Genomic DNA, 144179 nt, shown 5'->3' with positions numbered 1-144179 from the left:
TAAAAATTGAAGAGACACTATCTGCATGAGATGTATTCTATTTAAAGCAAGAGTTAGAGGTATTCTACTTATCACCAGTATTACCTTAGCTGTTTTAGTTGGTTTATATGATCCTTCACTTAAAAAAAAAAGAAAAAAAAAATATTCTTCCTCTTCCCATTCAGGAGGGACTGGCTAAATGAGAGACAACACGAAGAACTCCATACACAAAGTGTTTTGAGGGAATAAATACATGTTTTTGGTGTTATAATGCTTTTCAGAGGGGCCTGGGGATCATCCATCCCTCTCCAAGGCCAGACTGTGATCAGTGCTGGAGCAGGTCAGTGTGGATTTTGTCTGGTCAAGGCTTGGAAACCTCCAGGGAGAGGGTTTCCTCCAGCTCTCAAATCAACCTGCACCCAGGCTGCTCTGTGCTCCAGGTGGGCATTTTGTTCCCTAATGCCAAGCTGAACACTCATCTTGCTGCCATTGCCCCCTCTTGCACCTTCTGCCACCACTGGGAAGAGTTTGGTTCAGGTGTCATTGTAGCTCTTGATCATGGAGCCATAACCTTCAATGCCTTTGGCCTCCTCTGCATCAGATTACACAAGCTCAGCTCTTCAGCCTCTCCTCAGTGGTCCTGTGACAAGAACCTTGATAGCCCTCCACTCTGGCTCCCTCCAGTTTTAGAGCTTCTTTCTTGAAGTAGGTGGCCAAAACTGCCCTACTTTCAACATCCTATTTGACTTCACCCTATGAAGTAAAAATATGAGAGATTAACTGAAATAATGTTCCACTGAAGGTGACTGTTGCTTTCAGAGGGCTGGCTTCAACTTGAAGTAGCCAGGAAGAAAGTAAGACCTGAGAGAGAAAATAAGGTGAAATGAAGAGGCAGATTAAGGCAAAAATATCACTCCAAGGAGTAGTGGAAAGGTTGGAAAGAAGACAGAGGAAAAAAGCAACGCTGAAAAAGAAGACATGACAAAGATCAAGGGAGCAGTGTAGGAAATTACACCATGACAGTTTTGTTTCACTGTGATCCAGATAAATGTCGACCTAATGTGATCTACTTAGCAAATGGGAATGGGTCAAATTTGAAATCATTTAAGCTAAGAAGTTTCATTCTCTAGAGAGAGGAAAGCCAATGGCAAAAAGAGTCCTCCAAATAATTGTCTCGCTCTACATCACTGAGCATGTTGCTCAGAAGCTTTGTGATGACAGCCCTTGAAATATATCTTTCATTTATTTCAGTCCCTTTATAACTCTGCAGGAGAATTATATTTCTGTTTTGGAGTGGAAGGTCCAAAATATCCTCTGTTAGGGATTTTGTCTCAGTTTTCTGTGCTGCTCACTTGCACCAGCATACCCAAGCTTGCCTCTGCCTCCCAGCTGACTGAGGACTGACTAAATAAGGGGAGTTAAATTGTCCATACAAGGACTTCCTCTAAAAATTACTTCATTGCATTGAGGGAGGGCAGTACACTATCCTCCCCACAACTCTGCAAACATCTGACTGACAGCAACTTGCTCAAGAGAAAATGAATAAACAGAACTTCACTTTACACAAGAAGAACTGTCACATTTTCTGGCTTTTTCCTTGGTTCTGGAAAAAAAATCACATGACAAAACCAAAGGAGTAAACAGCCCTGACATCACAAGGGTTGGCAGTGTACTTCAGACTAGATAATGTTTATGGAAGGATGAGGGCTAAATTTCTATTCTGTCAAATCTGGGCATGGTAAAGAAATGCCTTGGCAGACAGGACCAGAAAGGGCTTTCATTGTGTTCACACCTTGCTGCCATGCATATTTCCCTGGAGTTTTTTAGCACAGATGTATCCCAGAGTTTTTTGGGGTAAAAGAGAACTAATTCCTCTCAGAAAATACAGCCTAGAAAATAGCTTTCTCTTTTTATAGAAGTCAGGGCATTGTTTGTTGATTCTTGCAGCCCAGAATGGCTCTACAACGCTGCTATTTCCGTGGGATGTTGTGTTTGTGCGACCTGCCTTCAGCTGTTGTGCCGTGTTGCTATGTGCAAAGGCTGACAGCTGGTGTGTTTCACTCCAAATTAGTGCCTGCCTTTCACTCTGGAATGAAATAATACCTAAATGCAGGGCCTGATTCCAGTTCTCTATGGAAATGCCCCCAAAACAAGTGAAAATACTACCAAAATACTTGCTTTGTACCCATTTCCTGATCAGTCACACGATACTTCCTCTTTCTATATGGAGTTCCCCACACACTCCCACATTAGTTCCCTTTTCTTTTTTTTTTTTTTTTCTTTCCTTTCTTAGCAGTCTAAACATTTCGCATTGTGAAAAGAATTCAGCATCTCAGCAGTTCCACATTTCTTGTAAGCTGGCTCCACAGAAGTGTCAGGATGCTGAGCCATGCTCATGGATGATGGTATATAGCCTGGAAGCCTGCATTTCTTCCTGTGGAGCCAATTCAGAGTAAAAGAAGATTTTAAAATCTATTTTAAGATCTCCTGTGAAAATTATGGTGTCTCACAAAACAGGACTTTTTACAAGTTGATAGCTGTAATATAGTGATAAAATAATTTTTTATCAGTTTAACATTCTTAAATGCTAAAAGAGCAATTTGAATTGCCTCTTTTTTCCAAGCAAAGGTTCTCATGGTCCAGGATCTCATCTCCAGTAATGGTTCATATTAGATACAATTCAGAGGTGCCTCACAGTCTTTGACAGTACTAAAACTCCATGGAACATCTGTTGGTGATCCAAAACAATAGCTGCAAAATTTTTCTAAGTAATCAGTAAAGCAAAACAAACATAGAAATAAATGAAATAATATTCTCAAAACACTCTTGACAAAGGCAAGTGAGTGAACACCCAAAGCTTTGCTTCATTACACGTTTTTTTGTGAATTTGAAACTTTTAGCTGTGCTGCACCAGGTGATCCACTGATAGTTTTCAAAAAAACTAAGCAATCCCTGAATTAACAAGACTTGAGATACACTGTTAAAGGCACAAGATACTGAGAAATGCTCAGAGAAGTTTATGCCCTTTCCTGGTAGCCAGAAATAGTCTTATACAACAAAGTGGGACCTGATGTATCAGTCTCATAATATTCTTCAATATTTAAAAACACCACATCTGAGAATAAAAATGTGTATAAAGGGAAAATACTCATTATATTAATGAAATAATGTTGGTTCTCACAGTTTCTAACTTCATAATAGACTTTCCCCCACTCCAAGAACAAAACACATTTTATATTAAGCTGTTTTTAACAAATATGTTCACAAGTTCATTAGTCACTACTGTATATATATTTCAGTGAGCACAAATGCATGAATAGAAGACATTTTATATTATTCTATGATTCAACTCACACAGCCAAAGTGGCTTGGAAGTTCACTAGTTGTGGCTGCAGCACCTAAAGACAAATAGATTTGAAATAAGCAAGGAGAATGCTCTGGGGTTTCAGTACTTAACAGACCTTTCATTGGTGTGACTTCAGACTAGATGAAAGAGTTGTAAGTCCATGTACACTGTTCAACACAGAAGAGTCAAACAAGATAGACTAAATATGCATTAAATTAAATGTACAATCACACACACACACACACATATATATATATATATATATATAATACTAAACATGTGAAAACTGTTGTCTGTGAAAAGTACTTCACAATGTTATCTCCAGACAAAGCTGAAACATACTTTACTACCCTGTACTATGTATTTTAAAACAGATACAGTGAAATCAAAATAAGATTAGGCAGTTATAGATTTATACTCAGCTGAATCTAGCATATGCAGATCATTGTGCATTTCATACGTTTGTACCTCAAACAGTGACACTGACACTTTTTCTTCCTTTCTGAGAAATGTCTTTCCTTTCTGTGGCCCATGTCTGCCACTCAGGAACTCAAAACTGTGGATCAGGTCAAAAACAGAGTGCTACTTTTAAACCTTGTGAACTTGGGAGAAGGCAGCATTTGACTTTGATCCTGGGTCCAATGGTCATGATATAAACCACTCTTTTGAGTGAGTCAGTCAGTCTGAGTCAGTCACCAAAGGAGCAAAACTGCTGTCTAGTTTTACTTTGTAAGAGGTGGGTTATATGTCCAATAAGTTGAGCATGGGATTGAAAGTCACAAGCCTCACAAAATGTTTATTCTATTTCAAGCTGATCTTATGACAGTGACCCAAGTCATCTGACTTCCCCATCTCTTCATTCTTTAAAATGTCGCTGTTAATATTTGCCTGTTTGAAGGTTTAAAGGGCTCAGGATAAAAGCATGCATAAGTGAAAATCTTTGCTGAGTGAAAATCATGAATAACAGCATTGGTAAGAGAGTTCCCTATAACTATAGAGAAGTCCACAGTGCTATGTTTTGCAAGTGACTAAATGCTGCCATTGGCAACTAAATGATGCTTAGCCTTTCTTCATTCAAGCTTTAAATTTCCCCGCAGTGTTTCATCTGTCTACACTAGTGCTAGAACACCAAAGGCAGAAAGTCTTGTTTTCAATCTCCTATCTCATTTGACAGTACTTTGCTTAATCTCTTTATGCTTTAATTTCTTCACCTGGCACTTTATCTGTTTTTCTATAGAACTCCAATGTCAACAAAACAAGCTGCTTAGTAATGTTTCCTATATTGCAGCAAGCTAAGGCATGTTCACAAGTCATAGTTTCAGGATTCAATTTTTCTGATGCTCTGTTAAAAACACAGAGACATGGCTGATTTTCTTTCTCATGTTCTTTCTTTCATAAAAAACCCCAAAACTTAAAATAAAATTCTGCAGCTTTATCAAGTCTGTCCTGTGTGAAAGATCTAGGCGTTATATTCAGCTAGACAGAGAGGTGTTGTGGTCATCTCACTGAGGGTATAGAGATTAGTGTCACACTGGAAATTATGTACCAGCCACACTGCATTCACCATCAATCCAATAAGCTAGACCTGCTCTTCCCCATTCCTGCATGCAAGCATTTTCTAAAAAAAAAAGCCATAGTGTAAGGTCCTGATGAGAGCATTACAGAAGTATCACAACTACTTGGAGCATGGCACACTTGCAAATCTGAATTTCTTTTTTTTACAAGTTTAAAATAACAATGCAGGGAAGGTGTGTAAGATCAATAACACTATGCATTGCCCACTCAGTGGGCTGGGATTGTCTGCCTCCACTGCCTCCAGCTTGAGCTGTGCCAGCTGAAGAGGCTGTGCCCAGCTGCTCATCCCCTGGCTGACTAATGCAAGCTCCCACATGGAGATCTGCCAGCTGATCCAAGGGTTGGTAACACCCACCATGTGGGTGCTGATGAGCAGATGCAGATGCATGGGGCTGAGGAAGCCTTTGCTGAAGGCTGGAAAGGTCTTATACTCACAGCCTGTGGTCAACTGCATGACTGTGCATGGGTGGGTGTCTGTGCTTGTCAATCCTGATTCTTATCCTTGAATTGGATGAAAATTTGGAGATAGTCAAATATGAGTTTAGAGAAAGAAACAAGAAACCTCAGAGGTAAAGTTGTTGGACCTGACATACATAGCAGTAGATGTAAGAGTTTTTACACAGACAGCCAGGTTATATGTTCCAGCAACTTTTTTTGGTCTTGAAGTCTAGCAAACCTACGGACAAAACACCTGAACCTTTGTTGTAGAGTCACACAAAGCATTTACAAAAAACTAAAGGCAACTTCTAGCAAAGTAAATAAAACCCTTATCAAAGGTTTCCATTTCACTTTAGGGATTAAGGTGTTAAAAAATGGACTAACTGGAACACTGTGAAGAGGTTCACAGTGCAGTGAATGACTGAACAGGTCTGAAAATGGAATCTGGAATTGAAAAAGATAAATTAATGTTGGGAATGTTTGTGGCTTTTTCTTTCTGTGTCTGCCTATGAAACAGCAATGGGACTTCTTTGTCTTACTGTAATGTTCTTTGTGGTGAATATGTGCTGTGGGAAAAGCATTTTCCTGGCATTTCCAACACAGTGGATGGTGGCAGGGATGCTACCAGTTGCCAGTTCAGTGTGAATATGGTTATACCTCCTTCCTTCTCCACAAATTCCTTCCTGGAATAACAGCCCTTTAGATGCCAGTGTTCCATGTCCCTCATTTTTCACAATGATGGGTGGCTCCTGCTGGGAAGGGAACCAGGGCTATAGTAATATCAGATATCTGAGTACCATTTCTCCAAGGTACAGCAAATGCCTGCAGTGCCTGCTGTGGCTCTTGCCATCCAAAACTGTCTGTTAACAATGCATGTAATTGCACAAATAAGGTTGGTAGATGTGGAATATATATTGCTGTACAGTAATCTTAATCCACATGCTAGAACGGGAGAAAGTTAGCTCTGCATTTAATTTTTGGTTCTGCCACAGATGTCCCTCAGATGAGACACATTGTCTACTCTGTGGTTCAATTCCCATCTTTGTAAAATAGAACTAATATTTTCACATCCCTCTAAGATGATATCAGGCACAATGCAAGGCAAGATAATGTCAATCAATTTCAAGAAACTGGTATGTCTTGTATATCCACTGCAACACACAACCACACAGGGAAGCTGGAAGACAACATACATAATTCAACCTTGAAGAGCACTATGGAGAGTTACAACAATGTCACAAGTATTTTTTCAGGTCCATAACTAAACTGGACTAAGGTCGGGAATCTCTGGCTAACATATATGGTGATAATACTTGCCACAGAATATTTTCTTTTATGAAAATATATAGAGATTAGGAATAAAATGACCAGCTCTCTCAGCGTATGTTGACAAAATGATTCTCTAAAGTGATTCCACATCTTATATGTGTAAAGCTTCAGAAATAAGGAAAGAAACACTCATTATTCAAATCAGCCTCTACTTATCTGTGGGTTTCAGGACCAAGCTCTTTCAACTATACAGTGGACACTGCCTGATTCAAGCCACAGATACACTGAGTTGCCTTTGGGGTGCTTATTTGTCTCTTATGACCAAGGAATAGTCACCACATTTGGTGACTATGTGCCTAACTCGAGTACCAAAACCTAAGGAAGGTAAATATATTACGAATTAATATGTAAATATTTTTACTCTATTTTGGACCAGTCACCTAGGGCAAAGTTAACACTTCTTCCCTTGCTCTCTAGCTTAGACTAATTAATCTACACTCAGAAATACTGTAATTACCTCACATTTATCTGAAAGGGACCCAATATGACCTAAAATCATAAATCACTAAACACAAATTACTGCACTGTAGATAAAGCCCTATTCAGCATGCATATTTTGCCTCCTTCTGCCCAGGACACCTTTTAGCACTTCTTGAAAGAAAAGCTCCTACAAATAACAAAGAATATTGAAACTCAGTATAGTGGCAAGAGAAACAACGGTATCACCAAGAGGAAAAATATTGACACGTGGCAATGTGCATCTTCCTTTATCAGGCCTCTGTTTTCACATGGCCAAGAATTGAATTTACTGTTTTGAGTTAACACCCAGCTGAACTACTCTCTAGCAAAAATTCCTTCCTTTGACAAATTCTCCCTCCATTTACATCATTTAGTATCTTATCTTATCTCTAAGGTTGCTGGAGGACTTACAGGCTTAAAGAGATCTTTTCTTTTAAGATAATGAACTGATGATGACGACAATCATGATGATGGGGGTTTTGTATACACATAAAGGACATTGAGATATCATAGTAAGCAACACCTAGCGGAACACTAGATGAAGAGATAAGGGGAAAAGAGATGACCCATAGCTAGGTTAGTTCAGCTAACATCTATTTCATGCAAGATGTGCAAGAAAACTTGTTCAGATTATGTCCTTGATAGATAATACATAAATGCCCTTCTGCAGTTATCCTTTAAAAACTAAAGTTTTTGAAGAAAAAATCTGCGTGCAAGAGTCAGCTGACAGTATATGCTTACACTGTTCATTCTGGAGCTCCTCACATAGTGCTGCCTTGTAACCAAAGGAAACAAGCAGACCGAACTCAGCATCACTAAGAATGTTCATTTTTTTCATGACTCGTTTTTCATCACTTTTCCATCATATGTTTTCACCTCCTTTTCCATATTAGCACTATTAAATTCTGATAAGACCGGATTCTGTGCAGTCACAGCACATTAAAGTTCATAACATCAATAATGAATTTAAGTAGCTGTCATCCAATGCTGTTTTATGAGAACTCTAAGCTAGACAGACTTCACAACATTGCAAGGACTTTTACTAACCTTGTGGTGGCACAATCCCAAGAAGACACACTCAGAGGAAGGCATACAAATATGTTTTTTTCTGCAGTCATCCATCTCCAACAGGCTGAAATACCTGCAACATTTACTCATAAAGTCACACTTACAACAACTCTGTTAGACTCAAATGCATGTGCTGGAAAGAAAGTGGAGGTCAGGGCACTGTTTATCAGCTATTTTAACTAGAGGTCAGTTCGTCTAAAGAATGCTGTAATTTTCCACTGGTTTCTACAAGAATGGGAATTACTTTTTTCTCAGCACAGCCCTGCATCACTCTGTGATCCTGTGAGCATAATCCCTTGGCACTAAAGCCTCTTATTGACAATGCAGTAAACCTGCTCTATAAGCATCAGAAAAGGGAAATAAAAGATGTTCCAAATTTTTATTTGACAAAATATGACACCGAAATCAATTAGATGTTTCCAGATCAATAGGGGCTTCAGTCAATAAACCTCCTGTCAACACAATGTCTAGCAGACCTGTTGACAGCATATGAAAGATCCTGATTTAAAATCTCTGTTGGGATTGTTATTAAAGCTGTTACTCAGTTCCTTATCTATTTGCTGCTACTTGTAGACACCATTTGTGGGGGCAGCCTGAAGGTCTTGACTGAAAGTTTTGACTGTTGCGCATGAAACTTAATTACAAGGCTGGAGACTTTTTTTGTTCAGGATTTTACAGGAGGAAAATAAAAGCTCATGAGATTTTTGCTTCAGAAGACAGATGATGTTAAGGAGTATCATTGTCTTCTGTAGGTGGGACTGTGTCATTCCTGCAGTCCAAAGCCTGAACTTCATCTTCCTTTAATTAACCCAAAGCCAAATACTGCTGAAAATATTTGCAGAATTCGAAGAAGTTTCCTTCCAGAGTCAGCCAAGCAATTCTAGGAACCTGCTGCATCCTAAGGTCTTGATTCAGCAAGACAAGTAAGCAGGAATTCATTTATTCAGCACTGAATTAATTGCCAAACTGAAGTTCAAAAGCTATCAGGGAATTGAATTCCTGAAGGATTGAGGCACTGAATTCTGCATCGGACAATGAGGACCAGGACAGAATCAGAAGAGAGCTCACAGGTTCCAGTTACCATGTGGGCTGCTGAAGCCTCTGACCTTCCTGAAGGGCTGGAGGGAGAAGTTTCTGTGTGCCCTGAAAGCAGTGTCAGGCAGGACTAACACCTACCTGCCTTCCCATCACAGATGAATAAGCCCTCCAAACAGCAAGGCTTTTCTAGGGAGACGAAATTACACAGCTCAGCTACTGCTGAATGTGCTTTGAATTGCTTTGAGCAATACAGGCCCACACTAGTGATGAGCTGCTGTTCATTCTTTAAGAGAAATCAATTCACATTCCTCCTGGCTTTACTTCAGGTATGTCCCCATCTTTGTGTCAGCAGGACCCTGGGGTGACCCATACCAGTAAGCCAACATGTTGTGTCTGCTCTGCCCTCTGCCTAAATCTCCCATGGTTCCAGCAGTCTGTGTCTTTCTGCAACTGTCCTAGCCTTGATGCAGGGCCCTGTTTTGGAGGCTGTCAGGGTGAAGAGCTTTGTGAGCATCTGTTTAGCTAGTGCTACTTTTACATGGAATACAGTTACTTGGCGGAGCCAAATGCTTCACATTAGGTCTCTAATCAAATCAGGTCTCTTCCTTTTTGCCAGTGAGCAAAAGTTCCTGGAGTTTTCTGAGCTGGTTAAACTCTGATACTGATAGAAGTAGCATCATGCCATTCAGAAGGGCAGTATAAGATTGTCAGAAGGTCAGTATGGGCCCAAAGTCCATGCAGGTCAGTCAGGGTTACTGGGTTAGCTGGTCAGTTATCATTACCTAACATTACATTATTACATGAGAAGGAAAAAACAGGCAACTCTTCAGTGATATGCTCCAACCCATCCCTGGCTTACAGGAATTTGTGGTACAGGGATATTTCAGGTCAGACATGTGCCTGTGCACTTAAATCTTGCGCGTTTTTCCTACTGATTTGTCCATCAGTTCTTGAACTCACCCATTGTTTTGGAGTGTGCACATCCTGGGGTAAAGAGTTTTATAAACTTCTAATATTCTGTTTGTGGAGTCTCCCTTTGCCTTTTACTTTCAGCATCTACCTTCTTCTTTATTATTTTTATTATTCATTTTGCTCTTAATTTAAAATTTCAGGACAGTTTGTAAATTTTTTAGACTGAGGTAGAAGAGTAGCATGAGTGTGGAACATCGCTGTAATTCTCTAGTTCTTTTCATGTATTTACTTTTTAGCTGTACAGCTCTAAACTATAGTCTGCACAAATTTTTGATATAATTTATTGAGATAGTCAGTGTCTGATGCTTTCATATATGACTTGGCATCTGAGAAATGAGTTTGGTTACTTGTTCTTTGCTGTGTTCTCATGATTTTCAACTGTTGGGTTTGGCTGCCCTCGTTGTATGGACAAGTCTTAAAACGCAACTTTGGGACACCCTGGGTTTTGGAGAACCCAGTCCATCAGCTTAAAACGCTGCATTAATTCTAACTAATAAAATAATATATCCTGGTGTTCCTTGGGTGGCATCGCCCCTTCCACGTTAAGAACATCGCTGCTGCGAGGCACCTCGAGCGCGGGCAGGGTGCGGGGCCGGCAGGTGGGTGCCGCCGGCCCTCCGGAGGGACACGGCTTCCCGCGCTGGGGCGCGGCCGGGGTGCGCGGCGCCGGGCCGGGCGGTGGCGGGCGGCGGGGCAGCGGTGCGGCGCGGGCGGGGGGCGCCGCCGGGGCGCTGCCGGCGGAAGGCGCAGGGTGCCAGATCGGAGCGGGGCGCCGGTCCCACCCCGGCGCTATCCGGCCGGCGGGGAAACCCGGCCGGTAGCCGCAGCCCCGCGCCCCCCGCGGGCAGCAGCGGCGGCCCCCGCCCCGCCGTGGCCCGTGCCGGAGAGCAGGGGAGGGGGCGCGGGAGGCGCGCCGGGGGTGCGCGGCCGCTCGCAGCGCGCCCCGGCCCGGGAGCGTGGGCAGCGCGAGTTTCCGTGGGGCAGGGCCGGCCGCGGCCGGCAGGTCAGGGAGGGCCGGAGCGGCCCCCCCGCCCCGCTCCGCCCGTGCGTGTGTTTGTGTGCGCGCTGATTACAGTAATTTGGAGGGTGATGTTGCAACGGGGCAGAGTGTGCGGGGCGGCCCGTGCTGAACTTTATAACGCTCCCGCATGTCAGCCGCCCTCGATAGTGCGTCCATAAAGGGTTCAGCCGGAGCGCCGGCCGGCCTCGCCGCCCTCGCCGCCTCCCTCCTGCCTGCGGGCCGCCCGGCCAGGAAGGGGAGTTATTCGGGATTGCAGCAGCGGCCGGGAGCGGGAGCCCAGCCACAGCCTCCGCGCCGCCGCGCCGCGCTCGGGGTCCCGGCAGGCAGCAAGATGAGGGGCAAGGAGGAGAAGTCGTCCCTGAAAGGTGGGTTCACCGCTCCGCCCTGGCAGGAGAACCTGTCCACGGGGAAAAGAACCCTCCGGGCAGCGATGCACCGGGGTGCGTGCGGGGGACAGCCGAGGCAGCGCTCGGTGCGAGCAGAGGCCAGGTGACTTGGCGAGAGCAGCGGAGCCCGTGCAAAAAGAGCGACGCAGAGCGGGGGCGAGAGCGCTGGCGCTGGTGTAGCCGGCTGGAGCGGGGGAGCTTGCGGGCGGCGTGGGGGGCCGCGGCTGAGCCGGGAGCACAGCAGTGGGTGTCAGCCTCTGGCAAGCTGCGCAGATCTCAGAGTGGGTTGTGCCGGAGACTGCCCGCGGACTGGGAGCCGCTTGTCTCTGTGCACAGCTGGCAGGAACGGGCCGGGGGGCATCGTCCTGTAGCATGGAGATGCCGGAGGGCAGCGGACAGGGGAAGGGGACTTCGGTGACCCGCCAAACTGTGGGTCTCGAGTGGCTTTTAACAGCAGTACGAAGGGGCAGAGAAAGCTGTCTGCCTGTCTTTCAGTCTTTTTTTTTTTTTTTTTTTTTCTTAAGGATAGTTTTGAATCCCATACTTTATTGTGGGATTGTTTTTTTTGTTTTTTGTTCTCCACTTACATCAAGGATAGTGGCAACTTCTGTGTGCAACAGAGTGAGGAAAGCCATAAGTGAGAGAGCTTAGAGCCCCGCCAGCTGCAGTCCGCATTTCCTTGCTTCTCCCGTCGCCGTTTCCTTCCCTGGCGCCGGCTCCCTTCCACTTCCCCGCACCGGGACGACGGGGCCGGGCAAGGTCTCCTTGCTCCGGGAAGGATACCGGAGACTCGGAGCGGAGCCGGCAATCCTCCCTCTTTGCTGTTTCCCTCTAACGTCTTTGCAGCGCTTTTTAAAGTCCTGTGCCCAGCTCTCAGGGGTCTCTCCGGGTCATCCGTCTTGGCGGAGGTGAGCTGCTGCCTTTGACGGCTGCCGTGCTTGCCATCCCCCCCCGAGGCGGAGGGTCCAGGCATCTGCCAAGGGATGCCGCCCAGCGGCAGGCAGTGGTTGTAGGGGGAGGCAGCAGCAGCGGGTACAGACAAAAAAAATAAAGAGTAAAAAGACTGTCTCCGGGCGGGGGGAGGACGGGGGCAGGTTGCAGCTGGAGCCGCTGGCCGCAATCCAGCGCCCTTCGTTCAGACAGCGAGGCGAAACACGCGCATGAATAACAACACCCCGTCGGGTGGAAAGTTCCAGCGCCCGTAGGGCGCAGGAGCTCGGCGCCCCCCGGCCCTCCGCCAGGGCTGGATGAACGGGGATGCGCCCCGGCGGGGGAGCCTGCCGGGAGGCCGTGGAGCCCTCGCCTTCCCTCGGCAGGAGGGCCGGCTGCATCCTTTCACCTTGGCCTTCGTGCATGCACCAGCGCTCCTGGGGCGCCCCCGGCGCGCCCGCAAGGAAGCGACTGAGCCATTAAATCCCGGGTACACGATGTTCCCAAATGACCGTGTACAGTAAAAATCTGCAGAGTGGGGCTGCTTCCCCTTTTTTTTTTTTTCTTCCCCCCTCCGTTACTGCACTTTTCCAGGCCTCGGTCATCTCCCCACCTTTTCTAGAAGCAGATTTCTGCTCTCTCCTCCAAGTTCAGGGAACGGATTATTTTTTTCACCGGTGTTTCCCTTTTTGGCAATTAAAAAAGACTTTTTTTTTCCTTTTTTTTTTTTCCTTTTTTTTTTATTTTTCTTTTCTTTTTCCTTTTAGTTATGTCCCAGCCAGGATCAGGGCAGTGCACAGAACGGAGATTTGTTTGTTTTATTGAAAACTGGGCAGGAAATTTTGTTCTTCTGAGTCACTACGGCTCCTTCAGGGAAACGTCAGCGTCCCTTATCACCGCTCACCCGGTGCGGCGGGACCGAGAGCGGACGCAGCCTGCGGGGTAGTGGGGGGGACACCCACCCTTTCGGAAGAGGTGGTCGTCCTAAAGACAGGGCCAGATTTCAACTTTATATAACCGTAAAATAAGTAGGGCCGGATAAAAAAAAGAGGGGAGAGAGAGAGCCGGGGTTACGGGAGTTTGCTGTCAAGGGGGAAAAAAAGGGATGATGCGTTTGCCTGTGGATGCTCGGCATCTTGAGGCAAGGTGCTGCGAGGGTTCTGTGGGGGGGGCACCCCTGAGAATTGTGCCCAAGGTAGGGCGGTGGAAAAGGCAGCGACGATTGCCTTCCCCTCCCACCCTCGACATTCTCGAGGCGGCCACTGGCTGCCCCCCAAAGGACGGCGAGGGGGGTGCGATCGTCGCCGCCCCGCCCCAGTCCCGCCCATCACCGCCGCCACTTAAACGCCGCCGGGTGCTTCGCGCAGTCAGTGCTGTGCTGGGAGCTGGTGGTGCTGTGTGCTTTCTGGTTATATCCCTCTCGCTTCAAAATGACCGTGAAAGCAGCTGAAGCGTCTGGTCCTACCTTGACTTACTCGAAGATGAGAGGGATGGTGGCCATCCTCATCGGTGAGAGGCGTCGGGACTTCTTCGAAGATGCTCGAGGGGCTGTAGTTTTTCTGTCAGGGTGGTTTAACGTTTTTGTTTCTCCTTTTCTTTTACTTTGTAGCTTTCATGAAGCAGAGAAGAATGGGACTAAACGACTTCATTCAGAAGATAGCCACCAACTCCTATGCATGCAAGCAGTAAGTATCAAAAATTTTGCGGGGGATTTCAGTCGCAAATATCCCTAGATGTTGCGAGATCTAGTTTAAAAAGAATGTTTGTTTACTGTAATTCCTTCGGCATTACTGTTACGGAAGAGTTTATTTGTCTTGTTGAGGTATTACTCACTTCGCAACAATCTCCCCGAGTTGGATTTGGGACAAATAAGTCGGAGATCCCTAGTGACCAGTCCCTATTATGCGCTGTACTTAGCGCATAAAGAAATTTCTTTGTATGATGGGACTTACTGCCTCTAGAAAAATTTTACTCCATAAATCGAATAGATTGTTTTGGTTGCCTTCTGTAGTAGGCGCAACCAGAACTCCTCTTCAGCGATACGTGCTTGCCCTCTGGTGGAAAAATCTGCCTGCTGCTCCTGGTAACTCTCCTAATCATGTGCGCTCTTATCCTTGCAGCCCTGAAGTTCAGTCTATCTTGAAAATCTCTCAGCCTCAAGAGCCTGAACTTATGAATGCTAATCCGTCTCCTCCAGTAAGTAGATTTTACTCAGCGTGACGTTTTTAGAACATCAATTCAGCCACTAATAGAAGTGTAGCGAAATTAGCATCATGAGTATTGCATTAGTGCATGTCATAGCACATGAATGTAAACAAGAAAAAGTAGTCGGGTTAGACTGAAACTTCTGCTGTTTCAAACGTGAAAAAGAAATGTTTAAAAAGTGTTACGAGTTATTTCATTATGGAATGTGTCTTAAGCTTTCAACAACCACTTCTAAGTATGTTATGGTTGTTAGACTCTACTTAGCCAGTACCTATTAGTTTAAGATATCTTTTAGAGACCAAGTGTTAGTGGCAATAAGAGTGTTAATCTTTATTTTCAAGGCTACTCCATTTATGTTTTTAAATAGGAGAAATTGTTGGGACTCGCTGAACTGTTTTAATGAGCATGGTATCTGTTTATTTTTCTAGCCCAGTCCTTCACAGCAGATTAATCTCGGCCCATCATCCAACCCACATGCCAAACCATCAGACTTTCATTTCTTAAAAGTGATTGGAAAAGGCAGTTTTGGGAAGGTAAGTGTAACTTTTTCTTATTTTTCTTCATTTAAATTAATTTACTTTTGAGCTTCTTCTATGGCGAGTGGGACTTGTACTGCCTTTGGTGAATGGTGGTCACTTAAACCAAACCTGAGCAAATCCTGCTGCCCAGTGTGGGGAGAGGGAGCAGGAGCAGGGACTCTGCACTTGAATGCACATAGAAGAGCCAGGGAATTCAGTTCACTAGTGCTGTGAAGAATAGATGTACTTTGCTTTTGGAAGAGAAAGAAACTAGACATAATATCTTTGGGCTAGATAATTCTGCCAGAATAGTAAGAGTGTCAGGCATTTCTGGCAAAGGACTTGCACATTCAGTCTACAGGGATGTAGCAGTGCTCAGCAGCTGACATAAAGGCTTTTTGCTGGTTGTGTTTAGAAGTTCTGTGTTTCAGTGTTGCTCAGTTCTTCAATTTTTTGCACTTTTAGGTCCTCCTTGCACGGCATAAGGCAGAAGAGCAGTTCTATGCTGTTAAAGTCCTGCAGAAAAAAGCAATCCTGAAGAAGAAGGAGGTAAGTTGCCCTTCACAATAACATTGTAATGTGCATCAAAAACATTTTTACTGCTAATACTAAGCAAGTGTTCTAATTATTAATGATTTCTGATGTTTTCAGGAGAAGCACATTATGTCAGAGCGCAATGTCTTGCTGAAAAATGTGAAACATCCCTTCCTGGTCGGGCTTCACTTTTCCTTCCAAACTGCAGACAAATTGTACTTTGTCCTGGACTACATCAACGGAGGAGAGGTAAGCAGTAAGAAAATTAAATAGTATTTCCTATCATGTGCATGGTGGTAGGATAGACATTTTCACCCTTCCTTTTAAATATAAAAAAGTCATGCGGGAGAAGTTACTAGATTGGTAGTTCAAAACTTGGCAGACAGAAATATTCAAAGGATCATTAGGCCATTTCCTGCTATTGTTCTCCCTTGCTATATATGTTGAGTGTAATTAAGTGCATTGTTAACAGCCTTTGGCGCCGTTTACACAACTTTGTTCTCTCTTGTCTCCTGTAGTTGTTCTACCATCTCCAGAGGGAGCGTTGCTTCCTGGAGCCGAGAGCCCGATTTTATGCTGCTGAAATTGCCAGTGCACTGGGCTATCTGCACTCCCTGAACATCGTTTATCGGTGAGCAGCCTTGTTCGGTTTGTTGTACAGAAAAAGATATGTGCCTTGTTAAATAAGCATTGAAACGTTCAGCTCAGTAGGAGCTTGAAATTGCTTTTAATATTTTGTTGTGGCTTAGTGAACTTCTGTAAACAGCTGCACCTAAAATATTCTCACTGCACCTCTAACATTTATTTTCTTTCACATCTTCCTACAGAGACTTGAAGCCAGAGAACATATTGCTTGATTCACAGGGACACATTGTCTTAACTGATTTTGGACTCTGCAAAGAAAACATAGAGCACAATGGCACGACCTCCACCTTCTGTGGCACACCAGAGGTATGTATGGCCAGCTCCCAGCCCCCATTCTCAGAGCAAGAGTTGTTCCTATTAGTGAAAACTGACTTCTCCTATGTGTATGTAAGGCTGGTTAAATGAGCAGGGGGTATACTGAGCCTTCTAATAATAGAGGGCTATCAGTGAGGACATGTAGGACACTTGCTGAGCAGGAGAGAGCAGCTCTCCAGCCACCTGCCTGTTTGTAGCTTTCCTTTAGCTTAGATATTGCTGGGATTCAGTAAGCTGCTTTCATTCATGAATGGGGAGGCTTTCTTGATTGTAAAGATCCCTATGGCTCACGTCTCTTTCCCTTCTCTTACACAGTATCTTGCTCCTGAAGTTCTCCATAAGCAGCCCTATGACCGGACTGTGGACTGGTGGTGCCTTGGAGCTGTCCTGTACGAGATGCTTTATGGCTTGGTAAGCAACAAATCTTTCATGACAGATCAAACTAACTTACTTGACCTTTTCCCACAAGAAACCCCATGTCTGCTTGTCAGCCTCATTAACTCTCCCTTTTCTGTTTCCCACAGCCACCCTTCTACAGCAGGAACACTGCAGAAATGTATGACAATATCTTGAACAAACCCTTGCAGCTGAAGCCAAATATTACCAACTCAGCTAGACATCTCCTGGAAGGCCTCTTGCAGAAGGACAGGACAAAGAGACTTGGTGCCAAGGAGGACTTTGTAAGTGCAAACTGGCCAGTGCTCACATACAGTGTGGGAGGATGACTGGGCCATACTGTTTACATTAGCATGGGACTGAATTAATCTATTTTTCTCTCTTAACAGATGGAGATTAAGAATCACATCTTCTTCTCCCCAATTAACTGGGATGATCTCATTAATAAGAAGATTACACCCCCTTTTAACCCAAATGTGGTATGTATCACTTCTAATTATAGAGTGCATGGAGAGTGTCTTTTTACCCAATGTCTTTGTGGGGTGCCCAGGAGCCAGGGACAAGTGGCTGGATGGCTGTGTTTGGGGAACTTTCCTTCCCCTGTGTCTGTCCAAACAAAGTTAATAATAGGTAGTAATTGACTTTCTGCTGATGATACATCTAAATTTAGCTGGTATTTTTGTCGTCTCACATGCTTCATTTGCTTGTCCATTTTATAATAATCCCCAGCCTCCCCATTTTACCAAAGGGGATGTTAAGTTATGGATAGCAAGTAGCTTCTCTAGGACAGAATTATAATTGGCTTGTCAGATACTAACATGTAAAGTGAGGGATCAGGTTGTGGAGGTTGTTCTCCATTGTTTCCTGAGCATTTTATAAATTTCATTTAAACTGGGAGGTCAAAGTACTCCCCTGCAAACTGCATGTTTGCATTTAGCTTCTGTTGCATGAGCTTAGTGGGGGTGTAGCCATGCTAAGTCAAATCATCTTGTTTTCAGTGAGAGAATGTGCAACAGTATGCAAAAAAAAGGTCAAAACTGTCAAAGGCTGCTAAACAGTGAGCCTGAGGTGACAACACTGTGAGTCTCTGTACAAGGGTGCTTATCTCCATATTGAATTGAATTGCACACTCACAAAGTATTTGGGTCTAAATTGCTTTTCTGCCCTTTCCACAGAGTGGCCCCAGTGACCTGCGACACTTTGATCCGGAGTTTACAGATGAGCCAGTCCCTAACTCCATTGGCCAGTCCCCAGACAGCATCCTCATCACCGCCAGCGTCAAAGAAGCTGCTGAGGCTTTTTTGGGCTTCTCGTATGCCCCACCCGTGGACTCTTTCTTGTGAACATTTTTCTTTTATTCTTTTTTAATAATAATAACAACTATTATTTTTATTTTTTGTTTGGCCTTCTGGTGGAACTGCCAGTTGACCAGTCACCTTGAAAGAGAATTTGCACATTTCCACCATGGCAGCTTTGCAGCCTTAATTTCAACTACACTGTTTGCTGGAAGCTTTTTTGAAGAGCACATCACTCTCTAAATGAGCTTTACAGGCTTTTCATTTCCATTTGTTCTTCCCCCAAAGTGGTGCTGTCTCCTTGGGAAAGAAAAAACAGAATGACTGCTGCCATTGACTGCTACGGCAGATTTGTAGGAGTAAGAACAAGCGGTTTTGTAATCGTGCTCGAAAAGCCTTGCCTGGAGATCTATCTGAACGTGATAAGGATTTTATGAAATGTGCCTTTTTTTCTGATGAGATCTTGTAAGCTCCAAAGCTTTCCCTGTTGCAGAGTGTGTTTCTCAGTTCATTTATGTGGGTTTACTATGTGAACAAATGGTATGCGTGTGGTCTGCGTACTACAGATGGACTTGGTTTTAAGCATCAGTGTGACACTTGCAGGATACCACAATGTGGGGCATTGTTTGTTTCTTCCATATTTGGAAGATAAATTAAGTGTAATTTTGAAATTTCTTTTGTAAATCTATACTGTCAACTAAAATTATTGAAATGGGCTCACAATTACTTGTATCCAAATGCTTGAAGAAAGCATTGCTGCTATGAAAAAAGATTTCTATTTTTAGAAAGGGTTTTTATGGACCAAAATGCCCCAGCTGCAGTCGGTCAAAGCTGTTGGTTTCTTTGGTTTTGTTTTTTTTCTTTTTCTTTTTTTTTTTATTTTTTTTCCTCTTTTAGTTTAAAATCTATCATATGTAAAATGGGCATTATTTATGGTCTTGGGGTTTGAGGGATTTTCATTCCTGATTGTATGTATTGTAAAAAAGATCTGTACATTCAGTTGTAACTCTAGATGTATATTTAAACTTACAGACTTACTTGTAATGTATACCATCATTGTAATGTAATATAATTAACATGGTTATATGTATCATATTTTTTGTGACCAGACCCATAGGTTTGCAGTAAAATCCTGAAAATACTTCCATAAACTCTGTCTCATTTTAAAACACAAGTTTTAGCAAGATTTAAAAAATAATTAAAAATAAATCCAAGCTGCCAATCAGTTGAGATAATTTTGCTTAGGTGTGCAATGGTTATTCCATCAAACTGTACCCATAGAAGCCTTTCCATGGATACAAATTGGCAAAGTACATAGATATGACTTGGTCTTCCAACTGTGGGTGGTAAGAGTGGTTGTGTACCAGTGTGGGAATTCTTTCATGGTAAAAATGGTCCCATTTCCCCAAAACTAGTTTCTCTGCCTCAAGCAGAGTGAAGGTACTGCTCTCTGGTGTGGACAAAGCACAGCTACACTTAAATTATGTCCTTAGGTAACAAAGACAGATATTTTAGCATGGTGTTGCAGACATGCACTAGAAACAGGCTATATGGTGAGACAGATAGAAACAACCACTATTGGGAGTCCATCCTGGAGCATCTAACCTTGCAGCTCTGAAGTGGGGCAGCCTGCTGTACCCTGAGTTTACCAGTGTTCCAAAATCTATTCAGGAGCTGGGTTTCACCCACTGATCATATGCTTGCAGCTGGGGTAAAACTAAACTTAAATGTTTTTTTTATTACTGAGTACTACTACCAGCTGGCCTTAAAAGAGAGACTTCTGGCCAAGAATTAAGATAACCACTTCTTCTGGGGTGATCCTATTCAGTTTCTTTTGTGTGGTGATGTATGACTTTATTTTTTTCTCTGAAAAACTGAGCCATACACCTTTACAGCTTCTGTTATCCACTGGGTGCTTCAGTTGGTGGTCTTAGCAATTCTGAGAATCCAAATGAGCAGTTGCTGAGAAAAGTTGGACCAGCAATGTTGCTCAGGCTGCTGTGGTAACAGCAGTGTAAGCAAATCTCTAATGGGGGTGGTATTTCTGTTCATTACATTTCTGAGATAAAAGCCTGCAGTAATTTTCCAGCTTTTATTATCTGTTCAATATAGGAACAGAAAAATGTGTATGGCTTTAGCTATAAACTGTTTCTGGGAGACCACACTCAGAGCTGAAAATGCTGATTTATAACAGCCAAGAAACCTTTCAGATCCCATTATTATCTGAAAGAGATGCAGTCACCTCCTCCTCAAACTCCCAACAAACTCTGAAATTCATGCATTCAATAACTCTTTGAATAGTGTACTGACAGGCTCTGCAAAGTCTTCCACTGCTAAAATGTTCCTGGAACATCTTTTGTGCTGATGACTTGTAGGCTAGAGATGTTAAAATATATAGTGCTAATTTGTCTCTACAGAAAATGAAACTCTACTTGCTAAGCAACCGAGCTGTGCACTCACATTATCTTTGCCTCACATTTCCGAGTCATGAGCAAGGTGTTGCGTGCAGATACACGAGCAGAGAGCTGCAGCTCCAGGGTAACCAAACATTAAATACCACCTATCATTTTCAAGGAAAACAACCCGCTGGAGTAATTAACAATGAAGAAGTATAAAACTTCAGCGACTCAAAGGTGTACATCATGTGCTTTTCATCTCTGCCAAGATGTAGGGTATTATTTAAATGGGTTCCTTTTAAAAAACAATGTCTGATTGTAATTCTGACTGTTCTACCATGCGTAGGCTTATTATGCTGCTGCTGCTTTTTGCAAAAGTCTGCAACTGCTAGCAATGAATATTCAACACATGCCGCCTTGTTTGGTGTAGAAAAGGGGAAAAAGTTGTCCATGATTTCAGTCTTGCTGATTTTGATGTATTACAGTCATGACTGTAGGGAAAATCTGTGGAAGTCAGCTGGGTTTTGAGTTTCTTGTTTTGTTTGTTTCATGGAGTTCTGTGTCTATAAGGTCTGTTTCCTTAAGAGAAAAGTGTCTGCACTGAGAAGCAAAGGGCTAGGATTCCTGAAATCAAGTGACATGTATGTTATGAGCTATTTTGACTAAGACCTGAATCTATATTTTAATTTCACTCATTTGTAAAATGGAAGTAGTCATCCACACTTTCTGCAGGTGGCAGTGTTGTAACCACCACCAGCTTGGATAGCTTTATTTAGCAGAATGGTCAATGCAATTAAGCTTCAAACACTTATTATATTGTACTCTGCATACGAGCATGCTTGGGCTTTCATATGCTGTTTGGGTGGAGTGTATTGATAATACATGCAAAATATTTAAATACGTAAATGCAGACGTCTCACGTAGTGTGTGCTACTTATCTCTGTGTACCAAAAGCTATGAACCGTTTTGTGAGCCTTAGGGAGATAAGAGAAACTTCTTAGTGACTATTTTTTTTGTGCTCCTTATACTCAGCAGGCTGGAGGACAGACTGGATCATAAACAAATTAAGCAGGAATTTTCTGTCTCTCCCCCCAAAATTCTTAAAAAGTAGTTTATGCCCACCCTCTAAAGGCTTATAACAAGCCTGGAGAAATTAATGAAAAAAAAAAAAACCCCAAGATTCTAGTACGGCCTTGCATCTCTAGTGAAACATTCCTACAGAGAGATGCTAAAAATGAGGGATGCTGTTCAGAAAAGGGCTTTGGCCAGTGGCCCTAATTCAGCATCTTACATGGGGGACCAAAAGGCAGGTTGAGATGAATCTGGGCCCATCTGGACTCTTCTAAGAAGAGAAATGAAATATTGCACAACATTATGCTCCTATTTAACTGCAGTGCCAGATGTACGGATGTTTATGTGATACTATGTGGCTGTAGTTACCCTAGCAGGGCTGCTATGACACCTTTCAGTAAAGATGATTTCTGCTGCTCCCCACAGTTGCAGTTTCTGCTATGAAGGCCTACATTTCAAGATCGGGATAAAAGTTTCCATGCTGGCTAGGCTAGGCCTGCTGATGGAAAATTTCTGCAAAAATGCATCCAAAACATTCCAAAAATGAGGGGGTGAAATAATCTGGAAAAGAAAGCTTCGAGCAGGTGTGTGCAGTGCGGCTCCCGCAGTGTGTGGGGTCCGTCTCGTCTGGGTGCCCGCGAGGCGCGGCGCTCGCTGCGGGCCGGGCCGACGGTGACACCCTGTGGTGCGGCCGGGCAGCGCTCCGCTCCCACCGGGAAAGGCGAAGGGACGGGAGCCCGTCGGAACTCTGCAGCAGGAGGGCGTGCGAGACCGCGCCTCCGGGAGATGGTGCCCTTCTCCTGCTCCTGCATGAGCCATTGGCTCCAGCTGGTGCCGAGAGAGGGGCTCCCGTGGCAGACAGGCATCAACCCGTGATGGTAGAGGGGCTGCGTTCCTGCAGGTGTGCTGGCCCTACTAAGCCCAGGTGTCCTTCTCGGATTCAGTCTTCCCAGTAACATCCCCATCTGGACTCATCTCTCTCTGAGAAGCATCAGGCTAACACAGGAGTTCCCTTCTGAGTATTTTTGGGTGCCTGAATTGCAGCTTCTACAATGGGTGCTGCCTCTCTCCTTCTCTTCCAGCAGGGATAAGGAGCACCAGGCAAGAGCAACGCTGCACACTCCATGGCTGCTTCAGCAGCTCCTTACCTGGAAAGGTTGGACTATTTAGGAAAAGGCCTGTTGATGTGGCAGGGATCTGTTCACTGACTTATCTCTCCCCATGAGCAAGAACTCGGTACTCTGGATGGTCTCTCGTATGTTGATGGTGAGGAGCTATCCCACAGGCCATCTTTTATGAATGTAATATATGAAGCACACAAATAAATGGTTTATAGGATAAGGCTTAAGCCTTCTTAGACTTTATCCTGCTTTCTCAGTTCTTATAAACATTCTTCTCTCTGCAGTTTAGAGTCTATACTTGTGATTGGTCTCTAGTGGTTTGGAGTTGAGATTTTCTAACTGGTGTAGAAAATCCATATACTTCCTTCTGAAATCCAAAGAAGTATATCTTTACTTTTGTAAAGAAGTAATATTCTTTATAGTCTGCTGGAGAGTAGAAATCTAGCACACAGTCCTATATATTTTCAAAAATATATAGTAAGTCAGTCAGTTACCATTTTTGCTTTTCTCAGGGAACAAAATTTATTAGTTCAGGTAAATACACATACTGCTGTGAAGACAGCTGTACAGCTAATATCTCCCCAAGTACAAGTATATGCCATACAGAATCGCTTCCTCCTGAGAACTGCTCTGTATCAATTCAATTATAGATGCAAAAAATAGCCTTGGTAGGGATTTGAACAGATGTAATATATACTATACAACCACAGCTAATGACCGATTGTGCTGAAGTGAACACTGAAATAAAAAAAAAAAAATTATGTGTGGATGTACAGGGACCTAGTTTTTCTCAAGGGATGAAATAATCCCTATATATCTTTTAAGTAACAACCATTAGACTATGAGACATGCTTAATTGGCTAATGTGAAAGAGGGTTTCAAATGTGACTTAGGTTTCCAGATTTGGGTCCAAAGTTTCTCTGTATTCCAGTATCACTTTGGCTTCCAGAGATCAGGTTGGTACTAAGGTTAGATTTTACTGATGTGCTGTGGATGATAAATTTGCAGACTTGTAAGAACCATTTCTGCTTAATAAGAGATCACTCAGTTATTAATTTTTCAACTCTGAATATGGAATATCATCTCACTGAGAAACATTGGGCCACATGTTGGTTAACAGTCAATAGTTAAGTTAATTAAAACATATTTCTTGATCAGTATGGATCAGATCTAAGCATGCAACCTAGTCTCTCTTTACAGTGACATTCCAGGTACCCAGAGAGAGAAAGTGATCTCACTTGTCTTAAACAGACATGTAGGGCTCTCTGGAGAGGATAGTTTCTTTCCATTGCCTATAAATGGAGTTTTCACTGACTCGTGAATGCAGATGCTTAAAACAGATTCCTCCTCCCTCTCAGATGATCATTCAACATGTGCATATTTTGCTCACCGCCTATGTGTGTTTAGCAGATCACATCTAGGCACATGGGATTGATATCAAAAGACATGGAACTAACTGGAAATGATGCAGCTCACTAGGGAGTTGAAGTATTTTACCTCTGCAGATGCTGATAAGCCCTGCAAGCAATTAAAAACATTTAGCAGAGAAAAACTGTATTTGTTTAAAACATGACTGCAAGCCAGAAGAAGGCTTAACAGATTTGACAACCAGCTTCCAAAGCATGGATTTTAAAATTAAGGTTTACAGATGACTAGTGATATACTGCTCCTTATTTCGTGGCCACTACAAAGAAGTATTTCAGCAACAGACAACAAGGACATGAGAAGTAGAACCAGTAGCCTCTAAAATGGAAAGTTCTGAAAAAGAAATATGAAAAACAAAAAGCAACAAAAAAAAAGTTTTATTATTCCTAAATACTTATCACTGTGGATATCTGCCTTATTATATATTAACAATTTTTAATGTGACGTTGCATCTCTTGGCATGTTGCCATCATGCACATCATAATGACAGGTAATGGCAAAGAGCTGAAAATAGATAAGACTCTGAGACACTCCATTAGAAAATCAGAAGAGTAGTTCTTGTGTGAAATGCTGCCAAGATCTACAGGGAGTTATACTAAATCATGTAAACCTGTAAACCATTTTTTCATATAACATGAGAGCATCATTAGCAGAGCCGTTCGGCTGGCATGAATCAAACAAAACATTTGATGGAGGCCTGTTACCATCTGGGTCAAAAATAATTCACCAACTGTTCATGCTAAAATACTCTGACTCTAATAGTCACTCTGAGCCAGATTTTAGAGCCTGACAACACACAAAGCCCACAGCATGTTCAGTCCACTGGGACTATTTACATGAATAAATTTAATTCTTGTAAGTACCTGCTCTACTGCTGTGTGTACTGCAACTCTTGCTGATACATTCTGATGAGTATTTTTCATATAATCATAGAATCATAGAATCATAGAATGCTTTGGGTTGAAAGGGAGCTTAAAGATCATCTAGTTTCAGCCCTCCACTAGACCAGGTTGCTCTGGGCCCCATCAATATGGCTGTGAACACTTACAGGGATGGGGTGTCCACAGCTTCTCTGGGCAACTTCCTCAGGTGCCTCCCCACCCTCATAGTAAAGAGTTATGTATCTACCTTTTTCCTTCATTCCAACTGCACAGCTTCTGTTGCAGTGGACAGGCCAGATGTAAAATATTTATTGATCTCCATGTCACCTTGACTGGAACACCCTGGTGAAAAATCTGCCAACAGCGTTTGTGAATTCCCTCCCTTGCCTTATGGTGCCATTGCTGAGGTGGCTTTTGTCCCTGCTGGAGGCTGTAAAGTAAAACAAGGTCGAGCTGCTTAGGTGCTGTTTTACTCCATATCTGGGTTAGGCCAACAGCACTGATGTGTTTCCACAGACCACTGGGCCAAAACAGCAGTTCATTTAACCAAAAGAAAAGGGTTCCATAACACCCCTCCTTTTCCTCATTATGGTGCAGAACAATGGTCCAGCACAGGGGTGGAGTTGTAAAGGGGAGCAGAATATTATGGCAAAAGTGAGACTTTGTCTCAGCACTCTCTCATATGTGTTAAAGCCACTGATGGTCACACAGCTGGGCTATGGAAAATCAATGCCTTTGGGTCGTGTGATTGCAACTGCAGGTTAGAGATGCTGAGCTGAGGCTGCAGGCTTTTGGCTGTTGGCAGCTGGACCTTTGTTGTTGTTTTGTCTGTGTAAAACCCCATGTGTCAGGGCCTGAGGCTATGGACCACAACAGCCATGCTCCAGCAGCACTTGGAATGTTCATGGATGGTGCAACCTTTTGAGATAGTTCCTATGTTTCAACTATAGTGTCCACATGAAGGCTCTGAGAGTAGTGGTGTCATCTTCCACATAAGCATAGATGGAAGATAATAACCTAAAGATGTTCAAGCATCCAAGCTTTTCTTCTTCCCATTATGCAGTCAGGTCTCCAGTCATTTCAGAAATCCATGAATGCTCATCTTGACTGTCTGAATGCCCCTCACGTCTTTTAACTTGATAAGTTTGATAAATAGAAATTGCTAAAATTATTTTGGAAACATCTCTGATTGTGAAGTAAGAAAAACCAGAGTGAGCTTGATTTTCACCTGTCTTTCTGTCAGTTTGGTTCTGCCACAAGATTGACTTTATGGAAATCAGTATGAGCTTCCTGTGCAATTAAAAAAAATTAGTCCCACAATCTCTTGAAAATTACAAGCAGGTTTTTATAATGAAAACATTTTTTGACAATATGTACTTACCATTTTCTTTTAGGGACAATTTTATAAGACAGTTCTAAATTAGACAAACCACAAATATCTACCAAGTGTGAGGAATTGCAAACAGATTACTTGCATATATCCTCTAGCATTTTATGGATGCACGTGAACCAAGCAGTGACTACTTTTCCCATGTATAGCCAAGTATATGGTCTCTATTGACTGTTTTCATTTCAGCTAAGCTCTTTTATCTGTTTGCAGCAAATATACCCTTATGCTATCATATCATCCTGAGAGTCCTCTCCAAGTAAAGAAGAAAAAAAAAAAGGAAAAGTGCTGCATCAGTTCCAGAATTGCCTTTTCGAATAGACTATTTAAAAACAGATATCAATCCCCTTCCCTGGATGAGAATTCAAGAACTTAGTTTTCAGTGTTCTTATTCTCCTTGCACAATGCTCACTGCTGATGGATGACACTTGGGCAAACTGTATTAGTCATACAGGCACATGCAGTACCCAAACCCATGACACGTGGAGATAAGATACACGTTGCTTACAGTTTAGAATCCAGCAGCTTCTCGTGTAACTGCATATTAAAAGTAGGATCTATTGTATCTCTCTATTTATCCACCACTGAGTAGTAAATTGTAATTTGAATTTGGTTTCACAAAGATGACACCTAAAAACCCATCACCCCAGTTGCCTGTGACCCCCTCTGTTTGTCTGCCCTTTGTCACATTTGTTTGCCCTTTGTCACACCCTCATCTCTGAGTCCTTGTCAGATTCGGACACATTTTCTCTGCAACAAAGAAATCTCACACCTTCTCTTTTCCCTCTATAGACAGTAGCTTAATGTTCTGTAGTGCACCTTTGACAGCTTTCTTTCTGAGTCTTTTGATTCAGGCTTTGCCCTGATCATGGCATAGCAAGCCTCTACAATCTGACCCAAAATTTTTAAAGTTATAAACATCTCTAACAATATCCTATCAGATCTGAAAAGTAAGGCCTTGCACATCTCAGCTTTTCCTGACTCTATCACTCACTTTTTATTACCAGGAAACCTTTTATTCTAATTGAGATTTTTAATTCATAGACTCACAAACAGCTTGTTGCAGAATAATTAGGTTCCAAATTAGTCCTGGAGGCTCTTAATCCAAATAGAAATTTATTTCTATCTGAAAGACTGGTAATGTTGTTTAAATCTTTTTAAAATGGGCCAGTTTTCAAAGAAGGTAAAACTTTAAAAAGAAAAAAGGAGAAAAATCTGCTGTTATTTATGTCAAGATAGGTTACTGTAGAGCTGGAGAGTCCTATGGGATTTCATAGCTAAAAATGAAAGCAAAGTTTGACCATCATGATTGTTATCATCACAAAATAGGGGAGTCCTCCTTAAGAACTGAAATGCCTGACAGTGTTCTGTTCCCATAATGCTATTAGCTCTGAGTACAATGCTTACTGCTACCTTTCCTAAATTTAGGCTGTAGGTCTTTACAATTTTAGATTCTCCTGTTATGTTCACCATAAATCAGGAGTCTTTTTCAACCGACCTAAATAAGGTGAGGTGCTAATGCCAAATTACTTGCTGGCTAAAGACAAAAATACACTGACTAAACCTTCAGGATATAAAAAGGATGTTAAGAAGCTTGTAAGTTCAATTGTGGTATTTCCAGGAAGCTTAGTCCTCTATAAATGTGGCTTTAAAAAATTATTATTACTGAAATCTGCACTTTGAAAAGGCAGCTGGAAAAGCACCGTTACTAAAATGAAGAATCAATTCAGAACCTAGCCGATCACATCAAGTGCAAAATCTAATCCCCTTCCCTCCTTTGAATATCATGTCAGTTTGCCAATATATCTTTCAGAGCGAGGAGTATAGAACTTTTCTAAGCTCTTCATCAAAGACTATTTTAATTGCATTTATTGTGTACTGATTTTCTGCAAATAAACTTATTCTGACTTGTTCTTAATGTCTTGGATGACAAGTCAATTAGCACTAACAAATTCGTAATAACAAAAGAGAAAGTGCAGAAGCACCAACCCAAGCACCGATAACAGCTGCATCTTGAAATCAGCAGAGGTACACCCTAGTATTTTCTCACTCTACATATGCTACTTCTATCTTAATCCTTTTTACCTGAATAGCATGAAGAGCACAATAGGTCAGGTTTTCTACCCTCCAGGCAAGTGATGTAAGAAGCTTTTCCCATTTGGGTTAATCCAAAACTACACAACACAGGCACATTTTTGCCATGCTTAGGAGGAGGCATGATATTGCGTGTCAGCAGTAGGAAACCCTCTTTCCCAAACTGTAGGTCAAACCTGCCCCTGGGAGGGTGTACACCCTGTAACCAGAGTGTGCCTGCATGAATGCACAGGCAGCCTTGAGCTAAATTTAAGGTACCTGTAAGCTGCTCTGCCAAAGGAGATGACGTGAACATCCCCAACCCTAGGCAGGGGCTGCTAGCAGGGAGCTTGACAACTCAAGTACTTACTGTGCTTCTCAGCTGGTTTTGACAGCCTGCACTCAATTCTGCTGCAGGGACATCGTTAACTTGATCGATGTGTACCCTGGTCTACTCTGACAGCAAGAGTGAGCAAGGTGAGACAGCCAGGCTTTCAGTCTCAGCTCTGCAGGCCCACAGGGGACATACAGTGCTCACTTCAGCAGTGAACTTGTGAGAAATCACAGAAAATGTTCTCCACTACTGCTTGTACTCCAGCTCACCAGATTAAGTTTCAACAAAGTGCATTTCCCTGTCCTGTTATCACACCTTTTTGTGGCAAGAGATTTACCACATTTCCAGATACAAGACAAAAGTGTCCAGTCGAACACCACAGGTCATGTCTTGCCTGTCAGTTTCTACATCTCTTTTCCCTGATCACCTAGAATTACTGTGCTAAGAGGACAGTGAATGATCAATCCCTGTTCACTTTGTCCATGCCACTTGTGATTTATAAATGAGCTCAAGGAGAGCCAAAGTAAGGGAGGTGAACATCCATGATTTAGTGAAAGGTTAGTTTTATTCCATCCAGGAGCCTTATTTAAGCTGTGCACATTGGTTCTTTCACCCTGAACAAGAAAGGACAAAATTGATGTTAGCAATGACCAAGTGAAGAACCAGAGAAGCACCATGTCCTTCCTAAACCACACAGACTTCATTGCAGTGACAATGCTACTGAGAGGCACTAGCTGCCATGAAATAAAGACAACTGATGTTTGTGTAAGTGTGGAATAAAATTATGGACCACATATACAGCAGCTTAGCTGTTCCTTCCAAAATCATAGCACAGCGGAGCACTGGAAAGGACTCCTAAGTTCCTTTTTACCAGAGCTCAGCAGAACTGAACTCTGCTTCATTTCCTGCTCCAGCCATCCCAAATATGAGTGGCCAAGCTAAACAGGTGAGGGTTTTGTGTCTCTGATACCTCTACACCACTTCTTGCTGCCAGAAACACCAGGAGGTTTGAGCTACCTTCTCATCTCTCTGCCATGTTCCTCCCACAGTTAGGTGTTGCAAGGAGTAATGTTTTGGCAAGCGCTCAAAAAGCCCAGAGACAATTCAGCCAACACATTTAGTGCTCTAGCATGAACTGCTCCCTGCCTGACACCTGTTCTCTCTCACAAGCAGAAATTGAACTGCTCTGTTGCTGATGGGGATTGTTGGGCTCTAAGTTTCATGCATGATGATGGTCCCTTGTCTCCTGACCTCCTTTGATGGAGCACAGGCAAGGTATTGTCCATGGAGGGGTGAGGTTAGGAATGTGGACATTCCTAACCAAAAAGACTCAAAAGTGGGCAAGAGAACAAGGAGATAACTGGGGTAAGGTTTTGAAAAATGTTGGGGGCAGAACGTAGAAGGGGAATATTTCTGCAAAGGTACATATGAACTCATTAAATGGTTTATGTGTAAGCCATTGCTCATGGAGCTGCACAGTGTTTGGCAGCTGTATTTGCTGTTGATATCTGTTGATTCATGTGCAAGGCACGACTTTCTGGGAAGAGACTTTTAGTTTCCCGTTGCCTGGCCCCTGACCTGGTCTGTCAGCAAAGGTGAAGTTCCTTTTGGTGTGCTATGGGCTGTGCACCATGAACTGGGCTATTGTGCAACCTTATCTCCTGGAGCAGCAGGATGTGTGATGGTCCTACTCCCCTCTGGAAAAGCACACTGAGGCCTGTGATTGCATTACCCATGGAAAAATACAACCTGGACCAATACAGATGGTCTGTAGTTCTGCTGTAGGACCTGATGCTTTTTAAATGATGAGGTGTCAAGGCAAGGCCATGCTAAAGCCTTAGGATAACAGGTTCAGTAGGGCTTCAATTTGACACTGCTGCAACAACATGGAGATAGAAAACTGCACAGTGCAGCTCAGGGGTGAGAAAAGTGCTGCAAGGGTGCAAGAGGGGAGCTGTGAGAAGCTTCAGACTGCTGCAGCCCAAGGGCAGTTTGGTGCTTGCTTTGGGATGCTCCTATCTCCAGATATGTAAGGGACAGGGAATCAACTGAACAGTTGCTCCACCCTTGGCTCTGATGAGGGTGTTGTATAACTTATCACAACAAATTTGATATTAGCCAGCTGTGATTACACTCACAATGGAGATGTGACAACCACTTGCTGACCTCAGCTCCAAGCCTCCAAGTCTGGGTTAATTTATCTTGGCATAAAACATCCTCTCTGGTCCCCATTTACTGAGCTGGCTACAGGGTAGTATGAGCACAGAATCTTATTTCAGATCTTTATTTTAATTTGCTCTGAATATTCCTCTTTTTAGTTGTGGCCTCAGCACTTTAAAATAACTGCTCAGTCTTCCTATTTTGATATAATCTAAGTTTTTTAAGTTATCCTTTATGATGTGAACAAACTAGTACAAAATTAAAGTGCTGGGGTTTTGTTGGTTGGTTGGGGGATGGTGGGGTTTTTTGGTTTTTTTGTTTGTTTGTTTGTTTGTTTGTTTGTTTGTTTGTTTGTTTGTTTTTTGTGTGTTTTGGTTTGATTTAGTTTGTTTTTTTTTCCCCCCAGAAAAATTATCAGCTACCGAAGCAGAAATCTCTGTGAGATGGTTCTCAAAAGTAATTTGGTACAGCTATTCAGGAAAGATTAGCTATTCGAATACATCACATCGTTAAGTCCCAAGTGAAGTCCTTGAAGTGAAATTAGCTTGTACTTTCCTGTAGTGTTCTTTGAAAAATATAGTGCTGGTGACCTCTAGTGGAGTAAAAATAGACCTTTTTTTTTTTTTTTTTTTTTTTTTTTTTTTAAAGATCATTCAAAAAATCCTCATTAAAAGCAGTGGATTTGCTCCCCTACAAACTGTATTAAACTGAAACCCATAAAACAGAAGCTTATTTTGCTTGTCTATGTTCAATAAGCTGAAAGCAACTATACAAAATATGCTTGTGAGCTCACAGTTCTAATGGATTTATGTAACACAAAGATTACGATACAATTCTGATAAAGAAGGCACATGACATTGGTATAATGCATTTAGCTGTGGATTCTGAGAAAAGGCAAAGGACCTGTAATGAATAATTCCCTCCAAACCTCTTATGAATTCCATGTCAGTTCTCCCATTGTTCTTCCTGCCACCAGAGGGTGAAGAATATAAAAGCCAATTCGTTTCTTAGAAGTAGACCCTCAGTGGACACCCAAAGAGCTTGACAGTTAGTCTCTGTGCCAAGAATGCTTTTCTCTTCCTTAAAAGCCCTAGATTTGGTTAAATCAGGAGTTAGGACATGTACAGGCTTGCTAGAGCTTAAACGTTGAAGTCTCTGAAGGTGCTATCTTCAGGGAGTGTGTCATGTCCTTGCTTCCCAGCTCCTGATGCCCAAGAAGCTGCACCTTCACTCTCCTCAGGAAGAGAGAATTGCCCCCATCCAGCCTCCCCAGGGAGTTTTGAACTGAGGAGCAGGAAGAAAATTGCTCCGTGGTGGAGGTAGATGAAAGTAGAGATCCAACTTCTGCCTGTCTGGTGCCTGATTCTAAGGGAAGCCACTTACATCAGACTTTTCCAAGTCAGTTTGTCCATTGGTAGATGCCTTGTTTCTTAAATGTGTGAAAAATAATTGCAGTAGGGACACTACAATTATTTGTTATTAGTTCTTAATAAATATTAAGAATTATTAACAAATAATTGTCAAGTTGGAGAAAAATCTGTTGTAGCTTCCACAGTGGTCTCGCCTGGTTTACTTCTTTTCTCCTGGTTCCTCTTCCACCATTAATGTAATTAGCAGTTGTGTGTATTAACTTTGTGTGGGAGACCACAAACAACACCCAGCTGGGAAGGGAGCTGCAGGCACACAGGAGGTCAAAAGGCTGACAAATTAATATAGAGAGTTGAAGAAGTGTGACTAATAAGTCAGACCACAAAATTACAAGTTTAAGTAAGAGTAATTTACTACAGAACTATGAAATGGGATGTGGCAGGCTGGCATACAGCTCTTCAGGAGGGGAACTGAGGTTGTAGCATACCCCATGTTATTAATGAACAATAATGTTGACACCTCTGGGCAGAAATGTGAGGATCACATCTGCTACATATAAGCAGAAAAGGTAACATGTAAGAGTCATGAAGAAATTTTTCTGCTTTACTCAGCAGCCCTGAGGCATCCACTGGTGTTTCACGTCCCATTCTGGGCAATGGTCCCCAAAGAGGATGTGATTCAGTGAGGAGTCTTGTCAGAGTCAGCAGCAGACATCCAGCATCTTCAAAGAGCAGAGAAATATACAGTTCTTTATGTCTCCTGGGAACAAAGCAAGGAAAGCACTTGTACAGAGGGTTAAACATGAGCCTAATGATGAGCATAATTAAGCACTGGAAAAGACCTGCCTCAGAAGGCAGGGAAATCTCTGTGTTTAGGCATTTTTAAAGATGAGGTTAGACAGAAAATATTTAGCAATAAAGATAACCAGCGAAGACTAAGATAGTTGACCTTTTGTTAGGGCAGGAAGACGGACTAGATGGCCTACAGGGGACGCTGTCAGACTTATTTCTCCCCTTGGCATGATCCAAAATGCTTAAGCTTTATTTTCATCTGTGTTCCAGACTCCCAAGCATGAACAAAGTCAATGGTAACTGCCTTTATGTGTTTTAATACTTGGTTAATATTAAATCACAAGGATAGAGCCTAGGTTTCCCAAACTGGGTGTCCAAATATAAAGGATGTTTTGGGCTTTAAAACGACTCATCTTTGTTCCTCAACTCCAATGCAGAGTTAATGCTATCCATTCATCTTTTTGTCATGTTGTAAAGGTGGATTAATTCAGTCTTATGAAATTTTTATATATTACTGTACCATCTAGAATTTTACGGGGAAACTGTTAACTATATTTCCATGATGAATTATCTCAATTTCCAAGGTTAATACCACAGGCTGGAGAAAAACAAACATCACAATGCTCACTATCACTGCAAGTTATAAAGGAAGCAGCATTGGCTGTGGTTTTGCAGATTGAGTTCTGATGTACCACAGACCTACACAATATTATTAGCTAATAATTGTCTCCTTTGTATACTGAACAAGGTGAGGGTGTGTGAAAAAAAACTGTATGCAGTACAGATTTTAAACACAATCTGTTGTGCATGTGCACAAAAGAGGAGAGTAGAAGCATGAATACCCTCTGCTTCTGGGATTTACCAGCTTGCACATAGCTGCCTTTTGTAGTAGTGCATGAAATCAACCTGTGCAGTACCTCCACATGAAGAACAAATTTATAGGATCCTGAGATTGGCTCAGATGGTCAGAGTATGGTGTTAATATCCCCAAAGTAGTGGATTTGATCCCCATACTGGTCATTTAATTTAGAGTTGGACTTGATAATCCTTGTGGGTTCCTTTGAACTCAGAACATGTGTGATTATCTGTGATATGACTCATTGAGACAAGCCTGTATTGTCTTCAAGAAGAAGCTGTTTCATTCCTTTCCCTGCTCAGTTAATCAGGGAGGCACAACACAAGTTGTTGCTGAGATAGTTTTGAGTTGCTCCCTCACTTCCTCTTTCCCAGTGTGGCCCAGTCCAGGCAGGAGTCTCATCCACAGGGAACCAAGTGGCCCCTGGCCTGTTGGGCTGCCCAGAAATCCCTCCTGTCTAAACTCACAGCAACCTACAGAGATCAAACCTCAATTTGACCTGGCAGCCACTTCGAAATGAAGCTGGAGGGATGGAATGATGTGGGAAGTCTCTGAAAGGTGTCTGAAAGCAGACATGGCAAATTTGAGAGCAGCTTGTGCTGCTCCAGCAGACTGCAGAGTCCGTGCAGTAGGTGCAAACCTATCTGTTGGCTGCAAGCACCTGGCCAGCTGCAGTTACCATGCAGAGCAGTAGCATTTTTGCTTTCTCTCCAAAATTTTCCTTTCAAATCCCACTTGCTCCATGGCACTCATTATCTCTGAGGAGACAGGATCCAATAAAGAGGTGGATAGAGACTTTGAAAGGTTGTTCTGCTCCTGCCCTAATTTCCCAACACCTGCAAAACGACATAGGCAAATAGTTAAGGGGAATTCCACTGCAGCTGTGTTGCCCAGCCCTCATTGCTCTAGCTTGCCACTGGCACAGGTGTTTCCCTTGGCAGGGAGGATTTCAGGTGAATGAAGCAGTTGTAGGCTGTGCTCAGTCCCTCCCTATTAAGTGCCAAATTGAAAACTTGCCTTTTAGGAATGTTGTGGTTTACCTCAGACAGGAATTAAATAGCATGCAGCCTCCCTTTCATTCCCCTAGCTTGTCCAGGTGTGAAGAGGACAAGAATAAGGACAAGACTACAAAAATAAAACTGGTGGGTTGCAATAGGAGCAGTTTAATAATCAAAACAAAATGAACAATAGTAGTCATAGAAAACATGGCTGTTAGAAACAAAAAATGCTGAGTTGTTTAATTCGTGTTCTCACTCTTGAGTTTCTATGAATGTAGCTTAACTTGCACAGGCTTTTAAGTTTTTACAGCTAAGAGGGTGGGTTGTGTAGCTGTAATAATCAAAAGACTCCAGGAATTAAGCACTTAAATATGTTGCCTCTGATTTCCATGGCATGTATCCAAGAGATTGAGAGCTGGCACAAGTGTATTAGTTTCTAGAATTGGCAAGGGATCCAAACCCCACAGCGGTAAATGTGGATATGTATGTCTAAACATGTTAGTCAGAAAAAAACCCCTCTAAATCACACAGAAAGCTGTTTCAAACTCAGGTGTCTTGCAGTGAACTGGGGCTTTTTTTCAAAAGAGTCATCATCATCACTGAAGGCCTGATTTTCTTTTCTCACTGCTGTAGCTGCTTTGCTCCTTTGGGTGGGCTCAGGTCCCACATGAGGACATGGTCAAAGAGCTTGGAGTAAGAAACAGTAATGTGTATGTGGTGAGCAGTGGGAGGTCATATTCACTGAGTACAACTGAAATTTCAGAGCAGCTATCAGGAAGGAGCAGATACTCACTGCAAAAAGCCAAGGTGAAGTTCGGGAAAGCCACAGACCAGGAAGGTGAGAATTTTCTTTGAGAGGTGGAGTGCATATTGGCGACTACCTGGGAAGGGATAAGATTTGGAGAAGAAGGTGAAGAGTGAGGGATGTGTTCAAAGCTCCCAGTCTGGAGGGGGAGAAATTGAAGGCAGTGCCAAAACTCATCACCAGCTTGCCCAAAAATCTATGAGATTAGGTTGGAGAAGGAAAAAAGGTCATACACTTTCTCAGAGGAGTCAGGAAAATACTTGAAAGTTTCCTTGCTCTCATAAGAGTAGCTGCAACTAAGCAGCCACTCTAGTGCTGCTCTGGAGTTTCTGATTATTTTTTGTGGTGTGAAATCAACCTTCAGCCAAGTCAGCAACTTTCTACCATTAGCTCCATGTACCTAGAAATCTTCCTCATGCACTATGTCCATGGTAGAAAAGCCCTTTCTAAGAGCTAAACTTTATCAGAACTAACTACAAAACTATGCCTTGTTCTCTCGTTTGACAAGACCTGCTGAAGTTAGAAGCTGTGTTGGAAGGCTAAAGCATTGTGCACACCCTGTTTGCTGTGAACTCAATCTCAGACTTTCTTTCCTGGGGGCATTCCTGCTCAGAGGCAGTGCAGTGCTCTTCAGGACACTGTGAGTGCCCAGTACAGCACATACTGTACCACTGACAGTCCCTTGGGCTTTGCCAGCACCTATTTCTTCAGTGTGAATTTAAACAACTAACACTTCAGGGATTAGTCTGCAGCAGAGAGGTTGAAGCCAAACTGAGCAGCACAGAGGCTGAATCTGAATGAGAAGGGAGGGAGGAGGGTGTCTGCTGAGTAGAGCTGCTCATAGGCTGGTAGCCCCTGCCACGTAGGAGGCAAATGAGTGCACCAGGAATTCTGTAGTGTTCAGAGAGGCCCAAGACCTGATGCTAAAGTCTCCTGTTGCACAGCAGTAAGTCAGCAAGCAGGCGTGTTGGGATGACAGGGACTTTGGTGACAGGTGGCAGCTGCCTTCTTGCAAAGCTGTCTGCCTTTACCAGGGCATGGAGGGAGGCAGCAGCATGCCCCACAGGCTGCAGTTCTCAGCTGCTCAGGAAACTCCTTCATACAAATCATTCTGGTAAACTAAACTGAAAATTGCAAGAGAAGGTTTGCTTCATAAAAATCAGCTTTATCAGAGGTGGTATGTATCTTGGGCTTTAAAAAAAAATAAAGCAAATGTCCTGGTTTGAAGGACAGGTGTCTGCCAATAAAGGCAGAATCTTCTCTTTGAAATGGAGAATGTAAACACCTCTGTGCCTACCTGCACCTCCAGGACATACAGTGGAGAAAGGAAACTGTCCCCTCCCTGCCAAAGTGCTGCCAGCACAGCATTTCCCCACCCTGTATTTCAAAAGATGGGATTTTGGTGTGTGCAGAGGAAAGGGGCAGAAAACTTCCATTTTTCCCAAAGAGCCTCTCCTGTATTGCCCTGGGTTCTAACAGATCTGTCACTCCACCTACTGAGGTTTCAGTATATCCAGCTCTGAAGGGCAATGGTAGTCTCAAAATAAATTTGAGACACCTCCAGATGCACAGTGTCTACTGGAGACTGCCTTTGCTACCTGTTAAAGGACTCAGGTGACAGAGGTTCTGGGGAACTGCATTTATCACGCTGCAGGAGTGTCCACTGCTCATTTCTTCAGAACTGCTGGGTAAACACAAATTGACCTGTGCTTTGGAGGCTGGTTTCATTTCCTGCTTGCCTGCAATAATTTGAAAATTTTGATGGACTTTGGAAAGCTCTACCCAGACATTTGGTTTTAATGAATGCATGTAAAACTGCTTTCAGATTGCCAGCTGCGGTCAGCAACCAGCAAGAAGGAGAGCACAGCATTAATGACATTTAGTTGTTTATTTTTGCAACAATAAGATTTTCAGGAGAAAACAAAACACTTTGTCAGTGGAAATAATTAGAACCATGAAAATGACTGCATTTCCTGTGTGACTGACATATTCCATGTGGGAGAAAATGTTTCCCAGCAACAGAAATAATACATTTCAGCAACTCAAACTTTCTTAGTGATGTACATCTCTTGCCTTAACTGGAGCAGGCAAAGGGAATTTCAGCTTACACATTGTCAACAATTCATCACAAGAGTAAAGCATAATCTCCCCTTTCCACTGTACAATGATCTTAAAGGATTCAATTTTTAGCACCTAATTTGGAAATTCCTAGGGACCACCTGATTTCAAGCAGTGGGTGACATTACTAACAGGCTTCTCCAGGCTCAGTCCATGCACTGAAAATGTGCACTGCCTCCCAATTTTATTTCAGATGGATAACTTTCTTTCAAATGTAAGGGCTGCAGTTTCCATGATTTGTTAAAAAAGGTAAATATAAAATATCTGAAGCAAACAGGAAAGAACAGTGTGTGATGAAAAGCAGGACATGTTATTCAGCAACAAAGTATAAGTGGCCCCTTCAGATGACCCAGGAGTTAAAAGACCTTTCTTTTTATTCATTGAAAAGACTTGAAAGTGGAAATCTGAACTTAATAAAATTTATACTTTATTTTATTTTCTCATCTCAGTTCTATTTGTATCTTCCCATCTTCAGTTATTACCTTCAGTTTGATTTCAAGTTTCTGCCAAAACATAACTCTCAGAGTTGCTGACCAAGGCCACACTGTACTTCTAAAGAGTACTTTTAAAGAAGACACTAACAGAAGACCAAAATATTAAATATTTGTGCAGTGAGTCAGCAGGACTCTGGAGGGAGTTGTGAAGTGTGATGAGTTCTGGACTATGTCTATGATTTGAGTTTTTTAGAGCCAGATAAAAATACAGTGGTATAAATCATTGCCTCTCAATGAGTAAGAACATAACAGAAAGAGTATGACCTAGTAAGAAACCACAGGACTTAGAATGAAAAAACTTGTGTTCTCAGTTGTCTTTAATTTTCCATATGACATCAAACTACATTATTTATTTACTTACTAAGTATTATCCATTTATTGATGTATCTGTAGTTTATTCAGTTGCAAAATGACACAAATAGCAGAGCCTAAACATTGTGTTTATGAAATGTATCTTACATTTATAAAAAACATCTTTGAAAAACTGATTGCTTAATTGTAATTCTTTTCCTGCACAATAGTAATAACAATTATCTTTATATTCAAAGTTACTGAAGGATGGATCACCTTCTTGAAGTAGCTCTCAGATTTTTTCATCCAGCTCTCATTGCTCAGTAGCTGGAATTTTGGCATATTTTCTCCTTGTGTATCAATGTATCATCACTAATGGTAAAGGTTACTCATGCTTTTCTAGATTAATATTTTTTTTAATAAGTAGTATGGTTTTCTTTTGTTTTTTTTTCATTTCTTTCTTGTTTCTCCTCTCCACATCACTTTCATTCTTTTGTCCTCCCAGATTTCCTCCTGTTGCTCCTATCTCATGAGCATGTTCTGCAAATGACAAACTATTAGCTCTGAGAGCAAATCTCAACAAAGGTGCAAGCAAAGTAACTTAAGCTGATATATCAAGAAAATGCTCTCCACAGTTTGTTTTTACACTTTAAAATAAATTAATTGGGAGACTTCCAATATCTTTTTAAGAATTTTTAAAATCCACAGAGAAATAAGATGATCTTCTTTACCCCAACTCTGATAAAAATAGTATATGAAAACTCATTCAGAAACTTCTAATTGAAAATTTCTAATTTCTGTTGGCTTATCACCAACTTCCCTGTCTCTCCACAGCCCCAAATCTGAGTTATTAGATCACCAGAAATACAAACACAAATCACAACAGGAATGGTAGAAGAAATCCCCACATCAGCCTCACAGATTTTCCAGACAGATTATTCAGCAATTTAATGTGACTTTCTTATCTTCTTTTTCTAGCCTAATTATGTTTCTAGTACTAAAGTGTTTGGCTGATTTTGAAAGCAAGGAACTGAGAAGATAGCAGAAAAGGTGATTTCTTGCCAACTGCACATGGTTAAAACCAAGAGGGGAATCTCAGGAGGGTGTAGCACTCACACCCCTTGCCTGTCTTCTGACTCTCTCCTGCTTTGGGCTTTTAAACCTTTCTCACTCCTGCAGGGTGTGACCTTCTGTCCAGCCTCCCACAGCACAGCTATGAAGCCAGGGCTCTTAGTCCTCAGAGCATCATTAATCTGTTGCCCATCCCAGCATTTTGGACTTGTTGCCTTCTGGTTCCTGGTTCTTTTGCTCCTTGGTTCCAGCAGGACTCCCTTCCTGGGTAGCCAGGAGAGAGGCAGAGCAGGTGCAGTCCTGTGCTAGCCTGCCACCACCCTGGCAGGCTCCTGCCCCTGATCCCAGGGACACCTTGCTCCTGGCACAGAGCCCCAGCCAAGAGATTGTTTTGAGCACAGTGCACAGGCCAGGCAGTAACAGGAAAACCATGGAGAACTGAGAAGCATCAAAGCACACATCCTTTTCTTCCTGCTTATCCCAGTCATGTCTGTTGTACCAGAGCTTTTCTTGCTAGCTTGGCTGTTTATTTCTGGTGGGAAGCAGAGGGGGTTGTGGGACCAGGACCCTGTGGTCACCAGCAAGGGCTTCAGTCACTGCCTTACACACCATCCCTCTACAGGATTGACTGCAGAACAGCACAGGCTGTTTGTTTTCTCTCTCTGTTTGCTTTCATTGGCTGCAATTAGTTTTTTACAATTCCTTCCTCTTCTGGGTTCCCAGTTAGCACCAGTAAACACCAATAACATCAGCTCCTCAGATGTTTGCCACAGCTGTGGTAAGAGATTTTCACACCAGCTGAGCTGTGGGTTTTCACTATCAGCTGTGCAGCCCATCCCTTATAACAACACCATGCAAACAGCAGATCTCAGGCTAAAATATTTCACGTATCCATTTACTGGGAACACTTTTTTTCAAAGATCATATTACACTGGTATGGTTTTTACAGGCACAGGGTATAACTGAGGGGGCAGGTCGAAGCCCAGAAACCTTCCTGGTACTTCAGCAGCACCCACAGCTCAGCATGGCAAGGGTGCACTGCCCTTTGGGCAGCCCAAACACAAGCCCTCAGAATAAAGATGTCTTCCTTCATGTTTTCTCTGGCCATTACTGTTTGTACTGTGTCTACTGGTTGCTTTAGCCTCCATGCAAACTAGGTACATACCTTCTGAGATTATCCCAGGGAGCAAAGTTAAACCACTGCTGTGTTGCACGTGGCATAGATACCATGAAATAAAGGCAGAACTAGAAAGGAAAAAATTGATTATTTGACTGGATTTCTTAGTAAACAAGGAGGTAAACATTTAAAATAATTCTAGGCTCTGGCTTTTGAGGGAACTGGACTCTAGGTGTAAACACAGTTATGAGAAATCCTACTGTTTCTGTAAAATACCCTTTTCTTCCTTATTAAAAAAAAAAAATAAATTCATTACTATATTCACTTAACATTCATTTCATAAAATCTGTTAATCCGAAGATTAGATAACTCGATGTAAAGCAGTCTTTTTATTACTTACTCCCGGGGGTAATGTGCTTCTTGTTCAGGGAAAGGTGCAGTTCCTGACAAGTTTTTAAATCCTCTTAGAGTCTGTATGTGCCAGCAGCTCTGTATAATCATCATATTTAGTTGGAGGTTGGCATTTAGTTTAGAAGGTTTTTGAACAGCTGTGTTACCTCTCTTCTGTCAAAATCAGTAACACACTTTAGTGATTTAGCAAGAGGAATGAACCCCAAAGCATCTCTAGGGCCTCAAGTTTGGGGGAAAAATTTTCCTCCCTGTCAAGTTGCCACAGGTACCTCTGCAGCTCTCTGACATCTCCAGCACCATTTCACGTGAAGGCACTTGGGATGTGGGAATATCTGTGCCTATGGAGTCAGCTGAGTTTCCAGAAAGCTTGCACTGAGCTGAGCTGTTGGTTATATGAGGTGTGGGCTGTTAGAGGAGGTTGATTATACACCACATTATCACAGAGGAATCTTATCACAGCTGAATTTGATCTATGAAAATATTTCCTTTCCTTCCCCAGCCCAAACAGCCTTTTTATTTTTTTATTTTTCCCCTAAAACATACAAATAATTTCTTTAAAAGTTAACATTACTTTTTGCACATATCCCATGAAGAAACAACACCTCTTTGGAAGTGTCAAGAAACTGTTAACAGTACTGGCAGCGTCCTATACCGACTGACAGGTGGACATTTCACAAGGAAAGCATGTAACACGTGAGAGCTAAATGAGTGACTCATTTAGCTACATGTAAAAGGCACTGCCAAAACCCAAATTCCCCCAATGGAAGCAGTGCCCCCACGGCATCCCTGGCAGTCCAGTTTCTGAAGCTGACAGTGAGGCAGCTGCCAGATGGAGCAGTTACAATGTCTTTCATCACATTTTTTTCTTGCTAAGCAAACATCGATAAAGGGTTTATTATGCCTGCTCTAAGTAAGGAAAAAAACGCTTAGGAATTCTCCTGTCTGGAAATGCTGCAAAAGCTACCAAGTTTCCACATCTACCTTTCCCTCCCATGCTATCTGCAGGCGTTAGTGTATTACAACAAAAACAAGCAAGCAAGCAATGAGAGAGCACAAACAAGAAGCCTGCAGCACTGCCAGATTATACAACAGTGATTCCCACTGGAATGAAAGCTTGGACAACTTGCCTGATGGAGGCAGCGGGTCTGAGAGCACTTGGAGGCTGTGCCACCAGGGCTGGGACTGAGCAGGGCATGCAGCCTCTACAGCTCACCTGCACCCACTGCAAACTCCCTCCCACTGTGTCCAGCCTCTGACCATTGCTGCCACAGAAGAGACTTGGGATGGAGTGACTCCCAGCAGCCATCAAAATCAACTCTTTGACTCAATATAGTTGAGACAGCGTCAGTTTTCCTACAAATAATGGTCACAGAAAAGAGGGTGGTTTGCCCTGCATTTCCTTGTAAAATATCATGTGAATCTTTGCCGTGTAAAGTCCTGGTTCCTAATATCACAGGCTGCAAAGGGCTGCCATGGCTGTTTTCCTCTCCACTGCTGCTCACCATAACTTGCTGATAAGTTACACGAACGAGGCGATGCCGCGTGTGTGTGCTCAGTGCCCTAACTTGAACTGAGAGAGCGAACTCTTCAAACCCTCCCCTTCAGCGTGCCTTCTCTGCTAAAAACCTGCGGCTATGAACAGCAGGAAGAGGAGGAAAAGAGAGAGACACACACACAGTAAGTGAATGGGTAAGGAATGTGCACGGAGCTGTGCAGAGATGTCTGATGTCTCAACTATTTGTTAAAAGGCAAAAGCAATACTTCCGACAGACGGCCCTCCCCTCGCCTGCAATAGGCTCCCCAGAATAGCAACAGCCCGTGTCACTGCAAAGGGCAAAGCCTTCTGAAATAGCAACAAAGTTGTTCACAAACCACTTCGTGGTTTGCGTTTGGTTTCAGGCAGCTTCAGGAACTTGTCGCCATGAGTACAACAGCCTGTCCTTTGGTGGCCGGCCGGGGCAGGAGCGCAGCCCTGTGAAGGTGCGAAGGGGCAGTGATGGTGGCTGGGCAGGGCACGGAGGACCTGGGCCAGCAGAGCCGGGCCATGGGAGCGGGCGAGGATGAGGAGCGCGGCCGCTGCCGGCTCCCGGCTGCTGCAGGTAAGGAGACAGGAGCTGGGACAGCAGCAGCTGATGCTCGGGGCTGGGACACAGCTCTGGCCAGCAGCAGCTGATGCTCGGGGCTGGGACAGCTCTGGCCAGCAGCAGCTGATGCTCGGGGCTAGGGGACAGCTCTGGCCAGCAGCAGCTGATGCTCGGGGCTAGGGGACAGCTCTGGCTAGCAGCAGCTGATGCTCGGGGCTAGGGGACAGCTCTGGCCAGCAGCAGCTGATGCTCGGGGCTAGGGGACAGCTCTGGCCAGCAGCAGCTGATGCTCGGGGTGGGGGACAGCAGCCCCACAAAGCCAAGTGATTCCCGGGACATGCCTTCCCAAAGTGTGAGAGGGAAGCATAAGGGTAAGGAAGGGGACTGCCAGCTTGAATTTTGAATGAAGGTGTGTGTGTGTGATGTTTTCCCTAAATGACCTCGGCCCTACTGCTGGTGTAGGTGCTGTCTGTTGTGTAAATCCTTCTCCTTTATGAAGATCAGCCGTCTGAAAGATAGGAGAACCTGCTGCCCTCTAACAACAGTGATCTGGTCCTTGCACACTCTGAGTGGAGGGAGGCCAGGCAAGCACTGCACTGCCCATGCAGGGGAACAGAACAGGCTGGGGGGACAGGGTCTCCCCCCACTTCTTACTTCCCTAGCATTTCAGGAAGAAACTGGATTTTTCTGCTGACACACTCAAAAATCAGCTGTAACATTGAGTCTGAGAAAAGTTTTCAAGTGCAGAAATGGAATTTCATAGTTCTTCATCTTTGTTACCCAGCCAGTTTGCAGCATGGTTTTGCATTTTCAAACTCTTTCCCAGATGATAAAAGGGGATAGTGCCCCACAATCATGATATTTCTCACCTGTACCCAAAGAGGACAGCATGATCATAAGCCAGAAATGACAATGTCCCAAGCAGATTTTGTTCACTTGGAGCTGAATGAACTGATTAACATAGGAACATTCAGAAACCATAGGCAGAAATGCTTTGTTGGAGTGCAGTAGTGATCTGTCAAGCAATGTGTCCTGACACTGGAATCAGAGGTTAGCCAAGAACAGAAAGTCCGTAGGTGTGCAGGCACATTTAACATTGCCTTAGGGACTGAGGAGAACAGTGCAGATGGTTATAGGATAGCAATAAACAGATAGCAAAGTTTCTGCAGCACATGGGTTAAGGTTAGAAGATCACTGTGCAAATTACACATCTGTCCTTACCCAAAAATTAAAGCAGTAGCCTGGGGAATATATAATTGCATAGTTAGAAATCAAAAATCTTGTTGATTCTTACTAGAAATGAATAAAACAAAACCCAAATGCCATTTCATGTAATAAGGGGATAGACTGCCTATGTTGAGATAATGAAATTATATAGCAGAGCAGTAAGAGAGGACATGATCAGACTGGGTTTGTCCAGGATCTGCATTCTCTGTCTTTCCATCATTGTCAGGGGGTTTTGTTCATGAAATTTGAATATTGTTTGCAAAGTACGTTAATTTGACTTATGATATACAAAGTGTTAAGTGTTCCACTGTAAGGTGGAGGAGTTTAGATGAGTGGTACATTAGTTTTCTTCCACCTTCTCTTTTGGTTCAATTTACAAAGTATTTGTTTTGAGTTTGTCTTTTCACGCTTGGGTGGAAATCCCATTTGTCAAATGATTGTGATCCCACATGGTCTCGATGTTATTTTTTGTTAAGTTAATATTTTCTGAGATTTTCCAGCTCTTGTTTGCAATATGGCTTTTGTCCAAAGTTGCCGTTTGTTCCATCCTGTAGGATCTTGTTGGGTAACTGGTTTAGATCCCATGCCAGACTCCTAGAGGGACAGGTAGATCAGATGTATCCTACCTAGCATGAGAAATGCACCTACTGAGCTACTGGATCTAAATAAACCTCAGGTGTTGGAATAGAGCAACAGGGTAACATATATCTCTTTATACCAGACAACTGGATGAGATGGAGAAAGTGACTGTGGCAGCACAGCAACGATCATGATAACATGAAAATGTAGAATTACCTTTTATGAGAAGCAAAACCATGACTGAATTATGCAGCAATTCCCATTACATTCCATCAAACGTTTATCCTAAAAAAAAAAAAAAATCCTCATGCTATACACTTCAGCAAAATCTTTATTGACAATTTATATACTATATCCCTTGAAAGACACACTTCTTGTATGTCAGACAGCACTTAGATGGAGAAGAAATATGTTATTAGTGATAGCTTAAAATTTTCTAATACAGATGCTGTAGTTTTAAAATTTATTATAGATGAAAGTAGATGTCTTATTCTGTTGGAAAAAAGATATTCCATGCTGTGGATTTATATCTAGGCAATGTGTTCAACTCATTAAGGTTTTCTAACCTGTGCTTATTAACCAATGGTTGACAGAACTTGGATTCACTTTCCAAATGTCTGAATAGATCAAAGAAATTGCAAGGATTTAAAGAACTTTCCTGACTGGAAAATACCTTCCTTCCCTTCCAAATGGAGACATTTCTCATCTCAGATTAAATCAAAGTAAACAGAAGAAAGTACAGTGGTGGAAGAGATGAGTCCCCTCCTATCAAAAGAGATATTTGCACAGGTTACATAAACTAATCTCCCTCCCCCTTCCTGAAAGTTTTCTATATGCACACTGAATCACCTCTTGAGAAAAAGCAAAGAAAAACTACATCACAGAAATCCCAGTGGTACTGCCAAAGTGAGCTGGAAAGGGCTCCTTTCCCTTATCTCTCCCTCCCATTATGTGGGTGAAGAGAGGTGTTTCCCAGATCAGCCTGCTTGCAGATCTTCCCTGGCACTGATCATTTATCCATAATGCCCATATAATACATGCACAAACCAAATGCTGTGCCTCTGGAAGGGCTGTGTTTTCCCAAATATATGCTTGAAAATAAGTAAAGGGGCACACCCTTAGAACTTGGCCCCGTCCAGCCTCATCGTCAGTACACTGTGCTGCTGCACTACAGCTGCAGTTGGTCTCCTTTTCAGGAGCCAAGCATAAACACTTCCAACGAATGTTCCTAAAGACAGGTTTGTTTGCCAAGTAGGGCTGCTTTGGACTTGAACAACAGTTGTGAGAAACCACTTTGTTTACTTGGGAAACCAGAGAATAGATTTTCCAATCACTTGTCACATACCAGCCACACACTCATTAGCCATGGTGTTAGTGGCAGACAGAAGGAGAGAATTCTCTGGAAGCTATCATTAAAATATTTTATTCCCCTTGGCTGTACACTGCCATATGTTTTGCTGGCATCTCAATAAAAATAAGAGAAATATATAGATGTATTTATAAAGAAGCTTTTTGTAAAAAAAAAGGAATGCCTAAGAACTGCCAGCAGCATCATTAAAAGTGACACTTAAAAGGATTGTGAGTACAACTACTGCAACATTCTTTATCTGGAAATGTTAAAGCAAAACATATGGTGAAATCAGATGGAATTTTGCCTAGAGGAAGGCCATGAAGGGAAACTAAGCAGAGATTTCAAGGTTTGTAAGCAGAGATTTCAAGGTTTAACTCAGCAGGCAGTCGTGAGCAGGCAAGTTTCAGGTACACCAGTTATAACAAAACCTCATGGTGATATAACAATGTTTTTCAGTGGAATAGTGCCTGTGAGGGACAGGAGACACCAAGTTAACTACTGACTTTGCTGCTGCTAATGCATAAGGACAATGTGTCTCTCTCTGCATCACATCAGGATCTGCTTTTCATTCGGGGGTGCTCTAGTTACAGCCCTCCACTATTTCTGTACATCTGTGGGTATGTGTCACTGGACACATGAAGAAGGATGCCAGCTGACCCAGTAAACACAAACAAATTATACATGAAGACATTGACCAAGTTGCTCTACTTGGAGAAGCAAGAAATAAATGTGCTTGAATGCTCCCTTATCAATTCCTAGGTGTCCAAGCTCTACATCTAGCTTGTACAGACTCTCAGACTATAAAGAAATAACCATCTCAGTTTCTCTGATCTAAGGACCACAGGCTGATGTGAGCACAGTCTGGATTGTAAAGAACAGTGCTGGTGGTGGACTCTATCAAGATATTTGACTTGGCACTCTCATTCAGAAACTGAAGCCATCCAAAAGTGATACTCCAGCATTTTAAGAATTAAGAACTGTGCAGGACACAGACTTCAAGGTATCAATAAGGTACACTGTCCATGCTGTGTTTCTGTGAAGCGCCTTAAACCTGTTTTTTGCCCCTCTGTTACCTACTGTTTTATCTTGGTTTCTTGGAAGAAAATAAGAACAGATTATTTAACAGGGTGATAAAGGTGATGAGTGATCAATAATTATGTCATTGGCTGAATACAATTTGGATGCCTTGGCCTGCTGACTGCAAGTGAATGTGCTGCCTGAGGTTCCTCTCTGCTAACTTTAGACATCTGCATTTGAGCAAACTGCACAGTTTCCTTTTATAGGCAGTGAAGGGAAGTAGGCATCCAACCTGATTCAGATGTCTAGAAGTGCCTATTTTTCTCCAGTGATTACAAGAGCAATCTAGATATTATGTAGATGTCTCACAGTTAGGTAAGTTGAACATATCCTGTGTATTTTAATACAGACAAATATAAAGTGATTTACATTCCTCATTAGGATGCAATGAGGCAGCCCATATTTAAAGGCAAGTCAGTGCCTTGTAAAGAGTCCAGTCAGAAAGAAAGGTTGATTTTTCCTGAAGGATAACCAGAAGATAAGCTTCTATATGGGTCTATGAGAATCCTTGGACAAGTAGAGAGGGAATTATCCACCAGGACTGCAAAAACTATGTCCAGGTTCTATTGGCACTGTAATCACTGCAGGAGCACTGCGTCCAGATTACAATTTATGGAGAAGTTGATGTTCTGGAAAAAGTTCAGAGAGGAGAGTTTGAATACTTAAGGGATTGGTAAACTTGTAAAGCTTCACAGGGTAAGTAGCTGAAAAGGAGATGTCTGTGAGATGACTCAATGACAGGCTGTAAGTTTGTACTCGGTGAACACAGTTAAGTGTGGGGAAATGGAGAATGGGATCTGATGGCTGGAAGTTGAATTTGCAGAAATTAAGTTTAGAAATAATTTAAATAAATAAAGTTTAGAAATAACTGGGATGACTTATGACTTAGGTCATTGGTTTTCAATCACTAGCCATTTTTAAATCAAAGCTGAACGTTTTAATTTGCCCGTTTCAAATGAAATGTAATTGAAGTGTGTCTGAAGGATTATGTTGTGCTGTTTATGAGTGTCACACTGAACACAATGCTCCCTACTCCATAATATATAAATTGAGGTAAAATCCTATGTTAAACACCTGTGGCTCAATGATATAAAATACAGAGATATTCAAGAAAGCACAAGCATCAGCACTGAACAGTAGTTCAGGCAGAGCACTGTGATCAAATTAGCAGTTTAATTTCTGGTATGCTCACTCCTTCAGCACAACATAATCCTTCGGACACACTTCACACACTGTTGTTATCAGCCGAGATTTCCAGACAGGATTCATTGGAAGAGTATATTCTCTAGATATAATAATATACAGCAAGCAGGAAACTCAAAAGTATATCTGGGAAGGAGAAAATATGTTTTGAAATGATAAAACAAATATTGCACATGTACATTGCAGGATATAGCACTAAGCAGCTTAGCTGTAGTCATCATACTTTGGCTGAAGTGCTGTTCAATGGGTGAAGGAAGTACAGCAGGACCTAACCCATGCTTGTATTTAAAATAAGTGAAATGGTCTCAGATGCTGCAGATATAAAGGAATAAAAAGCTTTAGGAATGTTAACAGATATGGACAGCAGCAATATAAAAAAATTGTTCCATCACTGGAGCATTTTGCAAATTTTAATCTGATATTTTCTTCAAGAAAATATCCATCTCCATCCCAATAGATCTTCTACCTGCCCTCACCTTCTGAAAGACTTTTCACAACAATTCCATTCCCCCTGAGTCCTTATGGCCCATCAAGAACAAAACCATGTGCTTCTCCCCTGTCTCTTCTCTATCTCTGGTTTGCCAGTCACACCAGCTCAGTGGCTGAGTGAGCTGAGGTGTATTTGGTGCACTCAGTATCCTAGGGCTGCTGCTGTTGGGCTTCTGCTGTTTGGCTCAAAGCTAGGGAAACTAATAGGTGATACTTCTCTTAATGGACTTAATGGGCTTGCACATCTCCCCTGACCCCTGAGGCATTGCTTATATTCACAGTTATACTGTGCTGCCCTCCAAAACAACCCATCTGCCTATGGAGTGGCTGCAGGGTGGGATGGTGGAATTGTTTGCTTCTGGATATTGTCAGGAGAACACAAGGTAGCTTGGGGCACAAATGTGCCAGGGATCCTGCCAGCAATTTAGCAGGGTATGTGGCCACATGCCAGGGTGTGGGCCTGGGCTCTGCACCGTTTACTTTAGCAGTGCAGATGTACTGCTAGGGCTGCTCTCCTTCTCTGCAGTCAAGATTTGCTTTTGAAATGCAATATCCTCTGTCAAATGGGACTGATCCCCACCAATATGCTCAGAATTATTGGCAAGGAACTCTGAGCAGTCAATGTGATCAAAGAGCCTTAATGCCTTAGAAAAATGAGCTAAAAATAAACAAACTCTGTGTATCATTTCCAATTAGATCATATACCACTCATTCCAGGAGAATAAGCTAAATACAGACTCTGTCATTCTGCAAAAGCCACCTCTCCTCTGACATGCCCCATCTCTCTAACTAATTGCAAAATCAGAAGTCAATTTGCTCTTTTTTGGGTTTGTGGCAGCCAACATCATGATGCGAGGAAAACCACGCTGGGAGAAAGAACAAGACCAACAATAACAAACTGATATATTCCTCAAGGTTTAGGGTACAAAAGGCTTCACAGTTAGTGGAATATGATCAGTCAAATCTATCTTGTAACAATAAACAGTGAATCACAACTGTATAAAATGAGTTTGTTTTTAAGTGGACATTCAAAGGGATATAATCTGCATTGTTTTCATCATCTGTTTCTTATTCCAGACATTATGACTGTCAAAAGCGATGCAAAATATTTGATCAAGATATTCCAAAGAGTCTGAGTTTAGACATGAGCAAAACCTAGAAAGTTCATGAGTTTACCTCAAAGATCAGGTTCCCTAGAATATCCCAGATATCTGCATCAGCCAGGTGCTCACCTAATAAGTCTCCAACTTGGCAAAATGAAAACAGTGGTACCAGCAGCCATAATGTAATCTTCAGGCAAAACAAAGGAAATAATAAGTGGTGAAGGAAAACATGTTGCTTATTTGAGTCCAGGTTGAAACCATTTTGCTAAGAAATTTCCTTGTTCATGCTATTCTAGTTGAGTGGATGAGACTTCCTCAGTTTAGGAAAAGCACTGAAAAATCTCAAGACGAAAATTGCTTTCTCACCATTTCTTTTTGAAATAATATTCTGAAGCAGAAGGTTTCATTAGTTAGAACCTGATCAAAACCTTCTGATCAGGAAGATAAGGGACACAAAAGCACTTAAACTAAAGATTTTATATTAATTAATTTTTTTTTTTTTCAGAAATAGCTTTTTATGTAAATTGCTGCTGCTGTTGCTGCTGCTGAATGTGTATTGTACCTAGCTGTTCTGCCTAAAAGTTTAGATTTTTTTAAACTGGTATATCAAATGAAGTTGTTATTAATTGTCAGAATGTTGCAGAAATTACTCTTTCAAGTTTTCTTTTGTTTTACTGTCCTATTTCAGGTTGTGGAACATTTACTTTTCTATCTTCTGCCATTGCTGCTGTAAGTGGACTTCTGATGGGCTATGAGTTGGGCCTTATCTCTGGAGCTCTTCTTCAGATGAGCAGCATTTTAGCACTCTCTTGCAAAGAGCAGGAAGTCATCGTAAGTTCCCTGCTTTTTGGGGCCTTATTTGCATCCCTTACTGGCGGATTTCTTATAGACAGATTTGGAAGGAGACTTGCTATCATTGTTGCATCTTCTTTACTTGTGGTGGGGAGCGTGATTTTGCTGCCCTACGAGTCCTACGAGATGCTGATTGTGGGCCGGGTCGCCATAGGCGTTTCCATTTCGCTGTCATCCATCGCCACCTGCGTGTACATCGCCGAGATCGCCCCGCAGCACCGCAGGGGCCTCCTCGTGTCTCTGAACGAACTCATGATTGTCACAGGCATTCTCTTCGCCTACATTTCAAACTATGTGTTTGCCAGCGTATCTCGTGGCTGGAAGTACATGTTTGGCCTCGTGATTCCATTAGGTGCTTTGCAAGCTATCGCCATGTATTTCCTGCCACCGAGCCCTCGGTTTCTTGTGATGAAACATAACGATGAAGCAGCAAGAAAAGTGCTGGAGAGGCTACGGGTAGCATCAGATGCTACTAAAGAGCTCACTGTGATTAAGTCTTCCCTGAAAGATGAACATCAATATAGTTTCTTGGACCTGTTTCGTTCAAAAAACAACATGAGGGCCCGGATGCTGGTAGGGCTCACTCTGGTGTTTTTTGTGCAAACAACTGGGCAGCCCAACATTTTATTTTATGCATCGACTGTTTTGAAGTCAGTTGGGTTCCAGAGCAATGAAGCTGCCAGCTTGGCTTCTACTGGAGTTGGAGTGGTTAAAGTGGTCAGTACAGTCCCAGCCACGTTTTTTGTGGATCAAGTTGGAAGTAAAACTTTCCTATGTATTGGCTCTTCTGTTATGGCAATATCATTGATCACTATGGGTGTAGTGAACTATAACCTACATGTGAATTTCACCAAGGTCTGTAGAAGCCAGTCTCCAGAGGATTTCACTCTTCAGAGACCAGGAAACTTCACTGTCACCAATGGGAGTCTCAAGGACCTCTTTGCTAGCATGGCTTCAACAGAAAGATGGTTATTTGATGTACAAAGCCCAGATTCTACCAGGACAGGAGAACTGAACAGGACTGACCTGGCAGGAGGGAAAAGTACAACAGGGTCTCACATGGAAAGTGGGGAGGTTCCTGTTGTCCTGAAATGGCTCTCACTGGCCAGCCTGCTTGTCTATGTTGCTGCATTTTCCATAGGTCTTGGACCAAGTAAGTGTTTAATTTTTCTGTTTGTAACTTACAATATTAAGTGCTGGGATGACTTGTCCGGCTTGGCATTAAGCAGTTCCTAAGTTGGACAAAGCGGTGTTGTCTGCCAATATGCACTGGTATTGTCACAGACCATCCTGGCAGGCCTGGCATGTACTTTTTAGGAAGAGGTCCTGCTCCTTGAGGTCAATGACCTGATCTCCCTTCCATTCAGTGTAATTAACTGGTCCCTCTCAGCCAAGAACTGCTGTTAGCTTTGTACAGTAAAATTATGGAGCCCCTGGCTATCTTTCCTCTTTCTAGCCTATTGTGTCCTTACACTGGGAAGGTTAAGATGTGGATATTTGCTGCTGCTAGCTCCTAAACCCAAGATAATGGTAAACCCTAGACCTCTCTATGGTATGACATCATCAAATCTACAAAATACCAACCTGTCTGAGTCCTGGGAGAATCTGTCCCTCTGACTGTGTGACAGTCTTCAGACACAGAAAGCACATTCAAGGGACCATAATTCATGAGCCAGCTGCAGTACCATTGCCACTGCTTGGGTGGAACAGCACAAGTGGGAGGACACAAAGGTGTGTCACTGGGCAGCTGACATTGCACTGCTGCATCTGCCATTGCACGTGCACAGTTCCCACTCTCTCCTGAGGAGAGCAGGTCTGTCATTCCAAGGGACTAGAAATTAAATTCCTCAATTTTCTTTTGTTTTGTTTCAATAGCACTTGCATAATGCTGTACTCTGAAGGGGTTGACTTTTTAAGTCACTCTGCAAAACCCACATGCCCAGTCCATTATTTATTAACAGATTTTATGTTCTCTTTTATGCACTCCGGTTCAAACTTGCCTTGCAAACAAACTGTACTCTCCTGTACTATTATGATAAAAAGCTTGCCACAAGGATACAACCCAACAATTGCACTAACAACTCCCCTGCAGTATTTATTTATTTTAAACATTACTCACCAGGAGAGCAGTGTGAGATAAGTATTCATTGCTAGCACTGCAAGCTTGACTGTGTTATTACAGCATTATTCCTTCCCTTGAAGATTGTCCTCGGGCTGCATTCTGCTTTCTATGACATAAGTTCAAAACCAGGGATGAAACCCTGAGAAGAAAATGTTTCAAAACTTTTATTTGGCTGTTTCAAACATATATTTAATGACCCTTAGGGTGGGGTCACATGTTCCGTCTTGGCCTCCTGCTGAAATCTGCTTTCCTGGTGACCTGGCTGTAAATGGGTTCTTAGTCATTTGACTTGGCCTAATATACAGTTAATGAGAACAATGTCTATTTTCTTGAGGGCTACAAAAACTGACATGTTTTCCAGGATGATCTGAGAAGCTCTGAGGCCGGTGCTTGTTTTTTGATCTCTTTCCTGACTTGAAAGCTCAAATGCTTTCAAACAGAAAATGGGAAAGAACAGGCACCCTCTCAGCTCCAGCATGGAGAAATCATGTATAAAGCCACTGTGGGGTAATTTATACTGACAGATGCATTTGCCAAGCAACTGAAGGCTGGGTCTAACAGAGATACAGGTATTTCAAATTGCAGCTAAGTGCTTTCAAGGCGTTTTCCTGTCTTTGACAGTACACTGTTCAGTTAAAATTTAGAGCGTATAGAAAATGCAAGGATTGGAGAACCAAGAGATTGTTGGAATCTGCAAAAGATCTGTCGTGCTTAAATAGTCTGGATTGGGATGCAAGGTTATAATGTTTTAAAATTCTCATATACAGTCTACAACATCTCCTGTTTGGAGCTCTAATGCCTGAATGTATTCTCAAAGCCTAGCTTCTTACCCTCAGTGAACCTTTCTTAGTGTAAAGAAGAAAAATAAGCCCGTCTGCTTATGTAAAGTAAATAGTTTTAACATATTTTTATGGTATTCATTTTCAAATCTGGTCTGTGGTCTGGACCAGACTGTTCTCCATTGTCTATTCTTCAGTGGAAAGGAGGCATGGAAGCTGCTGTGCTGCTATGTCCAGGCAATGCTTGTGGCACCTGGGGACAAAAGTACTGTAACCCCTGCACCACTGGATTGTCAGTGCTCCATGCAATGCCTGCCTCCCTGCAATGGCTGGCTAGGGTGAAGGTGCTGTTGGGGATGTTCTCTTTGTGGATCAAATCGACATCTTTTGGATAAAAAGCAGAGAAGATCTTGTTCTTTTTCTCTTACATCACAAGGCCGTTGCTGGAATAAATTCACCCACTTTATTTGAGTCCATGCTGCATTATGTTCTGTGGGGATAAAAGAGACTTTATGTAGGTCCAGATGGCACAGTCTTCACAGGGCAGATCACACAATCTGAACTCTATCATCTTCTTTTTAACTACTTTGTACTTTTTTCAACCTTTTTTTTTTTTTTTTTTTTTTTTTTTGTGGTCAAAGAGATAGTTACAATCCAGATTAGTGTAGAAGACATTTATAAATGTATTTTTCCATGATTTCTCTTTTGTTGCCAAATTACATACGCTAGATTGATTTTTTAATTAACTAAGCATATGGTAAATATATTTATTGCCTTTATCAAAGCAACCAGGCAGCACAGTGACGAGCATTCAAAAATAGACAGTGAGAGATAAAAGTCAATTTTGCATTACAAAAGATTTCACAGACTAGCAAGCATCTGCTTAGTCAACTTTTTGATTCTGGGGTGCTCTGTACTTATATCATCAGCCCTTACACAAGATAAAAGGGGTATTTCTTCTGCTGTGTTTCAGTTTAATTATGTTTGATGAACTGCAATTCAACTGCTTGTTTGCACTCAATTTCACACAATTATGAGGACGTTTTGTAGATGCAACAAATGAGTGTTGCACCACACCACAGAACAGCACATGCCATTTCTCTTGGGGTGTTTGCAGAGGCATTCAGGCATTAGCTGAGGGGGCTTGCTTGACACCCATGTTTGTCTTGGGTTACCCTTTGTGTGTCAGAAAGGACAAGCAAGGATCAGCCATTCTCACGAGGGAACGATGCCTGCAGAGCCCTAAGGAAACCACTCCTGGCTGCCATGTGAAGGGTGAGGAGTGTGAGAGAGGCTCCTTGTTTGCAGCACATTTGTGAGGAGGAGCATTGGAACCTGCTGCATGTGGTCAGGAGAGGGAGAGAAGTGTGAGCCTGGCAGAAGCATTGCTAAGCCTTTCATGGGGATCAGCGAGTGCAGGCTGATGAGACGAGTGTGGAGTGCAGGTAGATCACCAATTCATCACCCAAGCTAAAATGTGATCAATGTGACCCTGGGAATTAATTTAACACAAAGGACACACAGAAATCATCTAGTCAGGGCTATGACCATGCATGACTGCTTACTAAATGACACAGAATTAACTGAAATAGTTTCAGGGCATCTCATTTACCAGTTGCTCTGCTCAAACCACTTGAGGGTTAAAATCTAGAAGTCCTTTCTCATGAAGAGGCATCACTTCCTTCACTCACCACTGTGTGTGATACATGTTGGGATGCTGCAACAAGGAAAGCCATGCTCCTGGGATACCAGACTTATTTTCCAAAACAAGGCTGTAAGTATAGGATTCCTATATTTGGATGGAGCATGTGCAAGAGAGTTCTCTTGGTTAGCAAATGTAGGGCAGCTGTAGTCTCTCTGAAACAGAATGGGTGCCCAAAGCTCTGCTGCTCTCCTCACAGACCTGCTGAACAAAATTCAGATGTCAGATTGCACCCATTAACAAAGATCTGTTTTTCTGCCTTGACCATCTCCTTTTACACCATTTATGATCAGGGACAGCTTCCTCCTATATTTCCTGCATATCCCCTGAGTGAGATGATCTCATCAGTAAGTAGCTGGAAGAAATATAATGGCACCATACACAGGTGTGCAGGGATGCAATATGGTTTAGAGGCAATGCTCTTTATCAAATAGAAGTCAGAATGTCTCCAAGAAATCTTAGGCTGAGAAGCAAGTAATGAAGACTGAGTCTGGACCAAATAGAGCATTTGTTTTCCCAGTCTGAATTTGTTCTTGCAAATTAAAGGAAAGTGAGTAAAACAGGACTTGGGCAGTACCTCTTTACACATGTGATGTTGTGGGAATGAAGTTCAAGGGAATCCATGAATGTCTCAGGGTTTTTTTGGTGTGGAATGAGGAACACCTTTAAGGAGAGAGGAATATCAAGTATATGCATTTGGACTGCATGTATGGCATGGGTGCCTTGCACAAGAGCTCTTCCTCTGTGTGTCCTTTAAACACATTTCTGTGTAACTGCAAAAGCATTTGGGCTGTTGGCCAATGAACTTTGGGATAAGCTGCTGGAGCAAATCACATCAGCTCTGCTGGCTTCATGGCATTTCATGCTGAGCATGCAGATGAAAATTCACAAAAATACCTACAACTGGGCCTGAGGGGCAATTTCATTACATGAATCATCCTCAAAACCTCAAAACTTAGCTGTATAAAGTCCAAAGGTACTTATGTCTCTGCCAACCTGTGACAAAGTTGTTCTGTTACTTCATGTCCTGGAGCAGCTGCCAGTTTTGTGTGGCTCTTCAAAGCCAAGGGATAAACTCTAGAACTCTTTTCTTGGAGACAGACTCCTCTTCCAGGTGACACCTCGGAGCTGCAGGGATGCCATAGACACACTTAGAGCCTTCTTTACACACAGATTTCTGTGGCCACAACACACTCAAGGCAAGTCTGTGTCTGCGGCTGGAGCAGTGTTTCCTGGGTTCCAGGGTCTGGCACAAAGAAATACCATATTTACCTATTCAGGTAGATATAAACCTCAAAATATATTTTTAGCATATTTATGGTCAACATATTAAGTGTATAACCAGGTGTTGGAAGGGGGATTTGAGTTTACTGCAAACCCTGATTTTCCACATTGCTGTTGCAGTCCCATTGAAGCATAGCTCCCATGAGTGGGTGCTTGTAGGGTTGGCAGTACTTTGGTATTGCTAAAAACCTGTTAAAGAGTGAAACTAAATCTCCACAGGAAGCCTTCTCAGACTGTGATGTAAGGGTCTCTGTGGCCATCTGCTAGCCTCAGCCATCAAGTGAATATTTCTGATTGGAAAGCTGGAAAAAAATTATGTGTTCATCACTCTTTCTTCTTAGCTGCTGAAGTGAGCACATTACCTACAAAACAGGAGACCAGATGGCTGCTGGGAGGAACTCACCAGGGCTGAGAGATCCAGACCCTCAGTGGGTCTGCAAAACATGTCTGCAGACCATGGGAGGGAAAGCACAGGGGAGGGTGAGCACAGGACCCACAAAATGGGGACACTGCAGTTTTGGGGACAGTGCTTCCCCCAGGACAGCTCTCTGATGGACTCAGCCACTCACAGCCACCTCAGACTAAAGCTCCTCCTGCATCTGGGGATCCCTAACACCTCCCTTCTCTCCTTGTGTGGATGCAGAGGCACTTACAGCAGGCAGGTTCAAAGTTGTTGGAGCAGACACAAGAGAGGATAAACACAGGTGAGCAAACCAGGGGCTGTGGTCACTACAGTCACTTCCTTTATCCTAATGCAGGGAAGGGTGGCAGGCCACCAAGCCTGGCTTCATGTTTTACTAGTTTCACACAGGTTAAATTCCTCCCTCATGGAAGAGCTAGGATTGTGAGTTTGTGCCCCCCAGGCTGGGTTCCCCCAAGAAGGTGCAGGGACTGTGATGCACCATCTTGCTGCTGTGGGAGCTCTCTAGAGAGGGCACACCTGAAGACCAAATTTTACTGATGAAAGTGTAGTTTAGGATGATAGATAGTCCATTTCTAGTTTAAACCTAGGCAGATTTGCCTATATTGAATATTGATCCTATACGAATCATATATTGAATATATGTGAGTTAAATTTATATCAACTTGAATGAATACTTTAAAACTGAGATAATTTGTACCTAAAATGGAACAAATGTTTCAATGTGTTTGGGAATCCAACTGATGCAGGAGCCAGATTCCTCAGATTATCAACAAAGACTAATATTTTCTCCACCAATGTTGGGCTTTCAGATCCCTGCTCTCTAATTCAAGGCATGATGTGAATAAAACCAAGGTTGTGGGTTCAACCCCTGTTCAATCCCTGTACAGGCCACTCAAAAGTTTTACTTGATGATCCTTGTGAGTCCATTCTAACTCAGAATATCCTGTGAAACCTCTGAAATCTGTGATCTTTCCTTTGGCACAGTGCTCCCTTCCTTACAGGCTGTTAAAGGAACTTTAGGATGACCAGGAAAATAAATCAGACAGCATTCCACACATAGTGTGCTTTAACTTTTGATAAGCCCTGAAGTGGTCATGCAGTGGACTAGATGATCATTGTATGTCCCTTTGTACTCACCTATTCTATTCTATTCTATTCTATTCTATTCTATTCTATTCTATTCTATTCTATTCTATTCTATTCTATTCTATTCTATTCATTTCCATGTTAAAACCCACTTGTTTTATCTACATCTTATTGTGAGCTGTTGGAGTAATTTAAATACAGTTTTAAACCCATATTGGGGAATGTGGGGAACAAGGATCAGACAAGAAAGATCCAGTAGGTTGGAAGAAAGCTCAAGGTTTCACAAGAAAAGTGAAATACATAGAGGTGAAGAAGGAATTAAACTCATCCTCAATCCACCACTGTTTTTCTTACTCAGTCCTGTGTGGTTTGTGGTATTTTCTCTCTATGTGTTTCATTGGATTAATCAAGGCAAGACCCAGAGCTGGAGCAGTGCCCTAAAGCCCAGAGAACTATACTGGAGGCAAATTCAGTCTCTTTGACTTTGGTCCTGTGATTGTTAGATTAATTGGCTACCTGTGTTAAAGCATGATTTATTGGCACAGTTAAAGGCTGAACCTTTTATGTGTCTTTCACCTCAGTCACTAAATGCATCTGTAACAAAACCCACAACAGCTGGTTTGACACATGACACTGTACAGCCCAGGGGCATGTTCACAGAGGTCATCTCTCTTGCCATCCAGATTACATAGGATGCTTTTTTTTTCTGCCCCCTAGTGCTCTTAGGCTTAATTTTGGCCACCAAATGCTTGACCTGAAACTGGAAAATCATGTGGAAATGAGAACTGTCAGTGTAGAAATTCTGAACCTTCCATGGATTTAGTTGTCTCTTCCTGTGTTTTGAAATATTGCAAGCTTAATTGTTTTGCACTCTCTTGGAAAACACCAGTAAAAAAATCAGATACCTAGAATTCACCTCAATATCTCCTACATTAAAACAGTATTTCAGGCTTTTAAAAGCATGTTGTTGTCATATTAATTTATAGTCCACAGAAATCTGATGTTAACAGACATTCATGCTCAACATTGCCTTGCATGACATTTGTTTAAAATGTTTTATTTTTCAGTTTCTACATTTTTCACAGCAGTTATGGCCTGACCCTATAATTCACAGAAAATTAGAAGCATCAATTTTATGGTTTTTTGTGGTTTACTCTGGAAAATGGGATAGTGACGGGAACTAAATCAAGTATTCAAAACCAACCAAGTGCTTAAATGCTATGTTGGAATTTAATCAAGATAATAAATCTTGGGAATATGCATGTTTCACTGAGAAACGGTACAGAAAGTCCTATTTCAGATAACAAAAATATTATCTTTGATTCTTTGTTTCAGGACAAGATTCCTAGCACTGTTTATTTGTACTGAATCATCTTTTAATGCATGCATCCATGTGGTTTGATTATGACAATCCACGTGCTTATCTAGTTCATCATTCCTGTGCTATTCAAATGCTGCCTCACATGGCCTTTATTTCACACTGTACTACCAAGCTGCAGTAGAAAGACAAGGCAAACCAAAATGAAAAATAAAGCAAGGGCTGTAAATTACCCACTTCTCCTTATTTCCTTGCCCCAGATAAAGTTTATCTGAAGCCTCTTGTTAACACATCAGCTATCCCAGGAATAGGTTTGCCTTCTCAAAGGCTGATTGGTAGTAGTGAAGCGTGAGCCAATTTAAGATGTTTTTTGATAGCTGGATGTCAATTATGGGATTTCAAATTTCAAAGCAGAAGGTGCTTTCTAAAATATCAGATGAATAGGTTTGTTATATCTCACTTGATAAAACCTACTTATTTGGAGGGGGTGGGTTTGTAAGTGTCAAAAAGGTCATAAGAAGGAAAAATTGCTTTTGCCATAATGAGACATGGGAATGTCAGTAGGAGCTTCTTAATTGTTTCATTATGTCTATATTTCAACCTCAAGACTGAATTTTAACTTTATATTGAACTTCACCTGCAATCAGAGATATGATTTTCACTGGCATTTATGTTCCTGTTTATAACTAATATGTTAATGAGGGAAAGTCTTAGTGGATCAGGCCAAAGGCTTTGGCTCCTGAGAGACAGAGCCCTGGCTACTGTGAAAAGAGGGAGAGACCACACCAAGCCCCAGCCACTCTTCCTATGTCTCTGCAATGACAGTGGCTCAATCTGCTGTTGAAAAGGTAGGTGACTTCCAGTGGTGTGGCATATTATGTTCTACTTAAAGAGGGACTTGAGTCAGTATCCTGAGCTTGGTATTGTAAATATGTCTTTACTAATAGTTCTATGCTAGTAAACCCATTGACACAAAAGTACTGCATAAGAGAAATGGAGCTTCAAATTATGCAGAGTTTTAAAGTTTAGCTCATATTAGTTTCCTTAAACATGTCCTAGGAGACGAGACCATTGTTATACTGAAATCTGTGAAAAAGTTTGCAGGTCATCTGTCAACCTTCATAAAATCCAGTTTCCTTCAGGAAAGGGCTGGGGAAGAATATTGTAGAGGCAAGCTAATCCTGGGTCAGCTTTGTGCAGAAACTAAAACTGTCAGTAGGACTTCATGTGCAGTCAGTATTTTATTTCACTTGTAAAGTTCATGAAATGCAAACATGTATTCTAAAGTATGAGAAAATAGTTATGCTGAAAAGGTAAAAATGTGTAATCAATCCCATAACTTACTGGCACTGCTGAGGAAGGTGACACAGTCAGCCAGAGCACAGGGAGTGCAGTAAGTCAGTGCATTAAGTCAGGAGACTGCTTCTCCCATGGCATCCAAGTCCCTGTGCACACTGAGCTCTGGGAGGAAAGCCAGGAAGGTTTTCTCAAAGGGAAAGGGCACACAGGAGGGCACCCAGCTTCAGCTGCCTTTGAAAATCAACCCTAAGTGCAGACACTCTTATGGAAGAAACAGAACTAAAACCACTTTGTGGTGGTTAAACCCAGAGCCTTCACACCTTCCTCCTCACTGCCTTCCTCCAGCAGCAACCAAAGCAAAGCATGGGCAGCAGTTTCCAGTGAGGAGCTTAAAAAAAACTGGATCACCACAGGCCACTCACTAAACAAGTCACTGTTGCAAAACATTGTTTATCCTTTCTACTTGGAGTTTTGTGAGGCATGTGCACAAATAAATCTCTGTTCTTCAAGAACAAAGGCCTAAATTGCCCCCAATTGCTGTGTCACAACAGGGTTTTTTCTGCTGTGCAACCCCTCAAGGACCACCAGTAGCTCTTGGGTACTGGTAAAACCTGTTCACTTATCCCCCCCAACTGGATAATTTCTCCTCTGCATACTTTGTAGAAATGAAATATGCAATAAGCCGAACTAATTCACGTAGAACTTCCTCATGAATTAGGGCTTCTGGCTTCTGCAGTCATTCCTCTGCAAATGCCTCAAAGGATTATCCTGGATTCAATATTCTGAGCAAATAAACACCTGCAAACAGGAATACATATTTCAGGTTTTAATTAAAAGGCCTTTTTTTGGATGGAAGTAATGTTATAATAAGCACATTCTTCCTTGAAAGCTTGTTTAAACTTTTTCCTTTTTTTCTCTTTCTTTTTTTCCCTTTCTGCTGCTCTGCACAGTGTTGATGGGAGAATCTGAGTGTCTACATAACAAAGGATGAGAGAAGCAGTGACTGTGATATCCAGTTGCAAACAAAATTGTCATCTCACACATCAGTTTGAAACAGCTTTTCTTAGGGTACCTGTAAAGATGTGCAGACAATTGCATGTCTCTCAGCAGTAAGGCTATGATGCATTCTTCTATTTTAATTCCAGCTGGCAATTAAGTGCCTCACAGCTGCTTGCTCACTCTTTCCCCTGCCCCTTGCCCTCTAGGGAGGAGAATTGGAAAAAAAAAAAGTTAAACATCATGGGTTGAGATAAGAACAGTTTAATAATTGAAATAATAAAAAATAATAATTCTGATTATAATAATTATTGTAAAAATAATAGCAATAACTGTGATGAAAAGGGAAGAGGCAGACAGAGAGAGAGAAGTAAAAACCAAGAGAAACAAGTGATGCACAACACAATTGCTTATCTCTCACTGACTGATGGCCAGACTTTTCCTGAGCAGTGATCAGTGGTTCCTGGCCAACTCTTCCCAGTTTATAATCTGGGCATGATGCTCTATAATATAGAATATCCCTTTGGCCTTGGTTCTTTTCAGCTGTCCTGGCCATGTTCCCTCTCACTTTCTTGTGCACCTGCTCACTGGGTATGGAAGACTGGGCATGGGAAATTGAAAATCTATGATTTAGGGTAAGCACTACTTAGCAGCAACTGAAACATCAGTGTATCAACATTACTCTCATACTAAATCCAAAACTGTACCAGCTACTCAGAAGAAAATGGAACTCTATGACAGCTGAAACAGGACAATTCTACTGATAGATTTTCTGCTGAGCACTTTTATTGGGCAAGATAGTCTACAAATCACATTACCTAAGAGAATTCTACCATTTCTAGATCCTTATGTATCTATCACTACTTGCCCAGTAATCCTTCAGATGAGAATCACCTGCTCTAAGAAAGCTCATTTGTGATTATTCTTGACTATTCTTTCCAGATGAAAATGCAGGCCTGCAGTGGTGAGAAGGTAAAAGGAGGAAGGATCACTAGGAAAATCAGATGTGAATTGCATCTCACTACCCTCATTTTCAAGCAGCCCAGAGCACAGATGATGGAGACAATGCTTTGGAATCAGTATTCCCACAAACTCCTCCTGTTGCTCTATCATAACCTGGAGGAGGCATGAGTGATTTCAATAGTACACTGCAAGATTCCTTAAAAAACACATGGGAATGCTCAGCCTGTCTATCAGATAGTGATGCAAACAGTGGGCAACAATTTTTATCTATTCTGATATATCCTCAGAGAAAAAAGGATTAAATCCCTCTTGTCTTAATAATGTTACTGCAAGGAGTCAGCCTAAAGGGTTAACCATTAGAACCAGAATTGTGGTGCATCAGAAGAAAAGGAAAAGAATTTAGATTTGCTACATCACATCAGCTCCTTCTGGATCATCAGTGGCATCAGGCATCCTGCACCCAGTAGTCTGCTGCTTGGAGAGAAGCACCTTGGCAGCTGTTGAATTAAAGCACATATTTATTGCCTTCACCTGCAGAGATCAGAATGCAGTCAGAGACGTGAGATTAGCTGAGGTTTCTCCTGACTCCCTCATCTCTCAACAATACAGCAATTCCACTCCTTGTAATGTACACACACAGGGTAGGACTTGACCCTGTCAGGCTGGCTCTGCTGGCAGCTCACATTCTCTCCAAAGCAATACAGCTGCTCGTTTGCTCTATGTTTGCCAGTTATTAATTTTGAGGAGCCACTTCAGTTTCATCTTATGGGGCAGAGCCAGAGAGAAAGATGTCTCTTGTTAAGCAAAGTAATAGATTTTAACACCAGTCACAATCGTCTACTTTGTCCTCATGCACAAAATTGTGGGCGAAGTTTAAATCCAATTTTTGTGTACCATATCTGCTTTATCTGCTTTGGACAAGGACCAACTCCCTCCCACCTTCTCCTTTTCCCAGATTAAGCATCCCTCACTTTTGCCAGCTCCCCAGATGATTTTCATTGGATCTGCTGTGAAAGCCTTTGCCAGAGCTGCATTGCATGGGTGCAGGGACATTGCTGGGACAGTGCTGGTGTGTGACAGCACTGAGCCCTGCTCAGTCCCAGTTCTGTGTGTCCTCACAGGCACAGTCCTCATCACTACACACACTCTGAAGGCTTGTGCCATCCCCTTTGATGGCACAATATGCCCTTTGAAATCAAGATCAGCTGCTGCTGAACCTGGCCTTTAGTGGGAAGTGTTGGCCATCTGGCTATTTCTGGTAATATCCAGCACAGCAAGAAGCCAGGAAAGTGAAAAACCTGTTGGGTTTCATAAGCCTGGAATAAAATCTGGTCTTGGCAAAGCCAGCCATTTGTCAAGTCCTGCTGTCTCATGGCAGTTTTGCAGTGACTTGTTTGCATCCTTCCCCAGCACTGATCATTTTTTACACACTCTTAGATGGTCTGTTATTTCATGGGATAATCCCTTCCTTATCCTTGTTTTGTTAACAATCCAGTCCTCCTTTTAAAAATCTAAAATACTTCTGCCCACTTCTCTCCTCAGCTGTAAGTCCAATTAATCACTTTCCAGAGTTTATACCTCAGAAACTTGAATTCTTTCACGTATTGCAATGGCTATTTTCTGAATCTCACCATAAAGAATTTGATCTCACACAGTACAGGTACAGGGAAAAAAAAAAAAAAAAGGCTAAGTAACAAATGAACACCAAGGGAATCTAATATTTCATTAATAAGACCTGCTGAGCAACTTCCAATTAGCTTCTACCTCCTGGCAGGAAAAGGTCAAAACAAGGACATTTTTCATTCAGATACTTCACTTGAATGTTGAGCACCCTGAAGCTCATGGTTTTTCTCAATTATTTTCAGTTTTATCTGTTTCTCTGATGTATGTTAATTTCTCTTTTCAAAATTTATTTACTGCATAGAAATAAAGGGTGTAAGGGAGTAAAGAAGTAAGGAAGTAAGGAAGATGTCACATAAAGTTTGAGACATCTCTTTGCCCAGGTATAAAGTTCATTAGTTTGGCCATTTTGGCTCAAACAAAAAGTCCACTTAATTAGTGTGTTACCCTGCCTCCAACCATATTAACCTCCAACTCCAGGTGCTGAGAGACCATGGAGAAGAAGAGGCCCTCACAGCATGCACCTTCAACCTTCAGTTGACCTTCAGCCTACCTGTAGTTTAAAAAACTTCAAGAAAAATATTAAGGAATTGTTTTTGCTGTGAACAGTAGTTCTGTATGGTTCTTTTTTCCACACATATGGAGAAATAATGTTTTGACACCCAGAATTTAATGATTTAAGTGACCAATATTTTTTCATATTGGAAGTGTCTTGTGAAAGTGAGTTCCATGGCTGAAATACTCATTGTGTGAAAAAACACATCCTTCTGCCTCTCCTAATTGCTGTACCTGGTAATTTCACTTGGATTCTCTTGGTTTGTGTCTTTTAGAATGTGACTAAACCCACTGCTCTTCTATCCCACAACACTTCACCAAAGCTCTTTGAGGCTGAAAAGCACAGTGGCTCATTCATCTCTAGCCCTGTGTTCCATTCAAAATGGCATGGTTTTCCTTAGGACTCTTCAAGACACTGTGCACATCCCCCTTTCCAGCTGATATGAATCAGCTTTATCCTAGCTCCAGCTGGGAGCTCGGTCTAGCAGGGTGATCCCGTCCTGCATCCCAGTGGAATGTTTTCTTTAATAGTGGGATGTCACTGCTTCCATCCCTGGCCTCTCATCCTCTCAGCCAGCACACTCAATACACCTGGCTGTCTGATGATGGCATTGCAAGTAACATTTCAGCAATCATACTGTGTTTTCTTTGTCTGGGTACAATGTACTTTTTTTCTAAAGGCGCATTCCTATTTCTAACAGTTTTCTTCATTCAGTAGTTTATCTGTGCTGAGCTATTCTATATTTATTTGATTGTATGTATATTTTAAGCCTTCGACCATGTAGTTTAAACATTCTCCAGAGCACCACTGGAGCTCTTACCCTGATCTTTATAGAAAGCAGGCTTATGTTAATATTGTTCTCCTGTCAAAACAAAATGTGGTAGGCTCTTGGCTTTTCCCTTTCTACAAGAATATTGAATTTTAAATGTTATAACCAGTGTAAAAGAGCATTTGGTCATGGCTGCATCTTGAACTACCCAGGCTCAGCACTGAAGCACAATTTGCCTGTTTTTCTCTCATTAAATATCCAACAAAGTGCTAAAAGGAGCCATTATCTCTGGTATGTAAAATGTACTCCCAGCACTGTGCTCAATTACCCGATTTATTCAGTCTTAATGGGCCCAGCTGAAATCTTCCATTACTATTCTGTTTCCTGCTTGTACAGCCCCTGTGACTTTGTTTAGAGGTGGATGTCACCATCCTGGTTGTGGAGCTGTTTATTATATCTGAATCTTCTGCTCTTTCCACTTGGGCAAGGCATATCAGGACAACTAGTTTCTGTGATATTTAATGAAACAGTTAAGCTTTCTAAACCAATGCAGTATTTCTGTCTGCATTTGCAGTGTGTGTTCTTTTCTCTATATTGTACCATAATAAAGGACCATTAAGCTGCACAATTTTTCTTAACTGCTGTCAACACACAACAAAGGTGAGTTACTGCCTGCAGCAACAAATCCCTGCAGTTGCTGAATTGAGCACAGAGAGAATCATGCTGTCCAGCCCTCAGCCTCATCTCTTACCTGCATCTGACCTGGGATCACCAGCTCATTTCCCATCCATTCCACTCACACCAGCCAGGGGTGACACTGAAACCTGCAGTGTGTGCAGTGTGGTTACTCTCACAGCATCCTGTGGAAATGCTGCTGGGTACACAGCAGATGGAGGGGTGGGGGTGGAGGGTGGTGTTTGGATCCCCTTTTCAAGAGCACGATTTCCCCTGTAGAATGCCACTGCTTGGGAAGGTGAAGGCAGAGCACACGGGTGGCTTGGTGACTTTGGGAGTGTGGAGGTTAAATTTCTGCAGAGTTGTGTGCACAGAGCAGAGGGAGCAGCAGTCATTATGAATGGGAGCCTGAACCCAGCTGCTGGCTTCCCCAGAGCAAGTCACATCCCTGCCATACCTACAGCAGCTGCTGCTTTTTGGCAGAGGTACAAATAGTAAACATAATCCCAGAGAGGTGCTAAAAGCAAAGAATCGATGGTTATTGCTGCTTCAGCTTGGGGAAAGGAGTAAACAGACTGTAGTGTCAGATTTCTACAACTGCTCTCTCTCCCCTGGGGAGTGAGCCTATCCACTCCTTGCCAGCTAAGCAGAGGTCAGGGCCATGCCAGTGGGTGTAGCTACCACTAGCAGACATGAAGAGCAGTCCTGGTGTTTTGGTGGCATCTGTCTAAAGTAAATAATGTTTGCAATAAAAACAGCTAACCACTATTATAGCTGATGCAGATCCTCGAGTATTTTGGTTCCTTAACAGGAAAACAACACAATTCAAACTTCCAGACAAATTATCAGTTAGGCTGAAAGGGCCAGTCTGTCATTGGAAAACTGCATGGTATTGGAGTTGTCGCAGTGCCACACATTTCAGCTGCAGCATGAGCCATCCTCCAGTGTCCAGAACACTGCTTTGTTCCTGGGGGTGGGTTTATGCCCAGCAGTAAGTGGGTTTGGATTCTTCCAACCTTTATTTTAATTCTAATGTGATGCTAAATATCCCTTTTACCATTTTTGATGTGTAACAATTTTTTCAGCAGAGCTTGTGTGCTGGCAGACAGGTCATCCTGTGGAGTGAACTGCAGGGTCTGTGGTCCTTTCCCTCTTGCTTACTTGCTGCTTTTCTTTTCAGGTCCTGAGATGTTGTGACTTAAAATGCTAGTTTCAATAGCCCTGGTGTAAAATACAATCATGACATCCCTGTGGATGTGCTCAGGTGCAGGGCTAGCTGGCTTGGCAGGGAAAAACACCTGCTTGAGAAGTCAGTTCACTTCTTTGCTCACAGAATGCACCGAGGGTGCTTCTTCACAGCAACGTTTGCCTTGTCAGCAGCATGTTAAATCCTGACATTATCCAAGTAATTAAAATTTAAAAAAAAAGAAGCAAAAGAAACAAAAGAAACAAAAGCCTCTCTATGGCTGCTGTTAGACATGGCAAGTGTGTTATGGCCTCTTGACTATGCCCAAAAGGGTTAGGCTGTTATGAAGTGTGGTCTTGATTTTCTGCAATAAAATTATCACTCTTCTGGATCACTCCCATGGTGGGACTGAAGCTTTTTTATTTTTCTTTTAGAAATATAAAAATCTGAGCCAAGTCTACAAAAAAAACCCCAAAAAACCCGTAATTCAAATCTATGGTACAAAGAAATCTAGAATTTGTTCAGATCTGCTCTGTTGACTCTAAACTCAGGGGTTTTTTTCCCATTTCAGCTAGTCCTTTTTAGTTTCCTCCTGGAGCACCTTTTTTTTCCAGTGCTGTCACACAGGAATTCTACAAGCATCCAAAGGGATAGTACAGTGTGAAACACTTGGACATACAGGAGCCTATTTTTAAAAAGTATCTTTTAGACTGCCCAGTGCAAGTTCTGGGTAAACTCCCATCTTGCAGAAATAATAGCACAGATGAGCAATTTATAATGTCTATATCCAAGGGTCTGAAGACACAACTCATCCAAATGCACCTCACTGCTCTTGTGCCAGTCATTTGCTAACCCACAACTCTCCTAATGCATCTTGCTTGCCAACAGAAGGAGAGGGTAGAGCAGATTTTTGGCTGAGCTTTGGGTTTGTTTGTGGTTTGGTTTTTGTTAATTTGTTTTCTGATAATCAGGAATAGTCCAAAAATTTGTCTTTTTTTTTTTTTTTTTTTGATCTTTTTTTTTTCCCCTTGCTATCAAAGTGATTACACAGCCAGCTCTTCATGTGTGAATTTGCTTTTTTGAGCTAGCAGCACCAGCATTTAGATCACCTGTGGTGTGGCGTGGCGTGATATGAAGGAGTCAAAAATCAGTCCTTCTCTCTTCATTTATTCCTCAGCAATCTCATTTATGTGGAGCAGAGAGCTGGAATAGCAAGCATACTTCAGTGTGGCAGGTTGATTTATAAAGTGGCATAAACACAGAGTGCCCCTCTGAGGCTGAGGATTGCTTTGGTTTGCTGCCCCACTTCCATTAGTGTTATGTCACTCAGGAGTTATTCAGTCAGAACTCACTTTCATACCCAGGTGTGCAGTCAGAGCTCACCTCCCCAGTGCAGTGCCACCTGTCACTGGCTCAGGCACCCACTGGCAGGGATGAAGGGCCCTTGCAAATCTAACCCCCTGAAAATCAACTTATTCTTTCAGGTGGCCTCACCTGAATCCATGGACTACCTAGATTTACAGCAAGAAGACCAATCCTACCAAAGAAACATTTTTTTTTTCCTTGTATTTCAGTGTCCTGGTTGGTCCTGAGTGAAATTTTCCCTGGTGGGATCAGAGGACGGGCCATGGCTTTGACATCTAGCATGAACTGGGGTATAAATCTCCTCATCTCCTTGACGTTTTTGACTGTAACTGGTAAGATTTCTCCATGTCCTTCCAAGTTGGTATTCTCCTAGTGGGTGAACTAAGTCTCTCTTTTACAAAAGCATTGCTAAAATTGCAGCTGTGAAAGCCCAGGAGACAAGATCTCTGTTTAGGTGCCAGTGTAACTTCTCCCTTCTCACCACATCTTTGTGCCAGTAACTTCAGCCTCACAGTGCTGGCTGTCAGATCAACTTGCACACCAACTCCACAGGCTGTGAAACTCTGAAAAACACCAGTGCCTTGGTAGGCTGAAAATACATCATGTTTAGGATTAAGTCCTGCATCTTCTGAAATCAATGCAAGTTCTGTTCTAGATCAGATCACAGCTTTTCTGATCAGAAAAAATTTTAAATTCAATCCCATTTAATTCATTCATTTTCACAGGAACGTCTTGGCTTTCAGAAAATTTTCTTTAGGAAAAATGTCTTTGTGAGTTAAAACTTTCACATTTTAATGTGAGAAAATCAACTACTATATATGACATTTAATGTGATGATAATCAAAGGGGAAGGTTAAGTGCCAATGCTAAAATTTGTTGATTTGCAAGTTTATTTTTCTAATTCTATATAATATGAGGCTTTGCAAATTTTAGTTTTCAGTCTTCTTGTGAGGAAAATATGTGCTGAAAATCAAAATATATGAGAAAGCAGAAATTCCAGGTTTCCCTTGAGTCTCCACCAGAGGCAGGCAATCAACTCACAAAAAGTCAAGATAGTTTTCAGCACGTTAGATGTTTTTTGAGACAGATTTGAAAATGAGTGTGTTACATTACAAAAAAAAAAAAAAAAAAAAAAAAAAAAAAAGAGAGAGAGAAAGAGAAAAATACATCCTCTATCCTGATTAAAACTAGGAAAAATATGAGAGGTAAAGTTCACTGTGCTCCCACTCTCACTTTAATTGTATCAAGGGTCTTCTTCAAAAGGACACCATCCAGTTACTCCCACTCACTGCCCATCAGTTTGCATCACAGAACTGCACTCTTGAGCTGCACAAGCTTTTGGACAAAAAACAAACGAGAAAATGCATATTGTAGGCAGTCTGGCTGCCAGCACTTGCTCAGTCTGTGGACCAGACTTGAGTCATTCCTAAGAAATGTCCCCAAAACCACCTAGTGCAGAGCTCAGGTGCTCAGTGTCAGCTGCTTCACTGGGATGTCCCCTCTTGTCATGCAGTGTTAGTTGTTAATGTTCATCTCGCTGTTATCCCCATCTCAGTTTCAAAGACTGCTAAACTCCCTTGGCTTAACTGGGTCTAATCTGGATTTATGGAAATGTAAGTACAAGAAAATATGCATTCCTCATCTAGGGCAGAAAGGCAGGATTGCAAATTTTTCTGTCAAATGAATACACATGGAGGTCGCAGTGGCCAGCAGCATCTGCACCTAGGTGCTGATGCAGAGGTGCCAGCTGGATTAGAAGCTTCAGCTGCAATTTTCAGCTCATGACAAAACTGACAGATATCTCAACTGTCCAGATTTATCTTAGCAGGGAAAAGGGCTAAGGGGGATGCAGCAGATGGTTGGGTTTGTATACACTTTACTTTCCAGGGGCTGCAGGGTGCATCCCTTGGCCTGAGGATCTACCTGCCCCTGGACTGTAGGCTCAGAAAAACACCAGCTCTTGGATGGCCCCATTAGGAGTTCACTCCTGGATCACTTTCTGGCACAGCATCCATGACTTGCAGTGGAAATTCTGGGCACTGGCAGATGGGGAGGATTAGCAGGAGACAACTGTAATAGTGTGAAAAATGCTTGGATTTGCTCCAAGAAAGGATGTGTACCAAAATCAGACACAGACAAAAATTCAAGGCACTCCTCACTGCCTTCCCACAAACCAGTAACAATGGCTACTCAGTCTCTTCATCCAGATTGCAAATAAAATAAACCAATACATTCATGCCAAGTGGGCTAATATGAACTCATTAATTTTCTTTCACAAGGAGTATTAGAGAAAGCAAAGCCACTCTTCTTTTTTGATATATGTGAGCTAAGAATAGCAACCTAGCTTCTTTCTAACTTCTCCTGTGCATTAGGGAATGTGTCCTATAAAATACAGCAACAGGAAGAAGAATTGAAATATTTGAATATTAAAAAAGACGTTTTCTTCCTTTGTAGAGCTCATTGGCTTGTCCTGGGTGTGCTTCATTTACACAATAATGAGCCTAGCATCACTGGCTTTTGTTATCATGTTTATACCAGAGACAAAAGGATGCTCTTTGGAGCAAATATCCATGGAACTAGCTAAAGAGTAAGTATCAAGTGTGTGACTGCATCCCCCAAGAGCCAAAGGGACAAAGCCTATCAACATATTGGAAAAACAAAAGGAAACTATGTGGGAATTTTGCAATTCTTTCAAGGCTTGAGCTGGCACATGTTGATTTCAGTAGCCAGCCAAACATTTTACTGGTGCTGAAGGACCAGTCCTAAAGGCAAGGTGATTTTTGAGTCCCTCTGAGGAACACCTGCAGCCAAGCTTGGCTCCCCAGCACTTTTGCTGTCTGGCATTCCTGGATGAGAGTGTGACTCTGATCTTGCATTTAGGACTGTGTGTTTTGGGTTGCATGCAGAAAATGGGAAGGAGAAATCTTGAATTTCAAATTGGCTTTTCCTGGGTGTCACTTCAAGGCTCCATGTGAATTTTGATAGCTGTTGTAGACAAATTTTTCTTGTGTCCTTACCAAGTGCTGTAGACAGGTGAGGGTCTTTCTCTTCTCCCAAGCAACAAGTAACAGGACAAGAAGAAATGGTCTAAAATTGCATCGGGGAGGCTTAGATGGGACATTACAAAAAATTTATTCACTGAAAGGGTGGTAAGGTGTTGGAAGGGGCTTCTCTGGGAAGTGGTGGAATCACTATCCCTGGAGTTGTTTAAAAATTGTCTAGATCGGGTATTTGAGGACATAGTCTCATATTGAAGACAGAAGTGTTAGGTTAACAGCTTGATAATTTTACAGGCCTTTTTCGACCTAAACCAACCTACGAGTCTAGATACTTTATTTTGTCCCTAAAAGTAATTAGTGTGACCATCTTAGTATCATCCTATATTAGTGTTTTTTAGATTACAGGAGAATATTTGCCACTCAGCCAGGCCTGAAGGACTTGTTTATGGACTGATTAGTTTAAGGAATAACCACTGGCCCTCGGGCTATCCCTTCCCCTCCTCTTGGGGAAAGGCATCCATCCCTGCCGGAGCCGGAGCCGGAGCCGGGACCGGCGGTGCGCGGGCGCTCCGGGCGGAGCGTGCGGAGGAGTCGCCCCCGCGCGGGCAGGCGGGGAAGCGCAGGCAGCCCCAGGAGCATCCCGCAGCATTCTGTAGCATTTCGAGGCATCTCGGAGCATCCCGGGGCATATCGGGGCATCCCGGGGCATCCCGGAGCATCCCAGAGCATCCCGGAGCATCCTGTAGCATCCCGGGGCATCTCAGGGCATTCCATGGCAACCTGGAGCACCCTGTAGCATCCCGGGGCATTTCAGGGCAACCCGGAATATCCCGGAGCGTCCCGGAGCGTCCCTGGCGCTGGGGAGGCGCTCCGGGCGGCTCTGCCGTCCTGCCGGCCCCAGCCCCACCCTGGGAGGCAGGGAAAGCTGTCCCGTGTGCCGCAGGCAGAGCGCTCTGCCGGCTGCCGCAGCCGCCAATGCGTGCGGGGTTTGTGCCTCTGCAGGAAATACGGGAGGACTCCCCTGTGCGGGGTGAGCCAGCGCAGAGAGAAACTGGTGCCGGTGGAACTCGCCAGGAGAGAGAAAGAGCAGCTCTACTAGACGAGGAACAAGCAAAGCAGCCTTCACCAAAATCTGATCAACAAAAGAAAAATGCTCTGTGATGCTCACACTCTTATGGGACACGTGTTGTTGTTATACACAAGATATTCTGTTTTTATTTCTTCGTAGAACTTCTTTCAGTGGCAGTTTACAGCCAACATTAAAAGTTGTTATAGTTTATAACTAGCTGGAAATCTTGCCTCTGTCTGTTTCAAACCAGCATCCCTTAGATCCCCTGAGGTTATTCACCTCTTGGAAATCAGAACATTGCACACAATTCTTGTATTCATATTCAATGAGAGTTCAGTCTGGAAGAAGTGCAAAGAAGAATCAGGGAGAAAAAAAAGTCTCATGAAGGATCCTACCAAAGACAGGTCTGTTTAGGTTAGCAAAAATGGGGCTGAAAAGGGTTAACAGCTCTCTGTCAGTAAGTTAAGGAAAACAGTGCTCTGGAACAAAAAATGGACAACTATGGAATGCAAAGGATGATATTAGTGCAGAACTACTAGATATAAAGTTTTTATAAATTAATTTAGGATTCAGCTTAACAAGATTTGAAAAAGGATCTTGTTCAGTTGAGCTTAATTATTTATGACGCAATGTCAACTTGTAAGAGGAATTTTACATACATTTTCTCAGTAGGGCCAGGATTCAGTGACCTAGGAAATACTCCTCAGAAAACATTGTCAAATTGTTTAATGTGGGACATGAAATGCATCACTCTCTCTACAACTACCTGAAAAGACATTGTAGCCAGGTGAGGGTAGGCCTCTTCTTCCAGGCAATCAGTGACAGGGTGAAAAGAAATGGCCTCAAGTTGCACCAGAGGAGGTTCGGGCCAGGTAGCTGGAAGAATTTTTTCACTGGTTAAGCATTGGAATGGGCTGCCCAGGGAGGTGGTGGAGTCATCATCTCTGGAAGTGTTCAAGAAATAACTGGATGTGGCACTTAGTGCTATGGTTCAGTTGGCATGGTGGTGTTTAGTCAAAGACTGGACTTGATGATATTGGAGCTCATTTCCAACCTTATTGATTTTATGATTTGTATAATCAATATAAACTGATGATGGCCTTACAGGAGAGAGGATTTCTTTGGCCTCTCATTTCCAGGAAAGTTGGAAACTGAAGGTACCAGTGTTGATGCCAAAATAATTTTGTTTCTCAATGCAGGGCACACTAGACTTTGGCTTTTGGACTCAGAAAGTGAGAATTGTGTGGTACATGGCAGCACATAGGGAGTTCAGGAACCGTAATCACTGTAGATCATAAATTATTTCCAATTCTTGGTTACTGCTCAGCAAGTGTATCCTGAAGTACTCAACATGCCTCTATAAAGGGTTATCCATATGGCTCCCATAAAAGAACATTGGTCTTTTTTTTTCTTAGCAGTTGATAATAGATGTTGTTAGAGTGATCAGTAGATAAATATTTATTAGCAGATAAATAAATGGTTCTTTGTTTAAAGAAAAAACAACGTAGCATGCTTTAAAACATGTTGACTGTCTGTAGCCACAAAATGGCATTTCTTCCAGCATTTCATTGAGGCAGCAAGACTGACAGAGTCAGCTGGAGTGCAGATACCAGTTTGAACTAAGCACGTGATCCCACTTTATTTGCTGTCTCATAGCATTAAAACCACCTGACTGTGTTCCGCACTGAAGGAAAAGTGACATACTGACACAGATAAAGTTTTACTTCTGAGCAAAGCATATCAGTTCTCATTAGATTGCACTTCTAGATACTGACATCACAAATTTCTACATCAAGCCTAGTCAAGACAGTGAGTTCATGTCCAAAACCTGAAAACAAACTATTGAAGCCTAGGCCATTATTTGCCTGAAGCCACTGAAAGTTTAGTTACCTCAGCATGAGAACCTTAATTTTATAGCACTGATGTGTAATGAAAATCTCTTCACCTGCTTCATGTCTATACTGGAGGGTGGTTAGCAATATCAAGCATTCTACTAAGTCAGCTTCAGAATGAGAAATATTAAGGTGACTCTGGGTAGTCTTTCAAATATGCTGTCAACATCATTCTTATACTAACAAGTGCCTGGGATTAAATGCAATAATATTTAGTATCACTGTATTTTAAAATTATATTGCAGGAAATTAATCCATTTCCTGATCCTGGACTTTATCTGGTAGTGGTCTATTTGCATTTCCTTTTGCGTCCCCATTTGCTCTGGCAGGTACTGTTTTCTGATAGCTGCCTCTAGATAGCAGATGTTTGCACACACAATCCAAGCCTGTACTGGTTTATAATTTCTATTACATTGTATTTAGTGAAAGGGGCTTCTGCAAACCTTTCTCAGCATTGCAGCTTCCCAAACAAACATGTGCTGTAATAAATTTTCTGAATGTTCTTAAGAAATAAATTTAACTTAGAACATACCATAGAAATTGTCTCCCCAGTTTATAGGTTTTGGGATCATTGGAAGCTCTTCTAAACTTTTCCTATGCACATCTATTTAGTGCAGAAACAAATAAATAAAAATGCCACATTCCTGAAAAAATGATAGTTTCAATACTGGTTTTACTAATGAGACAGTTATAGACCTTCAGATAACTCCTAGAAGTGATGATGCTGTAGTCAAGGATTTTTCAAATCATTATAGCTACAATCTCAATTGTAGTCCTACAGACTTAGCCTTATATAGCCTATAAATGTAGCCTTAATTGTACAGTCTTTCATAACAAAGCCTGCACATCTGATGACACAGAGCTGGCACTCACCATCTCATCAACTATGAAAATATAACGGAAAAAAAGGAAAACATTTTGCAAATCTCATCTCTGGATCTCTGAAGCACTGCACAAAGGAATTTGTCCCAGATCTAAAATTATTCAGTATCTTCATCGATGGACTGGATTACAGAACAGAATATGCTTATTAAATATGCAGGCAACACTAAGCTGGGAAAGACTAGTTTGAAATTCAGAAGGACACAATTCCAAAAACATAAGCACAAATTTCTCTGGTAACATTAACTTCTAGTCAGAGAATGCTAGAAACTGCAGGAAAAGTTCCAGTAGCTGTGACAACCCACAAGCCAGCAATGAGTCAGAGTTATTAATCTACTGCCCTTAGTAGGGTGTATAAATAGAACCAACCCTTCTCTCTAAAGAATGTGAAATGAACTTTTTATGGCACTGCCAGTGCTACAGCTGAGCACTGTGGGGAGTTTTGCATGGGATCCACACGGAGAAACCAGGGACAGGTGAATAGTGCTCTAGAAAGCATGGTCACTGAGGAAGAGATGCATTGCTCCCCACACTGTTGGTGAGAGCCAGCATGCTGGGACACAGAGTCTGGCCTGGATCTCCTACTGAGGATGCAGGAGTTGGTAGCAAGACCAGCTGGAGGCAGCACAACACAGCAAAGGAACAAATGCTAACTGGTGACGATGGGGAATGGGGGGCTGTGTGTGCACACAGTAGAAAGCATCAGCAGCAAATTCTATTCCAAACTGAGGTGGGGACCTAACTATTTAAAGCAGTAGGAAAAGAAGTGATATTCCTGAGAATAAGCATACAGCACCAGATGCCTTTCATCATCAGAAATTTTAAAATACAGTTTTCACAGTTTGGGGCTCCCTTAGAGCTTGAAGGACAGGTGGGCACACATTTCAAGGCATCTTTTATTTCTATTATTTTCTTCAATACTACCCTGCAAGTTTGGTAGTGTGCTTTTTGGCTCTGTTATGGATTGTTACAAAGGCTTCAAACTGCTAGCATGGATCTAGGCAGCAGTTCAAAAGAACTAGTGCCCATTTTAATACATTGCAGCTCATTATTAGCTTTCATTTTTGTTCTAAGAGACAGATTTCACACTACGTGGCAGTGCTAACAAAGCATAATGTTCCTTTTTCTCCACAGATAAATTTAGGAGACATATATGCTTCATAAAAGCTCCAAATATTCACTGGTAGCACTCAAGAGCTTTGTAATTTGATCTGAAGAGGCAAGCCTAATCTACAACAGTTATTGTAGCTGTAATGGATAAATCCTCATTCATCAGTTTGGGACTACACTTTGTCCCTCAAAATCCATTACAATTTTGTTCATTGTTCAAATACCTTCTGCTTTTTCTAAATTGTAATAATAATAACTAGCATTCCCTGGTGGTGGTTTTATTGCTCTTTGACTATGCACAAAATCCTCACCTACATCAGGAGTGCCAAGGTACACATTATTTTGATACAAACTGGAAAACTTAGATATACCAAGCTTTGCTACATATAGATTGCTACATTGAATTCCCTGACTGTTGAACTCAACTAATCATGATTTCATATTCATAATTTCATGGTGATAAGCCCTCTTACAAGCTCAAGAAGTAGGCCCATGCGAATCTCATGTGGTTTGACAAGGCCAAGTGCAGGGTGCTGGACCTGGGTCCAGGCCAACACCTGGTTATCAACACAGGCTGGGAATGAACAGACTGGGAGCAGCCCTGCCCAGAATGACTTGGAGGTTCTGGTGGATGAGAGGCTGGACATGACCCAGCAATATGCACTTGGATCCCAGAGAGCCAGTTGTATCCTGGGCTGTCTCAAAAGCAGCCTGGCCAGCTGGGCAAGGGAGGGGATTCTGCTCCTCCCTGGTGAGACCCCACCTGCAGGGCTGCATCCAGCTCTGGGGGCCCAGGCACAGGAACATGAAGCTGCTGGAGTGAGTCCAGAGGAGGCCACCAAGATGATTCAAGGGATGGAGCACCTGTCCTGTGAGGAAAAGGTGAGAGAATTTGGATTGTTCATCTGGAAAAGAGAAGACCTAATTCCAACTTGCCACTACCTGAAGGTAACCTATAAGGAAGATGGAGAAGGACCTTATACAATGGCATGTCATGACAGGACAAGGAGGAGCAGCTTCAAATTAAAAGAGGGTAAGTTTACAGTAGGTATAAGGAAGAAGTTCTTTACTGTGAGGATGGTGAGGTACTGAAACATGTTGCCTGGAGTAGTGGATGCCCCATCCTTAGATGCGGTTAAGGCCAGGTTGGATGGGGCTCTAAACAGCCTGGTCTAGTGGAAGGTGACTCTGCCCATGGCAGGGGGGTTGGAAATAGACGGTCTTGAAGGTCCCTTCCAACCCAAACCATTCTCCTGACACCTACACAGAGGCTTTTATTAACATATCACTTAGGACTTATGGCCAAGTTCTGTTTATTTCTTTTAGTTCTGAGGGATTTGGTGAAGCATTTCCTATAGTACTCCTTCCTTTACATATCTTCTGTACAAAGTCATTATGGGCAGCCCCAAGTCCTACACCACCTCCTCAGGCAGATGAAATCCTTCGTGCCAGGCACTTGCTTCCTCCAGATGTTCTTTCACCTTTCTTTCAAAGCTGTGATTTCTGGTACAGTAACAGCTCAGTTTACTATTTTTAGCACCCCCTAGAACTTAACATTACCTGCAGCATGCAAGAGCAGTGTTACTTTTCTGTTCAGTGAGATAGGGAAAGAAGACATACATACATTTATACATATTTATTGTATCTTTTTAAAAGTAGCATTTGCAGTTACTTTTAAGCATTCACCTCTCTTCTGCTTCAAATGTGCACTTTTTGAGAGAAACACCTACTGGCTTCCAAGTCCAAGATTAATACCAATAATAATACATGCCAGAATCAAGCGTCATTGCTTGTTGGCAGCTCCTGTCATTAAAACAGTATACAGTAAGAAGAGTGTAGAAAAGGTCTGTGTTAATCATTCAGCAATAGGTTGGGGCTGGACTAGAGTGACCACAGCATCTTCTCCAGTTGAAGCACAACAATTTTCCTGAAGTTCCCATTTAAATTTTTTTCTTTTGCATTGAGTAGGTGGACAAGGCAGTTGTTTTTCCTACAGTAGCTTCATAAGTTGATAACATAATTAAGCTATCAGAAAGTTCCAAGAGAGGGCCACAAGGATGGTGAAGGGTCTGAAGGGGAAGCTGTATGAGGAGGGGCTGAGGTCACTTGGTTTGTTCAGCTTGGAGAAGAAGAGACTGAGGAGAGACCTCACTGTGGTCTTCAACATCCTCACGAGGGGAAGCAGAAGGGCAGGTGCCGATCTCTTCACTCTCCTGACCAGTGAGAGGACTTGAGCAAACAGCGTGAAGCTGAGTCACAGGAGGTTTAGTACAGGTACCAGGAAAAAGTTTTTCACCCAGGGGGTGGCTGGGCACTGGAACAGGCTCCCCAGGGAAGTGGTGACAGCACCAAGCCTGACAGAGTTCAAGAAGCATTTGGACAATGCTCTCAGGCACATGGTGTCACTCTTGGGGTGTCCTGTGCAGGGCCAGGAGCTGGATTCGGTGATCCTGATGGCTCCCTTCCAACTCAGCATATTCTACAAGTCATCTACAGGAAAACACTTGCTGTAGACCTTTATATTTAGAAATGTCTTCTCTTCATGTAACAACAAGAAAATACTTGGTCTGGCATGTTAAGAGAACCGGGAACAAACCAAATTTCATCCTCAGATAAACATACGTTAACTACTATAGATTTCAATCTAACCCACGCACAGTTTTACACATACTACAAACAGAAACAGAAGGTATCAGCAAAAGACTATTCTTACATTGTTTCAAATTAATTTGCAATTATACAATTTTAGTCATAATATAAAAAGGGAAGGAACATAACAGAACAGGTATGAAGAGAAATATTTTCCAAACTTTTATTTGTGCACATTCATCAGGTGAAAAAGATAACTTTTACAGCTTCTTTGGTGCCCAATATTCAGCATACAAAAATGTAAAAGACTATTCACAAATAAAACACAAGCTCAAGCTAAAAAAAAAAAAAAAAAGAAAGTCTTAAAGGTAGTGCACATCGTGACAGCTTTGCTTATGAATACACAGAAATTACTGCAAAAATAAATAGAATGTCTTTTTAAAAGCAGCAATTTCATATCTTGTAAACTTCTGTTTTTACAATACAGCACTGTTAAGAGTAAAATCCAAAAGAACTGGAGTCTATACTGTGGCCATGAGCAAGTAAAAGAGTCTGTATTCCTCTGCTATGGTTGGTCCAGTTTTCCTTTTTGCTTTTAGTCCAATGTGCAGCAGTCTTTGAAGGTGCTCGGTTAGGGAACCTAACCATCAAGTGGTGAATTACAGAATTTATTTCCTGCTTTCAAACACGAATGGATAAATCTGTTCCACAGCACTGGCAACTGCCTTTACGTTTGGCCCTGAGAGACAGTTAAAGAAAAAAAAAAAGGCAGTAGGAAGAGAAAGATCATGGAATCAGAAATTAAAACAATAACAGCACCTTTAAAAAAACCTTAATATTATTAGCAATCACAGCTTAATACCACAGACAGTAAGTGCTCCCCCATTTCTCCTAACATAACAGTTTTTCTTTGATCATTTTTCATGTGAAAGTCTTTTCTGGTGAGTAAGTCTGCAAGATGCTCTACATCTGTCAATGGACAGAGTACAGTGAAATAATACTGTCATTTAATTTCATAACAACTTGGCTGATTTTCCATTTACTGACTGAAACAGCCCAGAGAAGAGGCTGAGTGGCAGAGGTAACATGAGTTCTTTTACTTATGTCAATCTTCTAGGAATTTGTCTTTCTTCAAGCCTAGCCACTTTTAGCTTTTGCTTTAAAAAACCACCAACAAAAGCTACTGTTAAATGATGCTGGATTTAACGGAAGTACATTTCAAACAAGGTTATTTTAGGTTTGAAAATTATAGACCATTACTTTCTATCCTGGGTTCTGCAAATAGCTTCATCATTGATCTCAGGACAAAACCTGCAAGCCAGGGAATGGTTTTATCATCCCAGGATGAAACATATGGAGGTTACTATGAGCATCCAGGCAAGGAAAAGGAAAAATGACCTACCAATGCTTTCTGCTGGTACTAGACCACTTTACACAATGAAAAATTAAGATAAAACAAGTGAGCAGTAGCATGCCAGAAGATATTAATTCTGGATAGAAGCTTGGTGATGCAAATAAAGGAGAAGAGCAATTTCTCAGACACTTTGATGAGTAGGAACTCAGAGTTTTTTAACCCCACTTCAGACTTCAAAACTTTCTTCCAAGTATAGAGAACTGTTCAAAATTACTCCCAAAACCAATAAATTAAGCATAAATTACTTATGTAATTATTGTTTTACATGCTCAGTCAGAAAGAAACTGAACAAGAATAGGATTCTTCCTATATTTTCAAACTGGTCGAGTGAAGCACTCAGCTTAAAACAAGCCTGGTGAAAGACACCTGTCTTCTAGGTAGATACTGCACCCTCCTTAAATTTGGTTGCTATTAAAAAAGAAAGTTCTCAGGAAAGGAGAAGCTTTCAAAAAGTGAGAATATGAGTAGGCAAATAGTTCCAGCAAAAAAATGCTGCTCTCTCTAAGTGTCAAGAGATATAAAAGCTGGATTATTATTATTCTAGGGCATATAACAGAAGGAAAAAACAAAACAAAACTACAAAACCCCCCTAAGCACCCCCCTCATTTCTCATTTTGGAATCAAAGAAACAATACTTCTTTCTATTATCTGTTAGTGATTTTTATTATATTTTATGGAAGTAATGAAATATTTTTAAACGTTTCCCATAAAAAGAACCCACCTTCCTGGGTTTTTGTAACATTTCTAATTATGTATCTCAAATAAAATTCCTGGAGTCAGAGGTATTACAAGTACTAGAACTACAGAAACATGAATTTTTAAAAGAAACTTCATCTGAACACACTTGAGAAGGAGTGCACTGAGGTTGAAAAGTAATTTAAAACATTTTTAGATTAAGAAGTCTAAGACTCTGGACATTTTTTTCCTCTAGAAGAGATGCAAAGCAGAAGCCTACAAAATCAGGTCTGAGTTAAGTTTCAAACTCACTGCAGCAGCTAAACTAGAAGGATGCAAAACTTCTATGCTTACTATATTTACCTTCATATTTGAAAGGAAAATTCTGAAAATATCAAAGCAATTTTGTAAGCAGTGAAGTAGTAAAAATCTTATTGAGAAGCTGAATTTCATTAGAAGGCTGACAAGATATGCTGAAAACTTTTTATTACTGCAGTGATACTAAGGCTTCTTATTTATTTTAAATTTCATTTCTAGTTTTGGCTAGACCAATTGTACTGTTTCAAACATATACTGCAATCTTGAAATACATTTTAGCCCTTCGTTTTTAGATTACTGAATCTAATGGAAGTTTGTCTTCTTTAGAAAACACTGCTTCCAGTATCTTCTGGGAAATGTTCTGCATAAACATAGGCATTTGTTAAGGAATCAAGATGTAAAAATAAAAAAAATCCTAACCCAGCTTCTGAACCAGTAGCTGAGCTCTAACAACTGCAAGACATAATTCCTGCTAAAGTGATACACAATGATTGTTTAGTTTTCTAGCATTTTAACATGTATTCTCTGAAAAACATGACTTCTACCTGTACACTGGTGATGGACATCTCACAAGAAAACAGAAAAAAAGAATGAAAACTGAAAATTCTGAAATGAGAGGGAAAAAGTGGCATGGCCTTTCCAAGACCCAGGACAATCATGTCTCTGATTACATGGGAAAAATCACTGATGCCAGTGATTCAGTGGTGGTTCTCTTAGCTGAACTTTACAGAAGAGAGCACAAGTCTGAAGAACTGCAAATATTGCTGAGCTTCATTTATGACAAAATGCTATACTATCCTCTGAGTTTCCACAAATCTGCAGTTTGGAAATATGTATTTATGAAAGGGATGTTAATGCTAAATGCAGTGTAGTTAACATCTCTACAAACGGAAGAAAAAAGAAGAAAATTCAAATGTTTTAAAAAGCAATAATTACCTGCATTTTTAAGTGCTATTTTACTTTTGGTTTCATGAAAAAACCAGACTGTGTACATTCAGTCTAACTAATTTTTTGAACCTACCAATAATAACACTTTCTCTACAACTCTTCTGGCATTTTCACTTAAAAACAAACTAGTAGCAAGGGATAACTAAATGCTTTCAACATTATCTTTTGATTGTTTTAAACATCTTGCTTTCCCAAACCTACTGGCTCTAAAGTTAAATATTCCCAACAAGTTAAATATTTATTTTTTGACATTAAAATACCTGTAACTGTGATACTGCCTGTGGAAAAAATCTGTAAGGTAGCTCTGAGAGATTTTATTCTGTAACACACGGCAGGATGAAGTTCTGGTTCATAACTAGAAAACAAAATGAAAAGTAAAAAAGAGAGATCTAGAACTGAAAAAATAAAAGCTTAAGAAAATTCTTTAAAGTCCTACGTACCTCGCATGAGGTCTGTTATTCTTTGTAAATTCTGGCAATCTGATCTCAAAGGGCATGTTGCACACTGCTAAAACATTCACAACTTTAAAATCTGTGAAAATTACCTTTTCAAAAGAGATGAAAAAAAAGACATTAGAAATTTACAGCAAGTCAGATGCATGGGTTGCAAAAAAAAAAAAAAAAAAAAAAAGACAAGGCTATGGCTTAGAATATTTTCATGAGTCAAAATTAGAACCTTGAGACTGATGCCTTTCTAAAAGGCATCTAAAGAGTACTTAATGGACTCAGATCATTTACATTATCCTCCTGTGGTGGAGTAACTGCTGAAGTAGATACCTCACAGTTTTATCATGGTCACTACGGCAGTACAGTTATAGTGCTGTTTAAGGATGAGACACAGAAACTCAACTGAAACTAAACACCTCCCCACTGAAAAGAAACTAAATTTAACAGCTCATGGAATATCAAAGTAAGTAGAGAAAAAGCTTAAATATTGTTGCAAACTTCCTTAATGCCTTATTCCTACACATCATTTGTATTAAAGCTAAGAATAAGAAAAAAGGTGACAACTGTTTTGCTTTAAATATCCACTGGCCAGTAGAGCAAACTGTTTTTCTGCTCTTAACTCTCTGAAACTAAACTGAAACTATTTGAATAACTTTCAGTTATTCTTTACCACAGACACTTTAGATGACAACAAAATAGCCAACAGACAGCCCCATACAAAGAAACAACACTGCTGAGAGGTCTGTGTTGGCAGTGTCACCAGGGAAACTTCTGCTCATTTTCTGTGATTGCTTAAACTTTAACTGGCTGTTCTTCTTCAATCTATACTTTTTAGAAAGGTATTAGAAAGATATTTAGAAAGGTAGTTAGAAAGCAGCAACTTAGTCTTAAATCAACTTAATCTTCAAAATACAAACTGCTCACTTTATGACAAAACTTGGTGTGTCCATCCTGAAGTACTGTGCACCTCACTGACAACATTCCATTCCAGCTTTAAAGGGCTGGGTGCAAAGTACACATTTGTGACAGTAGGATTGTCACACTTTTGCTGGAATCTGATGCGAATTACCAGCACAGGCTGCCACACTGCCTTCATGTACTATAATCAAAAGTAGCCTCTCCCTAAAAGTGACAGATACTGTGTCTATTTGTCTGTCCCTAAACTGAACTTGTCTGTAAACAGCACAACAGACTACAAGGAAGTTTTAGAGCACCAAATCGTGTAATTATAAGTGGTTCATGTTGCTGTTTTTCAGCCCTTACTATGAAATGCATGTGGTGTTCCTGACTGGTAATGTTAACCCAAACTCAGATAAAAAAGGGTGTTTCCTGTCCTAAGTATTTTATTTGGCTTATTTCCAGCTGTGCAACATGACAGTGCAGGAGCACTTTTTTTCCTTCCTCTTTAATTTTAGAGGTTCGAACTTGCCCTTATTAAGATGGAAATGTATCTGCTATTCCATCAGAAATGAGAGAATGTTATGTTCAAATTACAGTAAAGTTTCAGCACTTTCCAAATAAATAATTTGAGATACTGTAAATTCTATTCTAATTGACCCCCACATCTGTGGGTGGTTCATATATTAAACAAATTTTGTTTTTCATTATCCAGTGAAGAAGCAGTGCTCTGAGTTGCCAAACAAAAGTCAAACCCACAAAACAAAACAGCTTCTCTTTAACCAGCATCTGGAAAATGTATTCCAACACAAAAGGGGCATCTGACAGAAAACATGTTAACTGCTAAATCATTATGCTCCCTTTTCTTTGTTTCTTTCTAAAAAATTAACTACCAGCATTGCTTGAGTCCTACAAGTCCTTTTACATCAGAATTACCTGAAAACCTAGTTTCTGTAGACTACGAGCTAGTCGTCTGGCACCAAATTTAGCTTCTTCTTCACTGCAAAGGAGAAAGAAAAGGATCTAGCATTAACAGGAGTATAGCTGTGCACACACACACACACCACAACAGCAACTCAGACTACAAAATGAATCATTATACAATGTAGCACATCAACCATGATCTCGGGGACAGCCTTCACTTCATCCTACTGCAAGTATTACATTTTAACTAGATAGACATTCCAATGGAGTCCCTCATGCCCTGGTTAAGAGAATCTTGGCACTTGGCTTCAGCTGAAGTGAGAGACATGTTCTAATCATACATGATTTTAAGTGCCCTTAACAGATAAATAAGATCATGGGTAGTCTGGAGTTAACATCCTGAACAATCCTCTTTAATTTTGTAACAGAGATCATACACAGAAAGTATGCAAATGTACTATTTTACCTTACCTTATCCTTACTTTGAAATGCAGACATATCTTAAAGGAATTCAGCCCTTAAGAGTTTACTGAATATCAGATGTATCTGAACTGAGAGCCTGATTTTGCTTCTTTCCAGTCCTTCAACACTGTAAAACTTGATTAATTCAAGTGGGGTTTTGTGAAAAAATAAGAGATATCCTCAGGAAAGGTCATTCCTTCCCAAGTCTCAAATTCTAGCTAAACACACAGAATTCTTAAAGGCTTCTCAAATCTCTTTAGGATTTTCTTAATAAGGCAGTTTTCCCTGCTGCTCTCCCAAGACGACTAAACTGATGTTGTTAAAGATTTCAGCACTGTCTGAGACAAAAACTTCACAAAGAAAACTTCCCCCCAAATATGAAGCTTGACAAGGATCTACATGTGATCCAGTGTGAGCCAATCTAAGCAGCAGCAAGTACCATCTCTTCTTCATTTACAATGTTGTACTTTAAAATGCACAAGGATTTAGAGCTAGAGAAAGAATCTTCATGAACTCACCTTGTGGCTCCTGTGCAAATAACTTTTCCTGAGGACCAAATTGTGGCCGTAATCCTAGGTTTCCTAAGCTTCATTAAAACCTTCTAAAAAGAAAAGTAGAAAAATTGGAAATTAGGAGTAATTCAATTTCATACTGGAAAAAAAAACAACCTGTTACCCAAATCAACTAAAGTTACACTAAAACTCCCTTTAGTTTTGACAGGCTTGAACTGTTCCTTCATATCTTTCAGTAATCAAAAAACTCTAGCTCCTGAGAAGAGCAAAATAAGCACAAAATAGCCAATGACTCAGTGTACACAAATGAAGGTATTTTTCACTGAATAAAAAACTGAAAACTACAGCACCATGCTGATTTTTTTCTTATTACAGTGATTTGACATTGGTGACTCCTTATCAAGATATATTTTCTTGACACAGACATCAAATTTTAGGAGGCAAAATAGACCCTGAGGTGTAAGAGGCCTCATCACATACCTTGTACCCAATATTCATCTCACCAAGTGCTGTCTCATGAGACAGCATTTCATCACTCCCATTACCATACAAGTAGTGTATTAGTGAACTAAATACCTACAGCAAGAGAAATAGAGAAAGAAAATTCTGCTTTTCTCTATCCACCATACACAAGTTTTAAGCAGAAGAATGCTCAGCTTAAGGAACACTTCTAAAAACAGATAACTGAAGTATGCTAAATCTCTTACCCCAACATCACGCTTGTATATCACATTTGCTCCTTCTAATGCAATCTTCCTCAAGTTTAAATGACATCTTGTTCTAAAAACACACACTACATTTGTGATTAAAATGTCCAGTGCAACATCACTGTCCGCATCCATTGGGGTGATTTACAACTCAATTTTCCCACCAGCTCACCACGAAGATCACATCCTGAGAAGCAAAAATGAAAAAAATTAAACATACCAACAGAAAATTGCCTATTGATGTCATTGTATATATTTGCCCCTTAAAAGAGACAAGAAGCAGAAGTTACTATGCTCTGACTCCTTTAGCAGTGTGAGGGGAGGTGGAGGTCAGCATCCTTTGTGCTAGAAAATAGGAGGTAACAAAGCCATGTAGCCAGACTTAACAGAAATTAAGTGCATTGAAGTGCATACACACACACACATATATACATAAGACTATTTTAAATTGCCAGTTAAATACATTACAATTCTTACTAAGTATATTAAGACACTAAAGATTACTGAACCTTCTTCCATAGCTCCAGTGGATAATCTTTCCTCAGCTTGTTTGAGGATGTCATTAGACACCTCAGGAGAATATACTTCTCTGACTGCTGAAGTTGATAATTCTGAACAGTTTGACATTTGTGTTGGAATGAATGAGCCTATGAATAACTTTGAACTAACACCAGTTATACAAACTGCAGTCTGTAGACAGCCTGCTACCACAGCTTTCCCATCTTCATCCAGCACTCTTGGCCTATCTGTCCCAATAATAGCTGAAAGAAAACTATACAAAATGTCCTGGTGGCAGCACCATTCTGGGCTGACCCTCTGCACTGCCCACAGGAAGGCATTGTAGTGAGATGGAATGTTTCTGAGGAAAAGCATAGGTAACTGAAGGCACAGGGTGGCCACCCACTGCATGCACTGCAAACCTAAGGCACCCAGGAAGTGTCCAGGCTGCCCATGCATATTAAAGGCAACTCCTCATCCACACCTCAGCTGGGAAAGAGAATCCTAACACCAGAAGCTGGGCTAGCACTCCTTCCAGCTCAAGAACGCCCGACATCTCTTCTGCAACCATACAAAGCCAAGACAGTAGGCATCTCAAAGAAATCTCAAGTGAAGAAATGAGAGGGGACAAGGCAACATCACTGGTATACAGTGGAAAGGACTTTAACTAGAAGTATTTCATCCAAAAGTAACAAAAAGGAAAGCAAAGACCAAAATCAAAGAACTGTCACATATGTGAAACGCTTCACATGGTCACTGCCATGGAAGAAGCAGGACACTATGCATCAAGAACAATAATGTGCCTAACAGACTATTACTTGTAACACTTTAATTGTTTTTCGCCTTATGTTCTGTATTAAAAATCTTCAAGATACAACACTAATGTTATTATCAGTATTTTCATCTGACTATACCTTCCTAAACATCAGGCCATAGTCTGTAACCAAGAACTCAAGGTACACCTTTGACTACTGCTCACTGACAACACAGAAGCAACAAGCTACATGCAGATGTGCACAATGTGCACTGGGGCAGCTGCTGTGGTGGTTATTTCTCACACTCTGCAGCTTGTTCCTTGCTGAAAGAATTATTCTGTAATTGTTGGCTTGTCCAATATAAGAAAAGGCAAGATGGATGATAATACGGAAAAGAGATGAAGAAACAGCAAGAGGAAAACAGAAAAACCAAAGGTTATGTGTGGGGGTGGAGGGAATGCAGGCAAAGAAGAGAACAAACAGTAACTAATTAGTACTCCCAGATCCCTCTTCTAATCTTTTTTATTGAACCAAAAAATACATGAATGCTCAAAGTTAGAAATTACTTATCCCATCTGGTTTTGATGGACTACTACAGATTGGGCAAGTAATTTATGGCACCAGATCCAAAGATAGCACATGTGCAAATTTTGAATGGCATGCAGGCAGGGCCAGCACAGAGCTGGAACCCGTGGCATCTTCAGAGAAGCATTTGTTTTCCATGCTGGCTCCAACTCCTGGCTCTTGCTGAGTTCATTACTGGAACCCAGGAAAGATTGTACACAAGATACCTCCAATCAGCAGTATCTCCCAGTTATCAGAGAGCATCTGCTGGCTCACTCAGCCTCTACATTCTGAAAGAACATCAGTGTTGTGCATAACACCATTGAAAGGCTGCTAACAACTGAGCAAACCGTAGTATTGTACAATAATGTCCCCATAAAACATGGCTTATCTTAAAAAGATCCAGGGAGAAAACTCATGTGATCATTCAGAACAAAGGAAAAAGTGGTTGAAAAGAGAGAAAAATTATAATTTAAAAGGAAAAGATCTATTATTAAGGCAGAAAGGCGGCTGTGGAGCTGTCAGTAAGGATGTTTTCAGCAATTACAATGTATCTTGGATAGAAGTACAATCTACTTGCATAGATATTAAGAGGAGAAAAATTACACAGATTACAATGGTGTGCCCCCATTTTAATTAGCCATGTTCTGAAAGCTCAAGACATCAGATCCTAAAGGAGGGGCTTTTTAATTTGGAATTGTATATATTATATCCATAATTTTGAATACACCCATTCCTATTAAGCATACAAATACAATGTTAAAACTCTTCCAAGGCATGGCTGGGAAAGAGGGGGTTTCTAGGCTTGGATACTTGTGACGGAGCAGAAAGCAAGCATTAAGGTATCACAATCTTTGATTCAAGCATTCATTTTAATGCCTCACACCTTACTTACAACACAGAAAAAAATAATCTACAGAGAAGATGACCTGTTACCTTTCTTTCAGAAGCCTTAAATAACTTCAAATTCAGAGGAACCATGAGAACAAAAGCAACTTAAGCTTTCTTTAAAAATACACGGACTACACACACACAAAGACCAAAACTGAATAACATATTTACAAAAAGTATCTAAGAGTGTCCAAGACAGAAAGATGTTGCTCTTATTTACACATATCTCCGGCAAGCATGACCAGCTGGAACATTCTGATCCTCTCTTTCCCAGCTGTCTCTTGTATTCTCTGCTTTTCATACACACTACCCTAGCACTGACTGTTATTTCCCAAAACCTGAATTTCTGCATATCCATATCTTTTCTGCAAAATGAGGAAAATAATCCTTACATATAAGTCTATTTATATTCCATACTTATGCAGTTACACTTGCACAACAGAGAGGCTGAGTAGAAACCAAACATCTGGTTCTCTCCAGTTCTGGATTTGCAAATGCTTAAGTTGATTCTATTGAGCTCAGGTTAGATTTTGTTGATTAATTTTGCCCTTTGAAGGTTCTCTCATCTGAACTGTAGAATTTTGGCAGTCCAAATCTCATTTCTAAAATTATGTTTTGCCAGCTAATGCTAATTTAATAATAGGTTAAATTTGAAAATAATTTGTCCACTTGCACAGCATTTCTTTTAAATTATGTACTTCATTTGATTTTCTCCAACAGAAGAATCAAGCTAACTTTGATTTCAAGTTGTTTTGCACCAGCGTAACACAATCTACCCTGACAGAGGAAAAAAGTTTAAATACATCTCTGCAGAAGTTTGCATTGTTTTATCAGGGAAATTTTAGAAGATTGTTCTTTCTTTTCAACACAGATTTCAGTGACACATCTGGAATATTACCCTAAGAGGAAAAAAAAAAAAAAAAAAAAAAAACAGGAAAAAAAAAAGTAGATAGATTATGCATGATAATGAGCACAAAAATAAAAACAACGACAAAATTTAATGCAAGGATATTTGACACTGTAATGTATCCTACACTGAAACTAGAGAAACTCCACAGAATAAGAAATACCTGGGTGAATGGAATGAACACTCAAGTTCTTAAAGCATTACCTCTACATCCACTGTTAGATTCATAGACATACTATTTTAGATACTCTATAAACACACATGAAGACAAAACAGCCCGCACGGAAATCTTACAATCTTAAAAAAGCCAGCAATCTGTCTTCAGAAAGTTCCAAACTAACCACAGCACCATCATCAAAGAAAGAGGAAAGGCACTTGGGATGGGGTATATAAACAAAGTGTTATTTTAAGCTCTTGACTACCTTTGATCCAAGAAACTCGGAGCTATAAAGGTAGATGAGGGATATCTAACAATGGTTATGTTAATGTCAGAACAGTTTAATAAACACCTTTTTCACCAACAGTCTAAGTATAAGCAACTTTTACTGGTTATTTTTAACCTTTCTCCAAAGCAGTTCACAAACTGACCAACTCCACAAACAATTCCAAGAGCCCAGCTGAAGGGATATTGGTCACTACTGTGTCAGTAGACATTTGTCAAACTAATGCCTGAAAGGCATCTTTGAAGAAGTTAACATGAACCTCTACAGAACGTTTCCATATGAGAATGGAGAATAAATAAAGCCTGTCAGGAATGGGGAGAGACTATTACATCCTTCCAAGGAAGATGTACTTTTAAAGATTTGTGTTCAGCCTCTCAGGAAATGGGTCCATATGAAATGCTGGAGGTGACAGACCTCTGAAATCTGCTTGATTTCTTAGACACATATGGTGCCCATGAAACCAAGAGCAACACAGTTATTACTGTCTGTACAAAACATCCTCTACTCCAAACAACTTTCTTATTTCCAGCCATGGAGCTAGTGGGGCATGCTTTTACTTTCTGTTGCAATGGCAAGTTAAACTATGACTAAAGCAAAAGGCCATCTTGAAGCTACTGTTCTCACCTTTCAGTATTTGCAGAGTCATGACCATATTTTGGGGGAGACAATTTTCAAATAGATGCAAAGCCAGTATCAAAGCAGGGATTTGTTCAGTTGGTTCCATGCACAAAGTCATAATATCAGCTATATCATAAGCAAGTAGGACTTCAATCCTGCTCTTGGATAAGTCTACTACACTTCTGTGGGGCCATCCAACACAAATCCACTTGAGAGAATAAAACCAAACAGCGTATAGAGCAAGACAAGAAAGCATATTTTAAATAATTCATAACACGCCATTTTCCTCAAATCTTTCCCTCATCAGAAGGTCCATTCATATTCAAAGCAAGATGCACTTGAACTCAAGTTTGTGCCATTTTTCCCTCAGAACATCCAGGAATACTTGAATGCCAAGCATTAATAAGAATGCTTTTGGACTTTATAATACGTGGAAAATCATTACAATCATGACAAAAGTCTGAACTAACAAGTTAGGTGGCCATTCCAAAATGATGAAACGTCGTAAGGAAAGTAAAAAATGTTTAGCTGTAACAAAACACTTTAAGGCAACGGGTATGCCTCTTATCCCCTCACAGTGAAACATTTTACCGGCTGAGGAAGCACGAGTACCCTTCCTTCCTATTGCCGCTGTGGGAATCGCACTCAAAGCCCCACACGCACCAGCGTCACACCGCTCTGGTCAGTGCCCATTCCTTCTCCCCCTCAAGCCCGGCCCGAAACTTCCGCGGCCGGCGGGCACAAACAAAGCGCCGGCAGCGCGGCGGCCCGGCCACGCCGATCTGCGCCGCTCGGCAGCGCCGGCTCGGGCGGGCACGGGCGGCCGCAGGGCACGGGGCCGCCACAAAGCCCTCGGGGCCGGCCGCGCTGCTCGGCGAGCGGGCCGCTCCTCCGCAGGATGCCCTGCCCCTTCCCCTCCCTGCCCCGGCCACGCTCACCCTCCCGCCCCGGGCGCCATCGGCACCGCGGCGGGAGGCGCCGGCAGGGCCGCGGCCGGGCGGGGAGGCCCCGCGCCGCCTCCCTCACCTCGGCCGTGCAGCGGCGGCGGCGGAGAGGGGCGGGACGCGGGGGCTCAACGGCGACGGCGGCTCCTGCCGGGCCGGGCCCGCGGAGCCGAGACGCGGCGAGGGGGAGGAGGAGCAGGAGCGCGGCCCGTCGGCGGGCGGCGGCCGTTACCGTGCGGGCGGGCGGGCGGGCGGCGGTCAGGGCAGCGCGGTGCCGGTCGGTGGGTGCCGGTCGCCCGGCGGCGCTCCGGGTGCTGGGCCGACTCGCCGCGACAATAAACATCCCCCAGCGCCGCGGGCATAGACGCGGCGCGGCTAGAGCGGCCGCCGGAAGTCACGGCGCGGAGGGAGGGAGCAGGAGGGAGGGAGGGGGCCGCGCTTGCAGCGCTTCCGCTGCCGTCCGCCGCCCCCGGAGCCGGGAGCGCCCCGGCCGGGCCCCCGTGCGCCGCTCCGCGCGGAGCCACAGGGCACAGGACCGCAGTGGGTCATGACTCCGAACCCCTGCTCGAGCAGGGTCGGCCCACAGCACATGGCACTGCGTCCAGATGGATTTGAGTATCTCCAGCGAGGGAGACTCCTCAACCTCTCTGGACAATTCATTCCATGCGCGGTCACTCGCGCTGTAAAGGTCTTCCTCATGTTCAGCTGGAGCTTCCTGTGCATGGGCTTCTCCCATTGTCTGTTGTCCTGACGCTTGTGGAGCTGATAATGCTCCAGCTCGAGCACGTCCGGGGCAGCGCCTTCGGCTGCCGAGGCGCGGGAGCGCTGGTGCCGTGTTCAGCTCAGACCCTGTGCACACTCGCACCGCGCTCTCTGTGGCGCGCTGGCCGTGCCCCTCTGCTGCCGCAGCCCCTTGCTCTGGCCTGGCCGCTCCGCACGCATCTCTGCCCGAGCCGGGTGGTCAGCGTGGGTCTGACAGCAGCCAGCGGGCATTAGGGCTCACCGCAGCAGCACCCTGCCATGCCTTCATTGCTGCTCCCTACATGCATCTTGCACTGCAGCACGACTGGTCACTGTCGCTTGTCTTAAAAATCATTTTAGTTTTGGTTGGGTTTTCTGTTGTTTTGTTTTGTTTTTAAATTTGAAGTATCTTTATTCGGTATTGAAGGGATAGTCCACAGCAGAAACCTGTGGTCGCTCGGTGTATAAGTAGACTACGCACCCCAAGTGAAACAAAGATATGAACAGGTGACTGAAAAGTCTCAAATACACCCATGTCTCATGAGTTCTGTGAAGCTCTCAGTACTACTTTTATTTTTGTATCTAATGTTGAAGTGACTAAAGAAAGGCTGCTGCTTTGCTGTCATTCAGTGTGCAGGTTTTTCATCCTTGGGAAGCAAGCACAGGGTGCACACTTAGAGGGCAGACAGAATGGGACATGTGGACACAGTAGGGGGTTCCTGGATGGCACTGCTTCTCTCTGTCCAGGACAATCCCCTAAATCTGGCACTGTCCCACCTGTCCTGTCTGTAGGGAGCGGAGCCTGTGTGATGAACTACCTTTCAGCTACATTTATATTTTCTCTTGGAAAAGCTGTTGTGCTTCACATGGAAGCCCAGAAATATGCCTGCAATGTGGCCCATTAAAGACTCACCACCCAGACTGACGAATAAAACAGATGTCAAGTTGACTTCATGTTTATAAAGAATATTGTAAAAGAAAATTATATAAATGTATATTTATATGGGTGTACTGCAGAGTATTCACTGAATTGGCAATTTTCTGAAACTGAAGTTCCGTAATTATATACTTTGCTTATGTGATATGGTAGCAAAATAGCTTTAATTAGGATAGAAGAAGCAATATGAAATTTAAATTTTTAATTCTTCAGAGTTGGCGTGTTTTCTTCTGCTAGATTCAGTTTAATCCTTGAAATGCATGACTAGGTTCTCTTGTCAAAAATAAGTATTTCAAGTTCTCACTTCAATCAGCTGTGAGTACCCGGTTTTGCTCTCCTGTTCCCCGGCTGGCTTCACAGCGGCGTGGGGCAGCGCTGCCACCCTGTGGCTACCTTCAGGCACGGATCCACGCCGATCCAGCGCCTCGGGGCGAGCACAGGCAAGCGAGGCAAGGTTTTGGAAACCAGGATTCTGAATTTGCCATCGCTCAGTAGCTCTGCACGGTATCTCCAGCATTTGTACCGAGTGCCTTAAGGCTGGTTTTGTTCTTTATGGGCTTCAGGCTCTGAGTATTGCAGTTACACAGCCAAGGTGGGGTAGAGTGCTGTGATGTCTTTGCTTTGATAGTTTTTTTAGGTCACAACAGATGCTGATTTATTTTTTTTTCTGAATGGTTTATCACATCGGCAAATTATGAAGAAAATCTCTATAAACTCTGATTTTTCTTGAATTTTGACTAAGCTTATGTTTTTTTTTTCAGCATAACCTTAAAGGTCTACAAAAATTCAAAACAAAATGTCTGCAAGCACACACTACCACTGTCTGTCTCCAAATGCTTGTTTTTTTCAGGGTAAAACTTTCTAGCATATAGTCCTCAGAATAGACCAGTCATTCCTGGATGTTAAGAAAATTATTTTTGCTGATGAAGAGATGAACCCTTATCATTTAAAAGTTTTGACTGCTTTGTCAGTCTGAGCTTTTCCTGTTTAGACTATGACATGTTCTGAAGATTGCATCTTTAGATATATATTTGGAAAATGTGCAAATGTAAGCAAGTAGCTATGATCACATAAATGTGGAATGCAAATAAGGTGATTTGGCACCTACCTAATTTGCCTTGTAAGTTTATCAGTTGTGCTACAATTTTATTCTATACCTATATAGTTTACAAAACTGGTTGTTCTCTCATTGCCTTCTCCTCTTCCTGACCTCCATTCCTCCACGCAATTCTAACTTGGCTCCATTTCTTCCTCCTCTATCCTCCTCCATCTTGGCTGAGATACCAAGGATCTGGATCTTCATGAGGTTCTAACTTACCAGATGCTGTATGATGCCAGACAGAGAAGACACAGAGGCCATTTCTGACACTGTCACTTCCGTACTGCATTATTTCGTTCTCCTAAGCCTTTATTTTGCAATCCCTTGTTAGGGATGTAAAGAGGAGATGGAGATGTGGGGAGGCTGTTTCCTGTGCTTGACATTCTGCAGCATGGAATCGTGGGCTGCTTGGGACTATGAGTAAGAGTGCAGTAAAAACAAGGTAACTGAACTTTAGGACACTGCACATGTTTTTTGTTCAGTAATTACAGCAGCGAGACTGAACGAAGATGCAATTTCATTATATTGTTATTCAGCTGTAGCTGCAGGTTTCTGTAAGAGGAAATCACTCATCTGAAGCAAATTGTTTCATACTGAAGCAAATGCTTGGTTATCTGGATTTTTTTATTTTTATAGGATTAACTTTCAATCAGATAAGATCCTGTGCAAGGTAGACTATGGGAAAGTGTAAGGGGGAGAGGAGAAAGCTGGATGGCCCCCTGAGGCAGCCCACAATGAAAGCAGGCTGGAGAGTTTTATGCAGCTGTGTTGAAAATACTGTGGTGTCTGAGTAGAAGGCTGCATTAAAGTATTCATGCTTGAAGAAGAAGTACCCAGGAGCAACTGGTGTCGTGGATGTTCCACAAATGACTTTGTGTGAAATGGTCATCAGCTGCAAACATGATAGTGCAGCTTAATTATGAGACATCTCCCAGGCTGGCAGCCATCAGGGCATGAGGAAGAAGTCAGTCAGGGAGGGAATTCTTTGCTCCAGGGCTTAGTTTATCTGGTGAAACAGTAAACTCAGCTGTGCCATCTCACACCTCTCTGATGATGATAACTCATGATAACTTATGACAACTCATGCCAGAGCTGTTGAACAGTTACCTCCTGCTGTAAGTGGCACTTATACCAGCTCTACAATATTCAAACATTGTTTAATTTTATAATATGTATTATTTTATATGTTTGTTGATAGAAAAGATAAATATAGTTACTACTTAGTATGTAAATATTTATGTCACATTTTTATGTAGTGTATATATATATGTTGCATAGATATATATATTGCATAATATATATTCTGTATATTGCATAATATATATTGCTAGGTATACTATTTAATATAAAACAAGCATGTTTAGAAAATGGTAGTGAAATGCCTCAACATTTAAGTCCAGCTATCAGAATGAGACTTCTCTTTAGTAAACTTTACAATAATTTAATATATATCTGTAGTTTCAGCCTCTATGACTGAATGGTATTTACAGTTTATGCATATTGACTGCTGTTGGCAGTAAGAGAGAAGCATGGTGAAAGTAGAATCAGAAGATTGAGTGTGAGGGAAATGAGGAAGAGAAATTTGTGGGAAGATAGTAACATTGTTCCTCAGCAGCTTCCCTGCAGGGCTATGTGTATCTGTAGCCAAAATGGGGTGCTGGCCTCGGCTCCCCCTGTCCAGCTTGCTTCCTACCACTGAACAATGTTAAGCATGTACAGACAGCACCTACAGCCTGTCTGAATTCTTCCCATGGATTTAAATAGAAGAATATCTCAACTGCAGATCTTGGGATGAGGTTAACTTGATGCTAATTGGCAATGGTGAGAAAAAGACACTATGAGGTCATATGTTAAATATATGTGTCAGGCAGCTCACAAGTCAGGTAGAAAAGGTACTGCAGAGTTTTGTAACAAATGAACAGAGGTTTTCAGTGTCATAATTTAGGGTATAATGTGTTTAAATCTCATGTTATGTTTGTTCCTGAACTCGGCCTCTTGCTCCTAGTGGCCTTTAGTGTTCACATGTATTACTTACAAGATACAAGTAGCAGAGAGGGTCCCCACTAAGAATTTTTGTCCTGTAAAAGAAGAAAGCAGTTTGTTCTAGAAAACAAGTGAGAAAAGCATGAGACTGAGGTGAGACAAAGGCATCAAGCATCTCAATTGCTGTAGCTTCTAAGGCTGCAGTGACACTGATAAATAAAACAAGGTTGAGGCTTATCTTTCTTTGTGCTTGGGTTTTAGCAGTATTCCTGCTATGCCTTTGGCCTGTCTGTTTTTTTCCCAGAAGGTTTCCAAGCATGGTTTTGGATTAGCATATGCCAGGGACTGTTTCTGGTGAGTGGAATAAGACTCAGATCTGTGTGGATATGTCCACAACCACATCACTCACTGTTGAAGGCAGAGCATGGTCCATAGCCTGGTTTATGTATTCTTGTAAGTGTAGATGTAGATACAGATATCCAGCCTCAGAGGATCACTCCCCACACCTTACTGATTCCTATCTGTGTACTGAGTTCAAGGAGCAAACATCCCTGCTGATTTCAGTGTGCCTAGGAGAACAGCCCACGGGTTTGTGCACCTGAAAAGCTGGTGCCCTAAGCCTATTCCAAACTTACGTGAACCTTCAGCCAGTCATTTGTCATCTTTTCTTTCCATCTGCAAAATTACAGCAGCCTCCTGTAGAAAAACTTTTAGTCATTAGGGGACAGCCAAATGCTGCAAGATTACTCCTGTCTTCTGTGTACTTTGTGTATTGATTCTGAGATGCCAAGAGTGTAAAAGCACCTATGTAAGAAAAAAGCATGTTATCAGCAAGGAAGAACAGTTCCCATTCTGGTCACCTCAGCCATCCAAAAGGATTACAGGAAACAGGATGCTGCAGCAAGAGGCCATGCTGACACTTCAATTGCTTGTCCCACATGATGGTCTTTGCCTCTTCCCTGACAGGGGAGGGAAGTGCTGCTGCAGCAGCCTGGGAAGCCATCCACGCACAGTTATCTGTGTGAGCACATCCCTGGGAATGCGCTTTGCCTGTGCCCACTCCTCCTCCCCTGCTGCTGCAGTGCAGGCTTTTACAGATGTTCCTCCCAGGAAAAGGCAGCTGCAGCTCTCAGCCTCCTGGTTTCCATCTCCCCGGTGGTCTGCCTCCACCCGTCTGTGATGGAGCTGCTGATAGTCCCTCCCTTCCCAAACCTGTCCTGCCACAAGGACTGAACTGTAGTAATCAGAGAAAGAGGAATTATTTTATGCATTTTTCTCTCTTTCTTCTTGTCTCCTGGCTGTTAGCTATACTCTTGCTTTCTTTTCCTAGATTTTCTGAGCCTTGTTTCTTAAACAACTTGTAAACAACCAAGAGAAAACTCAAGACTGTAGATAATCCATATTTACAGTTGGATATGGTCTAATAGTTTACACGACAGCCTGAGGTCTAAATAAGGGTTGGGTTTTTTTTTCTTTGCTCGAGGAGAAGGACCTCTTAAAATTTAAGTTGAAGAAAGGATTTGAACTGGTTTTTATTTTCTTGCTTTTGTTATGATCTTTTTTTTCTTTGCAAGGAGGTTTAGAGGATGGTGTAACTGAGTGCACGCATGTGCATTGGCTTGAAAACGCATTTCATCTGTTTACAAGTTTCAGTTTAAGGGCAAAACCCTGAGGCAAGAAAATGCGTCATCCCTGGACTGTTGTGGCCCTAGGGTATATCCGTGCTGCATTTGGGAAATGGGATGACTTGCATGCCTGGGCCTACTCAAAGTCAGTTTTATACTCGGAGACACCAGTGTCTGAAGTGAAACCAGTTGCTTGCAGAACTTGGCTGGTTTTGCTGTCTGCTGGCAACAGTCCTCTCAAAGGTAACACATGGCTTTTCCCCATCCTTCCTGCAGCGTGACTTTTAGGTCAGACCTATGGCATCTCAGAACTGCAGGAATTCCCCAAGCCATAACACATCAGTAGCTTTGCAGCACTAGTGAGAAAAAAATGCCTTGTTCCTGGTTGTACCACTTCCCGTCCATGAACTGTGCTGGGCTGAGGAGCATGAAGCAATCTGTGGCTGAATACTGAGCACAAGATGGCATTTACCCTGTGGGACTGCATTTGATAGCACAGCCTTAATATGGGAATAGCCGGTGCTGCACAGGCCAGCAATGAACACAGACAATTTGAATCTCACTGTTGAGAGAAATTCTGTATGGAGGATTTTCCAGGTGTGTATATACATGGCAATTACTGGATGCTTGGTTGTTTGCTGCTACAAATTTAAATTTCATTGAAATTTAAACTCATGCCAATGTAATTTCTTTTGTAGTTCTGTCCCTTTTGGGAGACTTTGTGAGATTAATCTGCATTCAGATATCCAGACAAAAATTAAAACACCCAGCAATTTTATCAGATTATGCCCTCCACTTGTACACCAGATATGTGTATGTTTTATTGTCTTTTAGAAAGTTTATAACCTGCAATTAGCTAATGTATTTTGCATATTTTAATTTTTTTTTTTTTTTACTACAAATTATAATGAGGGGAAATAACAACAGGATTTTGGCAAAACTTGCCTTTTGAAAAATATATGTGATTTGTTGAAAGGAAGCAAATTTTTTTCAGGCAGACACAACTGAGGAGTTGCAAATACAAATACATCAAGCAAAACTGTGCTTGTGATCTTATTATGTCCAAGATTCAAACCAGCCTCTCTACAGAAGAAACCACACAGATTTTCTGTGTCTTTTATTTTCTATTTTCTGAGGTGAGCTGGGAATTTGAACCTTGGAGGCACTTTAAAGAATAAGCTATCTTGCACATGTTCTCCCTATGCACCTTGAAGTTTAAGGGCACAACCAGCACCGTGGCCTCGCTGCCCCAGTCAGCGCCCAGAGCAGCACAGCATTTTGCAGGTGTCTGCAAAGTGGGTTTCTTGCTATACTGATGATGCTTCAGGCTGGCAGATTTCCATCCCAGTGAGAGGATAAGATAAGCCTAAAAGGTATTTTTATAAGACCTTACAGACTATGAAAGCTTATGTGAAGGAGCACAGTGACAGCACCAAACACAAGAGCCTGAGCGCTGAGTTGGCGCTGCAAATAAAAGATTTGCTAGTCTCTAGCTGAATTGAAAAATGGTCATTAAGCAGCTGGGTTGAAACTGATTTCTCTACAAAGAAGCAAACAAACAAAAATAATAGTATTAAAATCAAAGGGAAGTAAACTACTTTTATAGAGTTCTTATCTTAAAACATGTTTTAAGATAAGCAAGTTTTCTATGAACTTTTCAAACACTGAAGCAGTGTTTGGAGCTTCATCTACAGCTGACACTCTGCTCTATATGCTCTCATATCCAATAAAGACTGAGCTCATGTTGAAATCCTTCCATCAGTTGCAAAATTTATAGACTTTTTCTTTACTCAGCTGCCTGTTTCCACACATACACAAAAATATTAAAAATTATAGTAACTTAGTTATCTTTGAGACCTCTGTCAAATCTAGCTGAAATCAGGCAATGAGTTCAAACATTACTAGGAGGGAATGTATACAGACACTCACACAGCTGCATCTACATCCATGTAGATACAGAAAGATAAACCAAGTCAACTTTTTTTCCACATGAAAAAGGGGTATAAATGTATTTTGGTAAATATTAAAATGCATGACTTTGTACAGAAAAGCAAGAAAGCAAACAAAATATTTTCTTTAAAGTAATTGACATCACTATTTAAACCTGTTCCCTCTTTTCCTTAGCACATTTGCAAGTTCCTTTCAAAAGTATAAATTGCTTCAGTCAGACTAAACATACATTTTCTGTTTGCAAATATTTTGTGGTAAAATTGCACTCAGCAGAAGGGTAGAATAATTTCATTCATTGTTCTCCTGAAGTGCATAGTAGAACTCTTAATTCATCTAAGAAACTTGGGCTGTTGAAGCCAGCTGCCAGCACTGTGCAGTTACTGTCAGGTCTGTACCCTTAACGTAAGAGGTCAGTGGATCAGGAGTTCCCAGACGCATAAATGCCTCTGGAAAATATGTTCCCTGTCTTCAAAATTGAGATAAAGCCACTAATTGTTTAATAGTCAGAGTATAGTCATTATTTACCTTTCTGTGTACTGCTGGTTGCTTTTGTTTATTTTTTGTTGCTTTTTGTTTCTTTGTTGCTGAACTCTTGCTCAGGGGCCAGGACTGAGGAAGGTGCAGGATGCTTGAGGAACAATTTAGTCCCCAAGAGACTTGCAATGCAGACTGCTAGGTAAAATGAGCAGGAGTACGAGAAGAAATGGTGTCTACTGCCGCTGTGTACACAGTAAGCATCTTCAACACTTCCTGTTCCTGCAGCTTTTGGCACATGGCTACAGCTGTGTTCCTCACATTTCACAGGGTACCATTGTATTCCTCCCTTCCCTTTCTTCAATGTTGTATTTCAGGTGGTGAATGAACACAGCATATGGTTAATTAGGTGGGAAGATGCTGAGTGCAGTTAGCAAGAATTGCAAGACAGGGTGGCAAAGAAGCATGTGTTAGAATATTCAGAATTTAACTTAATTTTTTTGCGTATCTCAGATGCATATCAATTTCTGCTTTCTAGAAGGAAATCCCCACCTTGCTATGAGTCTTGACCAGACATTAGTTAGTATGGATTTAAGTTTAGATTTGAGTGGTTAAATCCAGTGGTTAGTTTCAATTCAGTGAGTGAATTTAGAGGTTAAAATGTGCGTTTGCTGCATCAGTCACCTGCACTAAGCTTAAGGCCAGGGGCCTTTATTCTGACTCCCTATAACAGACCTGCAATTCCCACTGAATTTCCCAGTGCCTGTGGCAAAGAAATCAGCAAATTAGCCTGTTCAGCTGTGGTTGCCAGAGCCGCTGGGCTCTTCAGCAGCAGCAGCTGTGGCTGTTCAGGGTCTGCGTGTGGCCGCAAAGTCAGTGTGTGAGTCTCACCTGGCGCACTCCCGTCCACAAAAGTGAGGCTGCGCATGGTTAGACCAGGCACAGAGGTCTGTGCTTAATTGTGCGGCATGGAGATAAAGCTGCGCAAAAGTGAAATTAAACAGCTCTCCTCTTCACAACCATTAGGATGATACAGCAGCTCCTGGCCCTTTTCATAATGAGGGCCGAGATATTTGCGCAGCCTTCGGTTCACAGCGAGCTGCTTTAATTAAACCTAAACTAGCCCACGCATGAACCCGACTGGTGAATTTGGGTCGCCTGGAGGACGCGCCACCTCGTCCAGTTATCTCGGGGGAAAAGTGGGGGATGAGAGTTAACACAATCCAGGCTGCACGGATGCCCGGGGCAGCTCAACACCGGCCTGCGGGTGATACCCGGGGGAGGGAGCCCCCGGGAGGGTCTGTGGCCCCCACGTTGCCTGTGACAGCACCTCGGGCCCTGCCGCCTGACCCCGCAACTACCGGGGACGGAGGGCTTGGTTTGGGGACGGCCCTGCAGCCCATGTGCTCCTCTCCTGCTTTCGGCAAGAAAGTACCCAGGTATCAAACGGAACCGAGGGATGGTATTGAAAGAGCAAGTGAAGCGGAAATTTAAAGCCCCTCTGCTAATAATAACAGTATAAATAACCGAAGACATCTTGTAAACAGTGCGGTCATAACCCTGAAACATTAAACAGCGCGGTGGGATCTGGCGCATCAGCTGCCGGCGGCCGCTGCCGGTGCAGGGGGAGCGCCCCGCACTCCTGTTTATCTCAGCCTCATCTCCCACGGGCGCGCTGATCGATAGAGAGGAGATGTTTAAGTTACAAATTCCCGGCGCTGAGAACCGACTGTACTTCATCAATAGATCACTGCTCCTGTCCCCGCGGAGCAGAGCGGCCGGAGTGGCGAGGGCGGCTCCCGCAGCGCCCGGGCGCCGGGCTGCGGAGCCGGGCCGGGCTCCCGCGGCGAGTGCGGACCCAGTGACCCCCTCCCCCAGGGGTTCACTCCAGGTCTTTAGCTCCGGGAAAGCAGCCCTCCTGTGGCCCGGGGCTAAGAGACAGGATCCCCGCAGCGCGGCCGCTTCGTGGAGCGGCGGAGCCGGAGGAGGCTCAGTCCTTTCCCCGCCGAGCCCGAGAGTCTCAAACGAACACTTAACACCGCTCCGTGTTCAGTAGAAAGGAAGGTTTATTCACAGAAATAGAGCAGAATCTGCTTGAAGAAAATATATCTATATATCTTTAGGGTGAATTACTTCATAGAGATGACTGTCAAAGTCAGTTTTTCTAGGCATCTACATATTTCACAGGTCTCAGACAAAAGATACACGCGGGGTAGGTTTTGTTTGATCTCTGTCTTTTCTCTAGTAGCTCTTGAACCAGCAAGGCTGTGGTTGCAGGACACTCGACTGTACACGCATTTAATAAAGTTAAATAGAGTCAGGATCTCTCGGGGTGGACGGAGTCTTTGCTAGGGCACATTTGGTCTCCTCTGCGCCGGGAGAGCGGCTCTCCCCGTGGCTGTGCCCGGGGCCCGGGACAGCGGCGGGGCCGCGGCGGGTCCCTGCCCGGCCGCGCCGGGACGGACGCTGCTGGCCCGACCGCGGGGCTCAGGATGCCGTCGGGCCGCACAAGCGGTTTGTGCTCACCACTTCTTTCAGGTCACTCTCGGGTTTGCCGGCTACCATAAAAGGCCAAGTCTGTAGCCAGGAAAAGACACGAGTGGGAAGGGGGTTACATATGGAGAAATGCACATTGCAATGCTCATATCGCCAGCGGGTTCGGCTCGGGAGAGTCCGGGGGGACCGGGCCCGGCATTCCTCCCTCACCTGAGCCCACTTCGGGCAGCGGGGCTCAGCGAGGCTCAGGCCGGGGCAGCTGCTGCTGGCTTCGGCAGCCTTTTGCTGCCTTTTGCCGACGGCTGATGCCGTTTCGCCTCACAGCCCCGGCGGTCCCCCCCGGGCCTCCACGGGGCGGCGAAGCCCGTCTGATACGCGGCAGAAGGGAGGGGGAAAGGAGCCGCCTGGCTCCGGCGCATTCTCATCCCCCCGGCATAATCGCCGCGGGCACCCCGCTGTAGTCGCGCCTCCTCCCGCGTTCGGTCGTGCCCGGCGTGGGGACTCCGACCCGCGGAGCCGCCTCACCCCGCCGCGCTACCCCGGGCGCAGGAGCTGCTCGCAGCCCCGGCAGCCCCCGGCCGCTCTCGCTGGCCTCCCGCGGCTCGGGGAGCGTGGTTTGGTGTGCCTCTGTACGGAAGAGGGGGGAGGTTATATCTATATTGGGTGCGGTTTTGTTTTACTTTTTTTTTTTTTTTCTCCTATGTTGTTGCGCTGAGGATTTTGTTTTTAATCAAAAGTTATCTCTCAGGCCCTTAGCAGCTGACACAGAGGGTAATGTACTTTTCCCCAGAGTCCAGAGCTCAAAGGCAGAGCCTGACCTCAGTGAAACGTCCCCAACTCCCCTCTGTGATCCATTTTTGAGTCAGGGTCTGCACGTGTGGGCAGTGTAAAAGCTGTATGTCTAAAAAGAGCCCAGGCGGATCTTGCTTACACCCGGTTTACATAATTTGTATATATTTTTAGAGCTGAAAACATGATATTTCTGGTGGCCGGGTATAGCTGGGAGATCCAGGGCTGCTCAGGAAAACTTTATGTGGTGGAACAGCAGGAGGGACACCACCAGCCCAGGAAGAGGCATTGTGGAGTGTGCCTGGGGCAGACACCTCCTCTGGGGAGTCTGCACTTGTATTTGTTTCTCCTGTGCCAGTTTACGGGATAGGAGAAATGTCCTGGACTCAGCAAACTGGAGCGGTTGAGCACAGAACCCCAAGAGTCCTGTCTTTAAACGGCTGGGACTTGGGGACAGTATTGTGTAAGGAAACATTAGGGTAGGGACACAGGATAAGAATAAATCCTGGGTCCTTCCTCAAATACACCCTTTTCTACCGAAATTCCTCTACCTGCGCACTTGCAGGTAGAAAGCTGCCATCAACCCTCTGTGGTTTCTCAATGGTTTCTGGGGCAGTAAAGTGTAAAGCCTGCCCCTGCTTTTTTGTAGCCAGCGTGCCTGCCTGTCTCCTGGAAGGGATGTTAGGAACAGCAGAGGGGGCCTAGAAGGTTTGGCACTCAGGGCACAGGGCAGTAGGGTAGCCGGGAGCCTGTCCCCTTGTACAGTATCACTTCCCACCCCACTGGCACCAGGGAGAAGCGCAGCAGTTTTGTCCCCGCACACGCCCCATGCCAGCTCCTCGCCCCGCTCTCCCCATGCGCTCGCACGGAGCGCCTGTTCCCGGCGGACTCTGACTTACCAAGTTCACTGGGTGGATGTAGCCGTTCTCATACTTGTCATTGGCCAGGATCTGCCTCAGGTGAGCAATGTAGCTGGAGGCCAACCTCAAGGTGTCCAGTTTGGAAAGTTTGGTGTCTGGGGGCACCCAGGGTAGGGTGGTCTTAAGCCTGGAGAAGGCTTTGCTAAGGACCCTCATCCTCGCCCTCTCCCTGGCGTTGGCAGCATTTCTCTGTACCTGCTTTCCCTCCTGGCTCACTCCATTTAAAGGGCTCTTCTTGGGGGGAGCTTTTTTCCTCTTGCCCGAGGCCCCTCTCCCCTTCTGAGGGGAGCCATTCTCGCCATTGGATCCCTCCTCGTTGCTCTCGGTGGACGCCCCAAACTCTTTGTTAGTATCCATTTTCAGGCCATCGCACTCCAGCATCTCCACCTCCTGCAGATCTTCCACATCACTGAGGGACCCAGTGGACATGGTCTGGAAGATGCCAAACGACCAGCAGGAAAGGGGGGAGGGGGGGAAGAAGGGCAGCTCCTCAAATCTATTTCAAGGCGGCGTTGGAGAGAAGGGGCGCCAGTATTTTCCTCCCCTTCCCTCCCCGCCCAGGACTAAGGCACAATACCAGTCCAGAGAGGATCCCCGCCCTCCCACCCCCCAATCCCGCTTTGCCTGTGTTTGAGGGAGGGAGTGAGATTGTATGAGAGAGGGAGAGGGAGAGAGAAAGCCGAGGAATTTAGTGAGGACACTAGTAATTTATCTGGGGGATAAGAGAGGCGGATCCAGCCCAGGGGAGGGGCCCTGCCCACTGAGCACACCACATCCCCAATCACAGACCTTTGCACAGGGCAGGGAATGAGGTATCCCAGCAAGCCTTTGCCGAGAGCTCGGAACTGGGATTCAAATCTTCACAACTGGACTAAAACAACTCACTTACTGTCTCTCCCCCTGCTCTTTCTATCCTCCCCCTTCCTCCTCCTCCTTCTTCTTTTCCTCCTTCTCTTCTCCTTCCCCACTTCCCTTTACAACTCAGGGTTGCTCTCCCCCTCTCTGCCTCCTAGATGACCCAGGCAGCTGGTGTCATGATTCTTGATGAAAGCCAAAATGGGTCATGAGGAGAGAGAGCAGCAGATCCACCAGCCAAGCTTCCAGGGAGCTTTGTAATGCGTGCCGTCGAAACGCTGTCCTGTAACCTAATCTGGGGGAGATTTGTGGATGATTATATTTGTGAACGCATCCTGTCCAGCTAGGAGCATATTCCAGGAAGGGAGTGCTCCGCTGCCTGGCCAGCAGCGTGGACCTTGCCGTCACAGCCCAGGGGCTGGAGGCAGGAGGATCTGACTTCTTCCAGCCTTCCGGGGTGACGTCCGACAAGTCCCGGTCACTCTCGCTCTTTGAGTCCTCCCAGCTGTGAGTGTTGCAGAAGCTTCCTGGTCTGCAGGTGTGCCAAGTGGCCAAGATCCCAGCGGTCTGTGAGCCCCACTGAGCCAAGGGAGAGTGTTGTTCTCCTGGGGAGGGTCCGTGCGGCTGTGGAGACAGGGCGGCAAGGGTGTGCATGAAATGAAGGGCGGGGGGGGTGGTTACTGGATGGTAGAGCTCCCACAGAAACGAAACCTTTACTTGGTGTGCAGAGCAGATGTCAGCGGTTCATTCCACCGTACCCATGGACTGTTTTGTCTGCATGCTCAAAAGTCGGGGGTTTTGCCTTATGTACATCGTATTCAGTCTCAGCTGAGCAGGATTTTGAAAGCACTTAAGCTCTTGCTATTACTTCTTCTTCTCCATGTAAAATAGTCTCCTAAATCCACATTTGGAGCCCAAATTGGCCAGTGAATCAGGAACTTGCTCCCATAACTCCTTCCCTACTCACACTCTTCCTGAAACCCCACAGGCTGGGTTTTGAACACAAGGGACTAAAGAACTGCACACAGGGATTGCTTTTATTGCAGGAGTAATTCTACTTATTCAGCTGCCTGTCTGAGGAGTCATGTAGCTCCAGAAAAAATGTGCAGCCTCAGATTTTGCAGTGGTTTCGTAGTTAATCCAGAGTCACTGGAACCACAGGAAAAGTCTCTTGCCGATCTATGTAGTCCTCACATAGGCTGAATGCACGAAAAAAAACAAACAGAAACTGTGGAGGGCCAAGATGCTATGTTTGCTGAGTGCTATGTACTGTCTACAGACTGAATTTTCAGTAGGAGGCAGAGTGTAATTTTTGATAGCCAGCAAGGAAGCCTTGCCTATCTCTTGGTCCATCTTTCTTCCTTGCCTCATGTAAGCCAGAAGAAAAAACAGTAGATCTAAACTTTAAGCCACCTCTTTATCATTTGTCTGGAAGATAACACCTTCCCACTCACAATAGGATAAGTACATTAAGATATCATATCTCCAAGCCCTGAGCTCTTGGGAATTCCCTAACTTCTAAATTCATGTTGTGTTAACTATGCCCTGCTTGTGTTTTCTCTATATATAAACCAAACTAAACAGATTGCCAGCATATCATTAAGTAATTCAAAAGTAATTAATGAATTACTTTTTTTCTTTTTAATAACATTGCTGTTGCAAATCCAAAATATTAATAATCACTAGTGTGGAGATTTATGAGTCTCCTTATTTTCTAGGCCTGATTGTTGTTTGTGCAGGTGGAGATTTAAATGGCCATATCCATTGCAGAGATTTATAGTCCAAGTGATTGATGTCACAATTGAGCTAAAAGACTCTTACTGGAGCAAGGATGACAGAAAACTAAGTTGAAGTTTCTTGTGTCTCTAAGCATGAGTGACCAGAGAGGACAAAATTTCATCAAAATTTCATCAAAATTTCAGCATCAGAAATTCCCAGAAGACAAAACAACTAAAACTATATATACTTATAGTCTTTTCATCACTTATTTTTAACTTTATTTTAGTACTTTCTGAACTTTTGTTGTAAAAAGCAGTAGGAATGATCCAGCTTTTTAAAAATGCCTTTAGTATGCTGCTACATATGCATTCTGAATATCAAAATATGCATAACATGAGCCTTTAGAATTTCCACACATTTGTAGTTTTTACTTCTTTACATTTTAAATATTCAAACTTAGGTAATTACAATTAACCTAATAAAGTCCACATACATTTGAAGAGACACAGAACACATTTTTGTATTCATTTTGCAGAGATTACTGCATTACTGTATGTGATGTATACTGACATTATTATACATTTGTGCATACAATACATATTGTAATAATATATTTTGTGTTCTTCATGCATACACACTATTATACACTCTTAAGACATTTATCCATTATTCCCTCTCCAAGGGGGGCAGCATGGGCAGACTTGAAAAAACAATATAACTTCTTCTGATCTACTTCCTTATATATTTGTTATATGATTTGAACCTCTGCTTTTCCAACCTTCCTGCTCCTTGCATCTCACCTGGTGAGCCCAGGGCTTGTAGTCCTAATCTGACTCCCAGTTTCAGTCCTTTGTCCTTCACCTTTAGCCCAGCCCTCCTGACTTTCTGAACAGCACCTGGTTTGAAGTAGAGACTGACAGAGTGAAAGCCCTTTGGGAAGGGGAAAACTGGAGTGGTTGCAGCCCCCCAGATGATGGTGGGACCACTTGCTTATCCAGTTAGATGACTGGGTTAATAACTGGCTGGGAAAGACAGATGGAGCTAAAGTCCTTCTGGCCCTTCCAGTGCATTGACATCTTCATTCATGTTTTAAAAAGGAAGTTGAAATGCTGGCATGAGGAACATCAGTGCAGATCTGTGGATTTACCCTGCAGATTACTTTCTCCTCTGCAGTGCTCTGGTTATGCAGGACCATGCATCTCTCTTACTAAGCAATAGACTCCCTAAGACAGGCCATTTAGTACATGTTGGAGGTGCTGGGGACAGAGATTTGGGTTGCTTGATCTGAAGGATGTCAGATGAAGGACTCCTCTCACACAGGCTTATGCTGGTCCATGGCAGGTTACAAATTTCTCTCTAGAACAGAAGTCCCACTTTTTATGCTTCCCATATATCCATTCTTGTGCAGGAGTAACATGGTAATTTAAGAAAAGCTTTGGGACTTGAGACCAAGCTTTTTGCAAGTATTTCATGGTTTTGCATGGCAGTGCTTGGTTTATTTTCTGATTTTCTGTCTTTTATAAAGGCACCATTTTTTCATGACGTATTAAACAGTCATCCAAGAAGAAATTCAGATCACCCAGAGCTGAGGAAAACATAACCTATTGCTGGTTTTAAAATTATTTGCCCAAGTATAATACAGGTGTATTCTTTGGAGAATAACCAAGGAAGTCACCCACAGGTAGCCAGCTGGTCATGAATTGTGTTCAGTCAGGTTTGAGAATAATTAATATGAAAAGTACAACTGTGTTAGTGTTTTCAAGTTGCTGCTTTTAAAAAAATCCTGGTTGCACTGAGATTTCTCCTGGTTACTCTTAGTCTCACCCAGAAACCAAGTGAAATGGTAGAAGGACTTCAGAAGCATACTTTAACATACCTTAAGTGAAAAAAAAAGCCATAATATAATATATAAAAATAACTAACACCAATAGTACTAATAATATATTGTACAGTATGGACTGTGCTGGAGAAATTGCTCAAAACTATTTGTAACAGTGGAGCAGCCTGTGGGAAGGGTCTGACATGCTTTCACACCTCATTTCCAGTGCCATGTTTATGTTTCTGGCCACAGTTTTAGTTTGAAAAGTAAAAGACATTGTGAAGAATAATATAAAACAATACACAAGGAAAAAAAGTAATGTTGTTGCTAAGAGAGTAAAAAGGCTGTCCAGGAGAACTGGCCCAAAGGGCACATGTTTGTATGTGACATCAGCATCATGGTCCCTCTCCAAGAAATCCCAATCTCTTCCTTCAGAGCCCTGGAAAATCAGAGCTTCTTGAGAAAGTCTTTTCTGAAATAGTTTACTGTGAGGAAAAAAACCTCGACCCAAAAATGTTTTCTTCTATGTTCATTTTAAACTGAAGGTTTTGTGGGTATCTCAAATGGAAAAATATCAGTCTTATTGATTAGAAAATTTAAAAGGAAATAAGCTGTAGTTCCAAGAAAATTTATGTAGAAAATTATGCAGGAGCCATCATTCAATTCCACATGATTTTTTTAGACCTTGAAATATCACAAACCCATTGAAACTCTGGGAAGTGGAGTTCAAGAAAAATTTCTTCTGTGGATGTTGAAAAAACACACAGCGAAACTCAAAATACCTAATTCCAGATGTAATATTTTGAATTTTTTTGTCACATTGATGACAAAATCTGTGACCAATGTAAGTAGTGCTTTTGTTTACCACAGGGAGTACCTGTATATGTAATAACTGGATGACTTTTACCTCCCAGCTTTATGCCACTTTTCCTTGAGTAGCCCCACAAAAATCAGCAGGACTGCTCCCAGGGTAAACCAGCCTGTATAAACAAGAAAAGCAAAAACTTTCTCTACAGAGGCAAAGCCATGATTAAATAGCCTAATACCTAAGAGAGATACCTGCAACTAGGTCAGTGTCTTAATCAGGAGTTAAGTCTTAATCATCAATTCATCAAATCCTGGAGGGATTCACAGCCCCCTCCTATTCCAGATCTATGGTGGGGGCTTTGAGTCTGCTGTTGTGTTAAGCAATGTCTTGCTGTGATTTAGAACTTGTTACACCAGAAACAAGAAGCATGTAAAATTTAGAAGTTATTGAAGCAGAAACAAGACAGCTAATCCATGACATGAGTGCTCAGCCCAAGCTTGCAGTGAACTATTCACAGATGTGCTAGTGAATCTCCTTCATCAGATTGCTTGCATGAAGCAAACCCACGAGAAATTAGCTCAGCTGGTCAGAGCATGGGACTAATAATGCCAAGGTCAGGGGTTTGATCCCTGTATGGGCCATGCATTGAAGATCCTTGGGGGTCCCTTCCAACTCAGAATATTCTGTGAAACCTAAGTGGCTGTGTCATGTTTGTTTTATTATCTCTTCCTATACAAACTTATTCCTATATGATTTATTCCTCACAGACAGTGAGGAGAGGTATTCTCTTCCATCTCTACTGCAGATAGCATTACTAGATATAGCTTCCAGAATGCAACTCTGAAATATTTTTACATTGTAAACTGCAGACTCTTTTATGAAGTGGTCAAAAGAGAAATATGCCAAGATATCTTATGAAAAACACTCATTGAAGGATTAAAATGCAGGCCTAACTGTTTTGTTTTGAATATCTCTTTCTGAGATATTTCTTTATTGCCTAATCCCTTGCATTTTTGTGACTTTAGGACATGAAATTTGTCGATTAGAAATAAGTTCTCTTTGCCTTCCTGTAATTCGCACATTAGATCAAGTTTTGGAAAATAAAAGATTTTTTTGTCAGAGGGAAGTTTGGAAAAGAAGAACACTTTGTAGGGGAGTGGCAGGAAGAATGTCAGCTATTCTGGTAGGATTTTATTACTCGCATGGTTTATGGCATGATGTGTGTATGCATAGAACTGATTTTTTTAAATTCCTATTCACTTAAAGTGCTCACATTTTCTGAAAGTTGGATTCCCACAGCATCCATAATTGAACACAGTAGATTGGGCTATGTTTTTTGTTCCTGTCCAAGTGAAACATGACATTTGGGAAACCACTCTTTGTGAGCTGTTTTACTCTATTAGAGATTGAGTTGGCCACAACTGCTGCTGGACTCCCTTGAGCTCCATTTGTCACAGGGGCTTTGCATTTACCATAGGTGGCCTTTAAAAACACATGCTGAACTGCAGTGACATAGCTGCAAAAATGTTTTGCCTAAAAATATTGGTAGAATAAACCAGCAAACTGGCAATACTCAGCTATCCACATGTGTGATCATGCATAGGGGTTCAGCAGCTCAGTAGTCATCTGAAGAATGTATGCATTGTGGATGAGTCTGAAATGGGAATGTTAGCTGGCAAGACAAAGGAAAAAGCAGATTACACATCCTACTCAAGTGACATAGAATGACCACAGTCCCTGTGCATCTCTTTTGCCTCTGACAGGCCTTATACATGCCTCACAAACTGTGACTCTTGGAGCTCCTGGAACATCCCCAAAGTGGGGTCATGGCACTTTGCCACAGTGCAGTCCTCTGATTTTATGGTGCGTATTGTAGCTCATAATACATATAGAAAATGGTGTTGTTTTAGAAAGTGGTATTGCAAAAGCACATAATAAAAGTCTATTTAAGTAATTTGGAGGGGAAAAAATAGTTTTGACAATAAACCACGGACAGCATACAAAGAAGATCATAAACATGTGTTGCAGTGAAGTCCCAAAAGGCTGAGAGAGGACCAAAGAACTGAAAGTACAGAAGTGAGGGAGGAAAAGCCTCAAGTACAGACTGTGAAGGTAGGCTGGCTTTCTTTATCCTCCCTACTACTTTTCTTTTTTTTTTTCCTTCTGTGTGTGCAGGTCTGGGGTGATGCTCAGACTCCCTAGTATGCAGTTCTTAACTGGGTGTGTGACTAACCCAGAAGGAGAGCTGGTTAAAGGAGGAAAACAGAGAGATGGGTCATCAGACCTTCCATTAGCAGGTCCAGCATACTTGTGCAGTTCAACATCTAAGAGCTTCTCTGAGTCTATCCAAAGCAGAAAAGGCAAGTTTTTTGAAACTGCCAGGAAGTTAAGGCTTCTGTTCCAAGGGATTAAAGCAATCCTGTTTCTTTAGAAAGAACAGAATGGGACTCAGATATGTATTTGCTAGTGTTTTAAAATCAGATCGGATGATGGGTGAGGCTAGTGTGGAGAGGTATGTCAGCCAGAACCTCCTGATTTTAAACAGTAAGGAAGGATTTTGATGCCTTATTTCAATCTCCATATCTTTCCAGCTTGTTCAATCCTCAGCAATAGACCTCTGTTTGCCAAATTTTGCACCGAAATAAGGTAGATCTCTCATTCTCATGCAGACTTTTTGGATTACATAGCAAATTTGCAGGCATCACATATAATTCCATTTAACATATACCAAAATTTGTTGGCAGAAGTATGTTGATGTGTATTCTGTAAAGTCTGAGCAAAGATATATTTGTGATCACTACGAGCTGGATTGACTGAAGTTCTACAGAGCAGAAAAGATGTGTAACATTGCACCCACAAGTTTTCTCTTAACACTATGAATTAATTCCTCAAAAAGGTTTTCCACGTATGCAAAGCCCTCATTGGGGAGCTGCTCAGCCAGTCTGAGCACAGTGCCTTTAAGGGGAGTCAGTGCAAACTTCCATATGGTGCCAGTGCACTGGGTGTCTGGGGCCAGATTGGACTCTCCAGGGTGAGAGCTGTGTTTTGTCCTGAAGAACTGGCAGTTCCAGGGAAAGCCTCTGTGAACTGCCTGGTGCAGCACCCACAGCAATACAACACATCATCTTTCTATTTCTCTTCCTCCCATGCCTTGACTCACTGTAGTCTTTCATTTCTGTGTAGCCGGAGTGCTTTTTGAGGTGCAAACCCTGGATTGTTCCTTCATTTGCGTTGGTGGAATTAATCTTACAGCTAAAGGCTCAGTGACTGTCTAACACAACCTTGTTTCTACAATTTATGGTGCAAATTCACCAAGTGGAAACTTGGGCTAATTTAAAAGAGACAAACCCTTCTTTGACTAAGACTCTAGCTAGAGACCTGGCATATGTGCATTGATTTTCTCCTATGTTACAGGCTTTCTAAGTGTCCACAAAAGTGGGATCCTTTCTGCTCCAATCTCTCGGTAGTAAAATAGGGATGAGAACACTTCCCTGCCCTACAGAAACATTACGAGGGGCTTAGGCACTATGGTAATGGATACAGAGGATGGCTAAGATAAATAACCTGATAGATGCAAGAAAATGATTGATGTTAGAATACTACAAATATGTTGAAAGCCTAAAATATCTTTGTGATGTCTCCTCATTTCTTGAAATGCCAATTAACATTTTTCACTCAGATACCTGATGTTTACATTGGAACATTTTTATGCTCACATGTCTTACAAAATGGATACTTGCCTGACTTTGATTTTAGATGAAAGCACTCATCTCTCAACCTTATAGTAATTCTGAAGGATAGAAAAGTTGCTTTCATAGGAAGAAAAACAACGAGTTTTGATCCTGCTAGTGATGAGTGACAAGCCAAAAGTTTAATAAACAGACCAGGAGTACCATCATTGGTAACACTATAACACAAGTAGCAAATCACCATTGACTAAATTACTCCAAAGTCCCCAAGCTCTCTGTGAAGAAAAATAAAGTGTTACTTTGGTTTCCTGTAATCCTTCCCCAGTAAAAACACAGGATTCCCTTAGGAGAGTTAAAATCCATTACTGGGCTGCTTTATGCCTTTTTGTAACTAATTGTCTCTTCCATGAAGGGTCTTACTTCCTTGAACCATGAACTAATGCAGACTCTCAGGGTGCAGTGAGGCTGTGGAGAAATCTGCTTTTATGCCCATCTTCTTCCTGAGTGATTTTTTTTAAATTTTCCACTCCACCTCACAGCTTCCTAAGGCTTTCCTGGTGTTTACTTGCACAGTGGCCATGTTGAGTGCAGGATAATGTGCTCTGAAGCATCTCTTTGCAGGGCTGTGGGAAGCACCCAAAGCAGAGAACTTTGTACCAGAAGCAGAATGAAACTGGCTTTGTTAGAAGGAGGAGTACAGATTCCTTTTCTTCCCTGATAGCTGAGCATACAGTCAGCTCATCAGAGCAAGCCTAGCTGTTTTCTTCTCACCCAAGGTACTATTTTTTCCTACAATAATATATCATGAGTATTTTTGTTTCCCATAATTTTATGCCACCCTTCCCCTTTTCAGACTGCTTGTGTCACAGCAAATTTATAAATTTTGCAGTTTGTTCCATCCAGGTTTGTTTCTCAGCAACTTAAATAACTTATCTAACTAAGGCTGCTAAGGAAACTTCTCAAATAATATTCTCTAATTTCCATATTCAGATGGTCAAAGCACACGTTTGTAACTCTGTAAGATACATCTGAGCTGAGCTTGAGCTCCTCAGTATATGAAAATGAATGCAAATTTTTATGAATAGGTAAATGCATTTATGAGCACAGTTGTAGAGGCTGGGCCCTGCAATGTATCACAATACTAAACTTACTTGAACATATGGCATGTAATGATACAAGTGACATGATGTGCAAGCAATTATAATAGTCAAGTTATTTCTTTATTGATCTGTCCATTTCAATTCTGAACTATTGTTACTACAGGAAAGTTGTAAAATACATATCTTGCTACTTGAATTTTTTGTCTTCTTTTGAAGAAATGGATGAGGAAAGCCAAACAGTTCCAGAATATACAACCCTATACAAGGTGTCGGAGAGGGGGGAGGGTGGCTCAGTGATGAATGACCAGTCGTTCAATTGTTTTCTTTCTTGCAGAAATCAGAGACAGAGTACAGTTTATCTTACCCTGACTTTTAGCAAGACAGATTGCCAGGCAAAACCTCTGGGTTGAAGTCATCCAACCACCAAGTAAAGAGACCATTGCTGTTACCTTTACAAGACTGACCCCCACCCTCAGTGCCTTTTAAAAGTCTATGGTGCTTCTTTCTGAGGTTCCAGTATGAACTTTAGCTACTTTTACACCATGTTTTATGCTGAACACAATATGGAATGGTTTATTTGGGGCCCAAATACTCCACTGTTATACAGGCTAAGACTAACTCGTCTATGTGCATCCCTTGCAAATGAGAGTCTCTGGTGCAGAATTCCCCATCACACTGTGTTTCATTGCCCCAATACTTTATTTCAGCTGCCACTGAACTTGTTTGGCTCTAGTTTGAACGTTTCAGGCCTGTGCTACTACACTGACATCAGTCAGATTTCTCTTTCAGCTCATAGGTGTGAATGGCAAGGAGAATTGTTTTCTGAGAGATGAAAATCCCCAAGTAATGGCAAGCTAAGACAGGCTGTCATTGCCCCAGATTTTATCCTGCACTTCCCTGTAGTTATGTTTTTCTTGCCAACTCCATTCTAGTAATATGAAACAATAATTCTGGATGTGGCATCCTGAATTTATTTTACTCACATCTGAGAGGCAACATAACTCTTAAGTGGCCTTAATCATGTCCTGAAGGTGCATATTTCCCTGTGACAACTATAAATGAATCAGTAGCTTAAGTCAGCCAAAAAGAAACTGGGCTCACTTTATTGAGCAGTTTCATAAAATTCAGAGGAGCACAAAAGGCAGGACAGACAGAAAGAGTTAAAAGGGAAAGATGATTGCACTTGCAGTATCTGTTTCTTGCAAGAGACCATAATGTGTTTATACAGCTCTCAGCCAGGCTAGGGATAATTAAAGGAAAGGACTGACACTAGACTTTACTCCACCTCATACACTGTGATGTGGGGAAAGTCACACAAGTGGGATCATAAGAAAACAGCAGCAAATTCCCTTCTCTTCTTTTTGACAAGCTTAGTCTCTTCTTAGTTAGAAGGATGCCTGACTTAGTCTGCCCTGGTGGGAGGGTGTTAAAATATACTGATGAAGTTAAGGGTCCAAGTAGATCCCTCAGCATTACAATCAAGTATTTTATAAATTCTGACCACAGCAGGACAAACACTCTTCCTATGGTTCACTTCAGCAGGATGTGCTCTCATCTGCCTATTTTACAGCCATAGACTATACTTTCATCTCAGACATGCCTTTCAGTGAGATCAAGTGCAGAGCAGAGTCCTTGTCTAAGCTCAGATAACCAGATTCTGGGTGGGGAGAGAAGTCTTGGCAACAAGGTGATTTCGGTACATGTTTGTGATCGGGGGAGTAATTACCTGTTCTCTGGTCATGTGAGGGGTCAAAGAAGACCATTCTCCTTCTGGACTGCCCAGACCACTTGGCCAATTTGTCAAGAATCCCATAGGATAAATATCTGTCTCCAGAGACCTTTATACTGACAAATCCAAATAAATCAGAGTCACTTTTACTGAGCACTTCAGCAGACAGCTCAGATTTAATGAATCAGCCTTCAGACCCCCAAGGAAGATTTTCTTTCTCAAGCCCAAGGAGAACAAACATTCGACAAAATTTGCCTGCAGGATAAAATTCTATCAATCCATTTAGTAATATATTGTGCTTGCAGTTAGCAATACCACTAACAGTGTTTTGAAAAGCACAGGGAATGCAGCAAAGAGCTCTCAGGATCAGCTTTATGATCAGTGTATCCTGTACAGAAAAAAAGGAGGCTGCAATGGATTAGATGATTTTCCTCATCATTGATTGAGGGCGGACTTTGCATTCCTTTATTGGTTCCCTTGTGCAGTTTTGGCTGGAATTCCCCACCAACACTTGAAAAAAAAAAAAAAAAAAAAAAAGGAAAAAGGAAAAGAAACCAACCTTAACCCCCCACATCACCAAAAATCACCATGCAGATGAAACCTTGCAGGTTAGTTGTTGTGGGTCATTCAAGCTGTTTTAAGGCTTAACACCTTGATCCCCTCTAAAAACTTCCATCTCCATTTCCTTCCCCCCTTTGGGATCCATCCAGATGCCTGCTCAAATACCTGCTGGCGCCAGAGGAAATTCTCCTGTAACGGATACCCTGCAATGTAAAACCAATATTTTGTTTCCAGGGTCATCCCTTTCACACTCTCAGAGATCCTCTTGCTTCACCAACCTGCCTCTTGGTCAAGCCAAAACATGAGAAATTGTGAATCCAAAGGCTGGGATTTCGAAGCAGTTTAATAGGCTTGGTGATTGCTAACCCACACATTTCCTCTGCTTCCTCCTCCTGTTGTGGCAGCCTGGTCTGATAATTTATGTCAGGTTAACAGTCTGCTGGGCAGATACCTCTGCTCACAGCTCAGCAAAGAGAGACAAAGAGAGCAATTTAACCTGACCCACAGTGCTGATGATGATCAGAATGGTAACACCTATGCAGATAGGCTTGTACCTAGTACAAAGGAAAAATAAGAAGCGTCCTTCACTGTTAGGATGTGGCTGAGAGCATCAGGATCCAGTGCCAGCTAAAACAGTTAAACAAAAAACATTTTTCGGTGTCGTTCATGCACAAACAAAAAACCAGAAACATTTCATTTGTAATGGTTCCCCATCTCCTGTTTAGGGAATCAGACTGGCAATAAGAAGTGGATCAGTATTTGGAATTTGATCAGGAACTTCTTGGTTTGACACTAACTCATTCTACTTGTGGTTTTTATTTGTGCTCTCTGGATTTTTATTGACTTTACATAATAAGGAGCAAATTGCCTTATATTAGTGTGTTTCAATATAATGAGCTATATTAATAGTCATATAATATACATGAGGAAGAGTTCTTCAGAAGAGACCAGAAATAAGCACTTTTAAAGAGACATTTCAGGTGCTCATTTCCTCATTTAGTCTTATAATAAATAGTATAGATTTATTATCTCCAGGATGATAATTGAAGAAAACATTTAAAGTTATTTAGCTATATAAAATAGATAATCCTACTTTTTATGTAGGTTTAATGAAGTAAAAGTACACAATAACAAGGATTCATTTCATGCACTACAACTGGATTGCAAATGAATTTTATTTTAATGACTTTGTCTTTTTAATTTTTTCTCATGAAAGGAACAAGCAGAATAGATGACTTTTTTTTTCTAATTTCCAACTTTTAAATTAAAAATAATATAGAGAGAATGTCAAGAAACAAATGTTCTTTTGCCCATGACTGAAAAAAAAAAAGTCAAAAAATAAACTTTTGCAAAATGGCTGCATGTAAGAGTTTGCCATGGAGAGGGCAATTTATCACACTAGGAATTTGTCATCCAGAATCCTGTGGAATATACCAGAATGCTTGTTCATTTGTTAAAAGAAGTCTCTCCCATTCTGATATAATATATTGCATAAAGTGCAGAAGAACAACAGTAAAAGTGTGTTTTTTTAATGATTAAGGACTGATCTTGTTCCAGTTTGAGTCAATGGCAAAACTCCATGGAATTGAGCTGAATATATGGGTGTAGATAAGATGTTGTTTACTGTGCTTTTGCTTTTTCTGAGAGCAACATGTAAATGAAATATATTCCTTGCACAAATTAGATTATCCCAAGTCATCTGCTGACTCCTACTTAAAACAGACTACAGAGGTCTCTCCACATTCTCCAGGAGCTGCAAACTCCAGTATCTATGCAGCCTTAAAGACACTCTTGCCACTGTGTGAATTGGCTGCTGCATCAAAAACAGAACAAACACAGTCATGGAACAAGAGTTCATGAGATTTTGCTCGTATATATAAAAGAATGTAACATTAATAAGTTCTCCCAGTCCTCTTTCAGCTGCAGTTACGTTTTTTTTAAAAACATCACATATTTTTGTGCAGAGTCTTGCCTGGTTTTTGTACAGCCATGAACAGGGAGAGAGTAAGTTGTTCCTCCAAGTGCCACATTTGAACAGAACAGAGGGAGCACAAACTGCACCACTGGTGCTGCAGCAACTGTGTGGGCAGTGGCCAGAAAAAGAAAGAGGGAGAAGTAAAACCAACCTTAAGTTATATTCTGCCAACATCATCTAGTTAACACGTGTGGTAGAAATGGACAGAGATTATGCCAGTGGTGTAAATTATTTCTTACAAGAAAGAAAACAGGAACAGAGAAAGCACCCTGCTAGTTTGATTTTCCTGAAGCACTTAATTGGGATGTAAAGCTGTCAGTTTGCACGTCTTTTTTAAGTTGAGACTCAACCAGTCCCTTGTAAGACAAAAAAGAACTATTTGCTAAGAGTGCTCTCAATTTTGTTAACAAAACCTTTGTAAGACAAACAGTCAGCCAAACTCTACCTAATTTCTTGAGTGGCACAAATCACTGGTCAGCTTGTGTAATTGCTTATCAGCAGAGATGGAGCTGCATGAAGAAAACAATTCCCTCTGAAACAGGAGGTAGAGAATGGAGCTGGAAGTGCTACAGAGTAATGTTATTAAGAAATGTGAAGGAGGAGTAGGGAGTTGTTTACAATAAACTGACCTAATGATTCCTAAGTCATTGGCTGTAAAATTCATCCGTCCTCAGGTAAAAGCTGCAAGACAAAATGGATCAATGTGGTTACCCCCTTCCTTCTCTGGCTCATCCTGGTGGGTGATAGAGCATAACAGTGTTGGTTTTGACATTATTAGGTTATCCTGAAAATAAATCACTTTTGAAAAGGTGAATAATTGGACAGAGCTTAGTGCTGACAAGCTAAAGGTTGGAGGCTGGGAGGAACACAGTGGTGAGTGGGAGAGGAAAGGGGGGGCTGTGGTGTGGCAAATGCAAACCCATTGCAGGAGACCACCAGCATGTGAGGAGCTGTAAGTCTCATTCTGGTTTGCACTTTGGCAAATGACTGCAGTTTTTCATCTGATAAATATCATATTGTATTTATAGTTCCTGAAACTATTTTTGATCCAGCAGAGAAATAAGACATATCTTTTCATGTAATAGAAACAACAAGAGGTGTGCCCCTGCCACGCAAAATTTAAAAGTAGGAAATTTTGTCCCTATAAAAAGAAATTCCCACTTCGCCCAACATTTGGATAATCTGTGGAGTTCCCACTGCCATAAGTGGTCATCAAGATAATATATTGGCTGGACCCTAAAAGAGCTAGATGAGTTTATCACCATCAGCAACATCTGCAACCATGCAAGTGAAGATCATGATAATGGCAGTTCAGCCTTGTATTTTACAACATAAAATAAACCCCCTGGGGACACAGGAAAGACTGGATAATTGACTGTTTATCCAATAGGTTGTTTTAATCCTTATTCTGGCACCTAAGGACAGAGCACCATTAGGCACAGGGTACCAGATGATTTTGGTTGTGTCTACTCCCACCAAAGATGTGGCAAAGACTCTCAGGTGTTTGCTGTGAACTCGAACTTTGCATAGTGGTGTGTGAAAGTTTAGTGCTGCTGGTGGGCTGTAATTCTTCATTGCGATGAAAATTTAATGAGGTCAACCTACCACTCCTGGAAAGTTTTCTGAATGTGAGTGCTATAGTTCTGGAACAGTGCTGGTATTTAAAGAATATAGATTCACAATTGTAATGCCCAAACATTTGCAATATGAGCATGAGTATATCATGCATAGCTGCATTCCACATTAACTTACCACTCCAAATGAGGGATTTTCTTTCATTCAGTGTTTTTCTGTCTCATCTGTTCTATCTTAGGAGTCTAGATGAGGACTCTGACAATCAATTTTATGCAGTATCTGACACAAAGATACAGTTTGCATCCTGAATGGGGTTTACTGAGGCAAAGTCGTCTGTTGCAAACAATGGATTTAATTTTGATATTTACTAAACTTTCAGAGGTACACCCAGCTGGTTTGTGGCAACAATCTTTTAAATGTCATCATTGCTTGAGGAATCAACTCTCTTTTGAGATTGAAATAATGAAAAAGATCCTGAAAATGCAGTTCCAAGTAGTATTAAATTCCATCTCTTTCTGCCTTCTTCTTATCTCCTAGCAGGTACTTAAGGACTTTCAGAAATCTGACTTCCAATAACTTCCTTTCCCAAGCATCCCTGTAAATGTCAGAGTTCCTTGCAGTGCATGCTGGTGGTGTGGAGGTAGGAACACAGCGAGCAGAGTAACAGGAATTGTCAGGGAGCTGGATGAAATTTTGCATTTCTTCCCCCAGACTTTTTAATGTTTTTGAGAAACTAATTTTCAATCAGAAAAGGCATATTGAGAAATTTATGATAGGAAAACACCAACACATGAAATGGGCCACAAGTCATCAGCTTTTAGGGCTCCACAGAAGCCCAGAATGTGCCCTGCTCTGAGGGAACCCTTATGAAACTGCATTTTGCAGTCCTGGAGGTGGTTTTTCTACCAGCCAGTCTCTGTGGTTGCAGACCCACTGGAAGGGATTCTCACCACCCTCTTTGCCTGTGCTGCTTCTTCCTGTCCTCTTCCCCCTGGTTCTGGAGTTCACAGTCTGCTCCACTGTGATGAGTCAACTGTTTGGCTGGCTATGCTCCCAAGCAGATTTGTCTTAGTGCCTGCTTTTGAAACAGATATCTATTTTCTTCCTTTTTCTTTTAAAACCAGACCATTCCTCAGGTCTGGTTTGGAGTTCAGCCATCAAATTGTCACATCCAAGAGGAGGTAACTCCTATCAAGCAAGGAAGGAATCTCTTAACACTTCTCTGCTTTTAAAGAATTTGTGGCCTGGAAAAACACCCTGTTGTTAGATAAGAGGCAACCCAGAAAAGTCACTGTCCATGAAAAGGAGAGGGATATTTCAGGCCACACTGCTCTTCTAATACAGCTATTCAAATTCATTATCACTACATGATACAATCAGTCCTATATATTTATCAGGTTCTGGGGCTGTTTTCTTTTTCTGCCACTGACAAATAGACCAAAGTAAACCAGGTCACTGATAAGACAGACCCCTGGGAAGATGCTCTGCCATGCTTGATGCATGGATAGCGCTTTTTCTTCATCACTCACATGACTTTGTCTTGCAGCATCTGTTTATTTTCCTTTTCCTTTCATTGCCCAAGTTTGAAAGCAGCCTGAAATAGAATAGGATTTATGCTACAATCTCCAAACCCTGAACTTTTTATTTGGGAGATTCAAAGACTATAAGGCTGAGAGAGGCCTTTGGTATCCTCTTGTCTGACCTCTGCTACAACAGAGGCCATTAGCTTTCTCTGACTTAATTCTTGTTTGGTCTATCTACTGGAAAAACATCCAGTCCTGATTTAGGAATTGTGAGTAGTGGAGAGAATTCATCACAACTCTCCATGAACTGTTCTTATGGTCAATTACCCCATCTGTTAAAAAATTTCCATCGTACTTCAGTTTAGATTAGCTGAGCTTCAATTCCCAGAGGTTGGCTCTTGTCCTTACTATGTCTCTGTAACCCTAGATTTCCATCCAGAGTCAGTTCAGAGAATAGGATGGTAATTAGGCACATATATATATATCATTTAGAGATATTTTCAGTCATTATTGCCTCCAGAATAGAAACGGAGTCTGAATAGAGTCAGGAGGTTTTCTGAGAACCAAATTAGAATTTGTTGTTATTCTAAATATTAACATTTGTGGCACTTGTATTGCAGGCATATGATTTTCTAGTACCTGTGGAAATGTAACTCCTAGATGCTTTTAATGATGACTGGCTACATTTTCAAAAGAGAAATGGCCTCTTACCCAGAATTGCAGAGGATCCACTTTTGCTATTGTTGCCAGCTGAATCAAATCAATGCATTTAATTTGCAAAGTAAATTCAGCACATATAAGAGGCCAAAGTAAATTCAGATATCATAGTTTTGATGCTACACTCTTATGAATTAGAGCTGATAAATGGACTTGAGGTCTATTTCTGAAAGGAGTCATGTCATTACAAGATGTGTCTCTTATGTGATGACCCCCTCTCTTCCCTGAGGACGCTCTGACAAGTGCTGTCCAGACCAAGATGGCAGAGCTAGATTGGAATGATAAGGCACAGCCAAGGTCCTACAATTGCCTTTTTAATTGCTCTTTGTGAAAGTGTTATGTAACTCCACCCTTTCCAGGGGAAGGTGCACTGACATATATTTATTTCAGATGATGGCTCCTGATCTTGTTACATGCAGCATTTTCATGCTAGCTGTTTGGGATGAGCTGCTCACCCTGAGTGCTGGACTCTGGGGGACCTGGGGTGCAGGATGGGGTGGATGTCTCCTAACAAATGCAGGAGTAGGCATTTGGTCCTCTCTAATTCTGTGCATAATTGTCCCTAGACAGGAACAGCCGTTTCCCGCTTTGCTCTCTTGTGTTGCTTAGTTCTGCAAGCTCATAAGGCTGGGACACATTGTGATTTGGATCAGGAATATTTTCCCCAGTGAAATATGCCACCAGCCAGTGAAGAACTGGCAAAGGCGTGAGGAAATGCCCTGTGCCACGTGTCCACACCCACACAGAGGAGGGAGAGCAGCTGGCCTGGGAGGAAGCTCTGGTGGGTTGGTGCCAGCTGGGAGTTTTCCTTTGCATATGATGACTCTCAGTAGCTGTTTAAGATTAACCCACACAGGGGGCAGTAAGGGGGGAACCTGGCCCACAGGTAGATCATGCTGACACTTCCATGAGATTGAACTGGCTGCAGCAGAGTCAATTCACCAGCACAGATCAGCAGACAGGCTGATGGAAAGGACTAAATCCACATCTAAGTGAGGACAGCAGCAAAAGTCTGTTGTCACTTTTGCTACACGTGTGGTTCCCCCACTGTAATGACTATCACAGCTCTTTTCTTTCAATAACATTTGATAACAGTTTGGTATTGGGAAGGAGAACATTTTAATAACAAGAAAATTGAAATTTAGTCAATTTGCAGTGAAACCCTCTAGTTGTTCCAATAAATTATGCTAGATTGTTCATTAAGAGAAGATCTCAATGCCATACATGTGACGAGTGTGCAGGGACAGCTTACCAGGAAGCAGCAGTTGGTGGGTTTGTGAGGTTTTTTGTCAGTAGTAGGAATTAATACTACATGTGAATGAACAAGAATAATAATTATGCTCTGCTGTTAGAAGTTCCAGTGTTTTCTGTTTATTTAATAATTTTCTGGAATAGCTCACAGACATTGGCGCCCATTGTCCAAATACTTCATTTAGATTCCACTTTATAGCTGTCCTGAAATGTAACTGGTCATCTGGCCGAAACCAGAAGGCAGCCAATTAAATTCACAGGAAAACATTAATCTGAGCTGAAGAATTCACAGCACATGTGTGCAATCACTCCTCCTTTTACGTATGCTTTCTGTTCTTCCTCTGCTCCTGCTCCCCCAGCTGCCATCCCCCCACTCCCTATTCCACCGGTAGAAGGAGAACGTGCCAACTCTAACAGCACTGTCCGAGGGAAAGGAAAATTAACACCAGTTTGGCTTTTATGTGTTCAGGACTCAGTCCAAGAAAGCCACTGGAGTGAATGTTGGGTTTTCCCCCTGCTTTTACCCGGCCCAGGCACTGTGCTGCCAGCATGTATCAGCACAGGGTGTGAGGACAGAGAGGGCAGGAGCCAAGGCGTGGGTGGCAATGAATGAACTGTGGGCTGGAAGGCAAGAATGAGATGGAGAGGGAGGGCTTGCAGCAGCTGAGGAGGAGGAAGGGGGAGTTGGGCGTGCTGGAAGCAGGAGCAGAGGTCTGGGATCATGAGGACATGCTCTCCCTGGGCCTGGGAGCTGAGCCTGGTCTCTTTACCTCTCTCCTGTCAGTGTACATCTGTGAACAACTGTTGGATGTGTGTGTTTATTGTCTCCTTCTCCCTCCCGTGTCATTTTGCAGGAAGCAACCCAGCTCTGCTGTGAACTTCAGCAGGGGAGAGGTGTGCTGTGGCTGCAGGGAGATCATGCTCTTCCAGCCAGGCTGGAGTCACCTTGATTCCACCTCCAACCCAGGACTAGGCATTTACCATCTGTGAAATAAGGGCAAGGATGCTATTTGTACTTTCTCACTGAATGATAGTTTTACAGCAGAAGAGGGAGATAATCTCCAGAACTACTTCCTTACCTGTAGTGGAGTGGCAAATGGGTAGTGAATAAAGCAGAAGAAGATTGGAGTTAAGGTGCCTAGTTAATGTTCATAGCTAAAATTATTCTACCCATTGTCTATGCCATAATGCTCCTAAACAATGCTGAGTCCTGGGTTTCCAAAATTGGAACCTAGCAGCTAAATAGATAACTATGCATTCCCTCATTAGCTGGGGTGGCTCACATGGTTCCTGGCCTGGACTTTCACAAGTGCACAGGTGTTATCAAGAGACATGATCTGAGCTTAAGAGGCATTGTGAAAATGCTCCACACATTGGAGAACCAGATCCTGGCTGTTGGGGACACTGCAGTTTTCTGGGCATTCAGGTTCTCATGTTTAGCTATGAAGAGCTACAGTGCTCACAGACAGCGTGTTTCACAGGATGGCACTGCAGTGTCTCTCAGGTGAGAAGTGAGCTGTACATGCATGGAAAGCTGTTTGAGTGTAGCCAAGTGCACAGATATCCAGATACATACATATGCACATGGCTCATATATTGTTAATGAACATTAATGAGAGACAGTAGAGAAGCTATACTATTCTATACCATCCATAAGGGTCTATAAGGAACTCTGCCATGATAGAGCCATGATGGCATTTACAGCTTTTTAACATTCTCATTGAGGGATATAAAGAAATAATATTGAATATTGAATAATATGAAATACATTATCTTCTCAACACCAGAGGGAGCCTACCTGGGATGCAATTCACTTATTGGCATAGGGAGTGTGTTATTTTCTGAATGTAGCTCCAAATATTTTTTCTTTGTCCCTGTCTTGCATTTGAGTGCACACACACACAAGAACACCAAGGTTATATCCATTCACAACAAATCCATGCCACATACATGCATGTGTATATGTGTGTGTATAACCAAGATATGCAATGCAGTGTGCTGTATGCTTTTTGTTTTGATTTGGTTATTTAATTCATAATTCAGTTGAGATCTGAGATACAAATGCTAAGTAGTTTTTTGGCTTGATGTCATACTAAGTTTTAACACAATGCTTTTGCTCATGGCCTCTGGCCAATGTGTATGCCTTGCACGTCATTTGTGGATGCTCTCAGGAAAGAATGTGCAGAATTGCATTTATTTTTTGGCATTAAGAGTTGCATGAAAGCTACTTTAATGCTTATTCTAGGCCAGCTATTCAAAAAAAATTTAATACTACTTGAATTCTATAAACAAGAGTTTAAACAGGGCTGGTTTATGTTATTGTTACTTCCATTTTACAATGAAGAGGCAAACATACCAATCATCAGAAGTCAAACTCATCTTTTGCTTCCTAACAAAAGTATAAGTTACAGGTATGATGAAAACTTTTTTTACTGTTGTGCCCAATTGTTTGTGACAGAAAACACACAAACAGATTTCAACTCTCATTTTGTTAGAAGTTTTGGTGCTGGTTTCAAAGGAAGCAGGAGGAAAGGCAAATGTGAAGTACTGTTCATAGGGCAAAATCTACGTAGATTGTAAGAAAATATTCCTCAGGCATGGACTTAATTTTCATTATATAGATGTGAAATGCCTGTCAGTAAAAACTTTCTGACTAGTACTCTCTGCAATACTCTATGAAAAAAAAATGAACTTAGCCCTTGTTCATTCTACATACAAAATTCTATGTTACAGCAGTTCCAAAAGGGAAATGGCTGCAAAGGTAAATGTCTTGGCCGCCTGGTTTGTAAAAAAATATTGATCCATGGTCCAACTGAAAATTTGATCCAACCCCCTGAAAACTAGTGTTTAGAAGCTGAGATGTGGACCTCAGTCTGGACATATCTTCTCTATTTCAGAAGCTTTTCCCAAACTGCATGTCAGCTGCTGACCTGTTCCTGCAGTCCTAGGTCCTGTCACAACTGGTGGCATCATGACTGCAATAATTTCTGGGTATGTCACAGCAGGTACTAGAAACAGAGGGAATTACCAGGTGAAACGTATATTCACTGATTTGTTCCTCATAGCTTTGTCCTGGCAATCTCTTTTCTAGAATGAAGGGGAAAAAGTCATTGCAGAAGATCTTTGGGTTTAAGGTCTGTGATGCCCCTCTACTCACAACCCAAAGTGAGCAGCACCTTCTCATCTTCAGGTTTTGGCTTGCTCAGAGGCACATTGCTGTAAAATATAACAGAGGCTGCTCTAATTTACAGCTGTCTGCACACTTCTTAGCAACCATCAGGCAGGACTGCTAGCTTTCCCATATGCTTTTCTTCCTCCTTGCAGTCCAGCCCTTGGCAGAAACTAAGGCTTGAAGGAAAGAAAGGGAATGGCTTGGAGCAATCCTATTCAGAGTCGGTTTTTTCCCCCTCAAGCCAGTCTAAAGAGCTTAAAGCAGAAAGGAAGGCTAGTAACAGTAACGACTTGGTCTAGTGACATTAGTGTGATGAACAGCTGCAAAATTGCAGTAAATACTGAGGCAAGAAATACAGTGGTGATGTACAATATGAAGAGTCCTTTGGACACAGAGAATGATGGAAGCACAGGAGACTGTGGACCATTTTGTATGGAGAGGAACAGATCATGTACTAAGTACTAGACATAAACTCCAGTTTATGCAACAGTTTTAAAATGCCAGCAATTCAATTTATTTTGTAGTGGCTTTCAAAGGTGAGTATAATTAATTCTGTAAGAAGAGAAAATTATATAAGGAAACATCATGCTGAAGTGCAGCCTTCAGTGTACAGTGACTGGGGCTGGATATCTCTGCTACCTCAAGGTTATTGGTTTAGGAACAAATACATTTTAGATTTTCCTCTGAACAGGTGAAAAAATCAGCTAGAAATGATTTGAATATATTTTGTGTAGTGTGAAAAGGACAAAGAATTTATTTTTCCACTTTAAAATATCCCTGACTTCAGGAACTTTTTTCTTGATTACTTCAGGTGAAGTTTGTTGTATTATAATTGAATATGAAGATTGCTGAAAAAAATCTTATGGGAATACTTATTGTCTGACCATCTAAGTACTTTTAATCCAAGCAGTCTGGACTCAAAAGAACAGCTAAAAATTTGTGTGCTTCCTCTGATTTTTCAAGTTGAGTATGCCTGATATTTTGTGGAATATTATGACATTGATTTTTTTTTTAATATTTAATAGCTTCACAGTTTCCCAGCTTCCTGTACTTCAGACTTCTTTTCTAAGCAGCTATTGCTGCTGTCTACTTCAACACTAAATTCTATGAAGAAACAAGTTAAAATCTCTCTATCAAATGCAAAACTAAACACTGCAATATATTTCAAGAAAAGGAGAGAATTCCATCAGGGGATATGTGTCAGTGATAGTTTTTAAGGACCATGTTGAACAAGAAATGTGGAATGAAAGAGATGTAAATTAACCTGTACTTAGGCAAGTGAGTATTGCAGATGATCTCTGGAGAACCCTTTGATTCTTGAAATACTTTTTATCATTCTAAAATATAAATAGAGACTTAAATTGTAATTTTTTTAAAGTATCATAAACTCTAGGGTTTGGTAGCATGGCTAAAATCTGTTTGGAGACACATCATGATGCTACATTGAATGCGGTTTCTGATTTTTTGGAACAGCTGCTGAAAATAACTTTTCACTTGATGTTTTATATAATGACCCTGATGATGTTTTATATAATGACCCTTTCATTAAGTCCTCTGGTACTTTTCCAAAGGATTCACCGTTGGTAATCAAACACAAAGCAGCAGAGGTCTTGCTGTCACTCAGGCTTTGCTGCTCCTTACCAGGTGCTTGCAAGATGAACACCTTTGCCACACAGTCTGAATCCAGTCCAGAATCTCAATTCTGGATACAGAAGCCATGCTAACACACCACTTCAGAGATTTTTATATGCCATAATAGCAAGTGAACAGCCCTCACCATTTTTTGTGTGAGAGTTCAAGCCATATCAAATCAGAGGAGGCCATCGAGAGAGGATGCACTGGCTATTAGCAAAAGGGAGTTAACAAGTGATGAAGTCAGGAATGTGCTGATGTCTTTGAGCTGAATGAGGGGGGTAAAGTGTGGGAAGTCACAGCTTTCTAGAGACAAAGCCACTGTTGGGTTAATTAATTGGGGTGGGATGTCTGCACATTGTGGGGAGGAAAGGAGCTTCCTTTGGTACACGTTCTAAGTTTTGAGCTGCAATTACAAAAGACTGTGGAGCTAGGGGAAGGAGAGAAGTGTTTGGTACAGCTCAAACTGGCAGGAAGCCAAAGAAACTTGTCAGATATTTGTGAAAATAGGTTGCAGCTGCTAGGGCTATGAGGGCTTCACGGTGTAAGCAGCACTCTGGGACTTAGTGAGAGCCCACACTGACTGTCCCCACAATCTTTGACAATGCTCTGTTTGCCACATGTCAGATTTCACAAGTGGGGACTGGGTTTGATAAAATGAGATGCCACACAGCAGGCTTCCCACAGTGTGGCATCTCCTCCTGGCCTGACAGTGCCAGGTGAAGGATGCTGAGATTTCTTTTGAAGACAAACTATTTGCCTGTCCTTTATGCTTGCAGGATATGTATTTTCTCCCTGACATTTGGCTCTACAGCAACACCCAAGCAAGCAGTTTCCCATTAATGGCAAATCAAAAGAGTTAATGTCACTGCAATCAATGTGCCCTGTTACCAAGGAGTAGAGATGGTTGCTTTGTTTGACCAAGAATTAGTGGCCATTCAACTTACACTCAAGAAATTTTAAAAGGCTTGGTACTTGTTTTTCTTCCAGTGCCATACTCTTTCTCATTTCTCCTCTGCCCTTGTTCCTTTGCAAACTTTACACTGATAAACTTTATCTCTGAGCTTAATTTTCCTGCTAACTTTGAGGGAAGAAAAGACAACATTTTCAAAACTAATTTCTCTGACTTCCTAAATATATATTTAAAAACTCACCTGTCCACAGGATCAATCAGATTAACCATTCTAAATATATTACATACTCTCCACTTCCAGAAAGAATACTCTTATGCTTTGGAGAAAAGCAGAATTTTGGGAGCCAAGACAAAAAGTCACCAAGATTTGGAGGCTGGGGGGGGAGGTTTGTGTGTTCAGCTTTCATAATAATATCTGTTAAGCAAAAGACTTACTAATGGCGTGATTTTGAATTTTAAAAATTCTATATAATAATACTTTTAATGTCCTATTTTTAATTTTTTTTTAAATTATTATTTTTAGGTGCTTTGAGATGAAAATATTGTTTTGTGGAAGTTTCAGTGTGTTGTCCTGGCCTCAGCTAAGCACCACTATAGCACAGGTTTTATCCTTTCTCCTCTCAAAAACGCCTGTTGGTTTTTAAGAGGAAGAAGGAAAAGAAAGGGTGATGGTTTGCTTTTGTTGTTTTACCCTCATCTTAGTCTACAGTATTAAAGTAAAGCAGTATCATGCTTATAGAAATGTTGGTATCTGTATGCAACTTTCATAGACAGTGCAAACCTGGAGTCAGACAGTGTTCATCATAATGGCTATGCCCATCCCAGGGCTTTCCATCATCCTGTGCAACTGGAACAAAGTGTGCTGAAGGTAAAGGATCCTCTTCTCCTGCTTTAAAATACAAAACAAGCACAAAATGAATCAAAGGGACAGTTGTGTTTCAGTGTTTTTCACATATTGCAACTATTTATTAACATTTTATAATATCCTAAATATAAGTCAGGAACTTTACAGACTGTAGAGATAAATCCTCATACTGCTGCCTCAGCTGGAATTTATCACAATACTGATTTACACCAGCTGAAGGTCCCTAGTTTTGGATGAGGCTCAGATGTTTCACCTCAACCCTATGTTTGGCCCTAAGAGCTACTTTGTACATTTATAAACTTATCTAAATGTGACTAATGACATTTCCACATGTCCATCAATGCATGCTTTCCTTCTCTCTTTCAAACCTGCTTAAAGTGAGAGAGACAAAAATCCAGGAGAAGGTCTGCCTGCCTTTTTTATCTAGCCTGCCAAGGGGCACAGACAGGAGAATGTAGATGGAGCTCCTCCTTCCACTTTCAGGACAGAAAATTAACACAGATCTAGATGGAGAAGCAGAGGAGGGTGAAAAGATTTTTGTCCTTCCCTCCTTTCCTTATTCCTCTTCCCTTTTTTAAACATCTAGTCTCCTTGAACTGAAGGACTGATGTTTTTATCTCCATTTTTTCCTCCACTCCATCATGCAAAGAGTTATTCCAAAATCACTTGGCAGCTATAAGACAAGCTATTTCCTAACCCTCAAAATAACTTTTGTTTTGAATAGCTCCCAACTCCTTAAAAATGCATCCACATGTATGCGTGTTTTGCATGGGAAAGAAAACTTATAGAAGTAAATGTTCACTGTTAATGATTGTTGAAGTCCTGCTACAATCATTATTACATTTGAGCTCGTTCTGTATGGAATGTTCTAGGTATTAATCAGTGATTTGTGATGTAAACTGTGCAAGCATTATGGAAAGAGGCAATCCTAATCTCAAATTTCTGCCATCCAAACAGAAAGGGTGAGTCTGTTAGACCCCCAAGTTCAAAACAAGGAAGGGAAATTTTTCCTTGCTGCAGTTTGAAAAGGCCTTTTAAATAATTTTTGGCTACCAGCCACATAAACAGAAATACCAAGGCTGGCATACACAATACAAAATAAAACCATGGGGGTGTAGTTTGCCCAGTTTTGTTTGACAGTCTTTCTTCACCAACTAGCTGAGGGTCAGTGCATGTTGTTGCACACTTCTCTTACCTTTCATCTGCTCACAGGCTGCTTGAGCACAGACTTGCCAGCAGTTTTCTTCCTAGCAGTGGTCTATAGTAAGCTTGGTAACTTCCTTTACACTGTGGTTGTAAGCAATATTTGCCACTTTCATAAAAACAGAGAGAATTTTGGTATTTCTCTCTGAAAATTCACTGAGGCATTACAGCAGGAGAAATTATACCAATGAAATAGACCTTGGAAAAGAAAGACATCTATACTTGGTGAAAAACAGGGAGTGGCAAATAAGACTGGCTTTTTTTTTTTTTTTTTTGCATTTAGACATAATGTTTCTTGTCATTTCCAAAACACAAAAAAAGTATGGATAACCCTTCCAACAATTCCATAGTATAAAGTGTCTCTCCTCTTCAGGCATTAAATGGAGAGATTTCTTCCTGGAGAATGAATGATGCAACCATAAAAAAAAAAAAAAAAAAAAAAAGAATAAAATTGCTTATTTCTCAACAGTTATCATATTTTTCTTCTTAAACTAACTCTTCCTGCCCAAAGAGACCCTGGGGATTCCCAGCCTTCCTTCCCCTTCGAAATGGAGTTGTGAAAAGCTGTTATTTCTCTCCTTCCCCTGGGTTTGTTAATGTCTGAGGCTTATCACCCTCTTTCCCTTAGTGAAAGCTGAAGAATTTGAAAAACTCCACACTACCCAAGGAAAGAGAGAGCCTTCCACTCTCTCATCAGGGTTCTCTTCACAAGTATATTAAAAAAATTACCTTTATTGCTGATTTCAGCAGATCTCCAGCCTACAGATTGTTTGTTTCTAATTATCTCTTCCCAATTCACTAATAAATAAAATGTACTCCTGTTATGCAAATACTAATGACTTGATAAGGCCAGTTCAAAGTAAAAAGCAATAGAAGGTAGAATTAAGTAGGAAAATACAAGGCCAGGAAAAGGAATAAAGAGATCAGCAAGTATTTGACTGTGATGTATCATTAGACTGGAAAAGTTGAACTATTTAACCTCTGGAGGACTTTTCCAACATGAATGTATCCCATGATCCTAAAAATATTGGACTTTATCATTCTGCAAGATTGCCTACAAAATGAAATGTCCATTTACTGTCTTTCTTTTCCTGTAGTTTTCAGAAGTCAGTACCTCTGCTTGCCCTTTTCTTGTCTTTCCAGCACTGGAATTACAGCAGTAAAACCATTCCCCTCTCTGCACATAACTTGAGCAAGGATTGGATACTTAAGGAAGATAACAGATTTGATGAAGAAATTCAGAAACACAAAACTGACAAATGAAATAAACAAGTTTATCGCATTTCCTGTATAAAAGCATAAAGAGGAAAGATTCAAAGGAAACAACTTTCAAGTGACAGAACAAGTAAGAACATGTGATTTAAAAGAGTTTACCAAGTAAGATTTAAATACAGGCTTTTAAGTTGGCTGGGTGATCTCTACTCAGTTCTTTAAAGATTCTGAACTGTTTTGTTCAATGACAGAAATTATTTAACTTTATTAATAACTTTATTATGTTAGTTAAACAAACTGAAACATAATGAAATAGATAAAAAGAACAAAAAAGAAAACCTCAACAACTTAAATCCATCAACACCCAGCAAAGAAGTCCCAGACTATCACTCAGTCTGAGTCATTAAAACTAACATCAAAATAAATTAGGAATTAAGCAATGCAGCTATCAAATTAAGACCAGGCCTATTATCAGTCTTCCTTCTTTGAACTCTCTTTGGTTATGATGGCTTTGCCTCCTGGAACTGCATCAAGCAGTGGGACCACATAACAGACAGCAGGAGAGCACTCTTGACAAGCTAAGTGTGGTAGCTTTTCTTTCACAGAAGCTGTCTTTTCAGAGCCCCATGGACTACTAACACAAACCATAAAACTGGTCCAATTTCAGCACTTCTTAATTTTTGACATGTTTCTTACAGAAGAGAAAGGACCACGAAGCCCAAAAGATGAGGCATGAGAAGGCAACAGCACACTGTGATGGACAGGTTGACCTTTTGCTCTCTAGTGAATGCTTAGGATTGTTTTAAACGGGGGGATATGTTGGCTGTGGTCATAGGTCCTTTTGAGTTCCAAGTATGTTAAGGCAGATGGGATCTGCCCTCACTGTTCCCCTGCTGCTTGGCACCATTCTTCTGCTAGTAGGGCAGGCTTCTTTCAGGTGCTCTGGTGCCCCATCCTGTGTGAGCACTTGCCATGAAATGGGCTAAATTAGCAATCACACATGTGAAACATTTTATTTTGGCTGTTCACAGTAGTTCTGGGTGAGGAGAGGGCCCTGGACTTTTTGCCATTCCTTGTGTAGCATTTTTGCCATTCCCCTGGTAGCAGCAGGGTAGTGGCCAGTATTTGGGACAATACTGTATGATGTAGGGAACAGCTGAAGCTGTTCTGAAGCTGGAGTGTCTGTACTATTATCTGTTATAATGGTGAATTTCACTGACCCTCATACAGACCTGTAGCAATTCCAAAACAAAAATTTAAGTATTTCAAAAGACTGGGAGATTTCCCAGCTAGAGATAAATCAATGGCAAAAAAGAAATCCAGAAGACAAAACAAAAAAGAAGGAAAAGTATGCAGTTCATGAACTCTAACTTTCACAGTCATTGAAATTCTCTTAGAATATATCTTGGAATTCCATTAAAAAAAAAAAAAATAGAGACAGTGCTGGCAAGTTCTTTCTACTAGTGGACCCACCACAAGCTAAGAAGGCTTTGGCAGATGTGGGCACAGTCTCTCTAGTGACATCTTGAACTTCTTTTCCCCAGGAGACCCATGTAGACATAGAGTGACAGCAGAACTCCTGGCTAAGGGGCTCTTTGGTCTCTCCCTCATCTCTTGCAAAGAGCTGTCACTGTGCTTGGTCATATCTGCCTCCAGACCTATGACCAACATGTAAGTTATGCACTCTCTCTAGTTGGCTTCAAGTGTGGTTGCCTTGGTTATTGCCTATTTTGGACAAATTTCTACTTAGCTAAAATTTTGGAAGATTTTCTGATTTTATGTTAGAGCATATATGCCTGAGATCTTCTCCTCCAAACAGCAGACACTGAACACCCACATTCCTGTAGGAGCCAAAATGGTTTTATCTGAGTGACAAGGTCCAGGGATGATAATATGTTGCCAGGTTATGTAAGGTCCAGTTCACATATCCAATTAAAAAGAGGGCTTTTGTCAACAACTGACCACTTAATGTTCATTTATCAGTGAAGATAAAAACTAACGAACCAGGGAGCTGACAATCATCTTTCCCTTTGGAAGGCACATTGCACTGGACAGCCACTCTTCCAGAATCACTCTCAGCACAGAAATGCTACTTTAAAAGTTCTGAGATGAAATGCAGTTAGGCAGTAGATTTATCTCACCCTGGTGTAGCATTGCTCTCACCATGTGTAATGTTCATTTCCTCTCCTGGAACCCTGATGTGCAGCAGCAGGTTACACAGCCCTGGCTTCTGTGAACCCATTGGCTTGGCTTAGGATACATGTCTTAATTTTCAACAATGTTGTCATGTTTCTTCCTAATCCAGGCCACTGTGTCTGCTTGTTAACTAATAGGAAGTATTTCCTCAGGACAGTTCTTGTCTTCATTAGTATGTTTGCTGGTTTATCTCAAACCTGCCAAAATAAAGAATTCATAATAAATTTCAGAATAAAAGCCCTGGACTTTTTAAAACTTCATCATTATAATGAAGAAGTAAAATCTGAGGATATTATTTATTTTTGACCTCTTTTTTCCCTTTTGGAGGCACAGTTTGAACATGTCAAAAACCGGACCTGAAACAGTCATTAACTAATTAAGATTTAGTAACTACAGTCCATGAATGAACTCAGAATAGACACCTCTTGTGTCTGTCTTTCCCTGCAAGTGTCACACTTCTGTTGTGTACCCAAAAGCTGAATGGGTCAGGGCAAAATTGAGCCCTCAGTAAAGGGGCAAGTGCCAAGATCCACGTGAGCAACATGACAGACAGCATTTAATCTTTCAAATGTTAAAGCTGTGAAAGACACATCATCTCACAAAAAAGCTCTGCTAAAACAAGCTAAAAACCCTCTATGGGAAAGGACAGGAACTGGAATGTAGAGGGCTTTAAGGAGAATTTTTTAAAATAAGCTGGGGCAGCTCAGTCCTGTAGTCCTTTTCTAAAAGTCACTCATCTCATAGCCAACGGAAATGTCACCTGATGGAGGACTGTGCACTCCAGTCTGACATCAGCAGAGTTCTTGATATTTATAGTCCTGTAAATTATGGATATGCAGCCATTTATCTTCCCTGGAGTAGATTCAAACTTGGCGTGAGCTCAGTGGGATTGCAGCTGGGTAGGCTTGGTCCTTTTTCTCTTACACAGATCTTACTCCAGAAAAGCACTTAACTCTTAGGGTGAGAATAATCTGATTATTTGTGCTGGAACCTTCATGTTTGAATTTAGGCATGTATTATATTTAAAGGGACCTCAGCAGCTATGTGATTTTTCAGCTTGCTCTCACTGATGCATAAAAATATATTTTTTCCTAATTGCATCTGAAACTTTCTGCTTTGCATGCAACCATTTTCTTTCTGCTTTATACTGATACTAGCATGCAAGGGCAGCTAGATGTCTCACTAGAACAAACTCTGAAAAACTTTTCCTTTCTCAGCCAAAACCAGCTAGAGTGTCTTTGCTATTAACTGCATTTTCCCCTCAATTCACAACTTCAAGCTTCAGAATGTATAAAAAAGAAGTCCCAGAGAGAGCTTCTTGAATAGGATCACAAATAAGTGACACTGCTCCTCCTCTGTGTAGCCTGTTCTGAAAAAATATACTTGGGGAAACATCACCTATTATCATTAGCATTGTTTGTTTGTTTCAGTCTATTTTGTATAGCATTTACCACAAGAAAGTGAAAATCACTTGGAACAGAGACCACTCACTATTTTATGTGAAGTTCCCTACACTCATGATTTTTCTCAGAATATCTTCACTGAAAAAGAACTGGCATTTTCCATCTTTCTATTGGCTACAATCAGTATTGCATCGGGTTTTAGTAGTGGGTGCAATTATGTTACTTCTTTACAAGCCAGCCAGCATGGTCTTACTGACCTTTAAGAAATAAATATGTGAGCATTAAACAACCTAACAACCCTGAGAAGTGGTTTCACCCCCAGAGAGTCACACTTTAGGATGGATAATGAATAAAGAGCTTATCAGAATCTTTGTAGCATATTAGAAACATTCTCCAGATTGCCCATAAAATTCATTAGAGACTAGTGACCTGTGCAGAAGCCTGATAAGACAGAAGCTCAGGAAAAGTTGAGAAAAACATGATCCATCAGAGTCATGGAAATCAAGGGTTTTGAGTAGAAGTACATAAGTCTAAGTACATAGATAGGGAACATTACTTTTTGGAAAAGATAATGAAAGGGCAAAAAAAGGAACTGAAAAAAATCATAGTTCTTAATGCTGCAAGTATCCAAGGTGAGAGATTCAGCACTGAATTGTATAGTTTTTAGGCCTTTTTAGGCTTTGTTGATTAGTAAAAGAGGTTCAGGAGTCCAAGCTTTAAGTACAGAACTGCTCAGGGCTCGCTTCCTGTGGAGTGATGGACACACAGTGCAAATGTCCTTTTGTAAATACCTTTTCATTTCCGGTGTCCAAAATATTGTCCTGGACACCTAACTGGTGCTTTTAGGTATTAATGGATTTCTTAATCCATTAATAGAGTAAATGTCTTTTCAGCTCTAAGTAGAACTTCCATAGAAAATACAATTTTTCAGAAGCAGACATGAAATTTTAGAATCATAGAATGGTTTGGGTTGGAAGGAACCTGAAAGATCATCTAGTTCCAGCCCTCCTGCCATGGACAGGGACACTTTCCACTAGACTAAGTTGCTCAAAGCCCCATCCAACCTGGCCTTGAACATTTCCAGGAATGGAGCATCCACAGCTTCTCTAGGCCACCTATGTCTCACTAGCCTCACCATAAAGAATTTCTTCCTAATATCTAATCTAAACTTCTACCTCTCTTACAGTTCAAAGTCATTCTCTCTTGTACTCTCTCTATATGTCTTTGTAAAAAACTCATAAATTTGTCTTTCTTGTAGGCTCCACTTCAGGTATGGAAAGGCTGCAATTAGGTCACCCCAAAATCTCCTCTCCTCTCCTCTCCTCTTCCTCTCCTCTGTCTCCTCTCCTCTCCTCTCCTCTCCTCTCCTCTCCTCTCCTCTCACTCTCCGTCTTCCTTCTCCTCTCCTCTACCTCTCCTTCTGCCTCGCCTCTCCTCTCCTCTCCTCTCCTCTCTCTCCTCTCCTCATCCTCCTCTCCCTCCTCTTCTCTCCCTCTCCTCTCCTCTCCTCGTCCTCATCCTTCTCCTCTCCTTCTCCCTTCCTCTCCTCTCCTCTCCTCTCCTCCTCCTCTCCTCTCCTCTCCTCGCCTCCTTCCTCTCCTCTCATCCTCTCCTCTCCTCTCCTCTCCTCTCCTCTCCGCTCCGCTCCTCTCCTCTCCTCCCTCTCCTCTCTCTCCTCTGCCTCTCCTCCTCTCCTCCAGCCTCTCCGTGCTACTCTCCTCTCCACTCCTCTCTCTCCTCATCCTCTCCTCGCCTATCCTCTCCTCTCCTCTCCTCTCCTCGTCCTCTCCTCTCCTCTCCTCTCCTCTCCTCTCCTCTCCTCTCCTCTCCTCTCCTCTCCTCTCCTCTCCTCTCCTCTCCTGGCACTGGGCCATCAGGTGATTTCAGGCTGTTGTAACAGAGGTTCTAATGAATGTACACCAAACTAAAATAAGCCAGAACTACACAGAAACCATCAGTCTTGAATTGTCCTGTCTCTGCAACTTGATTAAAAACAAAATAAATATTAGTTTTCTGTTGCATCTTTGGAACAATAGGCAGAGATGTTCTTGGGGCATGAAAAAGTAGAACAGGACTTTCTGTTTTATTTTCAGCTGTGACGTCAGCTAATGTTGGCTCAAATTGTTTAAGTGAATATAAAATAAAGGCCTTTGTTTTATAGCCTGCTCTACTAGAAACCAAACCCATATCTGCCTGAGTATATGGAAGTCCAAAACATGCACTTGAGCCAGCTTGACCCTGGTTTTTCCTCTTTCCCTGTCACAAATATAATCACTAAATGAAAGGGTACACTTCTGCTGGCAGTTTTCACAGTTATAATTCAGTTTTTACACAGCTTCCAGTGGAAATCCAGGACCCATTTCCATGGACATGAAGCAAACAATGTGTTGCAAAGCTAAGTGGTTAATGCATTTAAGCAATGACTTAAGGGTTTGAATTAATTCTCTCCTTCTCCAGGAACAGATATCTGTAATACAGTACAGGCACTACTACAGCCTTTCATGAGTTCTATGATGCCGTGGCATTTTTTCAGGGGAAAAGCAGGAAATTAATAGGAATTACTGACAAGCAACATGACAACTATTTCAGTGCTATTTAGTCTATTTTATAGAACCATAGAATCATAGAATACTAAGGGTTGTAAGGAACCTTAAAGATCTATTCTCATCCCCCCCCCCCATCATGAGCAGAGATGCTAGACTACTAGAACAATTTACTCAAGGCTCTATTCAACCTGGCTTTGGACACTGCCAGGGTTGGCCATCAACAACTTACCTTGTTCTAGTGTCTTACCACTCTTTACATAAAGAATTTCTTCCTAATACCTAACCTAAACTTTCCCTCTTTCACTTTGTACCTATTGTACCTATTTGTACCTATTTGTACCTATTTGTACCTATTTGTACCTATTTGTACCTATTACTCCTTGTCCAATTGTTGCAGTTTCTGACTAAGAGTGCCTCTCTGGCTTTCCTGTAGGACCCTTCAGATACTGGAAGGCTGCTATCAGGTTTCCAGACATCCTTTTCTCCTTCAGGCTGAACAGCCCCAACTTTCTCAGCCTGTCTTTGTAGGAAAGGTGGTCCGGTCCTTTGACCAGCTTTGTACCCATTCTCTGGACTTGCTCCAAGAGTTCCATGACCTTCTTATGCTGGGACATCAAAACTGTATACAGTCCAAGTATATCAGCTGGAGATTTATCAGAGACAAATTTATCAGCTTGAGAGAAAAGTTGGGGATATTAATCACCTTAAGAAAAGCTATTTGGCTAAATTCATATCTCTAAACTAAATTCAGGCTGTGACATCAGGAAAGATATTGGCTCATTGATTTTATATTTCTTACAGTGGTCAGGTTTTGGTTTACGAAATATGGTTTTCTGATGTTGAAAGAAACAAAGTGCATGATTTTCAGTTCATAATTGTCTGATTCTTGTTTTGGCATAAACACTAGTAAGAAAAAGTACTACATAAAACAGTATAATATATAATATAAATATACTGCCATGCCATGTGTGGTGCTCTTAATTGAAGTTCCTTATGTTAATCCCTATTCACTAACAGAAATGGGGAAATCTTCTGACTAGAAGAGAGACCAAACTTATTATTGATCTTCTTAAATTATTATCCTTATGAACAAATGAAATGTGAGCTTTACAAAATTATCAGGATATTGATAGAGCGGTTTTTGAATCTGCTTTGTGTCCATATTTCTGAGTCTGAATCCTGCTCAAATTTTGTGGCATGCAGATAGCAAACAGCCAGGACCCAGCCCCTGGGTTCAATCTGTACAGCAGGTTATCCCACACACAGCTGTACTGACACAGCAGTAAGAGTTTCAAATCCTAATCCAAACGAGATTTATGGATATTTTATGGGCATTAACTAATTTGATCCTCCCATTTATTTCATTGTTTTCAAATTTAAATAACTACATTTGTGCTCATTTCACTCTTAAAATCTGTGTTCTGGGAATTACATTTTTTAAACTCTTGTGGAGTTTTTTAAGTCTTTCAAAAAACTTCCAGAATCCTAACTCTAACTTCCCCCTTGCCACAGCTGCATACCCTGACTTCATGGCAATCCAGCCTGGTTCCAGGCTGAGAGCATAAAGCTGGCAGAGATTTTGTTACAAGTTAACCTCTCTGTCCCCAGTACCTCTGGCGTTCAGATAGATGCAGAACGGCTTCAAACTCGTTTTATTCTGTCATTGGAGGACGCTTCTCAGGACTTGCACAGATGATCTGTCTCGGGTTAAGAACATCTGAGGTCCAAACCCACTGCAATAGCCAAGGAGATGCTTTTGGCCATTGCTGAAGACTACTGAGTACTTTCCAGAGCACCTTTTTACACCAGGAGCTGCCGACCCTCCGTCTGGCTGTGCCAGAACAGTTACATTGCCCAGAGCAGCTCAGGTGCAGTACAGTACCCACACCAGGTGAGGAACATGAAGAATATGTTCAACTCCAATGGCATGATCTGTTTAGAGCCTTAAAGGATGCAGCCATACAGCTTGCAGTTCTGGAAATAGTGTGAGTAAGCTCTAGAGCATCTCTGTATTGACTGCATGAGGAGCAGAGGTCCTTAACTTTTTTCTTTTAATAAGTATAGGACAAATTTTAAACAGTAAAGGCATATTGAGGTATTTTTACAAATGAGAAACTCATCAAGAGTAGAGCAAGATGAGTCATTGAGCTCTGTTATAAATGTTCATCACTCCCTGCAATCTGCTGCCCCTGCAGCACAGCTGCTTCAGCCAGTCCATCACAAACATACACCTAACACTGAGAAACAGTGAAGTTTGCATATTGGTTTTGTGCTTGTTGCAGGAGTTAAAAGGCAATTATTTAAAACAATAACTGATATTAATTTGTGGTCTCTAAAAGGCCATTTCTTAATCTCTGTCCCTTGGAAGGATCTGAGCTTAATGTCATGCACACCCTGTCGTGAGAGAATACTGGTGAACTCAGTTAAAAATTCAGATAATAAGTGTCATTCTTTTTTAAAAATTTACCTCTATTTTGGTCTAGAGATTTTCTAGTAACCTGTTTTTTTGGGCAATAGTAAGCATGAGATTGATAGTAGAGATTTGACTGAGGTCCCAGCCACTTGTAAAGTTTTCTGGCGGTTCTCTCCAATATGCCATGAACTCTCCTTTTATTCTGTCACTATACTCAGCCACATTTACATTTGGGTACAGCACAGGCCAGTATACTAATACAAGTAATTTCAAATTAAGTCTCTCAGTCTTTTCTGGCTCTATAGTATAAGTTCCAATGTAAAATGTACAGAACACCCACGTAACCCATGGCTTTTAGATCTCAAAGTAAATGTTTTCACATAATCATGGATTGCATCCAAGCAAATGTCTGTAAGATGACATTTCTGGAAGCTTTTGCATCTTTACATTATATTTAGTTTACACAATATACTGTACAACTGGAAAAAGTGGCCATATGAGCCAGACCAACATTTGACCTCTTGTAGAGTGCCTTTGAGAACAGGCTATTTCTCTACCCTCCTCTATGCTAACACCTTTTACATCAGACAATTTCCGAATCAGGAATTTCTTTGAAGTTTCTGGTCTTTCTTCCATAGTTTACTTTTCAAAACATCACAAGGGTAGTGGAATTCATGCATTCATATGCTGGGGGCCCCCCATGCAACCCAGCCTGGATCTGAGTTACTCTCTCCTCTTTATATCCACCTTCTTTTGCTCTCTCTGTGAAGCAGTCCTGTTCCAGACTGATCCACTGGCAGTCCTCAGAGTTTGTGGGTGGAGTTGGAATCTGGATCTCCTGGCCCTGCCATCATACAGCCTTTGTCCTTCAGGCACCATCCTCCCTGTTTCTCAACAGAGCTCAGCACAGCCATTGAGCTGGAGCACCTTTGGTGTTAAGGGAGAGAGGAAGTTTGTCATTGTAAAGGCCCACAAATCTACACAAAACTGATCCAAAAACATTTAGGGGAAGGGAACCAACACATTTCTACTGGAAATGTATCAAAGGACAAAATTCAGCGCCTTCTATCATCTGGCTTTCAAATACTATACATGCAGT

General features: G+C 42.0%; 4 protein-coding genes across 7 annotated transcripts; 2 read left to right on the top strand and 2 right to left on the bottom strand.

Moving 5' to 3' along the window:
- The first annotated feature begins 11259 nt into the window (after positions 1-11259).
- SGK1 (serum/glucocorticoid regulated kinase 1) lies at positions 11260-19591 on the top strand. 2 transcript variants are annotated; one of them, XM_079333421.1, is made up of 12 exons: positions 11260-11590; positions 14151-14226; positions 14662-14737; positions 15175-15279; positions 15730-15813; positions 15916-16047; positions 16317-16429; positions 16626-16749; positions 17074-17169; positions 17283-17438; positions 17544-17633; positions 18330-19591. In XM_079333421.1, exons 1-12 carry the CDS (start codon positions 11353-11355, stop codon positions 18495-18497), a joined length of 1458 nt encoding a protein of 485 aa, XP_079189547.1. In that variant the 5' UTR covers positions 11260-11352; the 3' UTR covers positions 18498-19591. The 2 variants fall into 2 exon arrangements, with proteins under 2 accessions (XP_079189547.1, XP_079189548.1); XM_079333422.1 differs by lacking the exon at positions 11260-11590 and adding an exon at positions 13893-14050.
- Positions 19592-43433: 23842 nt separating this feature from the next.
- On the top strand, positions 43434-74680 carry SLC2A12 (solute carrier family 2 member 12). The gene is made up of 5 exons (XM_079297984.1): positions 43434-43716; positions 51419-52735; positions 69936-70058; positions 72181-72313; positions 73728-74680. Exons 1-5 carry the CDS (start codon positions 43614-43616, stop codon positions 73822-73824), a joined length of 1773 nt encoding a protein of 590 aa, XP_079154110.1. The 5' UTR covers positions 43434-43613; the 3' UTR covers positions 73825-74680.
- A 5786-nt stretch (positions 74681-80466) lies between these two features.
- Positions 80467-93592, bottom strand: TBPL1 (TATA-box binding protein like 1). 3 transcript variants are annotated; one of them, XM_079298860.1, is made up of 7 exons: positions 93423-93592; positions 87571-87757; positions 86870-86952; positions 85902-85965; positions 84063-84166; positions 83883-83977; positions 80467-81006 (listed from the first exon to the last, which is right to left on the bottom strand). In XM_079298860.1, the coding sequence occupies exons 2-7, from the start codon at positions 87703-87705 to the stop codon at positions 80936-80938; spliced, it is 552 nt and encodes a 183-aa protein (XP_079154986.1). In that variant the 5' UTR covers positions 87706-87757; positions 93423-93592; the 3' UTR covers positions 80467-80935. The 3 variants fall into 3 exon arrangements, with proteins under 3 accessions (XP_079154986.1, XP_079154987.1, XP_079154988.1); XM_079298861.1 differs by lacking the exon at positions 93423-93592 and adding an exon at positions 93273-93410; XM_079298862.1 differs by lacking the exon at positions 93423-93592 and adding an exon at positions 91480-91503.
- Positions 93593-104047: 10455 nt separating this feature from the next.
- Positions 104048-107394, bottom strand: TCF21 (transcription factor 21). Its single transcript, XM_079299091.1, has 2 exons — positions 106184-107394; positions 104048-104576 (listed from the first exon to the last, which is right to left on the bottom strand). Exons 1-2 carry the CDS (start codon positions 106631-106633, stop codon positions 104487-104489), a joined length of 540 nt encoding a protein of 179 aa, XP_079155217.1. The 5' UTR covers positions 106634-107394; the 3' UTR covers positions 104048-104486.
- Positions 107395-144179: the final 36785 nt, after the last annotated feature.

This window comes from Erithacus rubecula (assembly GCF_903797595.1).
Source record: "Erithacus rubecula genome assembly, chromosome: 2".
Taxonomy (NCBI): Eukaryota; Metazoa; Chordata; class Aves; order Passeriformes; family Muscicapidae; genus Erithacus; species Erithacus rubecula.
This window is presented reverse-complemented; position numbering and strand designations above follow the sequence as displayed.

Bases quoted from the DNA above. Each gene is read 5' to 3' on its own strand.
- SGK1 (XM_079333421.1), top strand. From the start codon at position 11,353: ATGTCAGCCGCCCTCGATAGTGCGTCCATAAAGGGTTCAGCCGGAGCG. The intron at 15,814-15,915 runs GTAAGTTGCCCT...TGATGTTTTCAG, and splicing joins CAATCCTGAAGAAGAAGGAG to GAGAAGCACATTATGTCAGA. The intron at 16,048-16,316 runs GTAAGCAGTAAG...TGTCTCCTGTAG, and splicing joins ACTACATCAACGGAGGAGAG to TTGTTCTACCATCTCCAGAG.
- SLC2A12 (XM_079297984.1), top strand. From the start codon at position 43,614: ATGGTGGCTGGGCAGGGCACGGAGGACCTGGGCCAGCAGAGCCGGGCC. The intron at 43,717-51,418 runs GTAAGGAGACAG...GTCCTATTTCAG, and splicing joins CCGGCTCCCGGCTGCTGCAG to GTTGTGGAACATTTACTTTT. The intron at 52,736-69,935 runs GTAAGTGTTTAA...CTTGTATTTCAG, and splicing joins TTCCATAGGTCTTGGACCAA to TGTCCTGGTTGGTCCTGAGT.
- TBPL1 (XM_079298860.1), bottom strand. From the start codon at position 87,705: ATGGATGCGGACAGTGATGTTGCACTGGACATTTTAATCACAAATGTA. The intron at 86,953-87,570 runs GTAAGAGATTTA...TTTTCTTTTTAG, and splicing joins TATACAAGCGTGATGTTGGG to AAGGTTTTAATGAAGCTTAG. The intron at 83,978-84,062 runs GTACGTAGGACT...TTTGTTTTCTAG, and splicing joins AATAACAGACCTCATGCGAG to TTATGAACCAGAACTTCATC.
- TCF21 (XM_079299091.1), bottom strand. From the start codon at position 106,633: ATGTCCACTGGGTCCCTCAGTGATGTGGAAGATCTGCAGGAGGTGGAG. The intron at 104,577-106,183 runs GTAAGTCAGAGT...TCCTGGCTACAG, and splicing joins ACATCCACCCAGTGAACTTG to ACTTGGCCTTTTATGGTAGC.